Genomic DNA, 144,179 nt, shown 5'->3' with positions numbered 1-144,179 from the left:
TACATCTGTGACATGATGAACAGCACAATTCTGGAACTGCTCCACACAACGGATTTGTCTGAATAGTACAAAAAGTAACTTGCAGAGATTGCCAATATTTTTCTGTGTTTCTTAGAGAGTATGCTATTTCTTATTATTTATTAATTTTCATATGGTCATTGACTTGTACCCGAAAATGTTTGCATATTGCCAAGATGCTACTCATTTGTGTAATTCTAGCATAAACGAAAGCTTGTCAGCACACTCTTAATTAAGTGCGTCATTTTCTAAACTATTTATTTGCCCTCTGTTCATTTCATTAGGGAGCAGAAACGATACAATGTTAGATGATAAATTTGTCACAATAAATAGAAAACAGAGAATGAGGACAGTCTGCGAAACAAGTATATTATTATCAATTCATTCATTGTACATTCTTACATGTAAACACATTGTGCATTAAACTAAAATTTGCAGAAAATGTTTGAAGAAAAGCAGGATTTGCTAATGAACAGAGAGTTAAATATGAAATATCAGACCCTATGCATACCTTAGTTTCACTGACCTGTTGGATGACTGAAAAAACAAACAATTAAATAAAGTGATGAAATACTCTGTCACTACAACCAAATGTGTCCCTAGCCTTGTAGGCACAGCATCTGTGCTATTATGACCCTATTACAGCATTAACCTTGTCTAATTGATTTGTAAGTAGGAGGTAAAAACGAAGTTGAGCTTGTTGCTCAAATTATCAGTGCATTGCTCAAATTGCCAGTGAGGTAGGTCTGGGAAATTTAAGGAGAATGACTAAGGGGGGACCTTATCAGTGCTTATAAAATACTTAAGGGGTGTCAGGAGGATGGGGCCAGGCTCTTTTCAGTGGTGCCCAGCGACAGGACAAGAGGTAACGGGCACAAACTTGAGTATAGGAAGTTCCACCTAAACATGAGGAGGAACTTCTTTACTTTGAGGGTGGCAGAGCCCTGGCACAGGCTGCCCAGAGCAGTGGTGGAGTCTCCATCTCTGGAGACATTCCAGACCCGCCTGGACACGTTCCTGTGCCACCTGCTCTGGGTGACCCTGCTCTGGCAGGGGGTTGGACTGGGTGATCTCCAGAGGGCCCTTCCACCCCCTGCCGTTCTGTGATTCTGTGATTCTGTGAAACAGAAAAGCTGCATCATCAATTCAGAAATGCTTTTAAAGCTTCTGGTGGTAGAAGGAGAGCCACAGCCAAAGCTTTAATAACATTTGACTTTGTGCCATTTTCATTTCATGTATGACAAATACTCAAACGCCCCTTAAGCAGTGTGATACTGTAGAAGGATGAGGCAATGTCACAAGTCATGTAGAAAAACATGAACTATAATTTTTAGGAGACTTCTATATGTAAAGAAAAGGAACTCCAATAAATATGTGCAAATAATATTATGGTTTTCTCACTTGAAAGATTTAAGGGAGAAATTCAGCAGGGTTACCTTACAATTACGTCACAAGGTACAATATACGTCTTTATCAGATTTCATTTTAATTTTTTATCTGAACCAGTTTTGCAAAATTCCTGAAGTTAATAATTTGCAATGAAATTAACTTTTTAAAATTTTCTAAAACAACTGAAATATGGAAGTTGCATTTTTTACTGTTATGTAAATAACAGTACATATTCTACAGTGAGACTCATCTTTTTAGTTGCTAATATGTTTCCCAGCTTCTGCAAAGCTTAAATAATAAAAACCCTCTCAAAGCTACTAAAACCATTCTCATGTTTTGAATTGGAAAAATAAATTTTCAAAATATCCCAGTAAAAAACACAAACACATTTTGATTCAGAGGTAATGAAATATTTCATTCTGCATAATTTCATTATGCTATTTTCAAATCATTTAGATATACTACATTATATATCATTAAGATTAACTTGTCAAAATGTTAGTTGAAACAAATTGAAGATAATTATAACTAATCAAAATACCAATTATTATGATTATTGTTTAATTAAAAGTATAAATTTAAACTGTATTTATAATATTTAATTTTAAATTTGCTAGGTTATGGACCTGTTGGAGTGGGACCAGAGGAGGCCATGGAGATGCTGGGAGGGCTGGAGCCCCTCTGCTGTGAGGACAGGCTGAGAGAGCTGGGGGGGTTCAGCCTGGAGAAGAGAAGGCTCCAGGGAGACCTTAGAGCCCCTTCCAGGTCCTAAAGGGGTTCCAGGAAAGCTGGGGAGGGACTCTGGATCAGGGAGTGGAGCCATAGGAGGAGGGGTAATGGTTTTGAGCTGAAAGAGGGAAGATTTAGATTAGACATCAAGAAGGAATTCTTTGCTCTGAGGGTGGTGAGGCATTGGAACAGGTTGCCCAGAGAATCTGTGGTAGATGCCCCATCCCTGGAGGGGTTCAAGGCCAGGTTGGGTGGGGCTTTGAGAAACCTGGTCCAGGGGAAGATGACCCTGCCCAGGGCAGGGGGGTTGGAATTAGATGATCTTTAAGGTCCCTTCCAACCCAAATCATTCTATGATTCTATGACTAAAAGCCAATCACAGGGAACACAGGCTGCTCAGCAAGGATCACAGGAACAACACAAGCAGAGGAGTCCCTGGTGACCTGATAAGTGAAATGACATCGCAGAACCAGCTTCTCCAAAGACCATCAGAGGAGACTAGTCCTTTGACAGCAGTGGGAAATCCACCAGGGTGAGTGGTGGATTTCCCCTCTCTCCATAATACCATCCAGGCTACCAGAGGTGATTGCCTGAGTGGGTATAGGACTTACTATGGATGCAGGAGGAAGAGAATTTTGGGACTGTGCAGAGCTTCTGATATGGCTTAAAGGGATGGTGGGGATAAGTTATGGGAAGCTGTTGACGTTAACTTCCTCCGTAGCAGCCTATAAGGTTCTGTGTTTTGGATTTGTGACTGAAACAGCATTGGTTTAGTGTTTTGGCTACTGATGAACAGTGCTTGCATGGGGATAAGGTTTTCTCTTCTCACCCACCAGCAACCTTCAGTCCTGAGCAGCCAGAGGAACCAGATCAAGTTGTCCTTGCAGCTCATGTTTGTGTGAGTGTTGTGTCTGCTGGTGTGGGTGCCCTCAAAGGCAATGTTTTCTTTCTGCACTGGTCTGTGTGGCCAGCTGCGTAAGCAGTGTGCATGTACTATTGGCAATACATGCTCAGCCTTGACACTGGCTGGGACCAGGGGACACGATGCCACAGCAGCCTCACATCTATGGGGCTGGGACCAGAGAAGGCCACTTGCGTCCTGAAGTCCACCAGATGTGACAACATAAGGACCCTGCTCTTAATTGAGATGGCCATAGCATGGGACAGTACTGAATTTCTGAAAACCTAGCTGTACAGCTACTTACCTTGGTGTCCTCAGTAAATGGAGCACCGTCCTTTTACAGTATTCTGTCCTGAACCTTTCCTTCTTTGGGTAACTCTTACAGATAACACAGTCTCCTCTCTGACCTGTACAGCAAGTTCCTCTCATCTTCTGCTGATGTGGCAACTAAAGATTTCCTCTCAGCCCAGAAAAAAAATCCTTGTTCCTTCCTTGAATTAACCTCTGTTTTCAAGGTCTTCACTAGCCCTTTGTGCATTCCTTCTTTGTCTTAAACATTTTCCCTTCCTCTTCTCCTAAGCCTCTGAAGAGACATACTTTGTTTCAGGTTGGAAGTGCAAGGTTTACTCATTTGTTCATGGACATTCATCGTCCTATGTGACAGCTGTTAGCAATAGCAGTCACACCACTGTTAACATCCTTACCATCACTGCTAGAAGTCCACTGCAGGAATCAAAGACATTACCATGGTGGGAATCTGAACACAAATCTCAATCTCTTAATCTCAACATGAAAATAAATGGGGAATTTGTCAACCTATGGAATAGGATCCTCAGTTTTATCCTAGCCTGAATTTACTCATATCACATTGATAACTGGAAAGATTTGCAAGCAAAATACACATTCCAAGAAATACATGTACAATATGAGAAATATGTGACTTTTTAGGAAGATGAATGACGTTGTTATGCCAGGAGTTATGACATTAGCCATTTAAACATGATTGTAACCTCACTCTAAAAGTTTGTATATGCTCAGTTAAGTTAGTGATTTGCTATCCCATTTTTCCTTTAAGAAAGGAAAACAGAAAAGAATATACTTAGGAGGTAGTAATAAACACTGGTAGAAGTTGGAAGTGTAATTTATAGTAAATCATAGGAAAAGTTTCCCTTTTAAAAGGAAAACTACTGAATCTATTTAAACATTTTTCATTTCTCTAAATGTTGTCTAGATTATACATCAAATATTCTGTGTTTAGAGGTTTGCTTTTTGTCCTTGAAGATGTTATAAAAATACATTTTTCTGCCCGAGTGAAAAAATTTACTTTTTCTTTATTTTGTTTCAATATATTCTATTTTATTGTAAGGCCAGAGGTTCAATATGTGCTTTTAGGCAGAGTGTAGTATTTAGCTACCAGTAAAATAAGTTCAGAACAATGATACAAGACATTATTAAACAGTAACTGACCCCTCTGGGATTCTTGTTAAAAGAGCTATTGCAGTCTCTGGGTGCGTTACTTTTCTAAAGTATTGAATATTGAATATGCGGTATGGTAAGTGAAGCTCATGAGGTCGTGCTGTTCCTATGCTGAGTCTGATTTTCATCTGAAGCTATTTTTTGGTGGATTTTTTTTAAGTCAGGAACAAACAAAGGCAGCTCTTTGTGGTTCCTGTCCAGTAGTGGACCTGGAAGATACACGTATTTCTGTTCATACTTTGTGACAGCTGATTGGCAAAGGTTAATTTTCTACACTGCACCAAAGCCCTATTGAAAAAGTGTCAGGAAAGTTATATGCTCTGTTCAAAAGGATTATTGAACTACTTTTGCCATATCTTTTATTCCATATATCAAGAAAAAATTTTGAGTTATTATAAAAGACACTGTTTGGGCTATTTATAAAGGACAACAAATAAGATTTAGTCTGTATGATCATGTGTCATAAATTTTACTTATTTTTTTCTCCTGTTCAGAAAAAATTAGAAAACAACAGACTCTTAAAGAAAATAAACCCGAACTATCCATTGACTTCAACTGGTTGAGTCAGAATGAATATAGAGGAGAAAAAAGGAATTTAAAGAGAGGGAGACATTCACTCATGTCTTGAAATGTTTTGGACAACAGAAAAGACATGATATAAGAAATTATTAAATATGATAAAAGAGAAATGTTCCAAAACATTTTAAAAGAGAAACTGGTACGAACATTCATATCTTCGCTCCTCTACAACCAAATATGCTTGAAGTCATTCAAGTATCTACCAGGAGGCACCTCCCTTTGCTACTCCAGAGCTCCATTGCTGACACCATGCCACAACAAAGATCCCCACTATATGGAGCGGCATCACTAATTGCTGATCCTTCACCTTAAACTATTTTTTTTAATTACGTTGACACTTGCACCTTCAAGATTATAGTTAAAACACATTATTTTTAAACCCATTATAAGCCTAAAAAAGTTACTAGTGAATTTAACAAATACTGAAATTTCCATCCTGTGAGAAAGCATTTTACTAGCACTTGCTGTTGGGCTAAATGGAACTTAAAATAAAATGTAGAAACTTTCACACGACTGAAAAGTACTGGGAAATTCAGAAATCATGAAAATAAATGAATATATGCCAAAAAAAAAATATCTTCCACTTTGAGTCATTTCAAGATTAAACTACACTTTCCTATGATGGCTTGAGAATCATCATTTAGGGAACTCGTATTTTGTTCTTTAATGTCTTCAGTCCTCGGCTGAATTATGCTTTTCAAAACTCACTATGCTGCTTTATCAGAAAAAAAAGATACAATGTAATTTAGAAGAAAAAGTCATCCCAGAAAGCTCATGAGAAAAAATGATTTCAACCAGAATTTTCAAGATACTTTTTGCCATAAGAAGGTGCTGTTTCTTATCAAATGGTTTGAAAGCAAAAACTTATAATCAGTTCAACAAATGGAAATATTTCAATTCACATCCAAGTGTTTCCAGACACATGGAATTGGTTTTATTTTCCAATAAATTAAAGAAAATGTCTCAGCAATTCTTTCTTAAAAAACCCAATAAAATACTTCCAGCCTGCTGTAGTGCATATCAGTTATATGTTATGTACTTTGGCTTGTCTTAATATTTTTCTGCCCTTACCATTAAATTGTGTGTATGCACTAGCTGTCCTGCTCTGTCATGTTTTTAGAAGGGCTTCTGAGACACTCTGGCCTCTAAGATAGCCTTCATAAACCTTTTTCAAATTGTTTTTTCTTTCTGAAGAGCTCCTATTCATAGCCCAATATTTTTTACAAAAAATACATATTAATCTGTAATTTCGTGCAATCATATTAGTCTGCTCATTTTTCAGAAGCCTTCAGTAACTCAAGGTTACTCTTCTAGATTTTTTGGTGTTTGACAAAGTGGAAACAGAGGAGGCCAGAAGTAATAGCAACAAGCTAGGAGGTAATACCAAGGAGGAAACAAAATCAAATTAAATATGTTGGGTCCATGTCTTGGGCACAATCTGAGGATCCTAAGTCAAGTAAAACTCTATTCACAACTAAATCTAGTTCCCTGATGCATCCACAGATTAAGAATGGCTTGTCTCATCTTCTAGAAATTACACTAATTGTTTCCTCAGGGAGGAAAATGATGTATATGAGAGCTGTTATGTCTCTGGGCAGACGTTTTCTTTCATGGGAGAGATTTCAAGGAGAGCATTCTCTTTCCTTGGCTGTAGCTATTGAAGATCATCAAAATGGAGTTATGGTAATCTATCCTGCCAACTTCTGTTACAAATAATGCATGTTTCAGCCTGATTTATGCATATTTCCAGGGTACAGCACAGGTAGGAAAGCCATGCACACAGTGAGTTCTCCACTAAGCGTTTAAGACAGCTTCACAGGGCTTTTGCCCTAGGAAAGAATGCAAAGTGTGGCCAGGAGGAGATGCGCTGTCTTCAGATCTCAGCCGAAATATCTCCAGTCTGCAATCTCTGAAACAATTTGGTTTCCCTGAAACACTGAGAAATGCGGAGAGCTCCTGGCAGCCAGGCAGTGCACCCTGGTGAGCTTGTCTTCCTGAGGAAAGGATACCCTAGCATTAACAGAGCTTTTTTTTTCTGTGACTTATGTTGTCAGAGGATTCCACATCTGGTGGACTTCTGGACACAGATGTCCCCCTCTGGTCCCAGCCCCATAGATGTGAGGCTGCTGTGGCCCCATGTCCCCAGGTCCAGGCAGTGGCAAGGCTGAGCGTATATTGCCAACAGCGCACACACGCTCTGATAACATGGTGGGCTGCACAGACCAACAAAGAGAGAAAAACTGAATATTTGCTCAGTGGCATATGTTCAGTCTGACTGCCTTGTCCCTTCCCAAATTTTAGGACAGGTAGTGAAAATAAAAGGCCTGTTAGATCATCAAGGATGGCCTCAGATTTAGGCAGATGTCTGAACTCTGAACTATGATTCTTAATTCTCTGTTTAATTCCCAACTAATCCTTGAGGTCTATAAACTCAAATAATGCCTCAGTTTCCACTGGCATCTAATGTTACATTTGTATAAATGACCATAACATTTGAGGCCGACTCCATGGCGCAGCTCATTACCTATATGGAGCCTCAGCCTAATTCACATCTACAAACTGAATGAGGCAATGCTTATCTTCCAAAGGAGAGTAGAACTAGTAGCTCTAGGATGGAATATAGTTTGCATGGAATATAAGGATTTATTTTAAACTACTGGCATCTCAGTGACTACAGTTCTCACCCAGGACCACAAGACCTGGGTTCAGTTTTCCTCTTTCCCTGGGGAGATCAAATTCAAATCTCCTGCTTCCCTGATTTGGAAGTAGACTCCTCCTGTTGCAGCTACGTAATTGTGAAGAAAAGGCAGCTGGGCCAGAAGGAGAACTGTTCCAGGTCTCCTGATTGTGATATTTTAAGTCTGTAAACCAAAGAAGGGAGCTCAAACCACACCTGCTCTAGCATGAATTATAAGTTTTCTGTGGCCCATTTCTTCCTCTCAACCATACCCTGAAAGGAAAGAATAGCATGTTTCATTTTTCAAAGAAAAATCATAGACCTTTGTCTTACAGAGAATTTTCTGCAGACAGTCCTGCAAAGAAGCATTCACCTTGCTGAAAAAATGCACCCTAGCTCTACAGAGAAAAGGCATACCAGCTTATTTCAGCTTTTCTATCTCTAGGTGCTCAATATCTAGCTTGTCTGGTAATTAACTTCCTTCAGGCATCACACTGATCCTGACTGAGGCATCTTGATCCTTAACACATCAGTCTAGATTCTACTCCAAGAAGCAGGAACTGCAAAATTATATATTTAAAGTCTCCGCGTTGTGGTACACAACCTTTTTTTTCAGACTAGAGTCCTTTGCTCTTATACTATGCACAGAATGTTCTCATCTGAGACATTAGTGGATTCATTTTTTATAAAGATGAGCGTGCAAAGAAAAGCATAAATTACGTGTCACAGTGATCAGTTTGGAATTTCTCAAATCCCAGCTGCAGGTTTTGGGAGTCATAATTGCAGAATGAGCTAAACCAGCTAGCACTATAGCTAGAAACTGGGAACAACAAAACTCCCAACATTTTTCTCGAGGGTTATTAAAGCCTATAGTAAGGTTTTTATTTAACTATAACAAGACACTTTAGTGTATAAGTTACACTTTAGTGTAAGTTCCTATAAATAACAAATAATACTGCTGTCATACAGAAAGACTGCTCAACTCAAAAACTTATTCTAAATATCTATATCTTGTAGACTAGGAAAACTAATGGGAATATGGCAGCATCTTGTAGCAATTTATACTCACTAGCATTAAAGTGTATCTTGTGCTGAAGAGGTAGCGAGAGGGTCAGTGTCTTGTTTTAGTTTGTTTTGGGGGTTTGGGTTTTTTTTTGTAAAGGAACTCTTCTTTCATATATAGCCGGGGTAAGGGGGATGTGTGCTGGTATGAAAGGGAAGACTTTTACAATGAATATTGTTTATCTTCCATATTTTGATATTTCCAATGGAAACACAATTACAAGTTGGAAATCTTTAGGATTTAAATTTTTCCTAAATTTAAGATTAGATAAAATACTTACATATAAACCCCTCTTTTGCCTGAGGATAGAAAAGTGACTCCCCCACATCCTTCCCACATGTATCTAAATGTTTATACTGATCACTGACATTAGGGTAGGTGCCAATAGCACTTATCCAGATGGCTGTCATTTTAAGATATAACAAAAATATAGATCCTAGAAGCTACTAACACCCTCCATGATTATTCTTTTGAAAGTCCTCTGTGAGGACATTGTAATCACTTAAACTAGAATAGCAAAGGGGATTCAGAGTGGTTTTGGGGGGCTCTCAGTAGACTTCTGTGTTGTGACGGCTTGTGCAAATATTTCTTACCAGCTCTCTTTTACTGTCATCCATTCGAGAATCTATGCCCTTCTTTTATATCGTAGAGTATTGGTGACATATTTATTCTGGAAAAATAATGTCTAATGAAGGTCTTACAATACTTTGTGGTTTTGTATTATTTTTCACTTTGTTTCTAGGATTTTTAAATATGTGAAAATGTTTTCATGTTAAAAAATGTTTCTAGCCTCATAAATGAGAGAAAAAGGGGAAAATGAATCCATTTTGGGGGGAAAAAAAAGGTGGAAAACATCATCTGAAGTATTCTAAGTGCTGCAAAACCAAAAAGTGAAAGAAAACTCACAGTTTATTTTTTCATCCATGATTCATAACATTGCATCAAATTTCCTTAATTTTGGAAAATTGTTTCCTGATTTATGAACACTTTAAGGTAGAAATACCAAATAGCTATGAGATACAGTGTATCAACTATAAAAATTCTGACTTGTTGGTTATTTTCAAATGAAAAGTACAAAAGAGTAAGTAAGATTCCTGAAAATCAAAGGGAAAGTTTGACTAATTTTTTCATTTCAGCTTATGCTTATTCAACCTTAAGGATTTTCCATTATGTTTTCAAACTATGAGTAATTAGAAACAGCTGTGAAAGAAAGACGATGTTAGTCGCACAATTTTAACCCCCTTCACTGATATCAAGACTTGACAGAAGACCATCATCATCAAATATGACTGAACACCTCAATACATAGTCATGTTTGTGGTAAGAGAGTGTCAAGTTCTGTTGTTGGTAATTATTTGGCTATAATGTTGTTGTGGTTTTGGCCAAATTGGCCAATGGCTGGTGACAGAGGCTCCCCCCCAGCCTCTCGTACATGGAGAGGAGGAGGAGAGATAAAGAGATTTACAAGTTTAGAAGAAACTAAACTATCTTAATGAAATATTAATAATAAGATAAAAAAGGAAAAAAATGAAATAGATACAGTATATACAAAACCGTATTAAGCTCCCAGGATGATGTCACCAGCAGGCACTGGGGAAGTCCCAGGCTGGACTCAATGATGGCTGGGAACCGGGTTCCAGAGTTGGAGTCAGGAACACACCAATCCGGATCAAAGGCAGATGAACAGACAGGGTCCTCCTCGTACATCAGCCATTGAAGGAAGAGAGTTGACCCTTTGATCCCTCAGATTTTATACTGAGCATGGGGCAGATGGAATGGAATACCCTTTTTGGTCAATTTTGGGTCTCCTGTCCTGTCCGCTCCTCCCTGCAGGTGGGACCCCTCTAGGCTTTTCTGCTTTGGACGCTCCAACAGGGCAAATAACAAAATTAGCTGACCTTGGTTGGTATAGCAATAAGTATAAGCAAGAGCCTCTCTGCACACCATTCCTTGACACAAACTGTCTTATCACTCTGAATGAACCGCTTTAGACACAACATGCTGTTAATTTCAGAGAGTTAGAAGAGGCCTAGCTAAGAAGTAAAATTACTGAACAGAAAGTTGGTTCTGTTTTACCTCAAACCAGGACAAATGTCAAGGATCCTAGACTAAAATGTCAAGAAGACAACACTAAAAAATCTACGACTCATTTACAGATGCAATCTGCAAATTATTGCACCATGGGAAACCCCCATGTTTTATAGAGGGCTGTTTGTGACTGATGTTTTTAAGGTTTGAAGTCTCACCAAATGCTGAGAAACATCTTTCAAATATGTTTTTTCATCTAATATAAGAAGTAGGAACTTGACAGAGGTCCCTCTGGAGAAGGGCAACAGAAGAAGAGAAAGATATAGATGATATGCTTTGTTTTTCTTTTCTTTTCTGTGAAATGTTCATGTATTAACACTAAAATAACCACGAGATTATACAAACAGATCTAAATAGAACAGAACCCAAACTCCTTGCTTTTTTATCAGCAAAACCCAAATTTTCTAAAGAAAGAACAGGGCAGGATGGGGATTAGAAAGAAACTTTACTTGTAGACTTTTTTTTTTCCTTTGTTATATCTATTTTTTAAAATCTTTTTTGGAAGCATCAAGTACTAGTCACTTTTTAGAAACAGGATACTGTGGTGGGTATTAACAGATGATGGAGGTGATAACCGTAGCACTTAGGAGCCTGGAAATTCATGTTCTGTCTGTTTGGGCAACTATTGTGCTCTTCGAAAAGATGCACTTCACACTTCTCCAACATTTCTTTCCTGTTCGGGATCTGAAATTGCTGTATGAGAGTGTATAAATAAGATTATCCAGATTTTTATAGTCAGAGAAACTGGGGCACTAAGTGGGTAAATGGCTTGCTTAGCCTGTGGCAGAGTTGAGAATTAAACTAGCAGTTTCCAATTGCTGGTTTCAGTAGAAAATATAATCTTCTGTACTTGTTACCTTTTTTGGAATTTGGGGGGTTGGGGTTTTTTGGGGTCTTATAATGTTAATTCAGTCTTTGTTATAATAATTATGTAGCTACGGTAACCTAGGGTCCAGTTTGCAGCCAGCTGTAAATTACTAGTGGAATAGCCATTTCTCCCCATTTTTAATGTAAAACCCATGGCTTTCTCAGTTACAGAAGAAATAAGCAGACCTGAGAGAAAGTTTCTGATTTGCAGCTACATACTGTTATTGGAGTGTGTGCACATCCTTGGATACAAGATGGATTTGGAAAAAGCCTTCAAATCTCATCTTTCTTGGCTAAAGGAGTTACTTGGTTTAAATCATGGCATACATAATTCTGTCCACAAGAAATATAAAACTATATAAGTCTGCAAATACTTTGGGAAATTCAGCTCTTAAGATGCTCATGATAAAGTTTAGGTTTTTTCTACTTTATATTCTTAAAGTCTACTTGCCAAAGAAAGAGAGTAATACTTAATTCTTTCAAATATTTTTGAAAACCCAAACCTAAACTACATAACATATTATTAACAAATAAGTTTATGTTCTATAATGATTCACAGTGCTAGAAGGCTGTAAATCTTTTCTCAGAATCACAGAATGGTTGGGGTTGGAAGGGACCTTCGGAGATCATCTAGTCCTATCCCCTTCTTTAACCAAGATGTTAGAATACATACTATCGAAGTTAAACAGCTGTGAAACCTTAGAACAGCAGAACCATTCATCCAAGTAATTCAGGAGAAATTACAGAAACAGAGGGGAAACAGAAAAAGAAGGAATATGGAGACTCTGTGTCAGTGCACCTGGGCAATTAAGTAGGTGAAACAAAAAAATACTGACATAACAGTCAGCTTCAAGTATAGGCAGATAACAACATAAACTTATATGTTATTACTGTGAAATACAGTGTTGGGGAAGTTTAATCTCGTTTTTTCCACCCTCAGTGTAGCAGACACATTTATATGACTCTATCACTTTCCTGGACCTGGGGGATCACCCTTCCACTTAAGTGTTTTCACATTTATTTTCTCTGACTCCAAAACTACCTCTTCCCTCAGCTGGAAGCTGGGATGCTTTGTCATTCCCTTGGAGTTTTCCTTCTTTCTCTGGGAAGGACAGTGTCTTAGGAGAAGTGAAAAGTAGTAGCAAAAATTTTCTGTATACAGAAAACCTTTGTTGATATTGCTTGAACGTTGTCACAGCTGGAGTAAACCTTTGCTTGTTCATGACTATGTAAGGTTCCGTTTCTATGAGTTTGAAAGTCCAGGTCATATTTATCTGCTTTCATCAGAGACGAGTTATTGCTCTGTGCACCTGGCCAGTTTTATTGGGTTTGGTTATTGCAGTTGCCCTTTTACATTTAATTGTTAATGCTGTTAGTGTCGTCAAAATTAACTTGTGTCTTCTGGAACGTAGTTTGGTTGAATTCTTGCATTATGGATTAAATTTTGTTTATTATGTGGGTCTCCTATTAATAAGGTATGAATATGTAATATGTATTTCCTGATTTGGTTACAGTTTCTTACAAAATAGATTTATGACATGATTTTCATAGATTATATTTTATAAAATCTAACTTTAACAGTAATGTGGCTGCAAAAAGCCATGTCTTTGTGCAGGTGCCTTTTCGCTTGGTCTGCAAATCACATTTCAGGCTTACGATGTACAAATTACAATGATTTTTTTTTTTTCTTAATAATACTTATTGTTACATGTTTGGAAGGTATGGAAAACCTTTATTAATATTCTCTACAATAATACATGAAGTATGGCAAAACTTACATGGTCTTTTCCAAAATTAACCTAGGATTATTAATAAAAAATTCAGTACTCTGTCTTTTTTTTTTCTTTTGCAATTATAGTGGAAGACTTACATGGAAGACACAAATTTGCAAACCGGAAAACAAATGTTTGCCATGATAAAAAGAAAGATTCAAAAAAGATTTAAAAACAGAGAGGCAAGGGTTGTTGTCTACCTTTTTAAGTGAGACCATATTCTCATTTTATTGATGTCACAGTAGTAACTTAAGGCACATTAAAGGGATTTGATTTTCTGGGAAGTAAATTACTACATTTTCAAAGCTGGACATAAATAAGCCATCTAAAACCCAGAATCACTGTTGTGAATGAAGGCCAACCTGCTGACAATTAGAACAAAGAGGTTAGGAATCTTTATGAAAAGATCTCTTCAAGAGATTCTCTGGCCATGCAATAGAGCACATGGCGTATCCTGGTCTTCAAGATTTGGCCGCAACAAGCTGTGGTTCTCTTAGGGAACTCCGCACAGAGTGCTTTTCTTGCCAGGGAAAGGAATTGTTAATTGTTAATTGACAGGGGCTTTTATGCATCTGATCTCATTCTGATATGGGGTTAAAATATGCCTGGATCACTTACATGGGCCTAGGAACTAAGGTGTGCTCCTGGATTGTGTACTCTAAATATAGCTCATACATCCTAAAAGAAGCCACTTCACCACTTTGCACTTCCATCTGTTTGACGGTGCCTCATTCCACACCTAAATTCAGAAGAGATTTTCTGGGTAGCTCCTCTCCTCCATCTGAGTCTGATAAAAGGTTGGCAGGCATTCCTTTCTTTATCTACACCAGGTGAGTATTTAAGAGTGCAACAGGTTGATAACAGAGATCTGTGGTGATTGAGAGAAAAGATCTATTGGCCTCTGCAAGAACGCAGTTTCCTTGTCCATACTACTTTCCAGCACTTTATTCAAAGAAAAGAACATTAAATTTCCTCTGATACATTGCTAGAGTGTCAGTTAAACAATCTCAAGTGTCCTTCCTTACCTGCTAATTGACAGAGCTGCTTGGAAGTTTGTTTTAATCGCATCACTTCTCTTCTGAGCTCATTTCTCTGAGCATGGGATAAAGTTTTCATAGCTGATCTGCACTTTTTTTCATTGGTAACGTGTGTGTCTTAAAAATACAATTCTGTACCTATATTCCACATACTCATATATTCATACGGGCTCTTTATTTAGCAACATCCCTGACATTAGAGGAGGAAATTATTCTTTTACAAAAGAGAGAGAATGAGAGAAAGAGAGAATTCTCTAAATTAGCAATATGTGCCTGGAATAATTATGTGGCATTTTAAGTGGAGAGGAATACTGTAGTAATTAGAAAACCCTTGGGAATATTCAGCCAATTAAATACAGTGATTGACTGCATGTTGCTAACCTACTGGATTTAAATAGATGTTGACTCACTGCAACAGTGGTCATAGCAACAGATCATTCCATTTGGAGGGGAGAGGGATGTAGAGGAATACCGTGCTTGAAATATGTTTATGCTTAAACAGGCACAGACGCACACAAAGATATAGATATAAATACCTAAAAACATGCTTTCCAAGAGCCATACAATCTTTTTACAACCTGTTAGGAGCTTTGTCCTTGGCAGTACTTGGAGCCCACACACTCAAAGATATAAAAATGAGAATAGAACCATTCAGGTTTCCTGCAGCATCTCATATACTGACTTTGTTCTCCTCAGCAAACAATCTTTAAATCAATTGTAGACTAATCATGAAACAAAGTACATAAACAAAACTGTATGAGAGTAGGGTAATACAGTTTCTATTGATTTTAAATATATGATTTTTTAAAAAGTGAAATCTGAACTTTTTTTAAACAGAGAATTACTGCTGTTTTACTCTATGTTTTGTTTAATCAGAAGGGCTTGGGTTGTAGAAAGTAACATGCCAACATACCACCCACACAGTGATATTTTAAACACTCACTACCACAGCAACACGATGTCCTCATCACTGATGAATACCTGAGGCAAATTGGTTCCGGAGGCTTCATTTATGAGACAATTTTTTTTTTTTTAATGTCACAGCAAGAGTTTGGGACTAAAGGCTCCCATTTTGGTAGGTACATCAATAACTGAGAGCAGTTATAGGTGTGTATAACAATATTTGAAAGCAAAATAGATCAACTAAAAAGCCAAAACGCTTGAGACAATGACACAGTAGTGGAACCACACTCATGTTAACGGAGTAATCCTACAGGAAGCTTTTATGCTACATCTAGTTAAGATACTTACTTAGTCCCCTTTAGCACCTGAATAGCTTAGTGTCCTTATTATTCTTTTGATAATAATACTACTAATAATTGTTAATAATTGCTAATAGCACCATTGTACACTAGTGATCTAAGAGTATGGAATAAATTAATTGGCCAAAGACACAGCAAACATATTTCCCATCACAGTTACGCATTGAAAAGTTGGACTATTTTTCATCTGAACTGCTGCTGGAAAACATGGATGCAAAATTTTAATGAGAATGTAGGACCTTACCCTGCTCACTTAACAGGTTTTCCTTCAGCTGGACTGCTCAGAGCAATGTTTAAACGTGTTGCCCGGACTCTTCAATTCTCTTTACAGAAGAACTGCCTCATTTTATTAAAAGTAAGAAAAAACGGTATCAAATAGATGCTCAGAATGTTTGTCTTTTCAGACAGAAAATGCATAGTATTGTGGGCCAAACTTTGATCCTATAAAAGCAAATCACTCACTGATTTAACCTGATTTCAAAACAAACATACAAGCCCACCGATCTTTGGCAGAATATTGAAAAGCTGTATTTAGGTTTCTATTAAAAAAAAAAAAAAAACAATCCTCAAAATGGAGCAGTTGCAATCATTCATTAAAACTTCTGCCAACCATTTCTTGGGACTTAGAAATTTTTAAGCCTTTGCTGCAGCAATTTGTTAATTTATTACGTACGGTGGTTCACAAGCTTGGCAGACCAGAAGGCAGAAACACACAGGCACGTGTGTTTTCTGTTTTCTACCCTGTGAATTATATAGGCCTGGTATGAGAACATCATAGGAGGAAAAAAAAAAGAAAAACATTAGTTGTGAATCTCTCTATCGAACTTCCTCTGTAGTTATTCAGTATGGATAAGCACAGCTGACTGCTGGGGTCATGGTATTCCCTTATGGTAACTATCACTGTGGTATTTTTTGTCTTGTTCATAGCCTGCGAGAGGCACTTCCCCTCAAACACAGTGAATCTTCTATCACAGAGTTCGCTCACCCAGAGACAGAGTGCAGAAATTCCCCTCAAGGGAGAATGCCTGCTGAACAAAAAGGTGTCACTTCTCACAACAGTTGCATTAATGATTCTAATAAACTTACAGACTGTGTAGCTTAGTCATTTATAGTTTAAATATATATATCTAATTACAATACAGAGAGAGCATAGAATATGTTTATTATTGACTAGTGTTAGTCATCCATAAAAGATTAATTTTTCCTTATGTTTTTTAGTATACATTCCTATGTATTTTTATATCTGAGGTCACCTTATAATTTGTAAAATCTTCAGCAATTATTCCTCATTAGTTAAGATTAAAAAGCTTTTGGAAAAACGTGCTGACAAGCATGAGAACGATTTTAAGTCATTAGCTCATAATACAAAGATAATTGGCAAATTTCTATAACCTCATGCTACGGATAGAAACAAACACAGCAGAAAGCAATTGCACTAAGCTGCTGATAGCAGCTGTCGTATCATTACACCACGTAAACTTAAATGAGAGGAGCTGGTAAACTCCATCAGCATTACCAGCAGAACCCTCTAAAGTCCCCTTGGCATTCAGACCAAAATCTTCCAGAGCTGTCCCAAAGGAAACTTGGAAACAGTGCTCATATGTAGAGATACTTACCTCTTTTTGTCTCTATATAGAGACAGAAAATATATATTCTCTATATGTTCTTTTAAAGGCAAATTTCAAACCCAGGTTGCACTTTTAATACAGTTTAACTTTCGTTCCAACACTGCCAGCCTTGGAAACCACAACGCTGCCAGGCATGCTGAGAACAACCTACACAGCGCTACAGATTGTTATCAACCAAGCCCACTGCTCAGTCCTTTTCTGAACGACTTATTTTTTAAAATATATCCTAAAAAGTAATTGTTCTATATTTGTTAAGAACTTAATGTTATTCCCACAGAATTATTTAGTAAATTTACGTTCTTCATGTAGGGTAGCTCTACCCATTTTCACAGCTTCTAGTCAGTGAAAACACTAGGGCATATAAAAAAAACCTTAAAAAATGTAAGACATCTTTCTCCCAAAAACTACAGGGCAAAGAAAGTTTACTTTGTTATCTTGAAGTAGATGTATTCATTGGTTATCACTGGTTTTGTGACATTGTTGATGAAATCAACCATGAAACCAAGTGTTTTTCAAAAGCTTCTCTTATGAATACCTCTTTGGAAGACAATACCAAGGCCAAAGCTTCTCTCTTCTTTCTTCTAAGGACCAAAGCATTAGTTTCAAAGGGTGTTGGGTTCCTATTCTTATGTTCCTATGGAATCTATTGATAAACATGCATGTCATAAAATAACAAATCTCTAGCGTATCTTCTTTTAGCTCTTATGAAAATGTTTCTTTTACTGACTAATATTTTGGGTATTGAAATGGAAAAACAGCCATAGAAAACCTTAGCTATGCTTAGGACAGCAACTTTGAACTAGTTGCTCAGAATGCTTTAAATATTAGCATGGGGATTGATGAGGAAAAGACCACTCAGGGGACTATCAGCAGGAAAAAAAAAAGAGCATTGTGGTAACATTTTGGCAACTTTTTTTTTTTTTATTAAAAAAACAGGTTGAGGCATTTTGTGCCAGCAAGCTGCATGGGTAGATAAAATACAATTGGAGTAATCAGTTGGAGGTCATAAAGGTATGTCTGAGTCATTAGCATTTGCTGGGTTAAGATAGCATTTCCTGACCAGTCGCCTAAGGAAGCACATAGGTTAGTATAAATTTATCCTAGCTGCAAGGAAATGCAGTAAATTTAAAGATATTTCAATGCCAAAACCTGAAGATACAAAACTAATCACATACGTTTCAGATCTGCAAAAAAAATATGTGATTTTTTAAAAGACCTATCACTTCTGGAAATAGGTCTTTAAATACTGATTATCTGAGACATAGAATAAGTGGTGGAAAAAGCTTAACCCAGAAAAAACACATAACTAGAGAAGTTATAGCAGAATCTTTGTAAACAAATACATACATATGAAGAGAGTAACGTAACACTGGTAAATAAAATAAATCTGAAATGATAAAATGATAAAATGAAATGTGAAAATAAACTCCAGAGTTCAGAGCACAGCAATAGGTAAAAAATACGGTTGGTAGAAAATGAGTTGTATTCTTCCACATGGATAGTAAATTAGAAGAAATTGTGTTGAAATAAATCGAGTTATAATAGAATAAATAAAAAAAAAAAGTTAGTTAAATCACAATTTGGTCAAATCCATGAAATGCAAATAGAAGAAAAATGCCAGATCTTTCTTTTAAAGAAGTTAAAGCAAAATACAAAACTAAGATAGTGAATATATTATATGAGACAGCAGGACCAAAAGCAATGGTGGTTTTATGGGTATGGGAAAAAATTATATAGTGCTATAAAAAAGAGGTATTCTTTTTCAAGCAATCGCTCAAGTACAATATGACATAAGGGAAACTAAGGAAGGCCAAGAAAAGTCAGTTGCTTAAATATTCCAAACTACTATTTGACAGTAGGGGATTTTGTGGATTTGTGTCACAAGATACAAGGAATAGGATAGATCAGGTTGTCTTTGAGCAGGACAGTAGCGCATCGATTGCTTTGCAAGGACATTTGTAAAAATTAAGAGATATATATTACTGAATAACTATTCTTCAGTTAAGGCAGAACAATGGATAGATACTGGTGGTGAGACTGTCTGGCTCAATATTAAATTACAAGGTATAAATGTAATTCGAAAAGGATGCTAAGGATACCGCACGGTGATGAGGACAAGGACATATATGAATGAACATCCCACCAAAGTTGACTAGAAGTTCCAAACAGGGAGAAACAAAACTGATGCCGTTATCACACAGACACAAGGGTAATATTTGATGTATCTTTGGGGGGGAAATAAAGACAAAATTATGTAATTGCTTAATGTAATTTTCATCTTCATTAGAGGAAAATATAGATATACTTGATTCCAAAAGAAACCCAAGTCTAAAATAAAAAGACCCACAGACTTCAAAAGAAGTGGCATCATTCTGTTAATCTGTTGTGTCTGTACCTGAATTTGAAAAAGTTACTGCGTAACTTTTGTTAAACTTGGCTCTTACCACATAGCTTGACTGTCGCCTATCACAGAATATTTGCAAGCTGTTTTGGATACATCGATTTTGAACCTAGTCAAACTTGTCTTTTGATTTATTTTTTTTCTAATTTAGATTAATTGATTTCCTTTCCTACCTGTACATCCCCACGCTTTAAACCTGCTCAACACTGGTCTGTTGCTCTGTACTATTGCGCTTTGCTAATTTCCTGATTTTGTGTCACAGACTGCCCTGGTTCTCTGTTGTAAATTACACCAAATAACAACCTTCAAGGCCATGGACTCTCTTTTTATTCAAATAAGCACTTCAGACAAGACTAAAATGGCAAGAGGAATAAAGATGCAAATATAATTACCAAACCTAATAGGAAAGTCAGAATAATTATTTAAAAAGCAGTTGATTTTTTGTGACCTCATTCAGCAAGAATTATACTGAACAAACTGCAATGATTGGAAAAAGGAAATTGGGCTATTGGTATTCTTATTTTTACTTCACTGGGACAGAGGTTATGTGTGTCTGAACAACGTATACTGCAACAGAGAAGACCAAAGAGCATTGTAATCTCTATTTCTCACTGATGACATCCTATGGCAGAGCTTTGGATTGCTTTTCAGAGCCTCTTTCTCTTCCACTGATTGTCAGATAAAAAGTTCGCATCAATCTTTCCAGTCAACTGCTTGAAATAAAAAAGCTGAGAGCAAAAGGTCTCATTCTTCACTCATTTTAGCCAAGTGAATTGCTGCAAAAGTTGTGATAATGCAAGAAGACTGCATTTCCTAAAAAAAATTGCTCTCTCATGGTAGCTATCCCCCAAATTTTTAGGGAAGCAATATATGACGCAGTACTAGGATATAGTCTCAGTAACAAGATAAAGGACGTATTCCAGTTGAATTTCCCAGGCTACACAATGACAACATACTAGTATCAGCAAACATACGTCATTATGTTACAAGCAAAGCAAGACATGCACGTACACAGTGATCTAAACCAATGTAATCTGTGGAGGTGCGATGATTTATATGGTTTGAGAGCAAAGTCATATCAGACTTGACGTAAAAAGGTCTCAATCCAGACTTGATCTAAGGACTTGCTTGTTGTAGATTCAGAAATAATCTAGACACAGCAAATATACAGAATTGTCTTCCTGATTTGGATGCTATAGAAACTGCAGTGCATTTCCAAGTACGACCAACTATAATTTATTTAAAAAAAAACTAAACCCCCTCTATTTTTATCTGTAGATTTGAAATAGTATTTTTGCATTTTTAGAATAATTATAGAGAATTCAGAGTTCAGAGATAACTATTTGATAAAGCATTAGCAAACGTCAAATAGAGATTAAACAGACATGAATGTAAATACTGATGCCCTTTTATGCATTCCTTCAAGAGACCAATTTAGAGATAACAGTTAATGTACTTTAAAATAACTAATCAGCGCCAATCAAAATATATGGAAATGTTTACATCAGAAGCTGTCAGAAGACTGGTAATCTTTTAGTACAGAGAGGGAATTCTCCTTTCACATCTTTTGAATGAGAGAGGTGCCTTAATCTAGGTATTCCCAGGGCTCGGGCAGCAGCCGCTGACCACTGCTCAACGTTAAACCAAGCCCCAACCAGCTCAGGCCAAGGCAAGTGAAGGCAAGCGCTGAGACCCTGCACGGCCAGGCCAGTGTAAAGCCTGGCGCCTTCTCCTGGTAATGGTGTTTACTGGACCATATGGGGAGGTGTTAAGTGTGTTAGTAGTTAAGGTGTTTTTACGATCACTTTTCAGGGAAACCCTATGACACGAATAGAAGTAAAAAAATCATGGCTTTGCTCACAGCTGCTTTCACAAAAGGGAATACACCGCTTTCTGATTTACCTCTGGTTCTGTCTTTTACAACTTTTCTTCAAAACCATTTGCTTAGAGATGCTTAAAGAAGAGCCCCAAACCTCAGATACGAGGGTAGAATTGTTCTGCAAATTCAATCAGAACGACAAAGTAGTAATTTATAGATTTTCCTGATTCTCCATGTAATTGCATTATGCATGGGGCGGTGTGACATACGCAGGCTTGGCAGACCACACATTGCCTAGTCACTTCTGATCAATGAAAGGACAAACACAAAAAGTGTCACTTATGAGTCAAGTGGTTCATAATGCACCAGTGCTTCAAGCTGATGAAATAATCACACGTTATCAAAGTCAGCTATCAAGAAATCATGGTGTTGCCTCTTTCTTTAGTGGATTGAGGTGAAGGAAACTAATTGATGTATTTACCAATGCAAGTCACTGGTTTTATTCATTTTTCCAGAACACCTGCAATCTGAAATTACCTTAAAAAAAGCAAATATAGCAAAGGTTCCGTGAACTTCTAATTTTTTTGAGATTGCTGGGGTTTTTTGTACAGTATATGCTGTACAACTTAAATTAAATTTTAGTCTCTGGCCTCTCTCCTGGTTCTCAGGTGTATCATAACATTTAGAAATAACAATTAAGACATCTCATGATTTTCCAGTACAATACTTTAATTAATCATTTTTCCAAGTGGTAAAACAAATACAAATAATTCATTCTGCCAAAGCAGGGTCATATAAACTGCTCTTCTGTCCCCAGTTAATCCAACATAGAAAGCCCCTACTCTTTCAAAGTTTAAGAAAACAAAACCAAAAATTCTTTGTATTGAATGCAGGAGGGCAATAAAACACCCAGGCTCTTTTTGATTCATAGAACCTTTGCAAGTTCTTAATTCCGTAAAGTATCTTACTAGTAATCCCTTACCATCTGATTTTAATGATCACAACTAGAAATACTATCATAGATGTTTTAGAACTTTGTACCATAAAACCAATACCGTAAAGTCTAGACAGACACTCCCTAAATCGGTTAAGCCGGTGCTATCTCTGCCAGTTACCTGCCTTAAATCACTAATATTATTTCACTGTCGGCTGACTTAAGCCACACGCAGGTTTAGTATATAGGACAAATGGGATTATAACACAGTGGATTGGTGAATTTTAATAAACAGTATGATCAGTGGTAACATAAAATTATTAATATAGCATTCAGTAGATCTTTGGGGTATTTACCAACATTAAACTTGAGTTTATAACAACCTGCAATTGTACAGGTCAGAGATCACTTGCATTCCCAAAAGAGAAAATTACTTTTTGTTTACATGGTTTTGTCGATCTTAATATACTAAATAATGACTTCAGTCGTCCACGTTCAGCATTGAAGGTAAGTACGAGAAACTGAAAATCCCAAAGTTTTTACCTCTAAGTACTGTGAAGTCAATTGAGGATATTTGAAGTATTCTAAATCTAGGTTCATCAAAATCACAAGGTTTAGACAGACCTGTTAGGAGACTGTGACCACAAAACATTCTAATTGTGTTCTCCAGTTTGTGATTATTTTATACATAAGGAAAATTAATGACCACGTTTAAGATACAATAAACAAATGTCTCAAACGTCCCTACACTCTGGTAATGTCCCTTCAATCATTTAATTTATAAGTTGAAAAGACAATGTGAAAAGAGTCTTCAAGGCAAGCCTAACCAAAAATAAACAGTCCCTGTGTAATAAACAAAGTGTGACCTCAGAGATTTGTTAGCTACTTAATTAGAATTGAAAAGAAATCCAAAACATACATCGCATTAGGATAGATAATGGGAATAAAGAGGTGACAAAATGAAGAAAACGTAAACAGCTGTGTTTATGATGGATCAGAAAAGGCTAAGAGAGGACCGGTATACTGTCCCGGTGAGCAGAAAAGAATTGTTAGGCTGAACTTAAACGACAGCTTTTGCAACCCTGTAGAGTACCTGCCATGACCTTACAAAACACGAGATGTTTCAGAATTGGCTTCTAAAAAAATTAAATCACGGCTAGAAAAATTTCAAAATGTGAACAAGCACTATGCTTTGAAAAGTTAATATAGCAAGGTCTTCTATAGTCAAAAGCAGAACCCCTTTCTGTGCCTCAGATTCCATTTCTGTAACACAAACAATGTAAGAATCATAATGGGTTTCCCTGTATAGCACTTTGAAATCTATAAAAAATGCTGATATATTTCTAGAAACAGCTTAGTAGACAGCTTTCCAAAACTGAAATTTGAATGTTTAAAAGTATTGGCAGAGAAAGACTTACATTTATGAACTCCAGAAAAAATACAGAAAATATTATTTTTTCCTTCCGTGGACTATAAACCAGTGATGAATTAAGGAAATTCCCCTTCTCACAGACCTTCTTTGTTTGAAGTGAGACTCATGTTTGATGGGTTCATTTTTTTAAAAAATAGAGCAAGGAATGGATTGCATATCCAAAGAAAATACTAGAAGCTGAGGCTGGCAACAAGTTGTTCCCTGTAAGTGAAAATATCACTCGATGGATCAAGATGGGATTGTTAACATTGTTAGTAATAAAAGAGAACTCCTTGGATTATTGTTAGTAATAATTCCTTTGTCTAAATTTTCAGATTAAAACTTCTTTATTATTTGATCAAAGATGAAGTAGATAGGTACAAAGTAAATTCCCAGGAACTATCTGCATGATTTTAGAAAAATGATCAATAAAGCTGGAGTATGTGGGGAGCACAGGACAGGAGGGAAGAAAGGGCAGAGGACGTGGTGTTCAGGGTGAGAGGACTGCAGCCAGGAAGCAGGCAGCACCAGAAGTTGCCTCCTGACTTGAATTGCTCTCATATTTTTTTTTGCATCTTACATAACTGATGCACCATATCCAGCAAATTTCCAGGCACAAGTTTTGATGCAGGCTGGACACAACAACGTTGAAGGTGCTTTGCTGCATCCGCTATTCACAATCCAGGATGAACTTGTCCAATTTGTCATAGTTGATGAAAGCCTTTGCTGAAGTGACCATGAGACGGTCGAGATTTAATATCCTCGGGGAAGGGCGGCAGGAGACTTCGGCACAGCAGACTTTGGCATCGTCAGGGGACTGATAGGCAGGAAGCCATGGGATGCTGCTGGGCAGGAGAAAGAGGCCCAGGACAGCCAGTTGATCTTCTAGGAGGACTACCTTCACAAAGCACTCTCTAATGGTCCATTCCAATGTGCAAAAAGCTGAATAGGCACGGCAGGTGGCCAAAATGGTTGAATAAGAAATTGCTGACTGATCTAAAAAATAAAAATATGCTGTATCGAAGGTAGAAAAGGGGATAGGCTGCCAATGCGAAACGCAGAAGCATCACCTAAATTTGCAGCACTGGACTTGAAAATGGCAAGGATGTGAAAGGCAGCTGCAAATATTCCCATATACATGTCACCTTCAGATATGCCCCCCAAATCTTTTCTCTAAATGTCATGAAGCATTGTTAAAATTGGCACTGAGACTAATCTTCATCATATGAAGAACACTTGGGGGACAGGGTGTGCAAGGAGAACCAAAGTTGGATCACTGTAGTCAAAGACACATGCCTCTAAATCCAAGTTAATTTTGTTGGTTTCATTTCCTGGAAACTAAAACGGGGGGAAAAAAGGGAATATATATACGTGATCAGATTAATTCAAGTTACTGAATCATATAATAGGATTTTGAAAAATCAAGTGAATTCTTGCACAACAAAGCATACACCTTTTTGATATGGGCAAAAATTATATGTCAATTTAGATAAATTCGAGTCTGGGAAAGCGGCGGCTGAATCCACAAGTGAGAAAGGAAATTTTATAACTTGATGACCTCTGATATAGTTATCTCCTGTAAAGTGTTTTAAGACATTACTGCCCTAACTGAACCATCTTTCTGCCAAAGGTTTTTGCCCTGTACAGACAGCAGAGAACGGGCTGCCAATTCTTACAGTTGCTTTGGTTCACAGTCTGGCTCTGAGCCTCCAAATCCTAATCAAGGGAACTTTTTATTGATATCTCAAAGTGCAGCAGCTGACAAGCGCCCTGTTCTGCTGTAGCTACTGAGATGGTGGTGATCTTTGGCAAAAGTGCAAGGAAACTGTTTCAGCCAAATCCACAATAGTGCAAATGACTGAACTTTAAATTAAGATTTCCCACCTCAGACTGGACAAAAATTGAATTCTTCTCTCTTCTAACTGTGCTTTAGACTCTTTTTTTCACATTTATCTGCAGCAAAATTTGAAGGAAAAGTGAGACATAATTGAGGGAATAATTTTTAACTACTACCAGAATTAAATGTATTTTCAATCTGTTTGTTTGTGTCTATCTTCTCACACTTACATAATGTTAAACTCCCTGTCCTTTCCATGTTTCATCTCTGAAGTTGTTGCTACAGGCTTTGAAATAGCAGTTAACTGCATTTTGGAATTTAGACGAGCTGTGACCTATTTCCCACCCACCCCCCTAGTGCCAAAAGCACTGCCTTTCAAAACAAGCTGTATCAAATCAAAGATTTGCTGCAATTTATTAGGGAAAAGTATTCACTTCTAATCCATCAATGCAAGCACAGTACTGCAGTGCACAATAATGAATACCCAGTGGTTCATGTGAGCTTCACTGGTGAATTTGGTGGGTATGTTGCCCACGTACATAATCAACTTTATGGTACACAAGATTATCACTCTCCTGTTCCTGTTAGAAGACTTCTTATCACTGGGGGGAAGTGCCATCCTTGCCCAGCAAATGTAGATTTTGTGGGTACTATTCAGAGCTAAAAATGATATTTTTGTTCATTCATTTGAAACAACAAAATTCCATAGGTGACACTTTCATTTGTAAGAAGCCATTCCTAACCGGGCTCTGCCTTTCGGGCAGAATAATCTGGTAATAGTGATGAATTCACATACTCATGCAGATCAGCAGACATCACTGCAGATTTTGAAACAGCTCTGTGGCTGCATTGGCTCAGAGAGTGAATTAATATACCAGTTGAGAGGAAGGTAGTTAAGCGCGGTGGTATCCAGGAGATCAAGCTTTCCTCCAGGCTTCCTACTGGCAATTTCTTGTAGCGATTCTCTTTGCATCAGTTTGGTAACTATAAATGGGAGATAATAAGCGTTCTTTTATTCTCCCATCCTGTCTTCTCTGTTCAAGTTCTTCAGGACAGCAATGTGTTCATATCAATCTATATGCCATGAAATAGATATATAGATATATAGAGATATACGTACACACACACACAGTGTCTGAGAACTGTCCTTATTTCAGCGAGTCCTTTACTTACACTTCAAGAAAAAGGGGAAGAAGTAAATTAATTTAAATTCTGGAAAAGTATAAGGATTTGATGTATTTAATGAAACTGTAATACATTAATCAATTTGAAATACAGTCATAAGTATTTCCCACATGGATTCTGTATTTTCAACTAGAATGTCCAGTAAAAGAACATACTTTTGGTGAATATTTTTTTACCCCAAAATAGTTATCAACAATAACAGAAAACAGAAAAACAAGCAAAAAAATAGAAGATAACAAAATTGTACCTCAGTTAACTAAGTAAAAACTCTCCAGAAAAATAGATTTTTCTAGAGACAAGGCATTCCTTCCTTCAAATGCATTTTAAATCTTCAGTATGGTTCCATGTAAGCTTTGAATTGAGTTTTGTGTAAAAGGGCCTTAGAAAAAAGAAAATAAGGTTTTCTTCATATTTTTATCAAACAAAAATGGACCCTGTAATAGACTTTTGAAAGCAGATTATAATACTTATAAACCTTTAAAATGAGATCAATATAATTTTCAGGTCCTGAAGGGTTTTGTATTTTACTAAACAATTTCTTCTGCCCTTCTACACTTTTTGAAGTGTTTATATTTAAGATATATTACAACCCTCATAAAGTTGATTTGATTTTCATTTCAGGCTGCTCACAGTGTCTACTTCCTAACTTATGGCAGTACATTTTAAGAACTTCCAAGCATACACAAAAAAAAAAAAAATCTTTCCACATCTCTCTTAATGCAAGAAAACGCTTAAGCAGATAAGCAATCACAATAACAATTATCTTGTTATTATTAACCTTTCTGATTTCTGAGCATTCATTCGGTTTCGTATTACAGCAGGGCTGAAAGCACAGATCTGAATGAGCAGTCACGCACACAATAGCTATACAGCCACAAAGAACTTGTTGCAAACTTTATTGTAGTCATCCCCCAACAACAGCAGGTGAAATCTCTGCAGAAGTTCAGCCAATTTAAAATTTATGACTTTGGGGGTCATATTAAATATATTCTGCTGCAGTCTGTGGAAACTTTAATATCTTGTACTAAAGAAAGTTTAGACAAGCCACAAAAAGGCACAAAGTAAATATGACAGAAATGTGTATCATTATTTGTTCCTAAAAGGAAAGCAAACTGACAAAAGCAGTACATGGAAGAGCGCAGACATTTAGGTAGCAGAGGAATGGCTCTTCACAGGAGCTAGTGAAACTGTAATATGCACAGATCATGGTCAGAATAAGAAAAGTGCTTAAAGTAGACACTCACGACACTTTTTGCAATGACCAAGGGAAACATTAGTTCTGTCATTTCAAAACATATGAGCTCCCCCCTGGAACTACAGCATTTTTGCAAAGTACTTTTGTTTTGTTCTTATTCTGTCTACATTGAACAGAAAAATGCATGATTAAAGTGCTGTATTTGTAATTAAGGACTTCTTATTTGTAAAAATTTTGGACAGTTACTTGCACTCTTCTGCATTTCATCAATCTGTCTTCAATAAACCAAGGACAAATCTCCCTGTGCCATTTTTAGAGAAAGCACTAGGATCTTTTGTCAAAGTTTTAAATATAACACTAGATAAAAGATCTATTGTATAAATTCAACATACATTTTCTTAATACACATTTCGTATGGCCGGAAACTGTAATGAACTGCTGGGAAAGTTAAGCTTTAGTCTGTGGAACATAGCTTCTTAATATCTGCAATAACTACTTCTGTAAAGAACTTAAATAATATGTATCCCTCTGATGAATCTTGTGCCAAAGTTACACCAAAACATAATTACGTTGCAGGAGCATTTGGCTAGCAGCCTGCTTTTCAAGCTCTTCAAGAAAACTTAGGAAAGCAGATCAACTCGGGGGAAAAAATGAAAAATATCACTTCTTCAGATGTTTTTGTAGTTATAACTGCTGAACTTGCTAACTAAAATAAGCTTTGCCTGCTTTTTACTCCTACAGAACTTCAGTCAACATAGTTACGAAGGCAGCAATCGAACAGAGAATTTAACAACAGTCCAGGTGCCCCGGCTTTTGAATCCTGGAGAAAGATACTGCCCTGTTGGACCTGCAGTGGTGGCAATGGTGAAGGAACAGGAAAGCTCACCGTTAACTGCAAAATTCCAAGCTGAGATTGCAAAACTGACACAGAAAAATAAAAAAAAAAGAGGAAAAAAGCTAAAGCTTCAGCCAAACACATTTTCTTACTTTTAGAAAGTACAAAGCAGAGAAATAAATCTGTGTGACTTTAGAAATTTAAGATCTCCTGATTTATTCTGAGAGTCACTCTAATAACAGACTTAATCTTTAAGGACTTATTTCTACTCCTACTGAAAGCATTAGTCTGGAGTAAGACCTAAGGCAACAGTGTAAGAACCTGGAGCTTGAAGGAGGGGGATAGATAGGTTTCTTTCATATCAGAACTACTATTACCAAGTCAGAAAGCCTGTATATATTATTTATCCCTTTATTCCCTTTATTAACATTGTAATAATGCTATAATCATTTAAGCTTCAAAAGTCACATTAATATGTCTCTCATTTGCCACTGCATTTTTAGGAGGTAATCTGATCCACAAAAAGCAATATTGCACACTAATACAATTAAAAATACAAAGTCTTCTGCTAATAGAAAAAAAAGAACACCAGACTTCTCCTGAGTACTCAGTGCAGACCTTCCATCTTGTTTTTTCATGTGAAAGAAGATATTGTTGGGCTCTGAACGGATACAATAACTGTTATTCTTTTCCAAGTTATAATAAGTGTCATTCTGTTCTGGTGTGTGTTATTCTGTCTTCAACTTAATTTAAAAAAAAATATTTTAAATAGATAAATACACCAGAGGTTGTGGACATTCATGCTATTTTTACTGGTCACCAGCATCACTACGTACCTTTCAATTCTGCTTTAAAAACTATTTAGCAGACTAGGATTTCTCGAGGCTTTGGTAAGGAAATTACATCTTTTAGGCAAACTCAAGAAGACCTTACATTTTAAGTTTCATAAATTCACAAATTGGTGAATTCTCTTGTGTACGCCATTATGAAGTAGAGTAGGAGGGAACTAGAAGAATTATTATCCTAAAGGACTTTCCACTTCCTAGTACTGTTCATTTTTAGATATCATCAGAAGAAAATGTCACTGCAGAGATGCACACAACAGGAGACAAAAAGTCTCCACAAGCCGATAAATCCACTTGTGTAACACCTGAGTTTTCTCTCAAAGGAATTACAGGAAAGATATGGATATGAGTCTTTTTCTCCACCCCTGCACTGCCTCTGTAATATCTGCATTTGGAGGTACTCCTTTTCATTGCCACAAAAGCTAAAAAAGAGCAGCAGCAAGGCCAAACATTTCTCACAATGACCCTCACTTCAGCTCTAGAGCTGTTTCAGCTCTGCGGTCAAGCATACCTCAATCACAGTAAAAGTGATTTGAGAAAGCCATGTGAGACACCTTCTACAAGACCTTTGCATCTCTGTAACTCCAGGCGTTACCACTTGGCTACTGTTATCTCTTTCATTCCAGAGATTTTACAAGTATAAGGGTTTTGTAGAACCACAGAATCATAGAATCGTTTTGGTTGGAAGAGATCTTTAAAATCATCAAGTCCAACCATTAACCTAACACTGCCAAGTTACCACTAGACCGTGTCCCTCAGCACCACACCTACAAACGTCTTTTAAATAACTCCAGGGATGGCAATTCTACAACTTCCCTGGGCAGCCTGTTCCAATGCTTGATAACCCTTTCTGTGAAGAAATTTTTCCTAATATCCAATCTAGACCTCCTGTGGAACAACTTGAGGCTGTTTCCTCTTGTCCTATCACCGAGACCGACCCCCACCTCTCTACCCCCTCCTTTCAGGGGGTTGCAGAGAGCAAGAAGGTCTCCCCTCAGCCTCCTTTTCTCCAGGCTGAACACCCCCAGCTCCCTCAGCCGCTCCTCACAAGGCTTGTGCTCCAGACCCCTCACCAGCTCCGTTGCCCTTCTCTGGACACCCTCCAGCACCTCAAGGTCTTTCTTGTAGTAAGGGGCCCAAAACTGAACACAGTGTTCATGGGGCTTCACCAGTGCTGAGTACAGGGGGATGATCACTGCCCTACTCCTGCTGGCCACACTATTCCTGATACAGGCCAGGATGCTGTTGGCCTTCTTGGCCACCTGGGCACACTGCTGGCTCATATTCAGGTGTCTATTGACCAACACTCCCAGGTCCTTTCCTGCTGGGCAGCTTTCCAGCCACTCCTCCCCAAGCCTGTAGTGCCGCATGGGGTTTCTTAGTTGTCAAAAGATCATCTCTCATTATCATAAGATCTCTGAAAGTCATCTAGCCTGCACATAAGTAGTGGCCTCCATCTCCAATATGAGCTTATTTTTTTGATATTTAGCATAGCCGCTCATTTATTTTGACCTTGAAGAACAATCACAACTCTGAATCTGGCCAGCAAGCAGACACTGCTGAAGTCCCTGTGGAAAGTCTGCATGTACTCATTTGCAATACTAGATTCATGCTGCCTTTCATCATTCCACCTGTGCTCGAAGGTTAGTGGATGCCAGCATAACCTTTCTGAAGACATTGTGCTATATTCCTGAAAACCTTACTGAGGTCAAAGCCACAGGGCTCGATCAGTTTTCAGCACAGGCAGGCAGAGTGTAGATGTCTCTAGAAAAGGCTGTGAGGGCAAGCTGGATCCTAGCACTCCGTAATGCACTTGAGTAATGGCTTTATCTGAATTTAAATACAAACCGTGGGGAAGAAAAAAACATATAAAATAGCAATAGTCAGACACACGGTAAGATATTGCAGTAGTCTTTTCTTTGAATTTCAGCTACATTGATCTTAGATAGGCTGCCAAATCTTCAGTAATGAGATATAAGAAACATTTGGAGAAAAGGTATCTCTAATAAATATGGATCCTCAATGCTAGAAAACTCTACCAATCATTTACAGTAAAAAGACAAAGCTTTCCTCTTTTATTGCTAGCAATCAATGTACTTTACTAAAATAAATAAGCTACCCCATTTGTTACACCTCCAGATTTTCATAATTTCCAATATATGTGAGATATTGAGATGAGCTTTAGAATTTTTATATTGATTAGGGGAAAAGAAGTAATCCTAGCCAAGTGCAATTATCCAGAACCAATGGTGATTCAGAATTCACTGGCCCTTAATTATATATTTAATCATCTTCCATTTGCAGTGTATCATAATGGTCCCATTATAACCCATTGGTAAACTCTTAACCAGACTTGCTTGCAGCCAAGTATTATGTTTTGTGTTATGCATGCAGATAATTTACATATTACTACCAAACAGTACACCCAAATTGCCACTTCTCATTAAAAAAACAATCCTATGAGAACAATTCCCTTTTACATATGCCATAAAAAAGCATTGTAACATAATGCACACATAATACAGAATAAACTTTACAGCTTCTGCAATCATTTAGCATAATATTTGACATCAGTATTTCATAGTAAAAATGGTAAAAATAAAGTTATGTTCATCCAAAAATGAACCACGTTCATCAAACAATTTTAAATTCAGAGAATCATAATAAACAATTTTATATGTGTCTCTAGCCCCTATGTATTCCATAAGCTCTGCAGCCATTTTTCAGTGCAGTAGCAGTAAACAGAGAAGAAAAATACCCATTCAAAATGGTTTTCATAAAGTCCTTGCATTTTAGCAGTTTCTGCTCAAGTTCCATAGAACTCAGAACAGGCCCTCAAAGATGAAAACTTTAAAAAGAGAATCGTAAATAACATTTTAGTTCTTTTAGTATTGTATCTCGTTGCCTCCTGTCCATACTCTGTCCTGCTTCTGAAACCTTTCCCAACTTTCCACAACAAATTTTTACCCCTACTTTCTGGGCATATAACCTCCAGATACATCTTGCAATATGAGACTTGAACATATTGTGCATGTGTTTGCTTCGCATATTAAGCCACGACTGTTCTACTTATCTACTTTTTTAGAAGTTTGAACAAACCTATATCATGTGAACGATCCTCTATTAAATCTTGTACATACCTGGCATGTTGTTCAGTATTCAGTATTTATATAATTTAGACTATTCTTAGAACTTATGTATCAAAACTGACTGCAAAGTTGAATAGATGATTCTCAGCCAGCTCAGAAGCAGTTTGTGAATTGAAAACTGAGTCAGGCAAATCTTTTGAACAGACATACAGGCAAGAAGAATGAAGTACTGCAGGTCACCATAATAAAAGGAACAAAGACTCCAATTTCTGTCCCATGGAAAGATACAGCAAAGAGAACCAAAGGGAAGCTAGATGGAAATTTTAGCATAAATTTTAACACAAGGTGGGAATAGATGGCAAAAATTGCAAGCCAAGGCAAGATCATAGAATCATAGAATCACAGAACCATAGAATGGTTTAGGTTGGAAGGGACCTTAAAGATCTTCCAGTTCCAACCCCCCTGCCATGGACAGGGACACCTCCCACCAGACCAGGTTGCTCAAAGCCCCGTCCAGCCTGGCCTTGAACCCCTCCAGGGATGGGGCAGTCACAGCTTCTCTGGGCAACCTGTTCCAGCGTCTCACCACCCTCATTGTAAAGAACTTCATCCTAATGTCTAATCTAGACCTACCCTGCTCTAGTTTAAAACCATTGCCCCTCGTCCTGTCACTACACTCCCAAATAAAGAGTCTCTCCCCAGCGTTCCTGTAGGCCCCCTTTAGATACTGGGTGGCTGCTATAATGTTTCCCCGGAGCCTCCTCTTCTTTAGGCTGAACAACCCCAACTCTCTCAGTCTGTCTTCATAGCAGAGGTGCTCCAGCCCTCTGATCATCTTTGTGGCCCTCTGGACCTGCTACAACAGGTCCATGTCCTTCTTATGTGGGGGGCCCCAGAGCTGGACACAGTACTCCACGTGGGGTCTCACGAGAATGGAGTAGAGAGGCAGAATCACCTCCCTCAACTGCTGGCCACACTTCTTTTGATGGAGCCCAGGATACAATTGGCCTTCTGGGCTGCAAGCACACATTGCTGGCTCATGTTGAGCTTCTCACCAACCAACACCCTCAAGCCCTTCTCTGCAGGGCTGCTCTCGATCCATTCTCCACCCAGCCTGTATTTGTGCTTGGGATTGCCCCAAACCAGGTGCAGGACCTTGCACTCGGCCTTGTTGAACTTCATGAGGTTTGCACGGGCCCACCTTTCAAGCCTGCCAAGGTATTTCCAGATGGCATCCCTTCCCTCCAGTGTGTCGACCACACTACTCAGCCTGGTGTCGTCTGCAAACTTGCTGAGGGTGCACTCAATCCCACTGTTCATGTCGCCAACAAAGATATTAAACAGCGCTGGTCCCAATACTGACATTTGAGGAACTTCACTCATCACTGGTTTCCACTGGACATCAAACCGTTGACCACAACTCAACCATCCAGCCAATTCCTTACCCACTGAGTGGTCCATCCGTCAAATCCATGTCTCTCCAATTTAGAGATAAGGGTGTCATGAAGGACAATGTCAAATGCTTTGCACAAGTCCAGGTAGACGATATCAGCTGCTCTTCCCTTATCCACCAATGCTGTAAAGCCATCGTAGAAAGACAACAAATTTGTTAGGCATGATTTGCCTTTAGTGAAGCCATGTTGGCTGTCACCAATCACCTCCTTATTTCCCATGTGCGTTAGCATAGTTTCCAGGAGGATCTGCTCCATGATCTTGCTGGGCTACAGAGGTGAGACTGACCCGCCTGTAATACCCTGGGTCTTCCTTTCTTCCCTTTTTAAAAATGGGAGTTATGTTTCCCCTTTTCCAGTCAGTGGGGACTTCACTGAACTGCCGTGTCTTCTCAAATACGATGGATAGCGGCTTAGGAACTTCATCCACGAGTTCCTTTGCAGATAACATAATTATGTTAATGCAAAAAGATAAAATATATAGCCAATAAAATTAGTCAAAACTTCACAAGTGAAAAAACAGTGGAACTACAGCAAATAGAAATGTGCTGTCTGCCAAAACCTATGCAGAAAAAGAATAACTTCTGAGGAATTGAACAAGACTGTGAATGAAGAACAACACAGTGGTACGTAACAAAATAAATGAGAAATCATTAAATTCAAATGTTTGAAGAAATGACATTACCCTCAAATGTTTTATTCTTATCTGAAGTGACTGCTTATTGTAGAAAATACATAAAGTCCTCCTTTGATTCCATTCCTGTCCCCAGTCTGCAGCGATTCTTGTAGCCACAGTCTATAGATTTATTTAAGGAAGGTTTTCTACTCAAGTGGTGCTAAGGTTTTGATTTGCAGCAACAAGGGTTCATGGCCAGTCTGATCTCTTTAGTGCCAAGTGCTACGTTTGCGGAATGGTTGCTGGAAGAATTATATCCTGAGCAGACATAGCACTTGGAAGTTGGCCGTCCTGTTACTGTGGCTGAAAGTAACTACTGCAGGACTTGCAGGTCACTCAGGTGGCAGATAGGCAGGAAAGTAATTTGAATCACTAAATCAGACAATTTTGAAGAGGAATGAACCTTGATTTTGAGCTGGTATATAGCTGAAAGCTAGTGCAGCAACCATAGATAAAATCTCAAAGAGCTTTTTGAATGAGTTGTATTTTCTAATCAAAGTAAAAATTTTGCTCTCTACAGGCAGAGGTTTAATTTCAACATACACTGCAATAATCAACCCAGAAGGCCACAGAGCTACAGGTTCCCTAAGTGATAACACACAGCCAGAGCAGGATCCAAATTCTGGGAAGATGCTAGAGACCTGGCAGGACTTTTGCCGTTTTTCAGGAATAAGAGCCATTAAAAGTGTTTTCCGATAAAGAAATGAAATATCTTACTTGTTTCAAAAATTTGATTTTATGACCATAACAAGTTTTGCATCTTTCAACTCCTCACATTTCCTATTCTGCTTTCTTCCTTCCCCTCTTCTTCTCCAGTCAAAAAAAAAAAAAAAAAGTAAGGGGATCTGTCAAGATCAGTCTCATTTCTTTCCCCACTAGATAATAAAGCCTTTTTCTTTAGTGCAAAAAATAAAGGCAGTTTTTAGAACTTGGGGGAAAGAATATATGTTCTAGGGACAATATCTATCCCCATGTTGATGTGGACAAACTGAAAAGTGTCCTAGGATATTTTCAACCTATAACAACATAATAAATGTGAATGTCCAAGACAGGGAAACACAATCATTATTGCCTACCTAACAGCAACTAGCTCTGGTTGTAAATGGGATTGAGGGTCCACTGGAACAATAAGATCATTATCAATTATACTATTTAAATCAGCCTTAGGAAAACAAACTAATATCTACTCCCAAAAAATCATTTATAAAAAAGACTTATCTTGAGCTGAATGAATAATTCATAATGAGAAATTTAATTAGTTAACTGGCTTGCTTCTTTCTGCCTAAGATTTGCCCAGGAACAGATTGTCATTTTCACACATTTTTTTCTTATTCAGAATAATTTTTCTTAATTAATCTTTGGGTGAGTTGTTATTGCCTTAGCTTAGTTTTTTGTGGAAAAAGCATTTGTTTTCCTTTTTCGGAAGAAATTTTAGAATTGTGGGGTTTGTACCAATATGAATGTTAGGTAAGGTTTTATATTTGGCACCAGTCTTAACGGTGTCTGTATTGGACATACTTCTATAAATAATACAGTAACTGCATAGAAATGAATGCCTAAATAAGTACACTTCAGTGATGAAAAATAAGCAAATTGTGTCAGAGAAAGTTGCTTTGATCACAGTTACATCCCAAAAAAAAGACTGACCACCTAATTTTCATCATTACAGTTTCTTCCCTTTTAAATACAGTTCGTTCACAATGGATAGATAAGAGTTCAGAGGCAGCCCCCACTGATGACCTCCATGCCTGTGTGTCAGTCCTGTTCTCTGGGGTAAACTAGAGAGGAGATGTGACAGACAGGGAACTGGCTGGGCCTGAAGCACGGAAGGTGACTTAGCTTGGCTAGCCCTACTTTCATCAGCCCCACTGGCACGGTCAGACGATCTGGCTGTCATTTTCTAACTCATTCCCAACCATACTGCCTTATTTATGTATTAATGTGAGCCAGCAAGACTTCTCAGGCAGATTACAGACTAATCTTTTGTGGGCATATAGATGAAGATTTATTCAATACTCCCTGAGAACTGCTTAGTATATACATCAGCATTTTGTGACTAGTCACTCAGACTGTTTCTCCCTGTTGGAAAGCTAGACTCTATGCTAAGCTGCGATGTACCACTGTCACACGATGCTCAAGAGAAGAGAATACATGTTAACTGTGTGACAATACACGACCGCAGCCTACACTGGGTAATTCAGTCTGAGGCCATGCAATTATGTATAAGTAATTTCATTAAGTTGCCATGAATATGACTGTAAGCAATGTTAGACCTATATAAATATGTATGCAGGATCAGAGACACATCCTGGAAAACTGGTTTAGTTCAATGAAAAGTCCTAGAAATCATATAAGTATGAAGTAGGCCACTTGCATTTTCATCAGCAGTAATCTTACACTGAGCTCACTAAAGATTCTACCTTTGTATATGAATTTGACATAGAGTTACTTCACTGTTTTTAAACAGGGGGATATATTTTCCTGAAACACTATCCCAAAAGAATTGATACAATTCCATGATGCAAATGATTGAGTGAATGTTTCTGTACATGTATGTAAGTCATGGCATTTTAAAGGTGCCCTGTGTCTTCTAGTTTGTCCTTCCCTTCGTTTTTATTTTTAAATTGTTACTTACAGAGGTGTTCAGTGTCCTGCCAGCTATGACAAGAAGACAGCTTGATAGAGCATTATGCTTTTGAAAGCTGTAGGAACTAAATATGCCCTCCTAAGTCTAGAAAATCAATTTATACATGATGCAGTACCAAATGAAAGCATGAGACTTGGTGGATTTAACTAGCAGAAATAAAGCATTTACTTTTGAAATATACTTGATTTAAGAGATATTGTCTGTGATAACTTTGTAACAACAATTATAATATGCTCTAAAATAAGACTGCAAACAATTTTCCAATAGATTTAGAAAGAAAAAAAAATCCTTTTTATTTTATTTCTACGCATAATCATGAAGGCAATAGATATTATGTTTTTCTACTTTGCTGTAATGATTTCTTACACAGAAGAGAGACCAAAAATAAATGTTATGTAGATTTAACCCCTGAATCATATCCAACAGAAACAGTGGCAGTAGAGAAAAATATCATATAATTATTCTGTAAAATAGTAATTCTTTAAGTTTCATGTAACATAAAGCCCTAAGGATGCTTCTGCAATACAAAAGTACCATATGCCACTAATTCTTCTCCAAAAAACAGGCGTTCATTTAGATTACAATGTAGAATTAAATTACCTTGGAAGAGCATCCAACTGGAAGACAAAACTGAAACTCAAGTTTCAGAAAGTGACATCTCACCTACAGACTCTGACAAAGCCCTCCCTGGTTCAGCGTCTAAGCTGTAATAATGGCTACATCAAATGATTCCTGGTACTGCAAGTTTCTGGCTGATCTCAATGTGGACTCTGACTGCCAGAGCACAGAATGTGGCAGAGAGAAAAAAAAGAAATAACTGTTAAAGCACAGCTATATAATGACAGCGCTGAGACGACAGCTCCAATTAAGACTGCTGCCAAAATACTCCTCAGGAGGTTGGGTAATTTGATAGAATCATTGCTGCCCTGTTAGCCAGATCAGTTCAATCTTCTTTTACAACCCAAAACAATGGCACATCAACATATGGTGAAAATCTGTATTATGTGTGCAATTTCCATCATTAAAAAAATTAAGTGGATTAGCTGCCACAACAACTGAGAAATAATGACCTTTATGGACAGGCTTCTCTTTACTGCTGGTTTGCCTAGTTTAGGCCTGACACACTCTTCAGGACTACAGTGATCAAAACCCACATTTAAAATAAGTCTTTTTCTTCTCTGGAAAAGAATCTTCTCACTCTCTTCAAATCCCAGCTGCTCGCACAGGCACTGCTGAGCAGACTAATATATGAAACAATTGAAGAAACAAACAAACAAAAACCCCACTTCAAATATCCAAAAGAACACATCACTCATATTATCCACCCAACAAGAGCTTGTCTAAATGCCACAGATGTAAGAAGCTCCTACCTAACCTGTGTAATTTAAGGTCCATAGTGACATTTTGTTAGTACTGTTTCCTTCTCTCCTTTTTTTTTAATAGCTACACCAATTAATTAATCCCCATCCGGATTGGCACTGACCTTCTTTAACTCTTCAGGGTAAAAGTAGTCTGTGATCTCCTTTCCCTCACAGTCTTTTGTCTAGTCAAATGTTCTACGTGCATGGCTAAAAGCTTCCTCCATTGTTAGGAAGAAACCTTTATGTAGTCCCTTTTTGTGGCAGAAAGAACAATTTCTTTATTTAAAATAGTCCCCATAAGCAACTTCCTATACCTTCAGAAATGTTTAGGTTTACACAATCCCAAGACTAGTAAGAAGACAAACTTGTGAGGGCTGTGATTATGTGTCTTTGTAAGTGCAAGCAACATATCAGATAGTGTGGTTGAAAATATTTCTACATTTTAGAAATTAAACACTTTACACCAGCAGTTTTTACTTCAGCTTTAATTTCAGAACCGTGAAAACCGTGTTATTTAACAAGGGGCTTAGTGACTGGTTAAAAAAACTTATCCAAGTGAGTTTGACACTAGTTGAATTACCTTTCCTTCAATAAAAAATACTTGTAAAGAGTCAGAAAAATTATTCCCCTGTTTAGTCTTTTTTATGTAAGGCTCAAGCAAATTTGGCTACAATTTACATCATTGTAAAGGTACACTTAAACCAAGTATTATATATGGAGAGGTACTCCACATCTACCAAGTCAACATATTGTGGATAAGACGGCTGAAAGTTTTCTTTCTTTTAAAAGATGTTTGCACTTGTTTGTCTAAACATCCTGCTCTGAGACTCATCACACTACCTTTTTGCTTGTTTGCTTGTTGTTTGCAACCTCCCGAAAGCCTCAGAAAGCAAACCCTATCCTTTTGATCACAGAGGCAGTGTGGAATTTTTTCCATCTCTCAAGTCTGCGCAGAATGTGAGCATGTCCCAGTTTCTTTCTGCTAGCGGGGGTACTCAGGGCAGACTGCAGCCCACCCTTTTCTCATGGCACCAAACCTGCGCTCCTGAAAGCCAGCTCTGTGTGCGAAAAGCATCAGGACTAGTTCTGTTTATATCTGCTTTTTCTACAGGGGACCCTATATTTGGACAACTTCTCTTAAGTTCACTCTAGTTGACGTTCCATCTTAATACTATTCATTGTCTGAGCTTCAAAGGTCAGATTGTAGACCATGATCTGGAGTGGAACGTGGACCTTTTCTGATTGAGACTGATGCTTGGCATAAGTGACCAGATAACCTCCGGAGGTCCCTTCCAACCTCAACCATTCTGTAATAAGGATTATGTTTTGCAGCACTAATTGAGAATATTCTGTATGACAATTTCAAAGCACCACCACACAGAAAAATATCAGTGTAAGAAGCACCTTCCTTTATATTTGAAACTAGCATATTGTGACATTACATCAGGGTATTCAGCAAACACAGCATATCGACACCCCCCTGGTGTCTGTCACAGCTGTGCTGATACAAAAGTGCTTTTGCCATTTTAGGTTATGTTACGCAGGAGAGGTAGTGTCGCTGTGACAGCTGAAAAGGTTCTCCTGTCAGCCTGTGCTGCATCTCCAGCAGGAGCTGTGCCACCGTGGCTGTGCTAGCATTGGCTACGTAACGTAGATATGTTCTGAAGTATCAACAGAGCATAATGGCTGGAAACAGAAAGCCTCTGGAAGCTGGTACCGTTGCTGGCAGAAAAGGGATGTTGTGTATTGTAAATTAATTCTTTCTCAGAAAATGCAGAGCCATGAAAATGTGGTTGCAGGATATGCTAGTGCAAGCCCTTTGAGAGACTCTGGGTAATGTGTAATTCCACCCCGATGCCATGCCTTGATGCAGGACAAGCTCATTTTGGAGGGTACGTAGGGAGGTATATATGCATTTAGGTGCCTAGTGCTTTGAATCCCAAAGCAGAGAGATTTGCGCCAGATGGCCTTCTTCCAAAGTCCTCAAGAAGACTATAATTTGGCAGCTGTTCACATTTCCAGCTGTTTCACATCTCCAGATCTCTTTAAAAACTAGAAAAGACTCCCATAATATATTTTCAGCTTGTGATGAGAAAATAAAAAAAAAAGTAAGGAAGGAACTGTAGTTCATTATATTTCACCGTAAGCAAGGGGAAACCATGTCTGAAATGCTGTTCCCTAGAAGGCTCAAAAGCAGATTAGTAAATCACATATTTTCAATTAATGTTGAAAATACTGACAAAAATCAAACAGAAAATTAGCTACCAGTAGATAGCAAACAACATAAAACCTTTACAGCTGCAATACAAAACACATGCATGCCGTGAAACTGCATTTGAAATGACAGGACTTGTGAGGTTTCTTCCTGGGTCCTGTGAGAGCCAGTCCTGGCAGCTGGGCAGACATGTAGGCAGCGTTGCAAAGGCTTTGGATTCTTTTATAAAAGCAGGAATCTGAAGTTGCACCTGAAGCTTAAATTATGACAAATAAACCTTAAAATTTCTGAGACAAGATGTGAGGAGAGGAAAAATCTATTTCTTTCAGCCAGGCTACTTTCCCATCCTCAACAAACAAAGAAAATCTACAAAGCAATAATCTGTTTTGTAGTTCATGCTACTGTGAGACCATTACCTTTTCAAAGGGTGTATGAAGAAAATGGAAAATGTGAGGTCTATTTCAGTCTGAAAGCATTTAAAGGTTGAAAGCCTGCAAAGTATTCTTGTGCTGAAATGGAGCAATGGGCTTATGGCCTAGTCTCGGTACAGACAAAAGTGATGAAGTAGCAATGTCCCATATACAGGAAAGAAAACAACTTCATCTGAATGTAAGCTAGGGAGTATATTCTTCATTGTCTGACATAATTTCCTGTCTACAAATACTGAAATCCCTTCGCGCTTGCAAATCCCATCCAAAGAGATTCATTTTGATCATATACAAAAAAGATTCAATACTGGAAAGAATCTCGAGTCATAGAAAAGCTGTTGCAACCTGTGTGTCTTACCTTGTAAATAATGAGAAGACTGGAAAAGCAAAGTAATTCTTCTTTAAGAGGTACATTTCCACAACGTGTACTTTAATTGGCACTATTCCCTTTTCCATTATGTTTCTGTATGCCTTCTTTTGCTACAATATATTGTACATTCCTAAAATACATGTGATGCAATTTGATGGGGCAGCGAGGGACAGGCAGCAGAATATCAGACTGAGGACAACTGAGAGTACTGAGATTTATGGAGTCCACAGACAAAGCAACTGAACCTGGAATGCCATCTAGTTCCCTGTCTGGTAAAATACCCATTTATTTCACCTAATCCCACAATGCACTTAAATGCAAGAAAGACAGAAAGTTCATTAAAAACAGAGTTGTCCTCCCAATTCTACTTACAGATATGAAATAAATTATTTCAGTCATTTCTCCATGACCACCCAATAAACCACACTTCTAGTGAGCAAACGTAAGTTGTATCCCACACATTGTTGCTAAAATCCTTTTACTGGCGCCTGCTGCTACAGCTGTAGAAGCCCAAAAGGATGACACACACCACAGCATAAGGCTGTGTGGAGATGATAAGCTTTTCTAAAACTGTTTATGATATTCTTCTATCAGGAAAATTTTTAGGTGAACGAATACATAATATTTAGCACTTTATAGACCACACATACACAGTTCAAGGTAGGAGACTTCTTTGCAAGACATTTCTATTCACTGTGCCAACTCAGAATATTTATCACTGGTTTTTGAGTGTGCCTATAGTGGAACTGACAGCACTTCACAACTTCTGATCTCAGAGGCAAGGGAGAAAATAAAAGGATGACTGATGCCCTGTTTGGCTCTGTCTATGCACAAGGACAACATTTTTTGCTCTTCATTCATATCATGCTATGGCTAATTATGAAGAAAAGTAATTGTATAACTGTCTTTAGACCACAGAAAATCTTTTCTTCTCTATGATTAAGTGTGACAGCAATTTATCTTTAGTAATCCCTGCCAAATCTCCTGAAATCCTATGTATTCTAGCTAATGGTCTTTGAGCCAGCCTGGTCCTCTGGGCACTACTACCAGTCTATGGTCTGCTATTATTAGGCAATGATTTCTTATCTTAGCCAGACTGTATAATAACATGAAGAAAGTTATCAGATCAGATAAACAACAAGGCTCAAAAATAGGTGAAAATTACATGAAATATATCACGTAAAGGCACTGGCAATTGCAATGTTCTCTGTGGGTTTATAGAGGATTTAATGCTAAATCTCCTTAAATGAAATATTGAAGTTCTTGCATACAGAGAGAACTCCAGGAACCCAGGGGAAGGAGAGAAAAACACTAACAATGACATTATTGTCTGACATGTGGGAAAAGTTGGAGAAACTAAAAAGAAATCTTTTTTTTTTTTTCTTTTAGGCCAAAGACCTGTGAGCACAGGAAGGAAATACTTTGTTTCCCTTAAAAAAGGTTTTTATGCAGAGAGGTACAGAAGTCATGTAATTTAAACCAGTAAAGCTGCATTTTATGTGTAGGGCATATAAATTAAGCTAAATCCTTGTTAGAAAAAGAAAAATCTCATAAAAAATTCTCTAGGTGACATCTTATAGCTCTGAAGATGATGATGAATAAATGCTGATGTTTCCACAGAGATCAGATTGTCATTCTAGTTTGGATCAGCTGGATCCATTAATGTGGTACATTGTGAAGAAAAAAAATACCATCTTACTGAGGACAGATGCTCTTTATGCAGTACTTTTTGCATAATTTTTGTTCTTCAGTTCTTGTGTTTAGCTTTTTTTTTTTCAAATGCTGAAACAATACTATTTAGTTGTGATTAAAGATTCGATGCTATATGTTCCACATCTACTTGGCTTTTCTGCTTTCCTATGCAGATGTGTAATTTTCCTCTTCCTCTAAATTTCTGAATGAACTGTATTTAGGAAGAGTTATTTAGTTGGAGGAATTCAACGTGAGGAATTAGTTTACCTGTTTTCCATATCTGGTTATGCATCTGAACATTTGTTATGTTGAACTGTTCTCGACAATATCTTTTGTGGTAGACAAGATATATAATTTTTTTGCTATTAGTGGCAGCTTTGGAGACTACCTGCTTGCTAAAAACTGGCAGTATGATTAGCCAATACCTGTTCATTTGAGCTGTATTTTACAATTTTAAAGCAAAAGAGAAAAGATGGCATTGATACGAATTATCACTGTAGGGTTTATTTATTGCACTGAAGCTGTTTCCATCTGTACTACATTGCAGGTATTTCCATCTCTCAGTATGAATAATGATGGTTATGGTTGGACTCGATGATCCCAAGGATCTTTTCCAACCTAAATGATTCTATGATTCTATGATGGGTAAAGATGAAAGTTGAAAAATAAAATTAAATCATGGCAGTTTGCAGGCTGCAGCTCTTACTGGTGGAAGCTGAGATCTTAGGGCTGGGACTGAATCTTGGGAAGATGAGGTGAAGAGATACTGGATGGCAGTAAGTCACCCAGTAAGTGGGTAAGCATCATGATTCCAGCACTACACCTTCTGTAAAGTTTCAGAACATCATCTTATACTATCTTTGGTATGGAGGCAATTTATTTAAGTCACGCAGCCAGTGTACCTGGTCATTCTGATGGTCATTCTCCATCAGAAACTGGATACACACACTCAGTCCCGCCGTCAGTGTCAGCAGAGCCAAGTTTATACAACAGGTGAACCATATCAAAAGTTCTGAGATCCTCAAACACAAAGATAAGCTTTTGAACTGCCCCTGATGCATGAAAGTCTTAACTTGGGACTTTCTACCTGCCACTTAATTCCTGGGTCACAGGAGAAGCCTGTAAGTTATGAGTGACTACTCCGGGGACCCTTTGATTTCTTCACAATGGCCAACAATATAAGAAGTGTTAAATGTAAACTTAAACTTCTCTGAAAGAAGAAAATTTTTTTCTTTTAAAAATGTCATGGCATACACCACTGATATGCACAAGGTTTACACTATCAACTGCTTTTTGCCAGATTACACTCAAGTACCTAAACACATCTAAAATATTCCAATTGTGGAATTCCTATGCAAGCCCATCTTCAGCTTTCCTGTTTATCCTCCATATCACAGACAGATAAGCAAGTTTGAGGAAGACATTTTCATTCTGAATGCACTGATATAAATAAATAAAAATTAATGGGTGTCCAACTTTACACACCCTTGAAAACAGGGTCTAAAATGAAAGGTGTTAACTCTAGAAAGAAAATCTAGAAAACAAGTTCTAAGGAAAAGTATTTGTTACAGTGATGATATCTGGAACGTATACTAGGCATTTCACGTAAATACCAGCAGGCAAATTCTAAACACAAATCACCTTACACAATAATAATTCCTGGTTTCGTTTTAACTGTAGTTTAAATATATATGTACAATTTTCTAAGTGTTTTCTAATTGTCAACATCTGAAAGGAAGCTAATAGAGGATACAAGAGGATACGCAGGCAGGCTTATTAAAGTGCTTTAATCACATGGAACTGGCCAAATAGTAATAAGCAATACCGGACCCTTAATTTCTGCTAGCCTTAAAAGATCCAGTCATAGGAGTTGGGATTTTTTTAATCACTCTTTTTCTTAGTAAATCATTTGTCTAAAAACCCAGCAATGGCTTAGCAGACTGAGCATTGTGACTCATATGGTTTCTATTGAAGTAGCTAATTCACGTAACATTTTAATTGTTCATCCCGATTAATGTTTTCAGAGCACAAAACAGATAAAAACTTAAGAAAAAGCAATCAAGGAACTGTTTACACACATGTACTATGTCTTTAATGACCAGATACACCAACACCAACATCTTGGGTAGATCCTAATTTTTAAGTATAAGCTATTTAAGTAGATAAGTACGCAAACCATCTGGCCACAGTTTCAAAATCTCTTGTGACCTGGGCTGCTGGGTGGCCAGAAACCATTGTTTGATGCCTGAAAATGTCAGGGGAGTGAAATATTACTGAAAGAATTAACTTGCCTCTGAAAATAGAAAGATTGTCAATCCCTATGAAGATTCACTGGCACATGGTGTCATATCCCAAGTTTTTGCTACTTGGAGTGCACTTTAATTTGGATTAAATGTGGGAGTACAAAGGAGATCTTCACAAACTGCCCCAAGGCTGGCCATCATGGGCTGCTCACATGGCATCCCTACCACAGCTCACTTCTACCAGGCTCTTAAGATTAGATGCTAAAAGCAAATGGCAGAGCACACAGGGTGCTGCCATATTTCTAATATTCTTATGGCACACTATATACCACTGCACACCCTTTGGGAATCGCTGGCCCATGGGCTACATTTACCTTTTGAGATTTTGCACTTGCTACTGCAAAGCCACAGCTTTGAGCAGGGGCACTGGAAGATACCAAATTTTAAATATAAAACAATAATAAATTACAGACTAAATCTGATTATACACATCTGCAATCTTCTCACAAATGGAAACTGACATGATTTAATGTCCACAGATCTATGACAAAAGGGGAAGCAACAGCATATCTGAATCAAATTGCAATATTGATTTTTCTCAACACAACCACAGATCTATTTTATTAGTATTACATCAGCTAAAGACGTGACACTTGCATTTAAAGTTAATATTTGATGCTGTCCCTATTGAACACATCTTACAGAAAACATTTCCGAAAAATACTGTGTGGCCCTCAAATGCTAATAATTTTTTCCACTGGATTTTTTTTTCCTGAACACAATGGGTTTGGATTAAAAAGAAGACTTGGCAGTCCTTTCTTCAAGGGATGGTGTTTACATATTTTTTTTTACTTTAGTCAAGCTAACAGTTTTGAAAGTATAGATAAGGTGATCAATAGGAACCTTAGAAAACTGATACTCTGTTCATGTGCATAAACTCAGACTGAGAAGGGCCAAGTAAACGATCAGGCACAAACGGGATCTAGTGACAGCCGAGGCTTCCACTTGCATCTGGACTTTGAGAGACTTAAGTAAACTCAAGTACATTATTTTTTGAGCCTTCCTGATTTCTTTTTATGAAAACAGTTATTTACCTCCCACTCCTCAATGAGGTGTTCGTCTTCCCAGGAACTACTAACTAGATTGAAAGTGAGAAGAAAACAGTTATTACTTGGATTTAGAGTTGAAGTTCCTAACACGTCAAAGTTTCTGGCTCAGGATCAAAACCCAAATACCTTGTTTTATTTGAGAAAAAAAAAAAAGAACTGCTAGACATTGTACGTGAATTGATTCTTGGTTTTGCTGATGACACCTAACGAAGAAAGCATTTATGGTTTGCCTGATTTTTTTTTTACAGGAGGCTGCCAAACTCACTTGCCTTTTTTGTAGGAGACAGTTTCACTAGTGTGATTCTGTGTAATCCGCTTTAGAAAAATACCAGTCCATCTAGCTTAACTGAAACTGGCAGTTTAGATAGGGTTTCAAGAACACTATTCTGGTATGGGAAATTGACATTTTGCAAATCACTTTTGCATATAGCTATTAATTCGCTTGAGTATAGAATCTTTCTATGTTTTATGTACATTTTAATACATTTTACATTTTTTATAAACCTAAAATGTACTGAGTATTTCAGAGAGAGAGAAAGAGAGAGAGAGAAAGGCAGAGCACAGTTTTGATACATGTCCTTCACTCAGGAAAGCCTGAAGAAGGCATTATTGGGGGAAAAAAAGTTCAGATTCTGAAGCCACACACCATAGTGGAGGGTATTCCATTCCATGAGTTTAATGTAGTGGAACACAAAGATGGTGGCTACTCTCCATCGTAATTTGTCCCATCTCTTATTCTCCATATCTTTGATAACTGTCATATTGGTCCACAGACACAAGTGATCCTGGAGTCTGATCACCCTGTAGTTAGACTTTGTTCAGTGAATATTTATGCGTTATTTTTAGGCACCGCTGGTATTCATCACAAACCACTCAGCAAACAAAGAACATTTGCTCAAAACAAGGCTACCTTCAGATCTACCTAATGAGGCAGCAATTTGTTTCTTTCTCCCAGAGAGTGTTGCAGTAGTCTTTTGACTTACAGAAACTGAATCTGGGCTGACTTTCTTGAGGTAAAACACAGAACCCACACAACCATAAGCGGCCGTTGTTTTTGTAACATTTGGGAAAGCTCAGCCTGGCTGTTTTGGCAATCAGGAAAGCAGAGGCCAAATGTCTTGGTTCCTATTACAAGGCAGCTATAAAGAAGGTTAGAATCTGAGGGTGATGAAGAGGAAAGGAGAGGCAAGTTGAAAATGACCTTTTAGAGTCTGAGAGGGATGCTCGACTTCTAACACTTTGAAGATGGGGAGAACAGGAAAATAAAATCCTGCTTTAGAGTTTGCAAGTAAAATGAATGATCGTTTAGCACTATGCAATTTGTATTTGGTTCCTGCTGCCTGATTTATAAAACACATTTGCAGTGCAATTCTTCTTCTTTTGGTGAAGAAATCAAAGCCTCTTTCATAACTCTGGGACAGAAACACGGTGTGTGAATAAGCCAGACTCCGCTGGAAGCTGTCCAAAGAACCTGTGATAATGCTCTGGAACAAAGACATGATTGTATCATTAAATACAATAAAAAGCAAGAGGAACCTTAGCATTCCTGGAAACAAATGATCTGTTTTCTATTAATTCTGTTTTTTTCATTAACTTTCAGTGCACTGACAGATAAACAACCTCTGCTGTTCCTTTAAGATAAAAAAAGCTGCTTTAAGTAGCGTCCTATTTCTAAACTATGGCAGGCAGAAAACATGCTACTGAGTATTGATTTTATTGGATGGCAGGACTAAAACCTACTTTCAGATGGAAGAAAGGAATGTGAGCGTGAGCTTGGAGTCACATGCAGGGGCCATTTGACAGAATGACGCAATGGATACGTCCCTTCAGTTGCTATGGTGATGGCTCATCTGCTTATATGTCCAAGAAATAGGGCTTTTCATTATTTCCTCTAAGAAGAAAAACTGCTAACTCATAATAACAAAGTGATTTGGTTTTGCACTAAAGCACAGCTAATGCAAATACCATTGCTCAGTTTTAATTTGGGCATGAAATTAATATCCTAAAGCAAATCATACGAACAAATAACTTTACTATCCTCTACCTAGTTACTCCCATAGCATTTTTCACCACAGCAACTGTTTACCTCTTCTGTGAACCTCCAATATATCTGCAATAAAATGGATTTCTGGATAATTGACACGAGGTCCCAGAATACTGTGGTAACTTTAATAAATTTTATTTCAAAGTAGGATTTAATTCTTTTTTTTTTTACCCAAGTCATCCAGATATTAGTGCTGGACAGATTTTACCAGCACTTTCTATTAATAGTTCCCTGAATATTTAAGTGAATTCTGTTTAGCTGTGGCCATATTCTATTTCTATTTATTTTCTTCAAGTACCCTCTGACAAGTCTCTATTAGTAGGAATGTTTACAAGAAGCTCATACAAAAAATGCATGGCTGAAGTTCCTGAAAAATAACATTTTTTTTAATGTACACAGGGAATATTTTTATTAGAATTGCCTGCATTCACAATCCAGGACCTGCAACACCAAGATGTGACTAATCACAACAATTTCATGTGTCAACCAGAAGCAACTTGTGGTAGCACTTGATATTTTAACTGTTTGATTTGAGATGCAATACTATGTTTCCTTAAGCAGTAGAAAAATCAGTAGAAGAATGCCAAAGAAAAAAGCCAGAGGAAATCATGTTCTCTCTGCAAGTGTTCCAAAAGAAAAATGAAATTCTCAGTTAAGATTCTTCGCAGATACATCAGCCATGCCATAATTAAATGTAGCTGTCGCTTCATTTTAATAATCCTCATGCTGTTTCAGAAAGACAAATAAAATAAATATCAAGAACAACATGATATGGAAAGTGTTACAGAAATTACAGACATATCTGCAAGGCATTGAAGCCATCTTCTCATTGAACTCATTCAAAATCAGAATGCATGACCATGTAATTACATCAAATGCAGTAAGGGACTCTTTGGCCTCCAAAAATATTTTTTGTAGATTAGGGTATCAGTAATTGTGCTATGACACTTATTTCCAGACATCCCCTTCATAAGTATGCCAGAAAAACTAAGATATCTAAAAATGCATGTTAGCTGGATGCAGCCCCACATCTGGAGGTACCTGTTATAGAATAAGCCTGTTTGCTTTGAATGAATTGTGATATTATTTTTGAATTATTTGTCCCCCAGCTATACTGCATTACACAGCTTGTTCTTTTAACCTTGTTACAGTAATGCACAGCTATACATTTTGAAGAGCAATAGTCTTCCCTGATACAACGGTAATTACTTTTTTTAAAGGAAAAGAGAATCCATGAATTTTTGCAAATGCCTATGAACATGAACCTCCTAGCCATGATCTTAAACGCAGAGGCACATCCTTATGTGATTTCTACAGATGGTCCATTTTATTATAATGATAATTCTGAGGTTGCAAAAAATACGACAGCTTTATGCAAATAGTAATGGTGATGACACACACAATGAAGCGAGGACTAGGATTTGTGGGAGCAACTAAGGATAATGTCCCAGAGCCATTCCCACTGCAAAGCATATGTGCAAATTCTTGGATGGCATCTCAATCTCTCTTCCCAGTTTATAAATTTCACTTAAAATACATAACCTGTTTATAAATTTGGGGGTTGTTTCCTCAAAATTTTTTCACACCAGATTTCTAAGTGTTGACAATAAGGCCAATAATACAAAACGGCTATGTGCATGCTTTTCTGCAGAAATAATCCAGATTAACCACAGGCAAACTAACCATTCTGCTTTATGTTTAAGCAACTACAGTTGCTCAGTCAAAACAGACCCACACTGCAGTTCCTACCAACCGTTTTCCCCTCATACTAACTTAATAGTTAAATTGAGGTGAACAAATTTAAAGGCTTACAGGTCCCTTGCCATCTAAACTGCCTGTCTCACGCAGGTCGAGGACTCTGCCAACACAGCTTTCTAGTCCATGTCCAGCCACCTTTTGCATGTCATCACTCTCCAGCTAAATTTTACCTGGCAGCCTGGAAGCAGAGCTTCCGATCTGGCGGGGAAGCTCTTCTAACCGCACAAAATACTGACACCCTCACCTTGGTGCTGACGTTAGCAGACGTATACCGGGGACTCAAGGGCCAGCTGCGATATCACTCACCGGTGCTGAGAGATCTGTGCCTGGTTCCCAGCGGTGACATTTCTGTTTCTGATCTAGAAATCAAATCTCCTGCTTTAGCTGAGGTGCCGTCGGTCGCAGCTGGCTCATCAGAGTGCCTCTGGGCTGCAGCAGGAGCAGGTGCTCGGCCTGGCCTGCCATGTTTTGCCTGAAAGAACATGCTGGACTTTAATTGAAAACTGCTTTCTCGTTTGTCTTCCTGTAACATGACTGACCTTACCCACTTTTCTGTGATCCACATTCTTGTCAAGCACCCCCACACACCCCAAACCCCACAGGAAACTGCTATAAATAAGCCATTGCCTGGCCTGTGGCTTGATCAAGCTGAAATCCACTTTTCCATGGGCTGCGCTCCTTACTTACTGCTTCTCCTCAGCAAACGCTCAGAGATGCACACCATGCTTCGGCTTTTAGGTAGTACATACCTGCTCCAGCACTCTGCAAAACAACCTTTGTCTTCATTTTTAACGTCGTGATATTCTTCTGCTTCATGCAAACAGCAGATGTACCAGGCACTGCACAGGAGCATTTTGTTTGCATCCATCTTGGTTAAGGCAAAAGGCAAAGGCCTGGTGGAGAACCATGGCATTGCTAGCTGAAGCCCAAGTGTTTGGCAGGATAGGGGAACCAGGCACCTGGATAAGAGGTGGTGAATGCTCAGTGAAGGACAGCTACCCAGCTGCTGGCTGTCAAGGAAGTCCTGGGCCCAAGCCCCCTGAGGGCAGCCATTTTGCTGGGCTCCTGGTTGCCATAGTGACAGGAGCTCCTGGCAGCAGGAGGCCTGACATGGCGGCAAAGGGTGAGTCCTTACTTCCAGCTCAGGTAATCTGGTGCTCCTGAATACCCTCAAGCTTTCAGGGACTCCCCAAATAATCTGAGAGAGTGTAAGCAGAGCTGAGTGCAGGAAGGCAATTATGCGTTAGTAGTCTGAGGCCTTCGTGGCCCTGTACCTGGGCAAGGCTATGTGTGTCTGCTCACATCTGCCTGCCGCTCTCGGAGGGCCTGAAGCTGCTCACAGGGCCAGTGCTCACTGTATGCTTTTGGCTCAGGTTGTGGTAGGAGTTGGAGCCATATAGCTAAGGCACCGATTACCATCCGGAGAGGGGGTGACAGACTTCCAGGGGTGGAGGTCTGCACCTTGTGTGCTTGCTTGGGGCACACAGGATTAACACATCCTCTGGGCCTTTGCAGAACCTCTGGCACAGCCTTTAAAATCCTAAACATGCTTGTCAATTCCCGTGCTCTGCAGTTGCAGTGGTACTTATATCAGCAGGATGTATGTATACTGGTGTATGTAATTATGTTGTGGTTCACTGCGCGAAAGAGACAAGAGCCTCAGCCAGTTGTGGGAAAACTTAGTTAAAGGCCAAGATTTCATTCTCTGCTGGGGTAGAAAGAGCTGTTATCCCCTAGACAGTGAGGGAATCTGGCCCTTGGGTCTGATTCATCGTTCTCCTACCCCAGTGTTGCTTTGATGTAAAAGCAGGGGATGGTTCAGGATGTGACAGTCAGAGAGCATTCCCTCTTACTGTTTTTTATTACTGTGCTTCCTGAGGTTTCTTCGTGTGCTTCACCTTATGACTGAAAGTACAGCAATAAATAAGTTTCCATGAGATCTTACCAAAGCTTGGTTTCCTTCAGAGGGGCAAGCTTATCAAATCTTACTATCGTCATGTGCATCTCAGATCCTGAAGCAAATGTACGCAGTTACAGGCAGACTGACAATGGCAACATTTTCCATGGCCTCTGAAAACAGCTCTTTAACAATTTAGATGGCTGGGAACTCTCCAGTGCTCTTTTGAAATTTGCTGGCCGGAATGAAAAAATAATACACAATATAATTGCTATCCATTAGATAAAAGTGCTTTCTGGAATCAAAATAGCTAGAAATAGAGTTGTATTATTAGTTCTGAGTAGCGCTTTTCATTTTTATGGTACCTATGGATTTGTAGGAAATGAAAGCAACTATTTACAATTTTTGAAGAATTTTATTTTTTTTGCTGAATAAATCTTCAAAAACAAAGTAATTCATATGTTCATTATTTGAATTTAGCTAGTTCTCTTAGGCACTCTAAGCCAGTGAATTTTTATCCTTGTACTTTAAATTAAACAAGTAATTTGTCACAAAGCTTTTTACTATAACTTAAATAATCTTAAATGACAGCATATCTTTTGTTACATTAAAAAATATAATTAAATCCCAGTGCAAACTGCATATACATTTTATTGTACTCTGCACTCTAGTTTATATGTCACTGTGATGGAAATATGGACAAGTTTTATAATTGCATGCTGACCAAATACATTGAAATAAAAAAGAATTACTTGAATTAAAACAGGAAATAGAAAGCAAATTAAATTATGATTTTATTGAAATGGAATCTCAAATGTACATGTACAACATCTTTTCTGAGCTCCAGTAAGTAAAATATCTCTCACAGAGGTATTTCCATCCTTTTCTATTTTAGGAATATTCAACCTATGCAGGCTCTATAAATTCCAGAAAGTTTCTAAAAATCTGTGTGCTTTCATGTAACCACAGTGGTGTTTCACTGAGCCAAAAATTTTCGGTAACACTACTCAAACACAAACACCTGGCAAACCTATGCCTCAGTTTTCACATAAATCAGCTTAGAATCCTGCATATTATTGCTGTTGCTATTGCTATTGACATTGATATTGCATATCTTGTGTCCTAAGAACTCAGAACTTGCAGCGTGCAATTGCACCTATTGCAGCGTGACATGAAGAGGGATTGTTAATAATATGTAAGGATAAACTAAGATTGCAACAATTACAATATTAGGTTGATATTGAGGAAGTTTTAAATTCTCATTAGTTTTGTAAAGTTTTGAGTTAATGTTGGGTAGCTTATGTGGTAACATCTTGTGGATAGTTACAGTTAAATGGACATTTTCAGACTGATGTTTTATTAAAAAGGAGTATTGTTTAAGTATGCTGGGAAATGCATGAGTATATTAGCAAAAAGAGAAAATAAAAGAATAGGGGGTCTTTAGTCTGATACGAATAGGTCTAAGAACCACTTCTAATTGTTGGGATAGTTTAGAAGAGTTCAAACTTCAAAATGAACAGCAGATTAATTGTTCTACTTCTTACCTTGGATGTGTCCAGCCTTAAGTTGATTTACAGTGCAAGGATCTTATTGAGGTCAGTGCTTACTGCATAGTGTGAGTAGATATGCATTTGCCAGGTGGAAGAACGACTGCACATAAGTCATATAAGAATTTCATGTGCAGTTCCATACTGGAGGGGCTGCAGTTACGGGCCACATGCCAAAGCAACTTACTTAGCACATGGCTCACTCCCTTGTTATTTCTGGAAAGGTCCTATGCAAGAACTTGGAGGCTTTTCACCTACAATATGCACAGGACATAATTATCCATGGGAATCTGAGTGTATAAAAATAGTGGCTAGCGTTTCTCATAGAGGAAAGCAAGGCTAGAAATTATCTGAAGGTTTGCTTAAGGCTAGAAATAAAAAATCATACTGGATTCATGGATACAGGTAGTTGTGTTTCAGTTCTCAACTATCAACCAAAAATTGCACATCTTAAGTATGTTAGATGTGCAATTCTGCCCCCTTAGCAGAATTAAGCTTTGTCAAAAACAGACTGAGTAAAATTGTGGGGTTTATTCAAGAAGGCATTCTGTCTTTGTTTTTTTTTGTTTTGTTTTGAATTCTTGTTTCAGTTCTAAGATGCTCCTATATTTTTCAAGCTTTATTTCTTTTATATGTGTATGAAAAAGTGTACTTCTTAAGATTGCAAAGGTTTAGCCAATAATTCTTGTGCATTTTTGAAATTACTGTATATTATTGGGTTGTTTTGGGTTTAATTTCCAAAGCACGAATTTGTAGACAATGTAAAGGCAGTGATAAATTAATGCAAATCAAAATGGATAGCTCTAAACCACTGAACATTTTAGATATAATTTGTAATTCTGGGACTGTTATCTAAGGAGAGCACAGATAAAATTTGTCAAGAGTTGTGTGCTGCTGTAAAATCCTGAAAGATCTTGTTAAACCAAATATAAGAGACTCTCTTATAACACTGGCACATGTCTGCTCTGCTGGTTGCACTAAGGGCTATCCCTGCGTGGAGTCTTGAAGTACCCTCATGCTTCCACAGTCAGACCTCTGGGTCTGGATTGCAACGAATACTTCCTGAAAGGGAATTCCACCACTGGTCACTAGCTGCTGCTCTTGATTTGTACAAAAGGTTGTACAGATCTGTGCAAAAGGAGAGTTTCATCAGTATTTTGCTCATCACATGTGCTGGAAGGGATGTATGAGCTAGCTGAACTTAAGCCTTTCCTCCAGGTCTTCCAATTGGCTTGCGCTCATGATGCCCTGGAGGCCTATATACATAAGATCCATAATCAAAACGCATGAATTTTGTTGCACAACCATCTCTATTTTAATATTACAAATACTCAAGGTGGAAAAAAACATGTTAGAAATAATCTAAGGGAAAAAAAGCCCTAAATAGTTGGAAGAATATCATCTGGGGTTTTTTTTTATGTGAAGATAGTTTTTTAATATACCTAATTCTTAGGTGACTATTTCAGTAATATTGTTTATTTAATTTTATTATTATTTTATTTTTATTGCATTTTAATATAGAAATTTTCCTTAGTACTGAATAGCAATAAAATTCTCAGTAAAGACAATATGCATGCAGTTAATTCACTGTGGTTTCCTCACGGTGCCTCATCCTCCCTAGGATTATTTGCAAAAAGTAGATGAGAAGAATGACAGAGCGTAGGTGTTAAAAAATAGATGATTTAACCACCCAACTATTCAAAAGCTATTTTGCATTCAAGTGGTAAAGGAATACTGAAGTTTATTGAAGTTTTTTTCTGTTGAGCATGGGAGAAGTACATGGAAAGTGCTTTTCCTGGTTTTTAAATATGTATCTTAGTATAGATCTTCTAATTTCAGCATGATTATGGTATTTGTTTTTCATCTACAAACAGTTACAGGAGAATATCACTCTGTGGTGGGTTGACCATGGCTGGACACCAGGTGCCCACCAAAGCCACTCTACACTCCCCTCCTCAGCTGGGCAGGGGAGAGAAAATACAGTGAAAGTCTTGTGGGTCAAGATAAGGACAGGGAGGTCACTCAGTAATTACCATCATGGGCAAAACAAACTCAACTTTGGGAAAATTCATTTAATTTATTGCCAGTTACAAGACAGAATAGGGTAATGAGAAATAAAATCCAAATCTTAAAACACATTCTCCTCACTCCTCCCTTCTTCCCAGACACAGCTTCACTCCCGATTTCTCTACCTCCCCCGCCGGAGTGGCGTAGGGGGATGGGGAATGGGGGTTGTGGTCAGTTCATCACAGGTTGTCTCTGCTGCTGTGCAATGCTCCCCACACCCCACCCCCCCCAAAAAAAACCCACAACCTTGCCATGCAAACTCAATACACACTCTTCGCTGGAAAAGAAAAAGTAAATGTGTAGTCATCCAGATTTTAAGGAAGGATTGAAAATACGAATATGATTGCATCTTAAAGACCTGAAAATGGAAGGCAAATGAAAGTACTCTATTTTTATTATTATTTGAAATCGTATTTTTGTTTAATGGCATTCTCAGGTTTTTGAGTGCTTAATTAATGGTTTGTGAAGAATTAGGGCTGGCAATCCCAGCTTTCAAAGTGACCCAGGGGACCAATTGCAGTCTCTTCCTTTTAATTCTGATTGTCTCACTCTTTTTTTTCCAGAAAGAAATCATGTTCATGGTGTGGATTTGAGTAGGGAGAATTTATCCTACACTATTTGCAAGTATAAGCATATATGTATTTGACGGCTGGTTAAAGGAACAATTTGTGCTTTTTCTGTCATTTATTGCTGAAGTATAGCCATCCTGGGAGCATAATTCCTGTTGCAATGGAGTAGTAATGCATATCAATGTTAAACAAATTTTTACTGTACGAAAGGAAGAATATATAGGTTAGCCCTAAAACAGAGAGACCTTTAGGCAGAGAGAATATAATAACTCAGGCTTGAATTTGGACATTACTTACCTATTTTTCATGGTGTGTCCTTTAAAAAAAGACAAATAGTGGTGCCTTGATGATACATTTTGTCTGAGTGAGACCACAGTGTCCTCCATTCTTCCATAATAAAATTGGACTGGTATTGACTATCATGACTGGATAAAATTCACTGATAAAACTTGAAAAAATTTCATTCAGATGTCCTGTTCAAATACTTACCAATTCAGATGTGCTTTACCTGCAAGATATGCTGACATAAATGTGAGATAGCAAATTTCAACAAAAGGAATGGTATTATTTTAGTACAAATTACTTACCTTCTGTTTCAGTTCATCTCCAAGTTAAAATACTTACTTTTCAGAAGCAGCAAACTCAGAAAGTTCTAAATTTCCATGTCTGAAAGTAATGAAATTCTCCCAATTAGATTCACTTTCTGTTGCTGCAAGCCTTGAAAATAAGAAAAAACTTCACAGAATGTGCTGTCACAACTCAGTTGAAATCCATTAATACCTTGGTCTCTGGTATTAGCAATTGTGCTCTCTGTTGCCTAGGAAAGGGAAGAATTAGGACTAGCAGACAGTAAGATGAAACAGGGATGGCTTTTACTGGAGGGTTAGTGTGGTCCATGCACATCAGGACTTCATAAACACCAGCAAGACCTTTCAGAACTGTTTCCCTCTTGCACTAAGCATTTACTGTGCTTCTGCTAGCACCGAGCCCAGCACTGCAGCACATCAGATCCAGAGGCATAACGCTGGAGTGGGAAGTCTGCTGTGCCTGCAGAGTAGCCACAGTAGTGGTCACTTCGCCTCTCCTCAAGCTGGCAGAGAAGCATGTAGAAAATCAGGCTGAGAGAGAAGGGAGACCCACCACAGGGTGATTGATGAGGTAGCAGCCATTCCTTTGTGTTTTCCTAGGTATAGCAGGTAGCAATTCTTGTGTTATTGGCAACAATGAGCAACCTTACAGTTTTAGTTTATAAGATATCATTCTATCCCACCTCCATAGAGCAGGCATGCACACACACACACATGAAAATCTACTCCAAAATTTTATGGTGATATCTCCACCAGCTACAAAGCATTAGGGTTGAAAGAAAAGAAAAGAAAAGAAAAGAAAAGAAAAGAAAAGAAAAGAAAAGAAAAGAAAAGAAAAGAAAAGAAAAGAAAAGAAAAGAAAAGAAAAGAAAAGAAAAGAAAAGAAAAGAAAAGAAAAGAAAAGAAAAGAAAAGAAAAGAAAAGAAAAGAAAAGAAAAGAAAAGAAAAGAAAAGAAAAGAAAAGAGAAAAGACAAGAAAAGACAAGAAAAGACAAGAAAAGACAAGAAAAGACAAGAAAAGAAAAGAAAAGAAAAGAAAAGAAAAGAAAAGAAAAGAAAAGAAAAGAAAAGAAAAGAAAAGAAAAGAAAAGAAAAGAAAAGAAAAGAAAGGAAAAGTAGGACAACAGAAGAAATGCACTCCAACAGTTCACTGTAGCTCAGTTTGTTATTTGGTGTTGACAAAACTAATATATATGATTTTCAAATTACTTAGTCATTCCTTATGGCTGTTACTTACTCTTTACTGAATGCAAACTTAATTTTCATAGCTGCCTACAATTATGTACACCCAGCTGTATCCAAACATACTTGGAATGCATTATCAGGGTTCTCCTTGAACATTTTCTTCTTCCAAAAAAGAAGGAAGAACTGAAACCAAGAATGTCACAGACAGATGCTAAACTGCCGTTCTCAGTATCATGGAACACTGCCCAAAGGTTATGATGTTGAATAAGAAAACTAAACCATAAGTAACTGATGAGGCTAAACCTTCTGTTTAAGAATGCTTTCATATGGCTACAGACACTGCTCTGAATTTCCTTATTTGTGTATTTCTACTATGAATGGGATTTTTTTCATTCCATCTGCCCACACTGTCATCATTCTGCCCTTCACTATGATTACATGGTTAGTTTGTAACAACTAACTAATAACATTTGTCTTTAGATGCGACCCAATGACACTCTGCAGAGTTATTTATGAGAATGTTCAACAGTCTTTTGGCTTGCCTTCCTGAACATACATACTCATCTGTAAAAAACAGTGACAGTTGTTTTTTTGATGAGTGTGTTGGTGTTTATATGCAAGCCATGTCCTAAATAAGAAGAGTATGAAAAATAATTCTCATTATTTGAAAGTTGTTCTGGAGATTTGATCATATTTTATTTCAAGTTTCAATACAAATGTTACTCAACTGTTTCATTGACAACAAGTTGGATTTTTTATTTTGAATTCTTCTACTTGCTGAGAAATAATTCATTGGGTAGTATTATCTGTATTATGAAAACACTTAGATATCAAGGAAATATTCTGAGAAGATAAATTAACTGGAAAAAAAAGTAGAAAAAATTGTTGCTTTTCTGTATTATTAGGGAAGCTTACTGATTAACTAATTCTTTCAGTATACTGTCCTAATTGCTCTGAAAACACTTAATATCTAACAGCAGTGAAGTAATTACGTAAAATGGATTCTGTCTTTTGATTACTGTTTCCCAGACAACAGTTTTCTAACAACATGTGAATCAAATGCAAGATCTGTCTTGAAGGAGCAAATCAGAAACAGTAAAAGAAAAGAGATAGGAGAGTCCTATTTAGGACCAGACTGACTCAGATTCCCAATAGCAGACATCTGTGTAACAGATCTTACTTAATGTATAGTCATATATATGACTTGAATCATATCATCAATAAGGATTTTCTATAAGAGATGATTTGGACTTGGAGTGTTAGTTTAATTGTAACTGGACTAAGAATAACTGGCATTTTTTTGTTAGACCATTAAAACGTTAATTAGGCTAGCAATAAAATCTTGATTTCATATATAAGATGGACTCTCTTTTTCCCATAATGTTCTTTTGATGGTAACATCAGGGATGTTACCCGTCCTTGGAGATCTCTCCCATCCCTGGAGACATACAAGGCCAGGCTTGATGAGGCTGTGAGCAATCTGATCTAGTTAAAGATGTCCCTGCAGTAAGTGGGGGTGGACTAGATAACCTTTAAAAGTACCTTCCAACCCAACACATTCTATGATTCTATGATGATTCCTTCCTAACTATTCCTTACTGATGAGCTTTTCCTGAAACAAGGTCTAATTTCTTTCTTTAAAATCTTAGGTAACAGACACTTATTCTTTGTCAAATGCTTTGATACTTAGTGGTACCTACCCTGAATTTGATTTCCCTTCCTGTCACACTTCATAGGAGACTTCAGGTGCAACCCTTGTTCCTCCCTCAGTACAGAAGCTGGGTTCTTGACAAGGGGAGAAAAAGATGGGGGCAATAATTGAATTCATGAGCATTTAAAAGAAATAAAAATTATTTTGAAGATTATAAAGCAAGGTTTATATTTAAAGAATAGAACCCAGTAGGGTTTTATTCATGTTATAAATTGTTATGCTTGTATTAAATCATAGATTCTTGAGGGTGACTGGTGCTGAAACTAATGTATTTTATTTGTGCGTAAGATGGTCTTTAATTAATATCAAACTACTCTTAAAAAACACAAGTGGTCATCATAGATTACAATAGGACAGGGACATTTTGCAGTCAAGAACACTATGGCATATGTAGGGACGGATGGAATAGGAATAATCAAGCTGATTGCATGGTCAGAACTGAGGAATGAAAGCACGTTGTCTGGGCTTGGAAAGGAGAAAGGATTAATTTGGGAAGGAGATATATTTCTAGTTGTCCTGGAAAATTGCTTTAACATCAAAATTGGTTGGGAGAGATGATCTGCGTGAACATAGATATTAATGAAGCAGTTAATATTTCTGCTTTCAAGCTAGGCGAAATTTATGGTGAGAGAGATGTTGAATGTTATTAAACTATCAGGAAAGACTAGAATATAGTGAACAAATTATTGGCGTATTAGGCTTTCAGCCAGTCTGAAACAGAAGTGTGGGGATCTAAGGCCTTTATAGTTGGTTTAATGTGCCTGTAGTAGCTATATTTCCTTATGTTGGATGCAAACATTTACTTAAATGTATTTTTTGTCAGACGTGACTTTTTACATGACTTGAAGGTTGTAAAGCATGCATATATAATCCATAGATCTGCATAATATTTTAATGTAACTTTTAAAATAATCACAAAGGGCTTAATGAAGTTTTTCCTTGTGAATTTTTAAGCATCTGATATTGTATCATTAAAAAGTGAACAAAAGTTTCTTATTAATTCACTCTTAGCAGAGGTTAATTGTGATTTTGATGTTATTCTTGCCCACATGTGTTTTTCTGTTGTTATTAAGCCTACTTTGCAATTTGTAATTTGAGTGGCTGTTCTGCCCTGTCCTGTCCTAACCTAACCTACTTTCCTACGATTTGACTGTGCTGTATTTTTAAAACAGAGGTTTCACTGTATTAGGAGTTATAGGTTAGTAGGGGAAAGAAAGGACATTGCCAGTTTCATGAAACAAACCAATTATGATCAGGTCCTTTGTCTTTCAAAGTGCGCTGCATTGGATTAGTCCTGTTTCACATTTCTTCATCATGCGTAGTTAGTCAGATCAAAGGCCCGTCTACTCCGGGATCCTTTGGCCAGTGTCTACACTGAGGGAGAGGATAGGAACAGGGCAAAAATACAGTGATACTTCCTCTAAGTATCATTCCAATAATCCTTGCTTTAGGGATTTCCTGATGATGAAGTTGTATTTTTGTGCTTGCTACCCCTAGGGAATCTTCTTGCTGTGAACCAGTGCAATTGGGTTTTGTGGTCCTGTTTAGGGTGTATAGGCACTGCTCTGTGGCAAAAATTCTACAGCTTAAGCTGTGTGGAAAAATATTTTGGTCTGAACCATACACCTGATAACCTCATTGTATTGCCCTGACTTTTATATACATTATGAAAAACTGAATATTTGTATATACTGAAAAAGAGTGAAGAGTATGCATTTGAGTATAAGCACTTACCGACTGGAAACAAACCTGCAAAGTAAAATTCTTGTTGCAAGTAAATGAAACCCTTGTGCACACATGGAATATAAGCAGAAAGAAAAACGGGGAGTAGACTTCCTGTTTCTGGATTACCCAAATCTTTTGTGTTGGTACAATTTTCTGCTAAATAGATACATACATCATACAGTTAAGAATGAAGCCAAATAAAAGACTGCTGACTTTATATATTTACTTATAAAAATGACAAATCACAGAGAGAGTTCCACTGGATGAAGTTAATTTTGCAGATACTTACCAAATTCACATTCTCCCACAACCTGGACAGCTGATAATTGATGAGTTGCTTAGAAATTAAACATATATTGCTTGTGAAATAGTGTAAAATAGCTAAGTTTTAGATTTATGAAATCTAATATGCCAAAATCCTCAGCTGGCATGAATCAGTGAGGCTGCACTGGTTTATGTGGGCGGAAAATGAGACATTGTGTCTCAAATACTGTTTGGTTTTGTAACTTTTGGAATAATCGGTATATATATTTATGAATAACATGCTTCTCTAAATATGCATACTTTGGTCAGTGTTTGGTAATAGGGATGGTTTGAGTGATATTTTATTGAATTGGGAAAATATTTTCCGCAACCATTATTAATATATGTACTTCTTTGCTGAATTTACTTTTCTTTCTACTAAAAATTCTGAAGGCTATGGACTGTGAGTCTTTTACACCCTGTTCTGTGTTGCAATCTCTCAGACACATATTTGAGGTAGGAATAATATTTTTAATGAGTAAATTCATAAAACCACATAATGGAATTCTGACTTAACACAGGAAAAAATTGGACATACAGTACATGAGCTATAAGCCAGGCCACTGCTTGATTATTTTTGCTTCCAAGAAATTCAGCTTTAGCACGTGTGACTTCCCAAGTCTTAGTGACATGATGACAGACATTTGTAGTTCTTAATTATTTGTAAATCGTAGTAATGATACTTGGAAAGTGCCGTTATCAGAAAAGAATTAAAGAATAACAGTCCATCTGTATTACTATAGTTCGTGAACAAGTTGTTCAAATAGAAGATTTTCTGAGATTCTATTTTAAATTTGGTGACCACATGTACTTATGTACTTGTATATTATATTTTAAGGAGCTGTTTTTACAATTGTTTTTTCATTGCAGTTTAAGGGAAATAACAGTTCCCTTTATTATGTCATAATTAATCAGATTCAACATGATACCATTTGGACCAACATGATACCAAGTGGTCCAAAAGAAGAAGAATTTGTGATATTAACTCATTATAGAAGGATGTGCTATACACTGCAATACAGATTGATTACAATAGTGTGTTTATTATGGATGATTCAAAGACTTACCTTCTAAAACAAATAATAAGAAAAAATAGTAAAATCATTGCTATATATTATGCCTATAGTAATAACATATATTTGCTTTATATCTATGCACTTCCACTAGCCCAGTAGAAGAAGAAAATGTGCAAAGCATTCGTAAGTGAGCTATCTGAAATGAAATTACAGTGTTGCACACAGTTACATTTTAACTACAATAAATACCCTGTTAATTGATATTAATATATTTATTAATATTGTCTTTGCTGGAAAATATGAAATAATGCCAAATTTCCTTGTTAACATGAAGTTTGCAATGAAGGTGACCACCAGTAAAATCTGTAAGGGTTCAAGATGTACTGATATAAGATTATATTCAGATTGTCATCATAATCAAGACTGTGATATAAGAAAGAAATTCTTGTAGGATGAAGTCGGGGTCAATTAGGTTATAAGTCTTCAGTGTGTTGCATACAGGGGATTCAATGCTCCTTCACAGAGGTCCTTTGACTTCACTGGGGCTCAGAGCAGAAGTGGATAGGAAGTAGGAAAGGGACGGGTCCCTGCAGATGTGGTATATTGACAAGACTCATGGTTTAGAACTAAATCCATCCAGAGCTGATGACTGCTATCAGACAAGTACACTACCTAAAACTTCCAGGTAGAACTCTCAATAATGCATTTGTGCTATGCTAGCCTTTCACACAGGGGGAAATTTAATGACTTGGAATGTAAAAAACATGTCATGGCTAATCCACTTGCACAGAAGCAACTAATTTTGGATAAGCTTCTAACTCCATCTCCTTAGAATGGTCAGAAATCATGATTATTTTCATCAGTCATTTTTATGTTGACCATAAAGAGTCTGATTTTCTGAGGTGCTGACTTACATTGTCATGCTCATGGTCAACAAGCAGCTGACGAGGCTGCTCATTATCTTACATGAATCACTTTGACTTCTTTGAAGCAATAGAAAATGATTAAAAGAAATGATTACTGCAGACTTAAACATAATTACTCTTTCACTTTTGCAATGAGTTGTTTAGCAAACCTTACCTAAAATGTACTTCAAAATGGCAGTAAATGAAACATTAATTTGAAGAGGGCAGCAGATAGTTCTCAAATTTTTCATCCCTATTAATTTAAACTAAATTCTAAAGACTAACACTCTTCCCTCCCACCAAAGAAGAACAAGAGATTAATTTCTTAAAATTATTGCTATATTTAGCAGCTTATAACATCACCAACATGCACATTTCTGTGATTAAGATTTAATACAAATATTTCAAAATATCAGATGTGAAAAATGCTCTCCAGTTTTATTACAGGCCTATTCAATAAAATATATAACTTTGGTATAATATGTTGTATTGCATATAGCAAACCATTTTCATTATCATCAAAAATATATTTTAGCACTTGTGAATTACAGGGGACTTTAATTCCTCAGATAACCCACAATATTGGCTACAGTATGTTGAACTGGCTCATAAATAAGTAGACACGATACATTTTCTGTTGGAAATGGCAAGTGAAAGATCTTTGAGAATTCTAAATTTACTAATAATTAAGCTATCTTTATGCTACTTCATTAGATGCATTGTAAGACATTATTTTCATTGAAAATATGCTTTAAATAAGGCAAGTTTTGTAAGAATTTAAATAGTGTTTTTTCTTACATGAAAAGCTTCTTTTCTTATAAGGTGGTCATGCCTCCCTTGCTATTCTGAAATCACTACACACAAAGCAATAAAATTACAGAGCTAAGCATCCTCCAAGGATGAAATCACAGTGAAGAAAGCTGTGATATACTTTATGCTGTTCATCATGTTGTATCATATCACATCATACCACAATAGAAGAGAGCTGGTTATTTACGCAGTGGTTCTGACTGGCAAATGTAAACAAAGATGAGTCAAGCACCCTGGCAATGCGTTGACTTGCTAGTTCATCTCCAGGGTTTTACAATGTCGTTCATTAGTTCCATTGTCAACTTGACATGAGGCACCTGTTTCTAAGGTAAGAAATTTGTCAGTTGATGAAGTGTCAGTGGGATTTTCAAGTAAATATGAATCTCTTCCCTTTTAGTTCATTATTAAGTCAAGGACACACTAATCTATGATCCAAGAAATATGAAATGCTGTTAGATTTGTATGCAGTTTAAGGAATTATATGACATAGAGTGAACACTTCTAGGACATGTAAGTTCAAGAAAATCTCCAGTACAGCAAGTAATAATTTAAATGAACTGTTTAGGTAAAGTACACATTTTAATATAGACTAGCAGAAGTCTGATGGCTATTCATAAACTCTTAGTCCAGTTGAAATGATTGGAATTGGCTTGGAAAAGTTCAAGTGTACTTGAACTTCAGTGTAGGTATGAACACTTGAGCATTAAAAGGTCTGACAGCTGGAGCATCTTCCCAGAACTAAATGCTCCTTCTTTTTAAGGTCAATTTGAAGGTGAATCCTATTGTTGTGAATTGCTTTTCTCTATCACAGGACTTCATTATAAGCAGAGATTCATTGTTGCAGGAGACAGCCTGTCTGGCTCTTCTTCCTCACTTCACAGTATGTTTCCCCTCACTGAAGAGGTGCCTGCTGTCTGTGGAAAGTCCACATAGCAGGTCCTGTCCTGAGAATCACGTGTTCTTCCTTATACCAGGGTCATAAGTAGCATCTTCTCTTTTCTATTATTTAATGGTGTGTCTAATTGTTCTAGGTTCATCATTGTGGTAAACACCTGATTATTGTTTTGAAAAGCTTATCTGTGGCAGATTGCAAAATAACCTATAGCCTCAGGCTATTCTCAGAACAAATTGAGAAAGACGTCAAATGCTCATCCTGTAAATATTTCTCATTTGCCAGGGTTTCATGAGGTTAAGATTCCACTAACCAGACAAAACTGTCATCCTCACACACTATTCCTCTTAAATACGTTAATCATCTTCTTACAGAGGCTTAGAACTTCTGTTCCGTACACAAGTGAGAATGATCCTTCCTCACTTATATTTCAAGGAGCACATAGGAGCTCTGGGGTATTTCCCAATTTCATGAATTACTGTCTCTTCACAAAAAACGGTTGTTTATATTTCTCTTCCCACCCCTCCTACACCTTTTTTTATGCCCAGACAGCTTGAGCTGATGAATCACGGCTCTTTTCTTTCCTTACTGTTTATCCTCCTGCCCTTGTAGCTTTGAAGATAATCAGTCAGGTATATTTCTCCTCCTAAAATCTATTTTAAAATTGAAAATTCAATTGGGCATGCCATTCCTAGGAGGGCTGGTGCGATTTAATCTCCAAAAAATGAATAATCACGTCCATGTTAGGAGCAAAGCAATATAGGGTGAGGTACTTATCAAAATCCTAATGAATTTTCAATTACCTTGATTTCTCACTTCGCATTTCCTAATATATTTCATACTGGTCTGACTTCATCTTTTAAAAGAAGTTCTTAGAGGCTTTAGGATCAGGACCATAACCTGGCCAGAAGAAGCAGGCAGAAAGTGGTAGGAATAGTTTTGAGATTTGTTTTATTGAGCCAGGCAATGTGGACACTTCTATTTCATTCTCTTTCTAGTTGTTTATCTCCATTTAAGGAAAAAAAAAAAAGAAAAAAAGTATCCATGCATAATTTTGTAATTCCCTCAAGGATATCATTGTGTTGTTATATGAGAGATATACCACTGTATAATAGGATCTGTATGACAAGGCTTTTTAACTTGAGTTCCCAAATACCATGCAAGAATTTGATCAAAGTGCTTTCAGTGTAGAAGAGATATTTCACTAATACTTAATAGTAAATCTAAGAAAACAGATACTTTATTTGGATGCTGTTGAGTGACAATAAGAAGATTCCCATTTTCAGACAGAGTCCACCTTCACTTGATTGTTGTTTGTAATCAACGGAGAAGGTTTACTTTTCATCCTGTCTCCCGCATCATTAGAACTATCCTGGAAAAAAACTTTTGCTGTACAAAAAGCGACAATAATTCTCTTGTATTCCCTTCTGAAGTTCTGGTTCAGGAGTCCATATATGATAGCATTAAGGCAGCTGTTGAAATACGCCATGTAATAACTTGATACAAACAACCACTCCGGAATCCTAGGGATTATAGTGTCTGGGTTGACAGCCACAGCAAGGCCTATGAAGTTCAAAGGAGCCCAGCAGACTGCAAACAGTACAAATACCACAAACATGGTTACAAAGTTTCTGAAGTCATGTGGTTTCAGTCTAGGGTTGTTATCTGGTTTAACCCTTCGCCTTACCTGAATAACAAGGATCCATATTCGCAAGTAACAGAAAGTAACTATGGCTATGGGAAGCAGGAAATGGAAAAACACAACTGCGATTGTATATGCCGAGCTCACGGATTGTGCAAAGGTACACGAGTAGACCCTGGGGTCATACTGTAGCGATCCCACAAACAGGTTGGGCACGATAGCAACAAATGTTAGGACCCAGATAAGAGCAACATAGCATAATGAGTTCTTGTCGCTGTACAGTTTGTCGTATTTGAGGCTGTGGCAGATGTAGCAGTACCGATTGATAGCAATGCCTGTAATGTTGAAGATTGATCCGATGACGCTTAGGCCCATCAAGAAGCCACTAATCTGGCAGTGAAGGTATCCCAGATTCCATCCGTTGTGAAATACAGATGTGAGGACCAGTGGGTACGGGTAGATTGCTACGACCAAGTCTGCAACTGCCAGGCTTACAACAAACACATTTCCTGTAAAATAAAGATAAAAAGGCAGATAGTAGTTTTAATTTCACTCTTTTCTGTCACTTCTGCTCTCACTAGATTAATGATCAGCCTTAGTGGAACACTTTAAATGTAATTAGTTTCTACTTTCTAGATCAAAATTCATTGTCACATATCAGAAATAAGACACTCATTTTTAATCTAAAAATGAAGTAGCTTAACTTGAAGATGCACCTTTTAAAAGAAAACTGTCTTTAATTACCATGACCTAGTATTTTTATCATCTCATTTATTTGGATTCTTCCAATCACACAGACTCAGAATTTATATCAAATTAAAATATGCATAACTTTAAGCCTTGCTTTGGTTTAAAATAGTCTCTCTTGAAAAATTAACAGAAATAATAACTAATAAATTTCAAAACAGATACCTTTCATATTTAACTTAATTCCCTTTCCTTACATGACCTCCTAACTTTTCCAGCCACGAAATTAAAATCTTTTTTTTCCACTTGTAGTTCAAGCTCACTGATGTGACTTTTAAAGTGACTCTTTTTTAATCTGCTGGCTAGCACTTAACTAAACCATTGCAATTCATATTTTGAGAAGTAGCATCTTTGGAATTTTAGGTAAAAATTTCTAAGAGCCTAGCCAAACACAAACTTAGTTGTCTTTCCTAAATTGAGAGATATACTTTTCAGTAAAAGGAGTGGTGCTGGGCAGTGACCAAGACAATTCCCAGTGACTAGTGATGCCACATTTTTCTCTGCCTCCCTACTGGAAAATTAAGCAATGATCCATTCTTTTAATTAGTTTTCTAATTTAAACAAAGGGACATTATTTTAGATGGTTTTAATTCCTGATAGAACCCCCCTCTTTTCTTTAAAGACAATGGAAGCCATCATAACTACATGTTTTGAAATCATCTTTTGAGTGTAAATTATATATTCTTTTTTTAGGTGCTTAAATGATAACTCATCTGAATGCCTCCCAGCCATTCTAGTTTCTAAGGAGAAGGTCACAAGATACATTGACATAGCTTTTATGCATTTTTTTAAAATAACTACTACATGTATTGTTCTAGTTATTCATGTCCATATCTACAGAAAGCTATAAATATGTATCTATACATACATGTGTATAGGTATATAAATGCATGTGTATGCATGTATACATAGGAATGCATGTGTTTGAGATTATGCTTTGGAATTAGATTATTAGATTAGAAAATGAAATACAAGCTCCTATTGCAACCTGTAAGAAAATATATTGCTAGTTTTAGGTGATGTAGAATTTCATTATTAATTCAAAGTGGGCTTGATGAACTGTTTTGTGCATTTATTTTGAGCAGACAAAACAATAAAAAGAGGTTAAAAGAAAAGGTAAAACTATCTGTGGATCAACAGGGCATTCTAGCTGCTATATTTCTCAAAACAATATGTATTTTTTTAATATATTATCTCAAACATCTTAAAATGCATATTCTCTCACCAATCTTATGCTTTAAATGGCGGGTAGAAATATTAAATCTGCAAATGCCTACAGAGAAAAACATAGATATTATCTGGCTCAGAATGCTACTTGTTCTCTTTTGTTCGAATTTTGATACATGCACAAAGTACCACACTTGATATTTATACCAATGGCAGCTGGAACAAATGGCCTCAGTTAAAAGATTGCTACACTAGTTTTCACAGATATTGTATATGGGTTTATAAATAACTTTCTCTTGATGGTGGCTGTAGTTTCTTCTTTTGCCTGGGAATTCACTGCCTGAAATATGCTTATCCTGAAGGCTTTGGCAGAATTCCAGATCATTTCAGCACAAATCGAAGAGCTCCTTTAAGCAGAAGACAAGAAGGGAAAAACATTGCTTTCAGGATTTATCCTTGACATAGTGGCAAGTGATACAAGAATGGATAAAGAGAGTATATGAAACTCAGACTTCTGTGTTTATCTTATGAGTTGAGAAGTGGAAGTGAATGAAAAGTTGCTGTTGGCAGGTTTTTTTTCCCTGCACAGAATATTGCAGGTTTGGTGAAATGGCACCATGTAAACTCCAGATGGGACAAAGAACCGGGACACTTATTTAAATGTAATACTTAAAATAATCCTATTTACACTTGCTTATAAATTTTCTGCTTAGCTGGAGACTGCCCATCCCAAGCTTCTCTTTCTGCCATCCACGTGCTTTCCATCAATATTGCTAATCAGTATTTACACACTGGAGCCAAAAAGTTCAGCTATAAGAACAAAGCTAAAACTGTGGAGGGTTTTTCGCTTTGTTGAAAGAAGACAGGTGATATACTTTTCTCTCAATAGTTTTAGCAACCCTGTGCTTTGGTAACAACTGAGTCTAGGAAGAGTAGGTGCTCTGTCTCTGAATCAGCCAAATTTCAGGCTTCCACAAACTGGTGCACCATAGTTGTCCCAGCTTATCTTCTCAGTCAGTTGCCATAGAGCAACGAGTTGTGAAAGCCTTGGAAATACAAGCTGCTTTGTATGGAAATTGGAGGATAGCAGGGTATCCTGGGAGCCTGTCTTTTTAAAAAAAATCATGAGCTTGGAAACCACGTCCCAGGTTGCCAGCTTACAGTTAGCATGTAAGCTGGATGACCAAAGCATGGGGCTAGAAACTGCCTGGAAAACAGATACCTGCTTGCAGAGAGGATTTTTAACCTGCCTTTCAGGAAGGATTATCTTCAAACTTGAGTTCAGATACATTGTCCTTGTGAACACAGGAACTTTGTCTTTAAGGTAGAATAGAAAATTCAAATTAAAATGTATTTGGGATTAGTATGTTTGTTATATATTTTGAAGTTCATTGTTTCAGACTCTGAAGTCGGATCTGAAATGATGTTGCACATTTGCACGTTATGTAGTATACGCTTTAAAAATATGATCTTAGATTTAGGCACCTGTCATTAGTGGAAAATATTGATATTCTATGAAATTCCCATATATTTAGTGGTATATTGTGAAATTAAACTCTTACATTTGTGGAACACTTGGTGTTGCAGAGGTGAGTACCATAAAAACAAGATATACGAAAAAAATAGCTTTAATCTTCAGAGTTGGGTTTGAACAGAATGCTATAAACAAAGCCTAAAGTTCCATATTGAACCCTTTAAAAAGCCACAAGACCAAAATCTTGAATAACTCTTCCTTGAACAAAAAGTACTCATTCTCTTTAGAGAATGAGATCATGTTACTGTGAAAAAATGCGATTTATGTAACTAAAGAATGCATTACTGTGCATTAACATTAACAGTTGGCTGAACTGAGAAGGTAGAGGTTGAATTTCTTGACATTGACAAAAGTCAAGTAAACTTTAGTGAACTTAAGAAGATATTGTGCTATGAAAGTATGTGGGAAGAAAACTAATCTACTGGTAACCAGCTTTAGAAGGCTATGCTTTTAGATGCAGTCTAAAGCAACATTCCGTTAAATATTTTCACCACTCTTACTGAAAAAGATGCTTTTTTTGCTCAGCAAACACAAAGCAACATCAGACCTACATGCTGAATACAAAAACTGCTTTAAAGCAACAGAATACATATAAATGCCATCCCAGACAATTTGAATTTGCCACCAGCAAAATACAATGTAAACTGAGTGTAAAAACTTTTAACCGATTATAAAAAAAAAAGCTTATGGGATTAATTGTCATGATGTCAACATTAATATAAGAGCATCAAATAAGAACTACATGATGTAGTTGTTTGTTATGCAAATACACGTGGTAACTTGTATCTGCATGACATAGACAAATTACTATGTGGGTTGTTATTCCTCTAGATTTAGCGCTAAGTATGTCCTGAAGTTAATGGGAATTAGAAGGTTTCCAGAAATTTCTAGCAACTTAAACAGGTGCGGAATATTAATGGCAAAAAATTACAGTTGCTGTGTCTGAGTGGTGCTGAATGCCTCCCGTAAGCTTAGACTGACCACTTTGCCAGGATATCAAAAAGGACTAATTCTTTCTGCAATAATTAGGAGATCTGAGGGAGATGCATTCTGCAGAGCTCTTTCCTCAAGGGCTGAGACTATGAAGTATTTTAACTCTTCCAAAAATTTTTAGCTTGGGCAAAAAATTATATTGTAAATAAGGGAAATAGCTTATCTGTGGAACAAAATAACAATGTTTTAAAACATTAGGGAATCCAGCTAGAATTTTTTTGGTACTAAGGAAATCTGAATTAATTTTAGAGATCTCATTTGTTGGTAACACTGGTAAGGCTATTATTTCTCCTCCTTTTTTTCCCCGAGATATTTCTATACCTTCTAACAGTGATGCCAGGTCACTGTTTCTGTTCACCTATTTCAAATTATTTCCCATATAAATAAGGTATCCGCTTCTTCCAACGAATGCTTTCTGGACACCATTGTGTTTTCGTGGCGTTGCTATGTTTTGAAGCATAGAACATTATGTTTTCTGTTTACACGTTAGTGCTTCAGGTTGCACCAAATTTAGCTAAGAGGGATATAGAATCTTTATACTAACTGGAGATGCTTTTGCTTTTAGGTAAGACTAAACAGTACATGCAGCTGTCATTGAAGTCACATACAAAGCTTCTTTTCCGTGGTCATCAACTTAGACCTCTAATATTTACTTGTTAAGTATATCTTTAAGGAAAAAGGATAATGTAAACATTTGCAATGTTGGACCACTTACAAGATCAAACTTAATTTCTACCTACCAAGTCCATGCCATTCTTATCTAGTCTCTCTTTATTGTCTGTCAGAAATTTCCAGATATGCTAAAAGTCATTTCTGACTGTTTTCATAACTAGGCTTAATTAACAGGATGCTTTGCTGCAAATTTAGAACAGGTTTTTTCAAAGTTGTAATGTATTCAAAAATAATATTGCCAAGATGGTTATGTCCACAGTTTTTATATATTTAATGGCACCAAAGTTTTTATTTACATTTTAAAGCACTGATTTCTGGTCACTCAAATGCTTCTCCTGATTTTCTTCAAGGATAGCTTACAAATTTTTTTAGCATTTTGAAATGTTTCTCATTAATCCAGCCCTTGCTTAGAGTGTGAATCTGGGGATTTATGCTGCCAGCTGGAAACAAGACTAAGATTAGGTGCATACTAATGAATACCTGCAGCAGGAATAGAAAATGTAAATGTCGTACCTCACAGTTATTAATGAACACAGGATCATACTAACATGTTTACATCCAGCAAAAGTGACAGCAGTGATAGATAGCTGGCAAAACACCTGGTTTAGAGAACGACTAACTCCCCTTCACAACTGAATGGTAGGAGCAAATAAATCTCTGATTGTAGAATATGCCTCAGCACATGAAATAAGGCAATGGGTTAGTTGATGATGAAAGCAAAATTACAAGTCTAAGCATAATATTCAGTTCAATACGTTTAACTTCGCCTCTAAAAGCTGAACTTCTTCCTTAGAAAGGCATTTCGTTAGGCCCGCCTGTTGGTCATGCCTCTGCTTCTCTTGTGGCTGTTTCCATGCACAAAATGGTGTCTCGGAGACAGGTTAAGTCTAGATTTGTTTCATATTCCAGGAACATTCTTGATGTGAATGTTGTTCCATTAGCACCAGTATTTCACTTTTAAAACATCATAAACAACTATAAAATCAAGAAGTGAAAGCTGGTTTTGTGAGTGCGTAATGCAAATTTAATAAAATATTCTTGTTCGTGTACCTGGAGACAGTGCTTAGCTCTACAGCCTCAGTAACTCTTCTCCCTGGGACCTTAACCAGTAATAACATTTTAAAAAAAGGTAGATCTCTTCATAATCTTTGTAGGACCAATTTAATATTGGAAAGTTGCTGTACCTGGGAGCACAGTTTGGGATTCCACAAAGGGCACGTGCAATAAGAATCATTAAATAAAAGTACTTGTAAGCGGGGTCAACTGTTTCTGAGGCAAAATCCCAAAGCCAAGTAAGGTTACCTAGCCAAGCAAGCGTGTAGACAGTCCCAGCTTCACTGAAGAAAGATTTGAAAGGTTTAAGAAACTAACAGTCCTTGCAGCTCAGCATCAAAATGGCAAAAAACAGCTGAACAGAAATGTAGGAATAAATATTACATAAGCTTCAGTTTCTCCTGGGAGCTTCATTCACTTTACGGATAATAATATCAACTCCCTTAGATCTGAAAAGTCTATTTTTAAACTAAAGGCACTATTTATAAACCTGGCCTGAATCAAGAAGTCCACATGCACATTAAATTTGAATAGCGTGATGGGCCTGTGGGTTTTGCTTCTCATTAGCAAATTAACCCTGATGCTGCAGGTGGTGAGTCAGGAAAATTTGGATGGCTTAAAGCCCACAATGAAGCTTTAAGCACACGGAGGAAAAATCTTTCTCTTTCCTTTTAAGCTGAAAAAAGACCTTGCATTATTTAGCAATTTTCTTAAAACCTCATTCAAATGTACACCTCTGTCACATAATAAAAGGGATTTTCATACCCTCTACCATCTAGTAGTTTCACTAATGAAACCAGCTGTGTAATTACAGCCGTGGCAATTGCCTACAGCTGTACTGATGTCAGGTAGGTACCTTGTTAGCACTGAGGAGAAGGTATTAAATATTTACGGTTTGAACTCATGATCTTACTAAGTTAGAGATTCTGAGTATCATAGACAAGTTCAGATACTGCAAGGACCTAAGTAACCTCAGCTTTCAACTGCAGTTGATAGAAATTCAGGGTGCTGTGTCTTACAGGTCTGGACAGCTGGAGAGCTGCATATCGGTGTGTTTGAGAGATAAGGAAGAATAGATTTGTTAAAGACCGTGTTGTCAGAATAATCCATATTGTAATGCTTTATTCCAGTGTGCTGCAAGTTGAAGAAAATTTGACATAATCAGTACAGCATAAATGAAAGATCATACTGATGCACTCTGAAAAGAAAATGTTATACTGTAGATTATAATAATTATAATATAGAAAGTTCCAGTGAAGCTGCAGCAACAATTTAATTTGAAATGCCTATGCCATCTTCTGGCCAAAAAAATTAGATGCATGAAAGAGTAATTGGCAGAAAATGGCAGTGAGGATTTATATAATACTCAGAATAAAGGAATGGAGGACTTTGGTGTCAGGTCCAAGTTGACTGTAGCCAAAGACTATGTAGATGTGACTAAGTGGTTTTGCAGATATGCCAAATGGCACACAGTTTTCTGTGACTTTATCACCTACCATCTTTTTCTGCAGTCCCATGGCACACATGTGAGTGAGACAGCTACTGCTCTCCTTACAGTCTAAAAATATTTGACAGTGCTATTCTTAGTGGTTCAGTCATGAGAGGAAAGTGATGTGAGTTTTACTGTCAGGGAGAGAAAGGAATTGAATCCATATGCTGGATGAGCTCTACAGACTTGGGGATGTACCTTGCCTCTGGCGGTTTTGTATGACATGTCAGGGCTGCTTTGAAAATGTCTCTTGTATTGGACCTCTCACATGATAGGAATGCTTTGTACTAGGCAGTAGATTTAGTAGGTGCATGGGATATTGAATATCTCAGTAATGGTAAGACTGAGGTATTTCTGGGTATGCCAAGAAGGGTCGTGCTATCCAATGGATGAATTTCTGTGACATCAAATATAAAGCACCCGAGAAAAGCAGCAGTAAAGAAAAGGCCTAGATTACCGTTGCACATTTAGTGTAGGAATAGACAAGAGTTGACTGAAGATATTTTGTGGATATAAACTTAAAAATCTAGAGGTAGTCAGGGTTTGGGTCTTTTTAATGGATTTTTAAGAAATGCAGTTTTAAAAAGGACTTTAAATAATGGCAGTCAGAGCTACCGGTAAACTTCAGGATACACTTAATATTTATGTTACATTACACAGTGCCAGGAAATATTTTGCTGTGAGACTCTACATAGTAGGTTCATATCCAAGATATTTTGCTTTAGAAGAAGTAGCAAACTGAACAAGACTTCAGTTCTTTTATGGAAACCTCTAAAATATTATCAGAGTAATATCTAGCTAATACATATTTAGTTTGGTAACACGATGGTATTAAACTTGCACTGTCATACAGTTTTGTTGTTTTACAATGTAGAAATACTAGATGAAAGTGATTCTTGTAAAATAAGTAGTCCTGAAATTGAAGGGAATAATTCAGTTTTCTGAACGCTTCATTGGCAAATCTCCAGTAGACGTTGATAAAATAAACATTTCAATTGCTGTTTGACAAAAGTTTGAAGTGCTGTATGCATATTTCCTGATACTCAGAATGAATGTTGCTATAGTTATGTGCCCCTTTCAGTGTGTAAACACAGGCTTTTTCAGTTCTATGGGTGTTTTTAACCAAAATGCAATGTCATGACAACAAATCCAGTCAGATACAATTCTGTTTAAATAATTCGTAACTTGGGTTTTGTTTGTCTACCCAGCCAACGTTGAACTAAGGCATGACATAAAATATCAAGAAGGCTTGTAATGACATTGAAGAGAATCAGCAAACCCTGCTATCCTGCAGGTGGAAGTTAGAAAGGGGAGGCAGACGTAGTGGTGGATGTGTCGAGTTCTGCGACCCTGGTTTTGGCTCCGATATCTGCCTGGACTGTTCTTTCCACAGTTCACTGGGCTGGTGTGTTTTCAAGGTCAGGACATCTACTCCCTTTGAACATCAGCCCCTTTTACCACGATGACAATATTTCAGAGACCAAATAGATTTGCCTGAGTATCTTATCCACTTTTACAGAAGGGAATTATATTACCACTTCTGATTTGATCTTTTCTATCTCTAATTTCTATGATTCATGTGGGAGGAAAAAAATCCTCCAGAACAGCCTGTTTTTCAGCAAGGTATTGCCTAGATGTTACAGAACACTAAGGTTGTCATCACAGTTCAGCAAGCTGTATGAAACCGATTAGAATAACAATACTGCTGATGTCAGAGGATCACGCTACTGAACTGCATCGCAGCAGAATCAGTCTAAGAGTATATTTTCCCCTTCGACTGTATTTGCATTAGAGACTGGAAATAAATGGAAGGACAAAAATGGTACTATCACAGTAGTATCACAGCTCAGATAAATAAAACTAATAATACAGTTCAGAGACTAAAACAAATGAAAGGGGAAAAGCAGGAAAAGGCAGAGAGAGAGATGCTTGTGAAATATAATTATGCTCTGTGTTTGTACAAAATCTCGTAGAGCAGTCAGGGTCAGTGCTAGAAAATGGGAAGATACAGCCTATTCCCTTCCAAGTTCTAATACGTATTTTGAGAAAACAAGTAGGAGAAAACAGGACAATGAAGGTGCAACCTCATAACTGACAGCAGACTTCTATACTGTATATAATATTGCAAACATGAAATCCCTTTCCTGAATCTCTCTGAAAGTTACAGTTTTATGTAACAGGATTTTGTGGCTGAATTTGTCCATAGAACTATTAATGGGAAGAAAAAGAAGTCAAAAAACCTCCCAAGAGTACAAAATAATCCATTGTCTTCCTGTTATGACTAGTAGACAGCAAAGCTAATGAAATGAGTTCTTAAAACAGTCTTCTCGGTTCTTTGTCCTAAAATCAGCAATGGTATGACATCTGACAGGAAACTGGAAAATAGCACTATAGAAAATACCACTTATATATAGTTAAACACGTGTATTTACTCTCCCTTCCTCTATCCATTCTCTATTTCTCTATTCCTTTTCTTCCTTCTTTTAGAATCATAGAATCATAGAATCTTCATGGTTGGAAAGGACCTTTGAGATCATCGAGTCCAACCACACAACCTACAATCTCTGCCACATCTAGACGTTTCTTAAATACTTCTAGGGATGGTGACTCATCCACCTCCATGTGCAGGCTGTTCCGTGCCTGACCACTCTTTCAGTAGAGTAATTCTTCCTAAGTTCTTCTTTTAGTAATTCTTCTTTTATTTATTCCTTCACCACATCTTTTCTCTCCTTACTGCCTTACAACCCAAAATGTTTTACGTTTCTGACAGAAACCTTTTTCCTCCCTTTCCCCTCCTTTCCTCTCTTTGTCCCAAGTTCCTTAAAAAAGGTGAGAAGACACAGAAGATTATCATATTACACTCCCACCTTAGCCGTTTGATGATTTTTAGGGGGTATTCCATTGTGACATTATCAAAAACCCAGCTGCCTCCAGTTCTTCCTGCTTCCCTTTCATTTCTTCATTTCCTGTGTTGTGCTACAGCAAAAATCCAGAAGTCAAATGGTTCCAGACCACAGAGGGGCAAGCAAGATGGTATAAAGTGTCATGGGGAATTCACTAGAATAAGTGCTATTTTAATTGCAATGTTAGTGGGGTTTGTTGATGAGAGTAACAGATTAGATCAAGAACTCTTGCTCTTCTATAATATCAGAAAAGCATTTAGCACTGGAAACTGAAAGAATGACAAAGAAGTGGAACTTGTATATGCATGGCAGCAAGGCCAAGGATCTTAATATCTGTCTTTTCTAATGTTTGTCTGTTCCTCTTTATGAAGAGGAAATGGACAAACAACAACTCTGGATTAAGAGAAAGTGAACGCCCCATGACGTGTAGTTCCTCTCCTCTGTAAAAAGTTGTATAACAACTGAGAAATTTACTCCAGCTATTGGAGCAGAACAGGCTGTTCTAGTGTAACACTGGAACACCTCTACTATCCTCCTGTGTTTGTGTGTATCCACAGCCAGCCAGGAGAATCCCTTTCTTAGCATGCACCTTTGTAATTTGGTGAGCGCCCACACCAACTGCAGCGTTCTGCACCTGCCACACTGGGGTGAAAATATGAAGAAATACAAATTAAACCTAAACTGGTTACACTGAGTATCACGCAAATTCAAAATATGACAAAGCAACAATTTAGGTTTCAGACAACTTTCTTAGAGCGTGTCGGTGTGAGAAATGTATTCACAATTGCTGCAACAAGCAATTAAAATGATAGCCCTGGCAATTTAAGTGTGTCAAAACCTTAGAAGCTTTAGTATATTTTCCTCCTTTGTATTATTTAAAATAACATGGATTTAGATATATGTTACAGGATAGATTTATGAGAAATTTAGGAAGTATGTAGTTTATTCATTATTCCCCTGATTCATTCAGGTAATTAATTATGACATTTTAGCACCTGTATAGTTTAATTGACTCAGAAACAATGTTTGTTTGCTTATACTAGATGTGTATTTTAAAATAGCTTGCTGATAAAACCTCAGGCTACAGTTGAAATTTTATATTAAAGGAGAAGGAATGAAGATATTGTACTACCTTAAGTAAAATCTGTATTTTAATTTGTATCAAAAAGTTGGGGGAAATACATAATTTCTCTGCACCTAAATTTTTTTCTTTTTTTTTTTTCCTAGTGATCTAATTTCTAGTGTTCTAACAAAACTAAAATGTATTTGGAGAAAACAATGTTTCATTTTTCTAATGCTATCTCCATTGCTAGTGGCAACAGTCTATACAGAAGTTAAGATAAATTTTAACATTTCTGACATTTGAATGACCACAAAAATATTCTTTTATTTTAAGGCTTCATGGGATTTTTATCTTTGTACAATTTAGTTTCTTCATTACAAAAGCAACCAGTGGTACAGATAAAGTAACAGGGAAAAAATTACTATGAATAATTTATAGCGCTTTTAAAAATATTCTTAAGTTATTATTCCTTCAATTCTTCAGACAAATGAAGTCATGAGGGTTTTTTTTCAGTATTTCTTCTGGGCAGCCTAAAATATACACTGTGACTTCACTGCAGGCAAATAATGAAGCTCTCCTAGATTCATACCAATACCTTTACTGTATACGAGGATATGAAGAGTATTGATGCACATGTGCATCAGCTAGTTTTTCTGCAACAGGATTCATGATGTTGTTTGGAAACATTAAAATTGCTTAAATATACATTTAGGACAATAATTATAATCCTACCTAAGCTTTTCATAGCACAAAATGTTTGGAATGTCCTCCATTTAGGCATCGTGAACTATGGGTCAACTGGTAGTTACTGCTTATGACAGGATAAGGAAACAGGACTCTTGGCTTGGATATACTGTTGTAGTTAATGAATATAGCTTGATTTAAATCTTAACTGAATAATCTATTTTTTGCCATCAGAATGAATGATAAAACTTCCACAGATGTTGGCTCTAGTTTGACCAGGCTCTAGAAGTTACAATGAGGGGAACTCATTTACTGCTTGTTGCTTTCTTTTTTTCCCCCTGCATGATTGGATTTTTCACACAGAACAGAATAAAATTTCCAAGCAATAATTATTTGAGATAAATGAGTAAGAGAAATAGTCAGGAATGATTGCCCTTTGACATCACTGAAGACTTCAGGTATTTCCACAATGTACCCTGTTGAGGTCAACCTCTTAAAGGACTTTTCTTCTCTTTCGTAAATACTGACATACAACTCCAAAGTTTTTCAATATCCTTAGTTAGTTAATTAGCAAATGTATGACTTTTATATTTAATGTTTATTAGAAATGAAATGTGGTTTGGATTTGTGACTTTTATCTTAACAATATTAAATTAAGTTCTTTACTAAGAGCTCACTTGCATGCAGACATGTAATTTAGCATGCTGATGAATTTGCCAAACCACTGCGTCCTTAGTTGCTAAAATAATGATTTACCTAACTCCACTGACTTCAGACAAGTTGAAGTAGTGTAAGTCAGCAAATAAATGGCTCTGTGTGTTGAATGTATTTCATCATTTTATTGATGAATTATTATTCCTTTCCGTCTTGTTTTAGTTACTTGCCTGGCCTCTGGGTTTTTCTTTCATGAAGGTGGTGTGGAACTTTTCAGAAAACATTTGTTTTTCTATTATTTAAGTTTAAACTATCTGTTTATCAATGAATGTAGTTGAAGGACAATGAGGCTATGACACTAACTAATAGGAAAGAAATATATAAATGCTGTTGACTTTCAGTACCTACATATGTCTTCACAACTTATCACTCAGGGTTCCTACTTAACCTGTATCACCAGAAAAATCTATTCGCTACAATGAAATAAATTGCTGAAACCAGTACTTGCTGTCAAAAGCATTGGAATTTGCATTACGGTAATTTCAGTATGGTAGCATTTAGAAGTTGTGTTATGATATCTCATCTGAAGTATTTGTACCCCTTGATTTTTATTATGACTCAGAAATATCCTGACTGCTCACCTTGAGAATCCAAACACAATTTGTAAAATGAAGTTCAGTATCTCCAGTGTAAAAACTGTGAATGTTTTCCCTGTGTGAAAATAAAATAGATTTGGAAAACTATACCATCAATGTAATCTTAGTCTCATAATATTATGTGTACGATATCTTGGCTGTTAGAGCTCCTTTACTTTTTTAATGCCTATTTTTTCTCTTATACTCCTTTCTATCTTTGTTTAAATGTTACAGAGAATCTTACAAAAAAGCTTCTAAGCAAGCTGAAAAGCTAAATATAGACAGCTAAAGATAGTATCCTTTTAAATATTCAGTAAAGTTCTCCCTCTGAACCTTACTCCTCAGTTCTCCATTTTTTTTTAGGTACAGGTTTTAAGTGTGCCAACATACTTAATTGTTTAATAAAATTTCACAAACCAGAAGTCAACGCTTCTACTTAGGAAGCTAAAAATAAAGAAGGCACTCAAAGAAATGTGGGATAATTATCTCAATGAATATTAAAAAAAATAATAAAGCCCTGTGCTGAAAGAATGCCAGAAAGAAGAGGTTCTGTGCAATCAGTGTCAAAATACAGTGTATTTATCCTGTGTTGCGAAACCTGACATGAATTTTATTATGAAAAGGACAGAGTGATCAGCAAGTGGCAAGGCAGCCTTAGCTTCAGACAGCACTGAATGGTCCCTTTGCTTTTCTTTACTTTGGTCTATTAGGGAATAAGAGTTAAACATTGTCCTTGTAAAATGTTCTACAGGAGACTGAATGCTAAAGGGGGGAAAAAAGTGTCTTCCACATCTCAGCTAAAGCCTCCTAGATTTTCTCATTTTAGGTTCAGAAACATCTGTATTTAGCTTTGTAGGTGAAAAGATTCCTTCAACAGTTTTGAAAGTGAAAGACGGCTCGAATTCCTGAGAGAGACACTTCAGCTGTTTCCATGTATGAGCACAAAAATGTCTACTTTAGCAGATTAATGTGTTTTGTAAAGTAACAGCAGAAGGGCTTCCCCCAAAAATGTGAAAATACTTCACTTTTTCAAAAAATATGTAAACCCAGACCAACAGCCTTCATTTGTGTGAAGTAAAACTGGTCAGGTCATGATGCAGAAGGAACTAGTTTGGTAACATGTAAAAAAACTCGTTCAGACTCTGCGTGTGTCAATGGCAGCCACTGATGGGTGATAGTAGTATTTGCTGTTATTGTATTCGTTTCCTGATAGACTTGAATTCATATTTTAGGAAAGTCCAAGGGGATTTTTTTTTTAAATTCCAAGATCTAGAATAGGACAGCGTCAGTTCTTTACAATATTTTTAGGTATATTTTATTAACAAGGTCAAGCTTCCTGTTAATTTGGTGTGGCAGGATGTTGAGTTGGTCAGAGCTTTAAAATAGACCAATTAACCTTCTCCTTACAGTGAGCTCAGTGAAGAAAACCATTTAAGACAGAGAAGAATGAAAATAAACCCCTTTCTCCCTGCCTTTTTTGTACTTTCAAAGAAGATCCTTCCTTTCCTTCATTCAGTTCAAGGACTTTGATGGTATCCTGTGGTCCTCTTCTCCCCAGTTCTTAGGCCTGATCTATTTTCTGTTCTCCTCAGCCATCTGAGTCCCTGCTGTAGCTGCAAGTTCTCTTCTTCGTGATGCCTTCCTGTGCCTGGTCTTCCTCTTGGCCACTGCTTGATTTTATTGACCCTGCTCACCTGCTTCTGAGGCAGGGAGTCATCTCCCCTTTCTTCTGGGAGATCAACCTCACCAGATATGCCTTCACCAACAGAATGTAGCACACAGAGTGAGAAAAAGGGAAACCTTTAGTCAGACTTAAGGAAAAGAAAAACAGTAGTTAAACTTTTCATGTTCAAGACATTCCCGAAAATGTCTCTTTTAAGTCTGCATGGAATTAAAAACCTATGCCAAACTGCCAAGTCAAACAAATAAAAAACACATCCAACCTCTTTCTTCCACGAGAAGTTATGTGAGATTTTCAGTAGATGTATAAAAGTCAGTAGACGTACAAAGCAGGAGCAGGTTCAGCAGTGCTGACAAAGTATCTGCCTCAGCTTGATCACCAAGCCTTTCCTTTGATGATTAGTTGTCTGAACAACTTGGCCAACTTGGAGACAATATCACTGACAAGCAAGCATTGCTCAGAATAACAACTTCTGTTTACTAATCCTCTTGGCAATCCTACCTACTAATTACTATGAGCTTGTATCATGTTATGGTTCTCTGCCCTTTAAAAACTGGACACAGCCATTTCCTTCAAGCAGAATGTCACGAATCTCCCAATAGCAGTATTATCTTAACTTTAGGCATAGCAGGTTAGCTCTGGTTTACCTGCACATGTACAGAGAACATTTTTTAGGAGAAAAAAAAAGCCCCACAGCTGAAACCAAGAATCTAGCTGGTAGCCACAATTTCACAGAATCACAGAATGGCCAGGGTTGGAAGGGACCTTTGGAGATCATAGAATCATAGAATCATAGAATCTTCATGGCTGGAAAGGACCTTTGAGATCATCGAGTCCAACCATACACACACAAAAAAACCCCTACAGTCTCTGCCACTAGAGCATGCCCTGAAGTGCCACATCTACACATTTCTTAAACACCTCTAGGGATGGTGACTCAACCACCGCCCTGGGCAGGCTGTTCTAGTGCCTGACCACTCTTTCAGTAAAGTAATTCTTCCTAATATCTAATCTAAACCTCCCCTGCCGCAACTTCAGACCATTTCCTCTGGTCCTGTCATTATTCCCCTGGGAGAAGAGGCCAACACCCACCTCTCTCCAACCTCCTTTAAGGCAGTTGTAGAGGGCAATGAGGTCTCCCCTCAGCCTCCTCTTCTCCAAGCTAAACATGCCCAGCTCCCTCAGCCTCTCCTCATGTGACCTGGTCTCCAGACCCCTCACCAGCCTGGTAGCTCTCCTCTGGACACGCTCCAGCACCTCAATGTCCCTCTTGTACAGAGGGGCCCAGAACTGAACACAGCACTCGAGGTGAGGCCTCACCAGTGCCGAGTACAGATTATCTAGTCCAACCCCCCTGCCAAAGCAGGGTCACCTAGAGCAGGGTGGGCAGGAACGCATACAGGCGGGTTTGGAATATCTCCGGAAAAGGAGACCCCAGCACCTCTCTGGGCAGCCTGTTCTACTGCTCTGGCACCCTCAAAGCAAAGAAATTTTTCCTCTGAAATTAACGGCATAATTTTTAGAGTGTGCAGTTAGTTAGAAGAAACTTAACTGTAAAGTAAAATTACCAAAAAGGAAATTGGTTCTGTTTTACCTCAAACCAGGACACCCCCTTGAATTTTCTTCCTCTATTCACAGCAAAACTTGAGTGAAGATGATCTAGGCTTTCTACCAAGCAAAATTAGTGTCCAAAACTCATTCCCATTTTGGGTTCATCTTTCACGTGCTGTGTCTATGAGTGGAGACAAGTCAAAATGCCCAGAAAGTCGGCTGCTCTCATCAAAGGTTTCCACGTATGACTCAAACTTCCTTGAAGCATGGGCAATTGTCCCTTTCTGGCCCCATGTTTGTCTTACTGGCTTTCTTATCTCAAGAGATATGGTCTGCCTGAATTTGGTATAACACGAATTAACCTCTATGGCCTTCCAGTGAAATCCATGCAATAACTCTACATTGCCGTAAGATGGCCTAACACAGGACATGATCTCACTTGTTCCACGCTGCTGAGCAAGTCCCTGAAGTGGGAAGAATAGGGGGTGAAATAGATGGTAAATGTGACAATATGGTGAAACTCCTTCATATGACTGGATACTGAGATAAATGAAAAAACACTGGAAGAGAATGTGAGTCCTAGTGTAGGGAGAAAAGATTTTGCCACAGAAGAACAGGTCCTTCTGGAGTAAATACATTAAATTTAAATTACAGATGTTAAAGGGGAAAATAATATGGCATTCTTGGTTAGTTACTGTTCCCTTTTAGTAAATCCTATCCTATGGGACATGGTATTCTTTTGCTCCAAGAATCTATTTGGAAAGGAAATAAGAAAGCTGTTGGGGTGCTTATTATTCAGTATCTTTAGGCAAGCATAACTGAGGTTCAGCTCTTATTAATCAAGCAGCTAACGTGAAGATGGAAAACAGATGTTAGCTTCTTACTATTTCCCTCTACCAAAGAGGGAATTTGGTTGTGTTCCATGGGCAAAGGACACACTTTGTCCAATATTTTGTGCCAGTTTGCAGTGGTTGGCTTGGTTTCTTTAATCTGTTCTAGTGCATAAATTTTCATGGAGCTAATGCTGTAACTCCGTGTTCCATACCAAGCTCTTAATTTTCTTCATAGTAGATAAAAAGAAGATAGAAAAATGTGAGCACCTCCACATAAATCTGACAAATTGCTCTCAGAGAATCTACCCCTTGCCACATCTCTAGAAGGAAATGGAGCTGATCAGTTATTTGCAATCTCAAGTGGGACCAGCACTAAATGGCAAACACAGGACTGGATTTTGCCCCGCTTCATTGTGCAACTTTATAATTCCTTTTTGTCCTATGAAACTATACTCTTGCCTACCATTTGTGTTCCTCCTTTTCCTAACTTTTCCCCATATTCCTCTTTTCCAATATCTGTGTATTATGTATTTATAATCACTCTGCAGACAAAATCTGCACTCCCAGTGTTACAAATACTATTGTATCTAACAGTATATAGTTAAGAAAAACCCACTTCTTTGATTTATTACTATATTTCCATTGGTGTCGTCATATAGATAATTAACATTTAACATATGGAAATTAACATTTTTTGTGACAATGAAGCTCTCCTCCCTGTTCTACCTACATCTGAGTGAGCAAAAATAGGCTAAAATGCACAGGATTCTGATCATTCAAGAATGATTATCATTATCCTTAAATGACATAGAAATTATGTTTCTGCAGCTTATGGTAACAATCAGGATTGTAATTAATTACATGAACATTTGTTGAGCAGCCGGTTCACTGTTGAGAAATATTAGAATCCAAGCACTAGAGGCTGCCTTTTCATGGTGAACTTGGCTGCTCTTGCTCTTTTCCTGTGGAGAGACTTTCTGAAACGCAGTTCCCTGGGGGCAGGAGGGAAGTGGAGCAATTCTTTCTCCATATTCCTATCTTAAATGCATCCAGGAGCTAAAGCTCAGCATGGTAGTTTAATGTGTTTAACATGCTGACATTGTTTTCTGTGAATGTGTACACACAGTTTGTAATATTTTGATCTATATGTATTGCTTGTATCAGTCAGCTTTCTAATGAGTTTACAAACAATAATTGATACAGCTGGACAGATATATTCATATATAGATATGGAACGATGACTGTTAAACAAATATGGGCCATACAAGGCTGGAAATAATCTTAGATATAAAGAAAAGAAGCACGGACTACCATGCTTTTGTGATTCCAAAAATAAAGAAGGTTATTTGAAATCACTGTTACCTCTAGTTCATAACGAAAATTTAAATTTTAACGTAAATTTGATTATAGCTAGTACAAGATTTAAGATTTAAAAATCATGCTATCCATGAGTTCAAATTAGAAATCAACCTCGCATCAACTTCAGTTAGTTGTACAAATATAGAGTATTTGGACTATGGTTTATAGTATTAAATGAATGTATTAGTATTTTTTAATGTGATGTTCATATGTAAAATGGTTCAGTGAGAACACCAGTTACTATAGAGGGATCTTTTAGTGTTTCCTACAGCACCTTGCTCATTGAGATTCTTAATCTTCATAAAAATGAAGTAAGAATCCCAAAAAAGCCAATGACAGAAGCGTAGTGGAAATCTCAAACCACCATGAATACATCCTGTATTTTATATTTCTCACACTCATGATTACTGCACACAACCAAGCCCTTCAAGGAAGACATTTGCAAATTTTCATTAGTCCTAATTGCTGCATTTTATTATTTTAGTCATTTTGTCCCAATCAAAAATAACTAGAGTGCAGTGATTTCAAAGCAATGCTTTTCTAGAAGAAAATTCTGAGTAGCAATAGAATTAAAATATTAGCTATTGGCTATCTAAAATGTTGCTTTAATTTTTTTTTAATCAAATTCAGAAAAAAGAAGCATGATTACAAAAACTTTAATGGCACTTGAATAGCTTTATTTTTTTAATTTAAAATTTTGAAATTTTTAAAAAATTTTTTTTAAGTTTCAACATATTAATTCATTATCATGTAGTCTATAAAATTAACAAATCAGGCTTAACCTTTTTGCTTGTAACATTAACTATTCTGCAAATGGAATTCATTTATTTGCACTCAAGTGTGTTTAAGAGTGAATAAAAGCAGCCCAATAGATTCCCTCATATAAAGTTCTGAACACAGCTTTGAAACAAATTCAAGGGTAAAACCCCAGGTATCTCAACTCTTTGTTTTTTCTAGCAAAGGTTAAAGAACATAAAATAGTGCTTTTTACAGAAAGCAGACATATTTCTGTCTAAGCTGAACTTTGCATGCAGAAATAAATTGAAATTCTATGTGGGAAAAACTCACACAGAATATCAGCGAAATGGATGATGGAGACTTGTCCCTCATTCTGGAAGATATGTTTCAGAAAAATTGCTGATTAAGTGCTTATTTCAAGTGTTTTTTAGACACCGAAGGTTGTTTGCTGATGGATGGTGCTTTGCCTTGCTATACTCTAATGTCAGCGCTTGCTGTAGAACACTAGCTAGTTTTCAGAGTTCGTTTTCTGAGTAAAGGTATTTTTATTTTTTTTTTAATCTCATGATTACTAGGCTGGATTGAGGGGTTAATTTACAAAAGCTAACATTTAGTACAGCCAAGTTGTGTTTTGCAGATTTTGCTGAAAGGTCAGAAATGCAAAATTTCTATTTTCAAAAGAATGGTGGCACTCATAAGGACAGAGCTGTAACAAATTCTGGGCTCTTGGTAGTCTTAAGAGAGTCGTGTCCAGCCTGACCTGAGCCAGCAGAAGATATTGAAGATACATCATTTCTACAGACAGTAAATGAATGGATTGCTTCCAAAATGATGATGGCTTTTTTTCATTCTTCTGCCTTCTTCCCTGTTCTTTGATTTCTTCTCCCCTTCTTCTTCCCTCAGTTTGAGGAACAAGTAGTGTAAAACACTAGCTCTAGAAGATAAGCACAGATGCTCCAAAACCAAAAGGAATGAAGCATCTTAACCAGACTAGGACCAACTCATTTGCTTCCTTTCTTTCTCTTACTGATAAATTGCTGGTGGATGGTATATAGGGAAAGACAGGGTCTGAAGAAAAATGTTTCATATCCCTAGTCTAGTAGATATGTGAAAGGATATCACAGTGTCCATGTGTGATGGACAGCTTTGTGTCCTGGAGTTTTTATGTCACGCAGTCAAGAAAAAATAGGTGCCTTTGCCAATGGCAAGTGTCAACCTTAAGTGAATTTGATTGTATTTCTTATATAGCTGCTGGAAATCTTCAGAAACTATAATATAAATATCCCATACTGGTGATCTTGACATTGTAAACACATGGCAATGTCTTACGGAGGTTTTACTACAATTACTATAAAAATTATTATAATTGTTAAATATTTGAAAGAGTTAAAAAATCCTTATGTTCTCTAGCAGAAGTTTACCATTAAACCTACTTTCAATCTTTCATATAATTTTTTATTCTAACTGGCAAATGCTTTGTATGTCATTTAATGTTGGTGCAATCAATGAAGTTAACAAATCTGTCAACCCTGACATGTTCCCTTGTAAAGTTAACTGTTCTGTGAATAGAATTATTTGCTTTCAGTTGTGTTTAAGAATGATTACAATTAACACAGTACATTCACTAGCCTGAGTGAATCTTCCAGCCATAGCTCTGTATTATGGCACAGACCAGCCATAAAAAAAAAGTAAAAAGTGAAAGAGCCAGAGGTTGTGCTAATATGTATTCATGTTCCCATCTGGAAAGGGCTCCATGTTAAAGAGGAATTGCAACTGTGATGATTATTGCAGGAAAAGTACTGCTATTGGACAGGTGTTCACCTCTGGTACATGCAAGACAAATAGGGGTGATTCTGTTCCATGGAATTTCTGTGTCTTTTATTAAGATTGGATCGGAGGAAATCTTTCAGGTCCAATTGGATCTGCTTGAGTTAATCAACATAACCACAGTAACTTGGAGGAAACCACGCAGGCTTACAGGCACTGAGAAAAAAGCTATTTTGCAGCTTCTCAAATTTAAAGTCACATACATTTGATAGTGTCCTTACCGAGGCCTAAAATCAATTATTACTATTTTCCCATAAACTTACCAAAAAATAGACAGATGTGCTATAATTTCATTATATTGAAATCTATCCTCTTACTTCCGCATAATGCCTGTGTGAAAATAGAAACTCTTACTAAAAATGATGTTCACATCCTTGGCAAGTTTAACTTTTAACTTTTATTTAACAAACAAAATCAGTTTAATTATCAAACAAACAGTTCGCAGAAAAATTTTTAGATCCATGCGTGTTGCATTTTCAGAAATTCAAGAGAGTGTAAATAATCCACTGGTTCTATGGCCTGTGTCTCAGCTGTATTGTTCTTCATGTGTGCAGAGCCTGGGTGAGAATGGTCTTTAAATTGCCTCATCCATGATGATGAGAGATATCCACATTTCTTGGTCCTTGGCCATTTAGAAACAATATGCACAAACAAAAAAGAACTCAAAAATGAAGCATGTGTAATTCTCAACTCATAATGACATATGCTACCTACTGGAATAAGTATAACCTCAGAGGTCACAGCGTTTCACCATAGGAACAACTTTCTGTTCTATAACCTGAACAGATGTTCATTTTATGAAACATTGAGCTTTTAGAGGTCTATTTATTTCTAGTGCTCACAAATCCCATGCTATTGGGAGCTTTGACATATATGAAATTTCTGGCAGTTGTTTGAGCTACAGGTCTGTGAAATAATAATTTTCATTTATTTGCTAGGCATCTAAAAATACTGTAGTATTTCAGAGGATATTGTAATTATGTCAACAGTTGGAATCCTGTTCATTAGGAACATTTTATCTTGGTTCAGATCTTACTCTGTATATTTAAATTAAAATAATTTTTAAAAAGAGAGAGCCATCTTATAATTTAGGAAAAATCTTTGTTTTCTTAGCCATTGTTGCTAATCCATAATACTTTTCTTAATAGATGACTGCTAACTGGAACAAAGATATACACTGAAAATAATAAACAGTCAGCTGATCAGAATGACTCAGTATAAGAACATCTGCATGGAGGGAAGAGATACACGGTGGAGGTAAGTTGTTCAGGGTCCTCAAAACATGTCTATTAGCCACAATATGCCTAAATATTTGATATAGACAATGATCAAGGTTGGAGGAATTTTACTTGAGCTTCTAAACCCTGTCCTTCTCCATTATGCTAGAAAGTGTACAGATAAAGGCTTTGGTTCAGGTCCAGATTGCATCTATGTGCAAAATATGTCTCTGGAATTAATCACATCTAAGGGAGACTAACTCTTCAGGATCCTCAGTTAGTTTAAAGTTTTTTTGTGAGACAAAATGATCAAATCAGTCTGAATTTGCATATTTGACAGCAGAATTCTGCCCACTGATTTTTTGAGAGCTAGTAGCATACTACTTGTGAAAAACTCTGCAATGAGCCACCCAGAGCCATCATTAGAAATGTATTTTGCTTAATTCAAGGATGCCATTAATTCAGTGAATAATTTTGCCATAAAGAAAGTTTCTGTTGCTTCATGAAGTTTAAATTTACATTTTAATATGGTTTTTAAAAATCCTAGATAGCTTTCAAGTGTGGATTAAAATATATGGGAAGACCTTATTCTAGGCACTTCTTTGCTCATGCAATAAATTACACATAGTATTTACATACCTGCCAAGCTCCACTCATTTCAAGTGAGACTAATAACCAGCATGTTCTCAAAATTCAATGCTCAAAGCAAAGTCAAGTCTAAAGGAGTGATGACATCTCTAAAAAAATCTTTGTTGGAAAAACAGATGGCTGTCCAAGTTGAACTCATGAATCTTTTCTGAGACAATATTCTGTAACTGAGCCTTTTAAATGTGCATCCATGAATGGGTCCACAAAAATATTTTAATAAAGTAGTAACTTAATGACTTGAACGCAGTGCAGCTCTCTGAGCTTTCTCCTCATAATGCTTGCGTCTTTAGTTTAAATACTTTCCATCTTCAAATCACCGCAGTCAGGAGAGATGACTTGTGAATATGCAGAAGTAAATAACTGGATGTTTTTTATTTTTGACAAGACAACTCATATACTGGATACCAGTTGATCAAGTAGTCACTAGTCTTCCCTCTCAAAAAAAAAAAATTGAACTTATCTACAAAGTACTTTTTTTAAAAATAAATTACTGCAGAAAACTCTGTAATAGTATTGCAAAACTGACCAAATAGGTTTACAAGCAGCAACCCAGTGTATGGTAGCACCGAATTTTTACCATTACTTTTTAAACTAGGGTATTATGAAAGCTGTGTGTAATATTTAACTGTGCTCTGTGTGCTATTCTAAGGAGTAAGCAAACATGCTTCCTGCACTGTGAGCTGCAGTGGAAAGATGGCTATTCATCTTCTGTAAAAGAAGTACTCTCCAAAATATTTGCTGGTGAGCATGCAGACATCACTGTGATCCCTACTACTCTGTGGGGAACTGGCTAAAACAGCCTGCAGACAATTTAGCTGCATTTGAAATGGCCCTAACATATGATATAGACCTCAGAAAGGACCGTCCAGCTGTGCTAGCAATATGCATAACACAGGCTTTAATTTTGTACATACAGAACCAATTGTGTAGGCTGGCTTCACAACCGACATAGAACGTTTGTAGACTGGGTTTAGAAATGATTTGACAGTAGAGGCAACAGTGATAAGAAGTTGCAGAAGAATAAATCATAGCCCTTTTTTCTAACTCTAGATTCTGAAAGCTGCATTTAATGTTTTGACTCACGTTGTCCATGAATTTTAACTGGAATTGCCCATCTAGCAGATTGAAGTGGCTTTACAAATATTACCAACCAATCACTATTTGACTTTACCAGTAGCCTGTTTAAAACTGCCCTAGTTGTTATATTAGACACTATCCTGAAGTTGCTGGGTTAGAACCAAAATGACAGTAGAGGAAAAAATACTTTCCCATCTATGTGAAGAAAGCAACATAGAAAATTTCTGGAAATTTTTCATATTTTATACCTATTGATAGTCTTTTGCTATACAGACTATGATGAAAAACAGGATGAGGTGAAATTTATTGACAAATACATTTGCTAGCAGAAGGATCAAACTTGGGTTCTAAACTTTAAGAAATCCTTTTTTAGATAAGATCTTTAGATATCATAAAGCTGCCCAAAAAATGCTTTAAAGACACTCCTGTCTGGACGTCCCCCTTTTCCAATGTCTGAAACTTTTCTAGCAAATTTGAAAGAGGGTCTCTAAGACACTGCTGCAAAGTTTCTACAAGTTGTGTGAAAAATCGTAGCTGGCTAAAGGAACAGGGTAGGCAAGACAGTGGCCCAAGGTGACAGGAAGAATAGAGACGCAACAATCAACAAAACAACAGAGTTGAAATGGAATCCCTTGGAGCACAGGCATGTAAAGAAAGAAGTGCCTGCAGAACAGCCTTGTGGGGAAAGCTCTCATGCCTGTACTGGGGAATCAGCACACCTGGGTGCCTCTCTGAAATGCGACTGTGCTGATCCATGCAGCATGGAGAACAAATAGGAGGAACTGGAAGTCTGTGTGCAGCTATGACCTCATTGGGATAATGGAGACATGGTGGGATAGCTTACACAGCTGGAGTGCTGCAGGGGAGCTACACAGGACTTTTAGGAGGGGCAGGCTGAGAATGCAAGGAGGGGGAGTTGCTCTTTATGTGACAGAGAGCAGCTGGAATGTATGGAGCCCCACCTTGGCATGGGTCAGGAGTCAGCTGAGAGCTTATGGGCGAAGATTAGTGGGCAGACAACATGGCCTGCTGTTGTAATCAGTATCTGCTACAGACCTCCTGATCAGGAAGAAGTAGATGAGGTTTTATTCCAACTAGATGAGGCCTTTGAACAACTGGAAGAAGCCTCATATTCACAGGCCCTGGTCCTCATGGAAGCCTTCAACCACCCTGATATCTGCCAGAAAGATGCTATACTAGACCTGATACTTATGAACAAGGAAAAACTTGTTGAGAACTTGAAAGTCAGAGGCAGCCTTGGCTGCAGTGACCATGAGATGGTGGAGTTCAGGATCCTAAGAGAAGGAATTGGGCAAAAAGCAGGATCACAGCCCTAGATTTCAACCTTTTTAGAGGATATGGCCCTGGAGAGAAGAGTGGTCCAGGAGAAGTGACTGATATTCAAGGATTATCTCCTCCAAGCTTAAGAAAGGTCTGTCCCAACAATTAGGAAATCAAGCAAGTGTGGCAGAGACCTGCATAGATAAGCAAGGAGCGACTAACTGAACTCGGACATAAAAAAGAAGTGTGTAGAAGTGGAAGGAGGTCACCTAGGATGAGTATAAAGTTCCTGTCTGGTCATGCAGCTATAGGGATACGAGTAGAAAAGTTGAATCTGGCAAGGAATGTGAAGGGCAACAAGAAAGGATTCTATAAGTACATAAACAGCAAAAGGAAGACTGTTGCTGAATGGGGCAGGGGAACCGGTGGCAAATGAAATGCCAAAGGTCCAAGTGCTCAGTTCCTTCTTTACCTCAGTCTTTACCAGTAAAATTGGCCTTCAGGAAGCTCGGACCCCTCAGACTAGAGTGACTGTTCAGCCTGGAGAAGAGAAGGCTCAAGGGGGGACTTATCAATGTGTTTAAATACCTGATGGGACGGAATGAAGATAAGGGAGCCGGACTCTTCTCAGTGGTGCCCCATGATAGGACCAGAGGCAGTAGGTACAAATTTAAATACATGAAATTCCATCTGAACATAACAAAACACTTTCCTACTGTAAAAGTGGTCAATCACTGGCAGAGAGGTTGTGGAGAGATTCAAAACCTGCCTGGACACTGTCCTAGGCAACCTACTTTAGCTGACCCTGCCTGAGCAGGTTCTCAGACTGGATGATCTCAAAAGGTCCTTCCAACTTAAATGATTCTCTGATTTTGTGAATTTCTGTTACTTGACAAAAAAGCATTATCTATCTCCTTGATAATGAACACTCAGAAAACTGAGTCTTAAGGAACTGAGGTCGTCAGTTCCTTAAAAACAGGGATCTCGCCTCATTTGTGAGACCCTAGGGTGCCCTAACTAGCTTCTTGCCGATACCTCAGGAGATGGTTGCCCTGCAGGTTCTGTTTAATGTGTCTCAGCCCTGTGCAGACATCTGTCTCAAATCCCATATGGCACCTCAGATGGCACCTGGGTTTTAGTACCTCATTTGTAAGTATCTTAAGACAGTAAGATGAATGTCCAAAAAAGCTATGGAACAGATAGAGGGGAGAAAAATAATTTATAGAAAGGAGTGGAATTTTTCTTTTTTGTGTTCCTAATTGTTAGAAAATTAGTGTCATGCCTTTTCTGAGTTGGCTTAAAGAAGTATGTCCAAAAAATACTGAAAAAAAATAAGCACGAACTTCCAGGATTTGGCAACCAAGTGGGTTTGTGCCGTATCCACTCAAAGGTGAGACATTCTTGGAAAAATGAGAGGTCTAGACTCAAAGTAAACTTTCCTAAAATATCAAGAAACGGCCTTCTTTGTAGAAAATATTTAAAACAGACAAAGAGAAATCAATACTTCCATATAAAGTATGTATTATCACATTGCTGCATCAGTAAAGAAAGGAACATGGTAGTAGCAAAATGATGAAATTAAGACTATGACAGAGCTTTCATTTATATTTCTACACAGATTCTCAGCTACTGTACTAATTCTCTCTCTAATGTTTTGTGCCATTAAGGATTATCTGCAGTGCTATGAAACAGGAGGTCTAACCCCGAGTACGGCAGAGTTCAATTTTGTGGAATGCAGGTTAATCCAGCTTGAATTGCACTTAATCTTTGTTAGTAGATTAACAAAATATATTTTCCTGTTTCTTCTAGATTACATAGAAATGTTTGTAGAGATTAAGAATTGACATAGTTTAGAGCTCAGTAACAAAAGCTTTATTGGTTATGATTTCAACACTGGAAAAACACTGTATTTGCAACTGACAAACTCTCTAGGAAATAGAAGGACACAAAAAATCAGAAGTCACAGAACAAAATGAAGGTTCTCCTGGATATATACAGTCTTTTCCATAGAGACCTCTCTTTGTTCCCTTCTAAGTTAATGATTTTATGACTTCTATATGTAATTATGCAACTGCAGGAGAAAAATCTTAGTCTTTAATTAGACACATGTACATAATCATGCTTACACACACTTATAGAGTATTATATACAGGTACATAATGCCAGATTGTCTCTGGTGTAAACATAGCACAAGAAATAAAAACAGGTAGCTGTGATAGATACCTCTATGAATATCAGAGAATTTCAAGTCCATACCAAGTTTATGGCAGAAGCCTGACTCTATTAGAAACCAAGTTGAACTCTGTTAGGTTTTTTTAGGTGCATTTATTTGATCATAACTCATAGTATCGCCAAAGTGGTTGAATAATAATGTTAGAAAACAATGTGATAGAATAGTACAAAATTAAGCTATTTAACATATTCAGGAATCTCAGTGACAAGTCTCATTCATTAGGGATATGTTTTCCCCTTGTTGAGCATACATTGGTCTCATTAATATTAGCTGGAGCGATTTATGCATGTTTAAAACTGAAGATGACATTTAATAACTGCATCAGCAATTGCATGGATGTGTGCTTAGATAGTCTGACTACTAATTTCTGAAAATCATTGTCTGGAACATTTCAGCCTTGCTAAGTAGTCATATTTGCTATACTTCATGAATGAAACTGTCCAAAACATATGAAGTGCTCCCTTTTACATATCATTCCATTATAGATATATTACTTCTACATATGTGGTGCCTTGAGTATCTGATTAGTTACACATTTTGATTAATAATCAAGCCCTTACTTGGTGAGTGGCACTGGGGTTGTATTGCTAAGAGAATTTTCAGAAAAATCTCTATAAAGTCACGTTTGTAAACGGATAAATAAAAATAATCAATATTCACAATTATTTAAAGTAACTGTATAGAGTCCTGTCTAAACTGTGTATTTGGCTGTCTCTATATAAAATGATCTACTTCCAGATGACTAAACAAACCAGTCTGTTTGTAGCACTCTTTTTCTTCATGTTCAGACACACTGATACTTTATAATGTAAACTCATCAAGAATTTGGGGACTTCTGAAAATCTTGCCATTCTTTCCTGTTTATATTTTTTTTAAGAAAACCAAACCAAACCAAAACAGAAAACCCAGATCATTTTGGGGAAAGGTGTCAGTCTTTTGCTTGTTACAATCATCTTTTTCTCCCTTCCCTGCCCCTCAGTGTAGTTGCATCCTTCTCTTCTCACCTAACATATGTGTATCAAACAAAAGTTTGTATTATTCTTCACTTGTCAATTCATCTTTTGTCACCTAGTAGAACTCGCACAGGATCATCTCTCCCTGTACTGTAGCAGGCAGACAAGGAGTACAAATTACATTGAGTAATTCTCCTGGACGACACTTTTATTTATCTTTTCTCCCTTTTACTGCATTGCTTGCATCTATCAATAAGAAAAACAGATTATCATGCATCTCTGCCCTACACAGAGTATTCCTACACCTTCTCCTGAAACTAGTCCACTGAGACTCCGTAAATCTAAGCAAAGAAATCAAAGTAATAAGGTAACAGATGTCTTCATAGGAGAACCTGGGACTGAGGTTCTAAAATGGGCCTCAGGGACATGGATGCCCGGGTATCACTCAATTTTAGTGTGAGCCAAAAATCTAGTTTCTTTGGGTTTCTTTGAAAATCTCAATCGCATTTTTGAGCCGTACGAACAGCAGGTTTTATTAAGCAGTTGTAGTAGAAAGAACCGTTAAGGACGGTTTATAAAACTGCAGCAGTTGTAAGGAATAAGCAAAGTAATGACTAACAGCAATGATTAAAAAGTTATGGTTCTGAAAACTCTGGAGATAACTGAACTTTAAATTACAGTACATAGGGAAAGAACGCAGATAACATCCCACTGCTTTTAACACTGTCCCATAATGCCATAAGCCTTTTAGTATTGGAGACATTCCAACGTCTGGGTTAGGATGGTTTTTGGCTTAGTTTGAGGAGTACACTTGCACAAATCTGTTGTGCTCCCTGTTACCCATAACTGTGACAGACTTGTGTTTTGTGTGCCTTTCTGGGAGAAAACATCACTGAATTTTCTAAAATCTCGAGATTATTTAAAATAAAATGTATTTGGATATATATTTGGTTATATATATCCAAAATATTTGGATTCCACAAAGGTCTAAGTACGCCAAATTTCCTTTTTTTCCCTGTTTGTTTTGTTTTGTTTTTTGGTTGGTTTTTTTTTTTTGTGGAAAAGCAGAACATAGAGAGTATGGGGTTCAAGAAAAAAAGCTAAGGGACTCGCTTGGAGAAAGACAATCACAAACATAAAAGAATTGTTTGTGGTCATGAAAATTAAGGTATGTTTCCTAGCAAAGATGAACTGCAGTTTCTGTGAATGAACATACGCCTATGAGAACTCATTAGAATTTCATCTATAGACAAGAATGAAATGAACCAGCTGTCATTACCTGGACAAAATTGTTCCTGTATTTTAATGGATTTTCAGCTTCTGTAAGGATTAAAAAAATCAGACTGTATCACATCTTAATACCAGCTGACTGCTTAGTAAAGAATACTGTTATGAATCCCATGTTCTCTCAGATCTGAGTACTAATAAAATGACTCAATAACAACATTACTACAGTATAATTAATCAGTTCCTGCTACAACTAGAAAATCTTTAACAATTGTCATTATAAGTGGCTGCATTCTTATTCTGCATAAAATGGAATACATTACAGTTTGGGTTGCATCTTAGTGGTCTAAAAACACGGAACATTTTTCCCCTCTAGTGTCTGGTAGTGGAAATTACAACTAGTTGAATGCATTTTTGAATAATTACAATATTTTAGTTAATGAAGATTTTTTTTAAAAATTATGAGCATAATACCGTCTTAGTTAGACCTAATGGATTATTTTGAAATTGTCTCCTAATGAAGAACTAATATCAGACCCAATTCTCATACTGAAATCAAGGAAAGTTTTATTGTTGATGTCAATGGGCTTTAAACTCCTTATTAAAATGAGAAACTGGGGAAAAGACATACCTTCAGAAATTTCAGATGAGTTCAAGTAACATCATACTACTGAGTTAGAAGCAATTATGGCAAATATAGGTTGGAACTCATATTGAAAATGCGGATATTTAGCTTTTGGAATAGTTCTACACTTTAAGATGCATCAGTATCATCTGCACTACGGAACAATGGTTTCTGGGAATAGCCCCATCTGAGCTTGCCTCTATAGGCTCCATAAATTTAATTTAAATTTATACTGGCACTTACTAGAGCACCTAAATTCGAGAAATCAAGAAGAGCAATTCAAAGTGATTTCTACCTGTATCTGTAATCTAGGAATTTATAGCAGATGTTTTGCATACGGCATTTTCCTGTCTGTGTAGGGGGCTTTGGAGAACAGATGGTCAGAACCATTAGTTGCTGCTTGGAATGTCACTATAGTGACCAGACTTTCTCATAGGCCTGTGAGTGCATTTACCACTTACCCAGGAAGTGGTAAACGTTATTAAAAAGAAATCAGGCTAAACAATGGAATGTTTCTAACCTTCTGCACGGAGCATACATTCTGACAGAAATTACAATCTATTGTGTAATTACATTAAACTAAAAGCCTTTGTGAGTAAATGGGACTTAGCCTGGATTTCGCTGCTTCTTGTCAGATCTCATGAGAGGAGTCTACACTTGGAAGACTGTTTTCTCCAGCCATTATTTTAGTGAAATTTATTGTGCCTTTGCACAAATCTTCGCTCAGATGATAACTAGATTTCTGTAAGTTTTCCAAATTGATGTTAATGGCAACTTTTGAACATTGTTTCTCCTGTTGAGTTTTCTGGAGTTTGGTTGGGGTTTTTTTTGATGAAATGTCTTTTTTTTTTTTTTTTTTTGGCTAAAGATATGCTGACTATCAAAGAGAGCAAGCTCACTGTTGCATATCCCGCCTAGTCTCCAGCTGACCTTTCTCAGGAAAGGCAAAAAGAAAAACACTCATGTTCATTTGTCCATGGAACGTGAGTACACATACACCATTTCTTCCTTCTTCCTATTCTCAGGCTGATGAAGGACATAAGGTAATAGAAGGATCTTTTTTGGCTATGCAATAGTGAGTTAAATCACGTGCAGGACTTTGCACTTCTCCTTGATGAACTTCACGAGGCTCCTTATAGCCAGCTTCTCTAGCTAGATTATCAAGAAACATGGTTTTCTCTTATTAATCCTCTCCTTTTCCTTTTCTGCTTTTAAGCAGAGGAAAAGATCAGTAGAAAATATAATTTATCATCAGTAAAGAGCAAAAAAAAATAATGTGCTCATATTATTTAAGAAGTAGTAATATTTATTTCATATTATTTGAGAGGAATGTTGTCAAAAGCAACGATTTATTTAAAAATACATATTCTGCAATCAGAAATGTTCCTTTATAAAGGAAAAAGCCCTGAAGTCTTTATCCTGGACTCTAACGTTTGCACACAAGATTACAGAGATGAAAAATAAGAGTGATAGCTTCAATTATTTTATTTTCTAATCGTTTAAAAATAAAAAAATTAAAGAGAAGCAAGAAGTCATAGCTTTCTCTCCTTTGTCCCTCTTTACCTCTGCTTCAACTTGTATGTCTTAACATTCATTGTTTTGGCTTCTGATATCTTCGTAAGGGTGTCCCATGTTGCTGTATATTTAGTGGGAAAAATGAAACTTCATACCTTTGCAATGAAACCTCTCACTTTGCTCCTTCTCTATTATAATTAATAAGTCTTGCTCTTCCTCTCAGTGATTCAGGCATGCCATATGTTTATAAGAATGAATAGCTATCCCAGTAATAAAACTAAGAACCAGAAATAGTTACTAGTGGAATGGAACAAATAGCAGCCAGATGTTTTTTTAATGAGAAAAAGATGGGTCTCAGAAAAGTCGTAATAGTGCTCATTATTATCAACCATCTGTATGGCTCGCTTATGAACCTCTGAGACGTTGTGTAAAACATGATGGAAAATTCTGTCTCAGCTGACCAGCTTTCTTGGGGTATTTCCATCAACTTTATAGAGGCCTCTGATATTGTACTCCTAACTGAGGTGCTTTGGTTGGTACTCTACAGCAGAAGACTTGAATGACACTCCAAAAAAGAGAGCATTTAAGATACGAATCGTAGATACAAGCAAATAAGAATGCCAAATACTACCCATTCTTGTTTAAGAAGCAGAGATTTAAGAGTTTGAAATTAATAAAAATGAATAAACAAAAAAAAAAAAACAGTGAACAGTCTAAGATAAGATTTCTACACTGCTCTTTAATCTCCCAAACTATTTCTCAAATTTCAGAAGTTTATAGCTGCCACAGATCTGTAGACTTTGTGGTGCCTAGTCCTTTGATGCAACACTGTATTTTCCCCATTCAGGCAATTGCCTAAGTATTTTCTGGCCTAAAAAAAAATTTGTGGAGGAGAATACATTCAGGAGAAAGAACACCTACATATGACAGTTTTACTATGACTTTCCTATGAAGGCAACAAGAAAAGGTGTACAATTTTTAGTGAAATTTTACAAATAAACTTAAATACAATACTGAAGTCCATTATGGTTTAAAATGTTTAGTATTCCAGTATAAGAATGAAATCAAATAGCTAGTTTACAGTTATAGAGGATGTTGGTCATCCTAACAGAGACGTTCTTACAAAAGTGTACCAGGCTTAACAAAAATGAAGAAATTGTATTCCAAGAGAAGAAAGTTTCAATGCCCAATCTCAGAAAAATATGCTTTATATACATCAAGTAATTAATGTCTCTTACAGAACTTGCAAATGGAAAGATGCTGCAACTTATTATTGTTAGTGTCCTTTAATGAAGATAATTGCCCTACAGGGAAAAAAGTTCTAAACAGTTTGATGCAACAACACACAAGATTTTTATTTTGGCATTTACCCACTGCCAAAATCACTGCTAACGGATTACTTTCAAAATCTCAAGAAGCAAAAAATCTTACCAAGCTTGGCTGAACTGTAAAAATCTGACGTTTGTTGAACCTGTGGCTAAATAGTGCCAAAGGAAGTATAAATCAAATACTTTGCCTAAAATGGCTCTTTAACAAAATCCCTCAGAATTTGCTGTAGACGAATTAACAAGCAATTGGTTGCAGAGGGAGTTCTCTGTAGATGGCAAGCTAATGAATTCTGACAGGTTGAATGGTGCAAAGATAATGGGCTGAGCTGCCCACTGACTGTAAAGCAGAAGCTGATTAAGGTTAAGACTTAAGGAAAACACCCCAACAAAACTGTATCAAAAGGAATGATTTATTTGATTTAGGGGTTGAGCTGCAGAGGTTCGGGTTTTTTACTATAGATTGATGTGTTTGCCCAATTCAAGCATTTGAAGTTTTACACTAGTATCGTGACTTGATACATAATTCCTGATTGTTCTAATATTGGCATTCATTCCTCCTTTCTAGATATGAAGGGTCACACATAATTGACTTCATCATCACAATACTGTCTTTGAAATAATTTCAGATTCAATTAGATATAGAGAGTTATTATTGCATAATTTGTTGGCAAACTTTTTCAAAACAGAGTACCTGAAATCAGATTTCAGGAAGTGAAGCAAGACTACACAATACTAAGAGTTATCCACCAAAGAACTGTCATACAGTTTTTCTTCCAGAAGAAGTGTCATTTTGTGTTTTTAAAATCATGGCTGATGAAACTAAGACTTTAGGGAAGAAAGGTGGCAAGACATACGTGAAAAGGCTGGATGACTTTTGTCAGGCCTAGAATCAGGGAAAAAATATGTAGGGCTTGTTAGGTGGAAAAGAAGGGTTTGCTTCTAGGGGTATTCATTTGTTTAGCTTGTGCACAAAACAGATAAATTAAATGTCTCAGAAACCAGCAATAGAAGAAACAACATTTACCCTTTCTATCATCAGTAGAATGAAAAGCAATTAAAAAGATACTTATTTTCTTTTCTCTTTTTTTGTTATTTTTTAGATGCAAAAAGCAGACTGAACTGTTCTAGACTGACTTGTGTAATCCGCCAAGGCTGGATCCTTTTATCACTGCTTAAGTATCAACAGACCAAGGTGCTTTTCTTGGCCATCATTAAAAATACTAAAAAAAAATCTACAAACCTAAACAGAATCTGAATATGAAGGTGAATTTGGCAAGATATCAAACTTACCGAGCTTTCATAATAAGATTCTGAAAATTCTGACAGAGTTATGGATCATTAACATCAGTAGGGTGCTGGAAACAACTTTCAGGGCACAAAAAATCCCAAAACTTCAACAAGAAAACAAAAACCATTTTCAGTGGACAAGTACGGAACCTTCACTGTTAACACTCGAGGCTAAGCCGTATCTTACCTCTCTCAAACTATAGATAAAAAAACCCCTTATTCTTCTCAAAAAAAGATGTGGTAATATTAAACAGTCATTTTTATTTTTTTTTGTATTGTAAAGATACAATATAGCTTGAAATTAAAGATTTTGCCTTCCAAAACTATAAAGACTCCAACGTACGCAGACATTTTTTTGTCATAAACCTCAATAAGATGATTCACATGATCCAAAGTAGGTTTCTAATTGGTCAAAATCTTTTGAGAATTGTCTTTGTATTCTTAGGTCAAGGATAAAGAGCAAGGGAATATTTCTCATATTATTTTATAGGAAATATGATTATGTGTCATTGGAAAATTATTATTTCTGTATAACCTTTGTATGTGACACAGACACATGACAAAGATAGGCCCCTCAGAGAGTGATGATAATACTTTTAAGCTCTCTTCACCAATTGCACATGCCATGAGAAGCAAGAAGAGAAACAACTCTTCCAGAAGAGAAGGATAAAGTAGTTACTGTATGCACATATACTCCATAACATTCCTGCACAGAAATACGCAAGCAGATTCTGAAGTACAATGACGAGTTGACCTAGGAGCTACTTTTTTCAGGGTCTCTTTGGTAGAACTGATCCTGTGTTAGGTAGGGTAAGAGGCAGACTGGATGACCCCTTGAAATTCCTACAACCGCGATTTTATCTCATGCCTCTAGAATTTGACGTATCTAGAATGTTGAGAGCTATTAATATTTCATTCCGAGGGCACAAAAGACTAGAAGGTTAAAGGGAGATAGAGCGGAACAGATCAAAATTCCAACTAGAAAAAAATTACACTATATATTGTAAGTTCCTAGGCACCTTAAATTATTTGTTTTAAGGCCACGCTTACATGTCCCATTGAGAATTCAAGTGCCATTATAATGTCATAGATCATTTTTCAGCCACTGCCATCTGCCAGGGAGAAATCAGACAGCAAATACTGTGGTTATATAGTTCCCAAACTGTTGAAAATACCGATGTGAGACATTTTTCCATTCTGGATAACTGCGATATAAATGGAGTCTAAAAAGACTTTCTGCTTCATGCAGGTGTTAATGACACCATTGGCAAAGCACACATCAGGCAGATTTGGCTTGACAGTCCAATAGATAGTAACCTCATCTCTTCTCCGAACAGAGACGATGTTCCCTTAGGACAGCCAGGCTCCTGGAAATTTTGGGAGCAAAAAATCTGCAAAAACTGCCACTTAGCTTAAAAGACATGATAGTAAAAGGAACCACTGGCACAAAACACAGAAGTCATTTGCTTGCTGGAAATGGTCAAATTTGTCTTTTGCAAACCATCCATTTGCCTTTAGAAACCAGAAAAACCCTGGCTGCTTAATAACATCAATAAGATCTTATTAATCAATAAGTAACAATCAAAAACATTCAAAGATGGGGTAAGATGGGTACTAAAATTATGCAATAAAATCACCTGGAAATTGACTTGAAAACAACAAAGACAAATAAACCCCAGAAAATTTAGCAGTGAAAGCTCCTTCTGAACCTTGGATTGCAATTGATGTGCACAGCTTTGGCCTGTCAGCCCTCAAAGTGCAGCATCGCGAACTTTATTTTGATGAAAAGCAGCTGCCTCCATTAATGTGACTTTTGTGACAATTCAAGCAGCGGAGGATAAGCCAGAGGGGAATGCAGTGTGTTGGAATTGATTTGGGTTTTAGATAAACCCATGGATTTGAGTGACCGGAACATGGACATACTAGGCATGTAGATACAGTGACATAAGAAATCTTCCAGTTACCATTGCTAAAAATGTGTCTTAGGAACTTCATTTTGAATACTTTGTTTACCAGAAGAAGAGTCAAGTCATTTGAGCAGAAAGTGCCTTGAGCATCTGGATAGAAAATAAAATACATTTGTCTCTTCTTCTCAAGTGTAACTGGCACTGACGCTAGTTTTTTTTGTTCCCCTAGATGTTTACTACATCAATCATGCGCTGCTTTTGTGGAGGTGTTGCAATAAGATGAAGACAGAACTAGCTGAAGAAACTGAAGTATTCTTGGGACTTGTTGCAAATTCAGTGGCAGTATTTTGTGTGTCCTGAATATTTTCTGCTCTCAAAAATATTTGAATCCTAAGTTCAGTTGAGACAAGAAAAAAAAGACAAAACCAGTCTTTATTATGGCTTTTAGTTCCAAGTATTCCAATGGTGACATACACAGCTGAGCCCCAGACCTGCATAGCATTTAAACATAAGTCAGTGTCTGGAATGAGCATTGTTTGACTGGGGCACTCACATCCTTAAAATGTTTGTGTTGAAATGGAACTGCACAGAAAAAGAACACTGTCTGAAGAAACAGCAATAAAAAAAAACCAAAACATCAGTGACCAACTTCTTCACTTGTATAAAAAGGTCATGTGAAAAAAGAAAAAGAAACTTCATCTGAGCCCGATGTAGGGTGACTATATTTAAAAGACAGCAGGAACCAAGTTTCTAAAAAGGCCCTTAGCAAACTGTAAAGCCTTGCTCACGGACCCAGGTTTTTCTGAAGTGGACAGAATGGACTGTTCCCCAGTCAGTAGTTCCCACAACACAAAACATCCCTCCATCACAGGGAGAGAAAAAGAAGACACTCATTAATAATTACAGATCTTCAGAACATTATGCATGCCCATAAGAGTACAGGAGGTACGTGCACCATGCACCCTTCAGCTGGAAAGTTTATCTGTGAATACTCCTGTAGAGCTCAACTGCCCTGCTCTTCTCTCTACTCCGCAGTGGGGGTAGAAGAGCTACCTCTCAGTTCTTCTGAACTGCAGAGCCCTAGCGTGTCTGGGACTTTGGTAAGGGGATGGGAGAGTAAAAGTGGATGCATGTGGATAACACACATCACAAAGCTCCCGTTCCTGCTACACAACTTTGTCTTTTACCTCTAGCACTTTCTTGTGTGCATATCCTGCTATGGGTGATTCCCATCCACCCTACACAGCTTGCAGCTGTGAACAAAGATGTCTAGAGGACTGTTTGGCTCATCCCAGTGTCCTCTCTGAACCCTCTGCAATGATGTAAAGCACACTGAAAGCGTGAGTTTTAAACAGCATTACCTGGAAATACTGGAAATCACTACTTTTGAAAGGATGCCACTTAATCTACCTGATGGTATTTAATCAAGTTCTGTTTTAATGTCATATTGAATAAGAAAATACCATAGCTTCTATGGCTTCAAATTCAATATAAATAGGTAAAGACCATTACAGAGGGGTGTGTAACACCAGCTGCAGCTGACTGTTACAGCTGTAGGAGCTGAGAACACTTACATCAGTTAAAGATCTGTTTGTTTGATTTAAAGCACATTAAGGAGGAAACTACCAAACTCTGCAGTGGACCAGACACGCCACTTTCACACAACAAAACATGGGCAAGGTCACTGCTCTTAAAGTCTACTGTGAAACTCTCAATTCAGGGCAAAAAAATCGGCATAGCTGAATTCAATGGGGCAGATGGCTCTGGATTTTCATCTGATAAATGAAATATGACACTTGTTTGAGATACTCAGTCCATATGAAATTAGGTTTAAAGACAAATAAATCAGTAGATGTATTCTCACATACTGAAAGGGCAGAAAACCTAAACATCTGCAGCCAAAGATATGCAGGTGATTAAAAATGAAATTATTATTTTAAGGGGTGCTGCTCCGGGCAATATAAAAGATGTCATGTAACAGGGATATATATTTCCCATCGTATATGATACTTATAGTATATATACATAGAAATATGTGCTAAACAGTAGACTGCCACATCTCTTGCCCAACTCTAATACAAGTTATAGCTATGACACACATCTGGAATGAATGGTCAGCAGAGAATTCCAGAATACTGCTGTGATCAGACCTCAAATAATAAATAATTGCACAAACCCAATTCCTAATTACTTGATAGCAATCCTTTTAATAGGGACGTCTTTTTTGGTGCTTTTGCAATGTTTACCACATAGAAGCTCAATCCGTGACAAGGGGCAGTATAAATAAGCATGAAATTGGTAAATATTACTCCTATTGCTATGTAATTTCATTTCTGTTGTCGTAAACATAAGTCTCTTTCATCTTTTTCCTATGGTTTAGAAAATACTTTTTCAAATTAGTAGATAAGGCTCATGGAAATGAAAACAAAGAGACTGTTTCCAAATTCATGCTTTCCCTTTATACTGGTCATGATAGTTTCAATATTTAAACCACTGCATATCGACAGAGGGACCACGCCAATGCTCGTTAGAAAATCTGTTTACAGTTGTATTAATAAATCTCTGAGTCACACTAGCAGCTTGATTTGTAGTTTACTCTATGTGACCTCAGCTTTGCTATTTAGTTTCTTCAGGGACAAGATTTTTTCAGGACCTGTCTCATTTGCTGTTGCTGCTATGAGAGAGAATATTTGGCTGCCAGTCCCAGACTAATATTTTAGTGTAAAAAGCATGTTAATTCTATGATGATCACTTCTAAGTCAAAGTCACTCGTTGTCTCTTAAAATTCACGTCAATGTGATAAATATGTCACTAGAACAGAAACTTTCTAGGAAGTTTTGGTGTCTGCAGTTTATGTGGCAAAGACCCTAACAGTAGTAGCAAGCATTACTAGCTTTTCTCCTAGTGATTTTAAAGCTAGGACACAGCTATATTCTAGGACTACTCTATAGCTGTTAGAGTTTTCACAGACATAGTCACTGTCAACTCATATTTCAACCTGCTTACAAGGACATAAACAATTTTATTAGTAGTTTAAAAATTCACAAGCTAAAGGAGACCTAAATTTCTTACCATAAATCTGTTCACAGATAACCTGCAGTCTTCTGAACACGGTCATCCGACATGCTGGTCTTAGGAGAAAACAGACAAAGCTGACTGGAAACAGGCAGCACTGTAGGCTTTCCCAGCATCTACAGCAAAGTGGTTTTTTGGACAAACTGAGGGGCTGATCACTGATTTCACATAAGTACACTTCAAAGCACCGTTAACTTCATTGATGTTCCCACGGCAGGGGGGTTGGAACCAGATGATCTTTAAGGTCCCTTCTAACCCGAACCATTCTATGATTCTGTGTGTGCAATCTTAGCAAGGAGAAAAATGCAACTCAAGCCCATCTCCTGCTTTCAGCAGAGTCCAGTATCTTCTGTGAAGTTTCTGATTTCAACACTACGGAAAGCTATGGAAATGTGGTGGAAGGGATGACAACACTTATTTCACCTGGTAAAATGGAGACTTTAGGGCCAGCTCTGTGAGAAGCGTCATGAACTTTAGACACTGGTGCAAGAAATGAGAGAAGATGCATTCTGGGGCATATTAGACGTTATTTGAACTGTCATTTGAGACACAAAGAGTGGAAATACCCAAAAGCTGTATTTTTACTGAAGCTAGGCAATATGAGGCAGAAAAATCAACTAACCAGCATGGGTAAAGGGGCTGACAGAAAGCTAAAGGAATTCACATGAGGTTTTGAACTGTGTCACTAGTGACTAACTCGTATTTTAACTCAATGATCTTCATGATGTACCTTGATCAAAAGAGAGGTCAATGGAGAGAAGAGTTTTAAATGGCATTACATGGAAATGCTGGAAATAAAGACTTTTAGAAGGGAGACCACTTAATCTACCTGATAGTAGCCAATACCTGTAATCCATTAACAAACGTTTAGTTACAGTTATACTGAAAAGACTATGCTGTAGTGGAACCCAGCAGATCAGGTGAATCACAGTCTCGTGAACTCCACTAGCTTTGCCATCTAACTGATGCCTCTCAAAATGGTATGTTTTGGAACAATTCCAGAAAAAATAAACCCAGCATCTTCTAATCTTTATCTCAATTGTATCATCTCATCCAAAGACAGCTGTGCAAACTTCAGTAGGAAATTGCCTCAGTATATGATTATGAAAGAACATCTAATTACACAGATCATTTCAAGGTAATTTTTTGAAGGTGTATTGGACGTATATTCTCTGAATAAATACTTTTGTGAACGAATGGCATTTATAAGGAAGGATATTTGGAGAAAATCTCGAGTGTTTTCTTTTAAAGTTATCATTCTTGAAACACGCAAGGTACATTTTCAGAATTTCACAAGCTGCACAAAAATTGTTTTAAAAATGTACAGGAAGATCAAGACTGAATTGCATACTGACAGACTCATAGACCACTCCCAAAAGAGCAGGACTAGTACCAAACTTGAAAGTCAGAAATGAATATATGTAATTACATATATGGAATATACACAACGGTCCACACAACTGAGCCTCTATACAGACACAAGTTTTGAAGTAACGGGTCACAAATGTGGAAAAACAAAATGACCATCTGCCATATTACCCAAAAGATAAATTCACAAATTTCTGCCTCAGCTTTAAAGTACTACAGAATAAAGTGCATATAAAGCTTGGAACTCAGAGAAACTTAGTATCCTCCACTGTATTTAGAGAATGTATCTCTCAAGTTCTATAAAGGGACATATTGCATTATTATGGGTACTTACAGATACTTACAGAGATAATAGGTCTCCCTCAGATAAGGTGCTCTGACATTGTGCTTGTAAGATGTGAAGGGATCCAAAAAGCCTCAGCTGAGATGACCTTATTGGAAGCAACAGTCCAGAATAAGGACAGTTCTTAATACTTTTTCTTGAAAAGTTCTACAGTGCCACTGAAGCTGAAAAGCTTCCTTTTTGCAAAGCCTAAATATGCTAAACTAGGCATGCTCTGGACAAATGCATCCATCACTGAAACAAATCTAATCGTGCAGTGTCTGATATCCTTTGAGGGGCTAGGGGCATTCCTGAGCATTGTACATTTGTAATGATTCATGTACTCCTTTAAAAGTCTCAGAAAAATGGATTTTGGTCAATAGACTCAGAAATACACACAGAAAGGGAAGAACCGTACGTATTGTGAATTTGTCATGACAAATGTTAACAACACAGCCCTAAGGCACCCTCCCAACTACAATTTGTATTAATCTTGAAGATCCTAAGATAGATACTAAGAAATAAGAGAAGTCTGTGCACTTAACCACGAACATTTAAGATCAAATAATCAAATAGCCGGTGAAAACAAATGAACTATTCTGGATAAGGAAAGTGGATCTTGATCAAAAAAGATGAAGAATCAGCAAAACTGGGCACACTAGATACACAGTATTACACATCTTTTCATGTTCTTTTGGGGATAAAGTCAACTATGGAATGGTGGAATACTTTTACAAAAGAACTAAGAAACTACTCCAGGGACGTTACAGGCATCCATGCAATACCTACGGACATGATGCAAACTCAGAGAGAATATGAGGAGGCACTGAAGAAAGCAGTGACAGAAAATAGCAACTTGGATCAAATAACATCGAGGACATAGTGAAAGAAATCAAATACATTAACTCTATGTTCTTTCCATGGACACAGAGATGCTGTGGAAGATTATATTCCCTGCGCAGTTATTTCAAATAAAGAAGCACTGCCTGCCCTGCTGAGACAACAGACCGTTCCAGAATGAAGCTGGGAAAGGTTCTGGGAACATGAAAAACTATTGGAACAAGTAAATTCAAGAGCAGAGCTGGGATGCTACACACAAGCAAGTATCATTCTAACACTGAAGTCCAAAAATGGCTTAGGAACTGGGCTTTTACAATACTACAACAGTAGCTGGAACAGGAGGCAGACAGTTGTAACGTAAGAAAGAAACAGATTCTCCGCTGAGAAGAAATTACTTATCATTGCATATGCCTCAAGGAAATATCAACAAATATATAAAAAAAATGGGTGAAAATAAAACAGGCTGCAGTCAGTTCCAGTTCTTATTTAATTTTCTTGGAAAATACTTCCAAGGTTATGCTGAGCATTACTTCAGTTGAAAAAAAAAAAAAAAAATATCTTGAAGTCATATTCCTATTTCAGTTTGTATAAAAGGGAATCAAAGAGGTCACCCCAGTCCTTTTTTGTCTTCAAATACATGATTAACTCTGCCTATAACATTCTACTGCCTATTCCATCTGTATCTTAAATCACCATGTGATCTATTATCTTTCTTGTCCTGCACTAATTTTTTACACTGTCCAAGTCTCATTTACGAAGTATTATAGACTCTTAAAAAACTTCACCAGCTCTGAAAACTGAGTATCTGTAAGATCCTTTGGCATCTGTGGCATCTTCAATTCCAAAGCCAAAGACCTCGTGTCCACTTAGGCTTGGACAGAATCGTCTCCAGGGAATACACAGGCCCTTAAAAGAGTGTTACTGCTTTTAACTACAGCTGAGTCCAAATTTTTCTAATACTAGAATTTTGAAAAATTTCATATGGTTGGAATTTTTTGTTCCATATTTAGAATGGTCTTACTCTTCATGTTTCATTACATATTCTGTTGCCTATTCTTTGGTGTCAATAATTTGCATAATTTATACACTATCACTGCTCAAAGGGCTTTACAGTGTATCAATGAAAACAGTTTAGACTCAAAATATTAATAGTTAGCTGTATAAGTAAAAGAAATTGGTGACAGAAGAAACTTGCAGTGATTTTTTTTTTTTCTGGATTCACAAAACCAGCAAATGGGAATTTCAGGTGCCTACGAGTTTCAGATTCAAAATTATTCTACCGTTTGCTCCACTTAACTGAGACTAATTTCAAGACTCATATTAATCCCTTTTTCCACAGCCCCTCCTCTCAGAACAGTGCCAGTACACCATGAAATTTTGAAGGCAATGCTGAGTCATTAAAATAAGCAATCTATATGGACAACTAACAAACCATTAGGTACTGGTTTAAACAGTTTAAGCAGACATTTTTTCCCAGTGGCCACAATCCAAACAAGAATTTGAAACAGCAAGAAGCGAAGAACACTTGTCAGTAAATCTAAGACACTTGCAGAGTAATACTGTATGTCAGAAGGTTCAAATTTATTTTTTCCCTACTTACTGTAAAATTCTTATCTTTTGTAAATTTTCTGACTGAAGTTATGTTATTATTACTATTAATAGTAGTTATTAACTGGAATGCTATCAAGCCTGCCTACCTATGCAGAGACTTACCTTCATAGCTGAACATTTCTGGTATTTCACAACTGAAGGGATTTGATGTAGAGGCAGAATAAATATGAAGTGCTAAAGTATAATCTTTACAGTAACTGTTTACTAAGTGCAGTCACAGTTTAAAATGACATAGGGTTTGATGTGGAAAATACATGCAGAAAAAAAATGCCTAGGGACTGAAAAAACCAATAGAAGCCAATGGATTTAGCTATTTTCTACACTGACAGGTTGAAAATCCTGACATAAAGAAAGATCGATGAGGGGATCTAATGAAATTTAACAAATTATAAGATTTGTCTAGGAACAAATATGGAAGGGAAGACATGACAGATGGAAGGACAAAAAAAGAGAACAGTACTTAAAGCAAAAGTCCCAGGGTGAACAAGAAATAGAGATCACACGTACACAAGTGCTCAGAAATTTAGTATTCAATATATCGACACAGACTGAAAGAGAAAGGTCACTTCTGAACTTTGAGTATGGATATAGAGTCAGTGAAGTCTACAGAGGACTGGGAAGATGGTTCTGGAAGACGATAAGGAAAAGGGCAACCGATGCCCTTTTGTTAGGACTTCAACAGAAGATTTTTTAAGTCTACTCCTCTGAAGGAGCACAAATAACAACATTGGAGAGCTTGCTGCCATTTGTTGTTGAAAACCTGGAAAAACAACCTAAAGCTGCTTGAAAACTCCAGAGAAATAAAGGGCAAGAGAAAATGACAAAATGAACTATGCCCACTTGCATTTATTATTCAGTACTTCAGAGCTTGCTGGATAACATGCAGTTTTGTTTTAGTTATAAACAGCAAAATGTTTCATTATCCTTGTCAGATAATGAACAGGTAGGAGAACTGAATCAAATACTGCTATCTAAATGGTCAGAAGCCTCATGGATTCAAAATGTCCTGAACAAAAGAGCAGCTCCTTCTGGAAAGCCTCCTTGTGACAAGGATTACGGTGGCGTCTAGTACCATGTCCATCCATCTCTCACGGATGGTGCAGAGGCATCCGTGAAGTAGCTGTACTGTCCTGTCTGGTGGCTGAGGAGAATTCCAAGCTAAAACTAAGTTGAACGATTATTATAACCAGTAAATTAATTTCGGGGATAATAAATCAGGCTGCTTATCAAAATTGGGATACTTATCAAAAGACACTAACTGGAAAAAACTCAGACCAAAATGTTCTGGGCTCTGAAGGGTCCAATTTCTTTTCCAGGAGCAAAAGAAATAAAAGCAAGCAGGAAAGCATGAGAGAGCACAGCACCATTTGGAGGCTGCTGGCTGAATAACACCCTGCGGACTAAAATCACCTTGAATGCCTGAAAGTTTGCAGTGAGGCCCTTTCTGTCCACCGTAAGTAGTGTAATTACTGCAGCTGTAATCACTGCGGGGCTTCTAATCCTGAGAACCGTCTCCAGTAGCACAGACAGACTCCAGCCCTAAGTAACCATGTAGGTACACATGCGATAAGAGTAGTAGCTTACTTCTAATAACGAACTCCACACTTACATCTGTGAGAGGAAGGCTGGTTTTAGGATTACTGCCTAATTAGTGCCCTACTATAGCTGACATTAATCTAACTTTTCCATTTATACTGCATTCCTAACTTGTCTGCTCATCCGACTCGTTTCTTACCACAGCATAGGCTCAGAGTTTCTGAATATAGAAAGCATAATATTACTTTAATTTATAGATGATCATTAGACAATCCTTTATTTCCAGTAACATTCCAATATACTAAGAACATCCATTTTTTAGTGTTTCTAGAAAAAGAAATTGGTCACATACTACATTTGTACTTATCACATGAATACATAGAAATGCCCCTACAAAAGAAATTCTTAATATAATGTTAATAAATATGTCTTCGGAATGGGTTTTAGCTTACATTAAACATATACTGGAGCTGCCACCCAGTGTTACTACTGGAAATTCCATTGACTTCATTGGAACACCTGTATAAGAGAGCAGACCAAAAAAACGACACAAGCAAATTCGTGGCTTGGAGATTTATTTGCAAGACAAGCAAGTTTCGTGTTTTTGAGTAAAGTAAGCAAACATTCTGTCCAGTCATCACAAGGAATGGTCAGCAATTCAAAAGTCAGAAATGGGTGAAATCTCTGTGAAATCTGAATCTGATCAAGAAACTTTTCTGAGTAAACATAGGGACAGGAGATAATATGAATATCTGAACATAAGCAAAAGATCTTAGAAAGTAATTCACTGCTTTGGTGGTAGTCTATGAAGTTATCTCTGCAGAAGATGTGCTCAGGGAGCTAGACTCCAGTGAGCATTCTGGCAGCAAAGCCCTGACACTGCAATAGCTTGAGAAAAGTAAAAGAGAAGACCACCAGAAAAGCTTACAATGAAGGGATGCATCACTGCTGTGACAAATGGGATCCCACAGTACAAAACAAGCACTGACAACAAGCAGATTGCAAATTCTACATCCACTCGGTTGCTCCAACTTAGCTTATTTGCATCATTTTTTTTCCATTCATACTTCTGCATTTACATGCTCATCAGATTCAGCCATATCTTCAGGGCACGTTTTAGATAATGATTGCTGCAAGGAGTATTAACAAGGTGCAAGTGCAAGCTTTGTCTGACATCCCCTAGATTGTCACTAAGTATGCATTAGAAATTCTTACTAGGAATAATTGCAAAAGCAGCAGTCAACCTCCTTTTAAAATGCTAGTGTTCATAATGCCCCTAAGAACAGTGCAGCATCTCAGTATTCTACTATTACAGAGCGTATAAAAAACGGCTTTCACAGAATATGTAATGGATCCCATAAGGGAGAGACCCGAGTCAATGACAACTCTAAAACAAGAGCCTTTCAGACAAAACCTGACAGATCTACCCTCAATGGAAAAATGCAGGGAAAAGAAGAAAAAAGAAAAAAACCCCAAACTTCAGCAGCCAACAATTTAACAAGGATAGTGCAAAGTTATTCTTCTAAACAGGAGTTATCACAGAATGGTTTGGGTTGGAAGGGACCTTACAAGATCATCTAGTTCCAACCCCCCTGCCCTGGGCAGGGACACCTCCCACCAGACCAGGTTGCTCAAAGCCCCGTCCAGCCTGGTCATCTTCATGCCATCTTCAGCATAATACCCAGTGGGTCTGGATCATCCAAAGAACACGTGCTAATGCATGATGAACAGAAGCAGGACAAATTCCTAGGAATGTCCAAAACCAATTGAACAAAAGTGGGTATGTTATATAGATACATAATATGGCTGGAGGAGAGCGTCTATGAAGAAGACAAGTATTATGCCATAAAAACTATGAAAATCAAGGCAGGTTTTCAGCAACCAAAAAATGTTCACAGTTGACAATCTTATCAGGCACTGCAGAGATTCCCAGTGTGGGATACACTGAATGGGCAAGAGAAAAAGGAATCAGAAGAGCTTAAAAAATCAGGAGTAAGAGGTACACAAATTTGTTAGAGAAGCTGCAAAAAAAATGCTCAGTTATTTGCTGAAAGCAATGTTCAAAAACCTTTGCTGAAAGAAAGTGCGAGAAAATCTGAGTGCGTTTTGAGCTCTACACTAGCTATTTAATATATGCTAAGACACAAACTTGGTTCTGCTGTCTTCTCCATACTTACCAGTCTATAGAGGAGATTAAAAGCTGTTTTATCCAGCCTGATGGGGATTACTGTGTTAAGTCTGTAGTCCTGGAGTTCGGCAGCCAACAATTTAACAAGGATAGTGCAAAGTTATTCTTCTAAACAGGAGTTTAACATGCATTAAACTGCATTAAACATGCAGAATAGTTAGAATGAGCTTGGCCAGTGAAAGCTATGTTTACTTGACGCTCACCGATACAGAAGTCCCTGTAGGAGCTGTTTCAATAAGCATGAATTACAGAAACACTGAAGTTGTTCTAATTTATACCATGAACTAAACCCACCACCTCTGTCTAGGGGGAGGAAAGATAAGGAGACGTTTCTGTCCTTTCTTCCTCTCAGATATGCTGAATATTGTTCTCCTATGTACGAGAGATCCTCGTTTCTCGAGAGTGTGTATATTCACAAACAATACACAAAAATAGGTTACAATGTGCCAGTGGATGCTGCATTGGGGGGGGGGGGGGGGGAAGAAAATTAAAATGTACTTTCCGCAAAAATACCCAAACAATTGGAGGAAATGTTTCTATGTGCATCTATACCTGTGAATTCATAAATCCAACGTGTACCACAAAATGGAACAAACTTTGGTACAAGTATCTTCTGCAGCATAGCAAAAACCAGTTGGATTTACATATGCTTTGATACAGGTGTGTTTCTGTATATACCCAACACAAGGCATAGGCAATATTAAGAAAATCCTTAGCAACAGGTGTTAGAAATGCGTTACCTCAGCAGGAAGGGAGAATAATGTTTATAAGGCAGTTTATAAGGGGTTTATAAGGCAGAGATTCTCAACAGTACAGTTCTTTCGACAAGAAAAAAAAACCCAAGAGGAGAGCTGAAAAGATAGCGGTCAGAGATAGGCAGATTGGTAAGAGAACTTTCCAAAGGAACACGACGCATATATATGATAATGTCATATTTGGCAACAGAACCACCAGACAATCTGTACAATGAGGCTATAGCAGCAAACCCCAATTCTGCAATTTATTCTGCTGACTGAACATATTAAAGAACTGCAAGTTTCTAGAAAGCAGAAGAGGACAAGGATAGTATCAAGGACAAACTGACGTGATCTGACCAGACAACTAGTAGAAGCAAACTGTCCTTGACCTAAGTAACACAATAGCCATTTGTTAAACAACAAAAAACCCCAAAGCCTACAAAGAACAGCATTGCAGGAGTAGGTGGTCTTTTGTGTTTTCTTTATTCCCAGGGGTGTTCTTGAAGCATCAGTTCTCAGACTTAATACCTTATATACCTACTATACATGAAATTGTAAGTGGCTTGCCATGATGTACCCACTCCAGGATACGCAGATCAGGCACACAGCATACAATGACCCTGATCTGTACTCAGCTTTATTGCAAGGGTATCAGTGATCCAACAAAAATCCTGTTCTGCCTCCAAAGTTATGGTAAAGACTTCTCTGCCTACCACACATTGGGGTTAAGGCTGTTAGCAGCATAGCAGCCTTCTTACTCATGGGTGTCGCAGCCAAAAAAGTGAAAGACGACAGGCACTGACCTCGGCAAGAGGTTTGCTATTGATTTCAGCAAAACCAGTATTTCGCTTTTAGAGAAGGTATTTCCAGAGATGAGGCACGCTCCTGGGGGCAGTGCTCTCCAGCGCAGAAGGGAAAAGGTTAGTTTGTAAATAGACTAATAGAATTTGATATCCACCTTTTTTGGACTAGCAAAATGACAGCCAAGAGATGAGGTTTTTATTCTCATCTCTCATTACAAGAACAGAGAGATGTTAAGTAACATCGGTACAATAGCAAAAGCATTAAAACTGTCAGAAAATGCATTTAGGCAGTGAGGATACCCTTCTTCAGTTGGAATAAGGAGAAAAAGCTATAACTTAAGGTGAAGGGTGATTCTGAAAGGATCTGTATGAACACCTACTGCACCTGGAAATTAGAGTTGATGATCAAGAAGGTTCCTTTCAATCCTCTATTCTAAGTGAGAACTGATTCGGTAACATGGAACCAGGGAAGATGGTGAGATGTAATATGGCTTAATGGAAATGTGGGGAAGAACCTAGGTTTTGTAAAGTAGGTCGCAGTTATGTGAACCTGCGTGTTAGGTGCAGGCTTTACAGTACTCACCTTACAGAAGCCAGGCCCCAGAATTACAGAGCCAGAGATAATTTGGAGACATACCTTTAATGTAACTTACTACTATAAGACAGAACATATTAATGCAAAATACACATAAACTGTTAATAAAAACGTGTTTTTTTTATTTACAGGCTATTATTTCTTCATCCAAAATGAAGTAAAAATGCAACAGAAGTAACTGATTCATTCACATCTATGCAGATTTCGATACTTCATAATATGTAAGTCCCACATTTTCAGCAATATCCAGTCTCAAAATAAGTCTCTGAATGCTTTTACTCAAGAAAAAAAAAAAAATATCCTGAATGCTGAAGGAGGATAAAAAGGCATTGCAATTCTTTGTTTAACGAGTGATTTTGTGATGTTTGACTGAAGGGACAAATAGTGGCTGTTAATGAGGAAAATTCACATATAGAGGTACCTTCCCTTCAACAACTCTAACACAAAAATGTCCATACCCTAACTTTATTGGGCTAAGAATACTCTTTCACCACTGAAAATTAAATCCCTTTTGTCCCCAACAGAGAGAGAGAAGAAAGTGTTCTTAAAAATCACGTAAGACTAAGGAGTAGAAAACTGCTCATCCCTCAATCAGGAAAACAGGAACAAATCAAATGAAATCTATAGCTACTACCAGGAGATGAAAAACATCCACGATCCTTACCCAAAACACACACAAAGATAGGTATTTGCTGAAGCTTCTCTAGGGTGTGACTGGATACCAATTTTCAAGGCTGAATGCTGTACCCATACCCATTCATCACTTTGGCCGATGGCTACGGAGTTGGCCATCTTGTCTGGCTAAATAATGTAGTACTGACTGTTGCACTACAATCACACTAGGCTAACACTTGCGTGCAGGTGAAATGGCAGACTAACAAAAGTTACCGACTGGCCTCACACAATACCTCTGTCGGCACAGCAACAGTTTCTCTGCTTGGTAACCTCTCCTTGAAGACCAATTAGTTTTGCTAACCTTGCATCTGCACCCCAAAACCAAAGTCAAGGTGATATGATATAAACGGACCTTATATTTCAGCATCGCATGTAAAAAATCACAAGTGCAGATCACGTAGAATGGGGTTTCTCTAGGCCTAAATGGAAAAAATTACACATACTGCCCAACTTACACACAAAGGTAGCTAAATACTCTGTAAGAGTATGGACAGAAAAAAATATATAATTAACCTGAAACCATCCACAGACCTTTCCAGCTGCTTAGTATGTATTTGAACAGAGAATCCCAGTGCTTGGTCACACACAGCAGGGTTTGAAACCAGCTGCTTGTATTCCCCCTTTTGTTTTAAAGAGCAGGAGACCTTAGGAGTTAGGAGAGATCAGAGAGTCCGAGTGAAGCATTGAAGGACTTTCTTAGAACTCCAGCAATGGAAAAGATGAGGAGCCCCTCCCAAATAAGAAAACCCTGCCCTCCACCCCCACCCTGGACAACTTAATTCACCTCCCTAACTCAAGTATAGGACTCAGATAATCAAGAGCTGCATTTTTATGATCATCAATAAGGTACTAACTATTCTGCAAAAATCAGATCTAACTGTATGGCCTGGTACTACATTAGATCATTTATAAAAAGGAAAAGAATGAGATGAAAATCTTTTACTTCGCTGGAAAGTGTTTCTACAAGGAAGGGGTATAAGTTTGCCTTCTCTTTATGGATAACAAATTTCATTTAAAAAAAAAAAAAAAAAGGCACGAAACTTGGTACCCTTACTGGTCAGTCATTGCCAGAAAACTATTGAGGAGCTACAGAAGTCACTGTTTAAAAGCTGTAAAAGACTTACTGATTACACCTTTGATTCTGCTCTACTTGAAAAGATGAAGACGTTCGCAGCATGCTTATCATCTGAATTTAAGGGTATTGGTAAAGGTTTTTTGGTATATTTTATCCTGACTTAAAACTAAGTAAGAAGATAATCAAACTTTTATTGTGTCACATAAGATAGGAACCTTGATTATCGCACTGAACAGTAATACTTTGTGGCTCCAAGAGGGCTAGATTTTGAAAGAACAATTCTTTAGTAGCAACATTTGTATTATTGTCCCAAGCATCGCTTAATTACACATGTGAAGTACCTGTTCATTTGGTCATTAAATAAGCAAACATTAGAACATTAACAAGTTGTGTTTTATTATCCCAAAGAATTCTAAGTAGCACTTGTCCTCCTGGAACAGAGGTTGGTAATTGTTTCTCAGGAGTGGAAAATATGGAATTTGAGGCAGCTCACAGATGTGAGTAGAAGAAAAACTGCCAACAGCAAGGGTGGCAAGGTTCTTACTGAGGTTGCAAAATTAAACTGTGATGCACAGCATTGAATTGACACCGCAACATTTTTATTGCCCTAGGAAAGCAAGCCTCACTGTACAAACAGAACAGACATTGTCAGATCAGCACTGGATATCTATTGTTGGCAGCATTTTCTGTCACTGAACTAGACTTGCTGATGATGTCTTATGCTAGAAAGACATAAAGTATCTATGTTATAACAAGACAGAAAAGCGGATAGCGTAAGAAGAAATAGAAAAAGAGATAAGAGTAGAAGCAGATCAGAAATTGCTAACGAAAAGATTAAAGATGAAAAAAAAAAAAATCTTAATGAGAAAAGTGAGAAGCCTTCACAAACTAATCTAAAAAGAGGCAGGCAAATAGTATAGCATCTCAGTACCATTGTCCGCTGGCAGCAGCAAACTGAAAAAAAGCAATGCTTCTAAAAACTTCAGAATGCAGAATCTTGCAGAGAGAATAATTAGGTGAGTTTGACAGACATATTAGTAAGAATAGAGTATTAATTATTTGAAATATTCATCTCTGCCTTTGGTCACTGGCAGCACAGTGCCATTTAAACAGGTTTCTGAAGTAAGTCTTTGATTCAGTAAATTATTCAATCAAAACCAGTCTGAGGAACAGCTTTATTTAAACTGTATTTTTATGCTCAGTTCTGTTCAACAATTGGCAAAGTTCAGCATCTCCACTAGACATTTTCCCTTCTCCCAAACTTCTTACCATTTTTAATACTGGAAGTTATTCATGTCTGAAATAATGTTCATTGCCACCAACATCTCAGTTTTCATCAGAACCCTGAATTTGTGCTACAACTTGATCTTCTACAAGTTATCTCCCTTGAGTCAAATATTTTTCAGGCTAGCCATTTTCTCTCGGGGCACAAAAAGAAGTCCAAGGATCACCTGTGACAAAAACAATGATTCCATTAGTCTGAATTCACAACAGGAGTTTCATTTATTAGATAAAACAATCTTTAATAGAGCATTTAACATTATCATTTTAAAACTAAAAAAACAAAACATCATCAAGAACAATCATAGTCTGAAAAGGCTGATGAGATCGCCAATCTCATTATCAAAAGATAGTTCCATTCTTATATTTAAAATTTATATTTTAGAAAATGCACTGAGAGGAACGCTTTTCAACTAGGTTCTTACACTGCTCAAACCAAAGCCCAGGGGCAGTTCAAAAAGCCTACAAAATAAAATTCTTATTGATAGATCCCATCCCCCAGTTCCGCAATGGCTGTACTATTTAACAAATATTGTAGTTTTTTAAAATAAAAAAAAAATCATGAGTAGCTGTGTTGCTTAGTTGTTTCATAAGTGACTTCACTGGTCTTACAGATTTTGGTCAAGGATTACCCTTGAATTCATTATTCTTTTGAGCGCTCACAGGGCTGTCTGGACCTAATGCGGCTGGAGGCAGATTTAGGACATGAACATTGGGTTTTCCCCTTTTTCATTGCCATCTCATTCAGAAGAGTAGTTAACACACATACTTAAGTTTAAACGTGTGCGCAGTCCTAGTGAAGTTAACTGTATCTTGCTGCTCTGTAGGGCCCTGGGGCCTCAGTTGCAGACTTTCTCTGCCATCTTCACTAGTAACAACAAAACATTTGGGACGAGGACATGACAAACTGGGGAAAATGTACAAAAAGCCAAGTGCATCTAGCACAGAACAGAGATGGGCGAGAAGGGTGTGAATTCAGCTTTCTGCCCTGACGTGGTAGGAGCTAGTTACCAGCTTGTCACCAGTCCCTGTCTTATCCCAACTCGTCAGGTGCTAGCAGACAGGACGGGCACAGAAGAGTGAGGGTGAGACTGCTGGGACTCTCTTCTTGTCTGATGGAGGCTCCCTTCCAACACAGGCCTCTGTTGGAGGGGCAGTCAGGGCAGCTTTGGTCCTCAGCACATAAAGCACCCAAGAAAAAGTAACCCACCAGGGCAAGAGAACAGTTTCAAAAGAAAGAGAAAGAAGAGCAAGAGGTGTAACAGCACTCAAGAGAGCTTTCTTCATTGACCTTAAGAATGGTCCGGTCTTGCAATCACTGAGCACCCAAATCACCCTGTCACCAAAGCGACAGGTGCATATTAACTGGCATTTTAATGTAACAAGTGGTAAACTAGTCTCCAAAGTCAAAGACTTACAACTGCTCCCTCACCTTGTTCTTGATGCATTGTTTTTCTTGGTGTGGGTAACAGCAAAGGCATAAGGATACTTGCAGTCACTGTTGTGCATGATATTAGATAAATCACTTTAAATTATCTCTTCAGTTTTCTGAGATGCTCTAATCCAATGTTGAGAGTTTCAAGTAAAAACTCCGCTTGTTGCAAAGAGTACTAGTAGTTCTTTAACCCACCTTCCCTAAGACTAGTTATTTCATCTTTCCAGGGTGGAACTGTTGAATGACTTATTTCTGATATATGAATATTAACAGTGGAAAATGAGACACGTTTGGATGATTTACACCAAACTTCTTTCTAAAATGAGCTATTCTCATTCTTTTTAAAATTAATTATTAAAGCAAGCACACCAAGTTCAAGCTGCACAAATGTGCTATCAAGATATGGACATTAAAATCCTTATGCCTTGAATGTTTCCCTTGAGCTTTATTTCAAAGTCAAAAGATCACAGACATCATAAACCAAATTCAGTCTTTGTGTAGGCCAGCATTAAATTGCAGCTGTTCCCATCAGGACTGAATTGGTGGCAGGCACCTGTTAGATTACAAAGTCACCATAAAAAAAAAAAAAAAAAGAAAAAACAGACCAGAACTAAGAAACTTATTACAAGTCAAGTATATTAAATAAAAGAGGATCCTACCAGTTGCATCATCAGCTTCTGTGTCTAGAAGAGCATCTACTGAAGCCATGCTCGTGACTATGAAGGAGTCTGTAGTATCAGACACTCCTCGCTTGCTGAGACAAACTTCTTTGAGATACTGACTTCTCTGCTTTGATCAGTGTCTTTTACTAACCTTCTGGCTGCCAGGAAGGTCACACCACTTGTTGAGAAGGTTTTTCTAGGCTTTCCTACTATTCCCCAATGCACTTTTTTTAATCAAAAGTCCACAGGTTCAATTTGTAGTTATCTTCCAAAAATATTTATATAATAGAGAGTGGGACAGAGATGCAAGATGTTTTCCCCCACCAAATCCACCTTTTTGGTAAAGTGCTCACTCAATACGCCTTATTCCTGTTAGTCCTCTCTTGCAAAGGAGGAAAAAAGTCTTCAGTGAGATACTTTTTCTTCAGGAGGTATCTTCTGTTCCTCCCTGACCTTTTTCCGGTGGAATTTTCATCCTGTGTCCTTTTTCCTCAATAAATGTGCCAGCAAGAGACTTATTAAGATAGGTTGTTGTAAAATAAGTTTCTTTCTTATTACACCTCCGTAAAAAGTTGTAACTGTCATTATAATTAGCAAGTTACAAATTCATTGTATGTATAAATCAGGTGTATAATCTGAATTACAGTAAACAAGGCTTAGGAAACTCTTACTTCTTCATACTCACAAATATTAGGCCAGGGTTTTCTAAATACTTATGCCTTGTCATAAATTTACTCGCCTGAGTAACCCCTTCTTCATTCAATGACACGTTTAATAGTGGTGCTCACATAAGTAAAGTTATGCCCAGGCATAAGTTTTTGCAGGATTATTCAAAAACACTTTGCACACCTTTTTGACACTTATTGTGTTCTTTCCAAAATTTTCCTTTAACCATGTACTAAAAAAAAGAAATATATTTACTCTGAAGAAAAAATACATTAAAAGTTTAAAAAACTTGTTACTATATGTTTTTCCTAAATCAGACTACAAACTATTTCCTATCTTGTACCATGTATCTACTTGTTTTAATTAATCCTTAATTTCAGAGGGTAAGCCAGTATGTAGTTCGTGTTCCAGTCTAAAATAATTTCTGTTCAGAAGAATGCTCTATTCTCCTAGCTGTAGGAGTAACTGTTGCTGGTTTACTGCAGTTTTTAACAGACGCTATGACAGAAAAGGCAAGAACGAGAAATGCGGTAAGAGTGAGCAAGTGAGCACGTGTGGGAATTCAAGAGGGATTACGTAGAGAATATGCACATGCATAAAGCCCAACGATTCAGCTCTGTTTCCAGAAAACAAGCACCACATTTATTTCAAACTTATTACCAGACATGTCTGTATTGCAAACTCCCCAAAGAAGTGCTGAAGTATATATTTTGCAATGAAGGGGGAGGAGAAAATCACCCTTTTCCCTGGAGTAACCCCAGCAATAGGCCTATCTCAACCTTCTCTCCCTCCATCTGAGCATCTCCCAGGAAACAAGGGTAGTCAAGTGCCGACTTGGACATCTGGAGTCCAATCCTCCTCTCAAATATATCGTATTGCAGTGTGTAACGCTGACAGCTTCAGTGAATGAAATGTCTGTCAGTGAAAGCAAGGAGAGTATATAGCTTTTAGAATTTAAATCAGTGGCAACCAAATATAGCTTTTAGAATTTACATCAGTGGCAACTGTAGGGAGAAAAAAAAATAATCTTTCAGTCTTCATTTTGGTCCTGTGTGTTGGCATTCCACTATGGCTGAATAAACCTGGAACGTACAACCCATTTGAATTACATGACTTAACCTTCAAAAGTTAAGCATGCCACTGTTTGCCAGAGTCCAACATTAGCCACCTTGATTAGACTAGCTTATAGCAAAGCCCGGGCTCAAGTTCCCCCTCAGATGAATTTTAAACAACTAGCTAATGAACTTGGTGTGAGTTATAATAAAGAACCTGAGAGCCAGTTGTGGAAAAAAAAAAAAAAAATAGAAGCAGCATCTCAGTTGTCATGGAGTGAAATTCTGCTTTCATTAACAATGCAGCTCTCTTCACAAGCTCCCTTTTTTTTTTTTTTTTCAATGAAAGATGCATAGGGTTTTGAGTGCACAGATTTGGTACACGTGCGCAGCAGCTGGTTTGACATGATAAAGCAGAATGAATCTGAAGAAGTTCCTGCCTGTCTGACCAATAATCCATGAACTAAGAGGGATTTACTCAATAGACCATCACAGAATCTATCCTGTCAAAATTAGAGACTTATTTTTTTAAGAATGTGCCTAAATCTGTTTTCTGTCAGATGTTTCCCATTCCCCAAAGACCTAGGTAGCAAGTAAGAAATGAACAAAGACAATGAAATGACTGCCTTGGATTGGTTGTGGGATTTCTTTGCTGAACCCTGCAAAGTCTGTAACTTAATGCTTGCTTGATTTGAAGCTCCAACCATAGTATTTATAACTGGAGACATTTCTGTAACTCAAAGAAAATCAATCAGAAGAACAGCATCCAGCCTGCACAGACACACACTGGCTGCCACAGCAGCATTCCCTACTTCCAGGTCTAAATTTCATTCTTAAATAAGGCTTACTTGCCTTTCTTTTTTTTTTTTTTGGCCAGGTGGGAACTGTCGAGAGCTAAAAATAGCACCACGATCCGGTGGCGGGCGCTAAAAATACCCTTAACCCGCTCCATCACCGACTCGGTACCAAAGATGAAGCCCTTGGCATCCCTCGCAGCCTGGAACCGCCGGCGGGGGAGGGATGAAGGCAAAGCGCGCCCATCCCCGGAGTTCCGCACCCGGGCAAAGTTTTACCGAGAGACAAGAGGTCACGGCGGGCCAACCCCTCGGGTCCCGTCTCCCCCCTTCCCCGCCGTCCCTTACCCGCGTTCCGCAGCTTCTTATTCCGGTAAACGGAGAGGATGACCAGGAGGTTGCCCAGCAGGTCCACCACGATGGTGAAGATGAGGATGGCGGCCAAAGTGGAGGTCACCCAGGGCGGGCGGCGCGGGGTGCCCTCGGCCGGCGGGTCCCGCGGGAGGACGGTGCTGTTCAGATCGCTCCCGTTCACTCTCATCCTGCCGGTGGGCAGAGCCGGGGCGGGAGCGGGGGGGGTGCGTGTCCCGGCCACCCTCCGCCGCGGGGCTGCCCGCCTTAGGGCGGAGCGTGGCCGGCGGGAGCGGGCGCTCCTCCCATAGCCACCGCCGCGGCTGGGAAGTTTCCCCGAAGTGTGCATGTGTGGCGGCGGGACACTTTTATAGCTTCCCCCGCCCCGCTCCGCCCGCCGCCACCGCCGCCGCCAGGTGACACCGGGCCGCCCCCGCGCCGGCACGTGCGCGGCCGGGGCTTCCAGCTGCCGCCCCGGCGGCGGCACAGCCCCACAGCGCCCCCCCGCGGCGGCTCCGCTCACACCCGCGCCCGCCTTCCCCCCATTCATACCGCCCGGCTCCCCCCATTCATACCGCCCGGCTACACCCCATTCATGCCGCCCTGGCTTCCCCCCATTCATCCCGCCCGGCCCCTCCATTCAAGCGGCGGAGGCGGGAGGGGGATCGATGGGGTTTGCTGTTTGCGGGCTATCTTTAGCTCGCCGCCTCTTAATGAGGCGGGCGCTGGGCTCCCTTCCCCTCCTCCCCCGGTCTTTATTTAACATCGCACTCGCACGGTAACGTGAGCGCGGCGAGAAACCCCCGCATTGTGGGGGGGGTCGGTGCTGCTATAAAAAGCTCCTGGCCGCGGGCGGGGGCGGCTGAGGACCCGTGTCCTGGGAGCACCACGTGCCGCTGCTGCATGCGGGTGGCGGCGGGGGGACACACAGTCCCCCAGTCCCCTCCGCCCCTTCTTCCCTCCTCCCGCAGCTACGAGCCCGGTGGGGTCTGGCTCCGCCGCTCCCTGACAGCAGCGCGGGGGGAACAGGGAGCCATTGCCCAGCCGTGAGGAGGGGCGGGTTGAGGGCATGGGGTACCCCCTCACGCCCCTGAACGGCTGCAATAACGACACCGAATCTTCTAGCCGGCGCGGTGTAAAGCTCTTCAAAACAGTGGGCAAAACGGACATAGGAATTGCTCTCCCGCTCAGGGTAACAGGCTGCCGGCGTGGATGGTAATTCCCGCCGTGCCCCACTAAACGCAGGGCTGTGACCCGCGCACCGCCATCCCGCCCGAAAACACCTCTCGGGGTACTGCGGCTTGGGGGTCCCCGACACTTCGCGGGGGGAGAAGGCGGGGGGGAGCCTGCAGTGGGAGCGCGGGGCTCCCCTCCCGGGGCGGCGCAGCCTCTGCGCGGGGCTGGAGAGGCTCCTGCTGCCGCCGCCGCCGCCAAGACAGGGTTTACGCCACCGCAACCGGGTTATACTGTTCTCCTTGTAACGGCAGCCCGCGGTGATGAGTAATTAAAGCCGTCGTTATGAGCGGTTCAACACCGTTATGACCAACGGTGGCTGTAAAGGCCGTGGGTGTCGGGGAAACCCCGAGCTCCCGGTGCATCCAGGGTTTCCTCGCACCACCGCGGCCCCGGAGCGCGGAGCACAGCGGCTCAGCCACCCGCTGGTGCTTGAGAGCATTTTTGTGGCCGTGGGCAGAGGGAGGGGGGTGGTGAGCACACCCTGTCCCGCCCCCCCCCCGTCGGTCCCCCGCCCCTTGCAAGTGATCTTGCAGAGAGAGAAAAACGAGCGTGTTGTGTCCGTGTAGGTGCATAGCAAATCGGTTACCGAGCTGTGGGAGAAGATTAAAATTAGGGGGGAGGCAGTAGCAGGGGGCCACCAGATCAAGGGCAGGCTCACACGGAGACAGGCAGAACTGCCTGGCCCTCAATAGACCTCTTCGGGTGTTTCACTGGGCAGGGTGGGGATGCCCAGAGAGAGCTGTGAAGTTTCGCAAGGTCAGGTATTTTTAACCAGAAGGGAGAGTGGCGATGAGGATTAGCCCAGAATTTTGTTTCAAAGAAAGGGAATCTGGTCCATGAGGGGACTGCTGTCGTTTGTCTCGTTGCTGGGATGTTCAGCTGCATGTTTGCAATTTAGACCCACAGGGGGGTAGAGACATCACTCACTCCCGCTTTAGTCTTGTGGCAAGAGTGTACGCTGGGCACAAAGGCTGCTTGTGGTGGTGAGAGCAATGCTTAGGGAAGGGAATGCTTTTCTGGGAGAGGTCCTGTCAGAAAACCCTATTAGACCTAAGGGTGACCCAAGCACCATCAAGGGCCAAGATGCATTGAGAAGCCATATGCTATTGCTCCATGTGCTGACTTTGCTTGCTAGAGAGTGGGAGCTGAGCATCGGTACATGGGTCAGGCTCCAGCCAGGACTACCTTCCCGTTCCCCCCGGGCTGTCCTTCTCTCACCTTAATGGAGACATTTCATCCTCTTTAATGTTTTACAGGTGTTTACTCACATTTTGGAGAGTTAGAGACTTTAAGATGCCACCCAAATAGGCAGGCTGTGAAAACTGCAGAGGAGCAGCTCTGACAAGATCAGGGTAATTCACGCTGATCAGCATTCAGAGTCAGTCAGAAAGTCTTAGAGGCAGTTTGTCTGGTACTGTCTGTTACATCCTCTGGGACTGGTCTCTCTTTCCTCACATTTTTTACACTTTTTCTCTACATACGTATTTTTAAAGTGTAAGTAAGTGAAGTTAAATTATGCTTTACATGAAAGCAGCATAGAAGTGATCAAGGCATGAGAACGAGCAATTCATTAGTGCCAGGTGACTAGGCCCTATTATAATCGTTTAAATCAGGATTGACTTCACTGTAATCAGCAAAGTTAGCAGAGATCCAAATCAGCTTTTGGTGAATTTACTTTATTACATGAAGAAGCACAGAACTTGGTTGGGCTTCCTTAGAAGAGCACTTTTTTATCTTTGCTTGAGTTACCTTGTGGGTGTGCCTGTTGCCAGTCCTGTCTCTGGCCCTGTTTCCTGGCTGACCTTGGACTGATGATGTAGTCTTGATTTTGGTCCTACCTCCTGTTGACCTTTCCTGGGCTCTCTGGATGGGTGCTGATCCTGATTCATCTCTTTTCCCTGTCTGGGGCTGCGGCTTGAATCTGTTGTCAGCATCTGGCCCTGCCTGCTATTGTTACATCCTGTGAGACTGCTCTGGTTGGTGAGGGCACTGCCTGTGCCGTGATTTCCCTTTGCTCCTGGATCACCTACCCTGTGGAGAAGGCCTTACCGTGACACAGCAAGGGACACCAGATGAGTGGGAGGAGGTAATGCATCCACACCGTCCATCTGAAAAGACAGGTGGGAATGTGGAAAGCATGAGGAGAAATCAGCAATTCAGCTGGTTCCCTGCGTAAGAGAATGGAGGCTGCCTGGCAGGCGGGACTGGAATATGTGATGGAATATGTAAGAGGACCAAGTACTGAGAGGGTGCTGGTATGGGTGCCTGGCAGAGAATGGAGTGGGAGTGCAAAAAGCTTCATCTGAAGAAGTCTTCACCAGGGTGTTGCATGTTTTTCTTCCATCAGAGGGAATAGCTGGGGAGGCTGATGACAGCATAACTGGGAAGGGGCTGACTTGGACACAAATCCAGGAGGAAGCCCTTGGAGAGCTGTACTAGGACAAGAAAGAAGGTAAGTGGTGGTGCCTGTGGCAGTGAAGCAGCAGCAGCTTCTGATATATTTCATGTTCTGATGCCTTTGTCTTCTGCAGAGAAGCCCAGGAGCTGCATGAGATAAATCACTGCAGATTCTGTTCCACTCAATCCCAACAGGCATTTCAGTAGTGAAATGTAGAAACTATCTTAGAGTTGAGAGCGAAAGGGATGAGGTAAGCAAAGTGCCGGTGTGTTTCTATGGCAGGCAGCAGTGTGGAGAGTAGGAGCAGCTGCTCATTTGAATGATCAGCATTAAATTACATGGGTGCAGATTCTGTCTGGTGATGTTCTTTATAGTAAAGCTTATTATTTTGAGACCTTCAGAGTTCCCCCGCTATCCTGAAGAACAGTTATGATCTTGGCGGTTCTTGGGCACTCTAGGAGAAAAAGAAACTCATAGCTCCTTTTCACTGTGATGCTCTGAGCCATTTTCACCGTTACATTTGCCAGCCTCTTGGGCTGCTCTCCCAGAGTGATGACACAGTCCTTTAGTTCTTCCCACAAACTTGCCTTGAGAGCTGCTGTTCAGTACACAGCTCTTGCTGATATACCTATGGGTAAACAATTCCACTTCCTCAACAGTAAAACTGGTGTGGCAATAAGTATGTTGCATCTCATTCCGTGGTGGAAGGTATCATAGAATCATAGGATACCAGGTTGGAAGGGACCTCAAGGATCACCTGGTCCAACCTTTCTTGGCAAAGGCACGGTCTAGACAAGATGGCCCAGCACCCTGTCCAGCTGCATGTTGAAAGTGTCCAGTGTTAGGGAATCCACCACTTCTCTGTGGAGATTATTCCAATGGCTGATTGTTCTCATTGGGAAAAATTTTCCTTTTGTGTCCAATCAGAATCTCACCAGAAGTACCTTGTACCCATTACCCCTCGTCTTTTCCATGTGACTCCTTGTAAAAAGGGAGTCTCCATCTTCTTTGTAGCCACCCTTGAAATATTGGAACATGGTGATAAGGTCTCCCCTGAGCCTTCTTTTCTCAAGGCTGAACAAACCCAGTTCTCTCAGGCCTTTCCTCACACAGCAGGCTGCTCAGCCCTTAGGTCATCTTGGAGATGCTCCTCTGGACCCTCTCCAGCCTCTCCACGTCTTTCCTGTATAGCGGGGACCAAAATTGAACACAGGATTCCAGGTGTGGCCTGACCAGCGCTGAGTAGAGTGGGATAATGACTTCTTTGTCTCTGCTGGTGAAGCCCTTGTCGATGCCACCCAGCATCCTGTTGGCTTTCTTTGCCACAGCAGCACACTGTTCACTCGTATTGAGCTTGTTGTCCACCAGGACACCCGCGTCCCTTTCCACAGAGCTGCTCCCCAGCCGGGTAGATCCCAGCCTGTGCTGCACTCCTGGATTATGTTTTCCCAGGTGCAAGATCTTACACTTGTCCTTGTGGAACTTCATGAAGTTCTTGTTAGCCCACTCTTACAGCCTCTCCAGGTCTTCCTGCAGGGTGGCTCTCCAAGTGTCCACTTCCCCACTCAGTTTGGTGTCATCAGCAAACTTCATCAGGGTACCCTTGATCCCATCATCCATATCACTTATGAAGATATTAAACAGCGTTGGCCCAGTATCTATCCCTGGGGGACCCCACGTGTGACAGGTTGTCAGTTTGGAAAGGAGCTATTGACCACCACCCTCTGGGTGCAGCCTGTCAGCCAGTTCCCCACCCACCGCACAGACCACTTGTCGAGACCATAATGCATCAGTTTCTATAGGAGGAGGCTATGGGGAACTGTGTCGAAAGCCTTAGAGAAATCCAGGTAGACAATGTCCACCACTCGCCCCTCATCAATTGAGGAAGTTACTTTGTCATAGAAGGCAATCAGGTTTGTCAAGCACAATTTGGCCTTGGTGAATCCCTGCTGGCTTTTCGCAATCATGTGCTTCGTTTGACTTTTGGTAGCTCCAAGGAGGATTCGTTCCACAACTTTCCCAGGGACTGAAGTAAGACTGATGGGCCTATAATTTCCTGGATCCCCCTTCTTGTAGATGGGGGTGACATTAGCCTTCGTCCAGTCTTCTGGGATGTCCCCTGATCTCCACTTCTCAAAGATTATGGAGAGCGACCTCGCAATGATGTCAGCCAGCTCTCTTACCACCCTTGGGTGGATTGCATCAGGGCCCATCGATTTCTAGGGGTCAAGCTCCTGTAATAGTTGGCATACCAGCTCTTCCTTCACTGACGGTGGATCTGTGTTTGCATCAACCTGGATTGTTGTGCCCAAGGCCCGGGGCCCAACAGTGCTGGTGAAGACAGAGGTGAAGAAAGTGTTGAGAACCTCTGTCTTTCAGTGTTGTTGGTGACTAATTCACCTCTCTTGTTTAACAGTGGACCAGTATTTTCATTCTGGTTTTGCTTGTTGTTTATGTACCTGAAGAACCCTTTCTTGTAGTTTTTGACACCTCTGGCCAGTTTCAATTCGAGCTGAGTTTCTGCTTTTCTAACTGCATCTCTCCACACCCTGGCAATGCCCTTGTAGTTCTCAACAGGTATTCATCTGCTTTTCCATCTCTGGCGCACTTCTCTTTTGGTGAGCAGACTCAGAAGCTGGCAGTTAAGCCAGGGGATCTCTTGCTCCTTTTTCTTCCCTTACCTTTAAAGGGGATGAACTGGTTTTGTGCTTCCAGGAGAACATTCTTGAAAAACTCCCAGCACTCACTAGCTCCTTTATCCTCCATGGAAGCTTCCCACAGAATCCCTCCCAACGGAGCTCTGTGTGAGCTGAAGTTTGCTCTTCTAAAATCTAAAACCTTTGTCTTAGTACTAAACTTCAGCGTGCTCAGCAGGATCCCAAACTCCACAGTATTGTGATCACTGCAGCCAAAGCTACAACTAACCAAGATATTACGAAGCAGGTTTTCTTGATTTGTGAGCAGTGCCTCATTCCTGGTTGGCACATCTAACATTTCCATGAGAAAGCAGATACCTTCTCTTCATTACATCAGACCATTGGTTGTGATGCTGCGCTACAGATGAACTTGGCTGTTGTTCCTTCCGTCTTTTAGAGGGGTGATTTTGAGTGCTGAAATTTCACCACGTTTTATTTTGTGATCTGCAGCTCTCTTTCCCTGCTGCATCAGCGTGACAAGTCTTTTATTTCAGTGCTTTTTTCTCACTTACAATTTGTGGCATCTTCTACCTACACGTTGTAAGTCCTAAAATAACTGTGTAAATTGCATCCTGTCTACGAGGACTGGTTTTGGGTAGATGATATAAGAGGTTGATGGGAAATGTGACAGCTCTTTAGTATTTTGTTCAGCGCTGCCTTAGTGCACACTTTTTGCTTTCAGATCGAGCTGTTACAACAGTTCTTGTGCAGCAGGGACTGTGTCTGCTTCTGGCTTTGGGGTTTCTAAGGTGAGATGCCATTCACCGCATGGCTAGGGCAGGGATAAATGCTCTGCAGAAATGGAACTATGTACCAGGACTCTTCTCTACGTAAATATTCTCTTCTCCTGCAAGATGAAATGGCCTCCAAAGGAAGCAATGGTAGCTTCTCACTTTAGAATAGTATATTATCTAATTTTTAAAGCATTCTCCAGGTTGATTTGAAAATTATCTTTGAAACGTTACAAGCAGAAAGAGAATGAATCTTGGCTCATCTGTGTTTTAGGGTAGGATTCTGCAATGCTGCATATTGTAGTTGACTCTTTTAAGCATGCTACCTATTAATTTTGATTGTAAAGATTAATTTAGAGCTAACTTTGAACTTGGGGGGATGAGGTGGATAAGGTTCAGGGCTATAAATCCTGATTAGAAACTGATACTTTTTGAAGTCTGTAGTCTGACACCAAAGTTGCTGAGATAAGTGAGTTAATACTCAGCTTTGTCATCAGTGTCTCCAGCACTGTATTAAATCGGTATTTCCAGTTGATTCTTCAGGATATTTGTCCCTAACAACTGCTTTTGAGAGCCGATTGATGTAGATCATTCCAAAACGTTAGCAGCCCAGCGAGTGGCAAAGCTGCGAGATGGGGCACTCTGTATCACTGCATACTTTTGCGCTGAGGGAACAAGACTGTTTTATTATTTGTGACCGCCTTCTACTTACTTCAAGTCTGCATTTAAAAATGTTAAGAACGGGGATTTCCATGGTGCTAGCATTTATTTACGGTGTCATGACGACGCGTCACTCTGCTGCCCTGCCTTCTGGGCACAGTTCCAGACACTGCCTGGTACATACCACTTACTTGCATTAACTGTAGAAATGGAAATACTCCTGCGAAAAAATTCAAGTTCTGCCAAAAGCCGGAACATACCTGCTCATCCGGATTGTCAGCTGGTATTCTTTTCTTGCAAGGCGGTTGCCCGTTTATATATTCTGTTATAGCGCTTTGTTATTTAGCAAGCTCTGAAGTTCGTGCTGTTTCCAATTCACCCATTTCTCCGGTGTTCTCACTGTGCTGACCAAATGCAGGCTGTCTGCTTAACACTTACATTTGTTTTTTTCCATACAGGAGTCATATTTTGTATGACAATGAGGGAAATAGCATATTCTTTTCACAGAGCATGCAAAATAGCTTCAAATAGAAATAAAATTCTCTTTCTGGTTGTATATTTTTTATAGTTCCCTTGAATATTCTGCTGTCTTGTGTTTATTTTTTTCCTTGTTGGCAGCAATTTTAACACCTTTCAATATTCCCTTGTATTTTCTTCTATGACAGTTTTCTCAGTCTGAATTAATGTTTTCTTTGGCGTTCCTTTTGTTCAGATATGGGGAAGAGAGAAGGCATGTTTTGAATTGAAATCACTGAACTAGAAAGGGACTACAAAAAGAATTGACTGCAGTAAAGCTTCATGTATTAAAATCCAGCCAATACGGCTCTTACCAAGTGTAGAAAAGCAGAAAAATACCTACAAGCTCGAAGAATGCGTAAAGAAAGTTAACATGGAAACAGTTGGAATTAGTGGGAAGAATTGAGATTGGTAGTCTTTGGCATGAAGCTAAAAGAGAATGAGCCAGGGATGGGGTAGGGTAGGGTGCTGAGGGAATCATAGAACGGTTGGAGTTAGAAGGGACCTTAAAGATCGCCTAGTTCCAACCCCCTGCCCTGGGCAGGGACACCTCCCACCAGACCAGGCTGCTCCAAGCCCCATCCAGCCTGGCCTTGAACACCTCCAGGGATGGGGCAGCCACAGCTTCTCTGGGCAACCTGGGCCAGGGGCTCACCACCCTCACAGGAAAGAATTTCTTCCTAATATCTCATCTAAATCTCCCCGCTTTCAGTTTAAAACCATTACCCCTTGTCCTAGCTCTCCCCTCCCTGATCCAGAGTCCCTCCCCAGCTTTCCTGCAGGCCCCTTAAGGTACTGGAAGGCCACAATAAGATCTCCCCGGAGCCTTCTCTTCTCCAGGCTGAACAGCCCCAACTCTCTCAGCCTGTTTTCATAGGAGAGGGGCTCCAGCCCTTTGATCATCTTTGTGGCCCTCCGCTGGACCTGATCCAACAGTTCCGTGTCCTTCTTATGTTGGGGGCCCCAGAGCTGGAGGCAGTACTCCAGGTGGGGTCTCCCCAGAGCGGAGCAGAGGGGCAGAATCACCTGCCTTGACCTGCTGGCCATGCTGCTTTTGGATGTGGTTGTCCTTCTGGTCTGCAAGCACCCATTTACGACTCAGATCCAGCTTTTCATCTGGCAACACTCCCAAGTCCTCCTCAGGGCTGCTCTCAGTCCATTCTCTGCCCAGCCTGTATTTGTGCTTGGGATTACCCTGACCTACATGCAGGACCTTGCACTTGGCCTTGTTGAACTTCATGAGGTTTGCATGGGCCCACCTTTCAAGTTTGTCCAGGTCCCTCTGGATGGCAAATGGTTACAGTGGAACGGAAAAGCTTGAAACGCTTACAATGGAAAAAACATATGATTGTTGCGTGTAGTCAATATTTTAGTTTTAGGTTGTTAATACTCTACTGAAATCAGTGGAATCTAACTTGTCTTAACTGATGAAACAATTCCATGATGTAATGCCATGGAGCTCCTGGCAATGGGCCCTTTAAGAAATGTGGAAACACATGCAATTAGTATTGATGGAAAAACGCTAAGACTTAATCTGATTTGACGTCACCAGAGGCCGTACTAAGTATTGAGTGTTTTGATAATATAGAACCTCACAAAAAAAGGAATCAGTAACACAGCTGCTTTTAAAGTTTATTCAGCGAATATGGGCTGAGCCAATTTCTTCATTTAGAGTATTATCAGTAAAGGAAGGAAGAAATCTTTAAACAGTCGTCTTTGTCAGCAGTGTTTCCAAAGGCCTTTTCAGTCTTGAGTCTACAGACAACAACTTCTTGGTTTGGGTTTTTTTTGTTTGTTTGTGTTTGCCCCCTGCTCCCCCAATAAACCCAGAATGGGCTCAGATATAGTTTGTAGGTGAGAATAAGGCTCATGACATTGATTTACCTTTCTGCCTTCACCTGTGTAAATAACAAAACGTCCACTAAATCATCCAGGCGGTAGGCCACTGTGAGCAGTTTCTAAGGACAGAATGTGTATGACGAAATGGCAGCCGGAAAGGCCAAATAAGTAATTTTGTTTGAGCTGGCAATTGTGGGCTGCTGAATGTTTGCTCGGCTCGTCTTTATATTAACTTTTCTCGCGTTTTTCTTTGAACAGCTTATTTCACACTTTATCTAATTTATTTCCTACGCCTTCTGTTTCACTAATGAACAAAAAATGGATTTAGTGATAATTTTTGCTGTAACCTGTTATTTCCCTCCTCAGTATGATGCCCCAGACTTCATCCTTATTAGTGTTAGTAACTCCTCAGGTGGTTAAGAGCCATGTGCCAACAGAAAGCCTAGCCACAAAATAAACCACAACGTCAGCAAAGGTGACTCAATCTTCTCAGGGATCTCAAAGTCAAGAAACACGACGTTTTCCTCAAATGACTAAACAAGTAACACATCAGTGGTCCTTTAGAAAGGACTGAACGTGTTTAATATTGCTCAATAATCAAAACCCACTTTTCTCTTTCAAGCGAATACGGTGTTCTTCAAAAAGACAGGTAACAGCTCTGAGAAATGTTTCCTACATGTGGGAAAGATGCAATACACCAGGGGACAGACGCCCATGCTGTCTCTGGTACTGTTGTACCTGGGTGTATATTTCAGAGGCAATGATGTGCGAGAGGGCAGTTCGGCCTTCGCAGCAAGAGCTTGACATCTTTTCTCAAACTGCCAATCAGAATAGCCAGCTTGATGATGGCTGCATTGAGGTACTTAATATTATTCTGGCTGTGTAAGAAGAGACTGTCTCAATTCCTGTGGACGTTCCGGAAAAAAGCTGGAGTGGTGATGGGAAGCCATAAGAACTTGCTGAAGTCGGTGGTCAGCACTACATCGCTGGGTCGCACTCGGCCCAGCTTGCTCCAGGTAACATGAGCTGTCTCTTGTGATTCCTCACGCGTCTTATTTAGGGCTAATTGCATTCATTTGATCTGCTGGTTTATGCATCCTCATGGCAAGGTATGGGTGTGGGTGTGTGCTTATCTAACAGGTAACATCTTGCAGCTTTATTTACTATTTATGTTATCTCCCTCCACACATCCCCGTCCTCATGCTGAGAAATCCTGTTTGTTTGCCCAGCTTTGCCCCAATCCTCATGCTTAGCCACACAAGCTCCCTTCAGTTTTGAACCGGTCTCACCCTGCAATGCAATTTCTGCACTTGGCAGTTTTTCATTTCACTTAAATCCCCAGGCTGGGACGATAAGACAGAGGTATTTATTAACTTGTGATCTCTACCTCTTCAGAGGATGTTGTTTCATGGTAATTACTCCCCTCTTCCAACAAACAGCCTCCAACTTCTGTACAGAAAAGATGAAGAAAAATGAGAAGATCGTAAACCAGAAAAGAATAAATCTGTTGATTAATCAATCAATAAACACCACTCGCAGTACACGTAGTCACAAGGAGATACCATTTGAATGTATTGGCTTGGAAATTTGACATCATTAATCCATGATTAATCCTTGAAAAAATATTTCTGGTTTCACTGAAACTGTTTTGCATTCTAAAACAAAAAGACCAAAAAAGTGACAATATGCAAATCAAAACGGCCTGCAAAGACAGTATACATGGTAATGAAACACTGCCAAAAGCATTCTGAAAATCTTTCCCCCTGGAGAATTTTGGTAGTTACCATAAAGTTTATCTGTTCTCACTAGTTTATAAAAAAAATACCCAGTTAGTCTCTAATCATGAAAATGCTAAAGACTATTCACATGAGTATAATTACTAATATGCACAAGGCTTCCAGGCTAAGCTCTTGTAAGCTGTTATATTTAACATAAGAATTTACAATAATTGTAACTCTTCCTGTGATACAATACTTAATAATCGATGTGGTGGAACGGTTCTTTTTACAGCTGTAAAATTATTTCAGAGCTCCTGAAAATATTTATGAACAGTAGTTCCTTCACCCTCTGTGGAAAACCTCAAGCCAAAGTTATAAATAAAAACTAAGGAATTACTTAAAATCAGGGGATACACATAAACAAACTGTTAATGGGTATTTTCTTAATCATTTTTGGCTTTCAAAGCACATATTAAACCTTTTCTTTGTTTCAGCGAGATATGAGTTTTCCTCGTATATAGCAGTTGCACCCCACTCACACAGCTTCTTTGTTGCATTCCATTATGACACAGAAGAGGAAACATTTAGATTAAAATTTCACATAATCCCTGGGCATTTTACTTTCGAACCTACTTCTTCTTTTGTCTCTCTGTCAAGTGCTCAGGATATGTGAATTTGGGCTTTGAAACTCAGGTTCTGGAGTTTGCAATACTGTACTCTTGTTACCGGCCTCATTACGCTTGCCTTGCTCTAACATACTTTTAAGTACAAACTGTTGGGATTTGATTAACTTTAAGGCAATCTTCATTTTCTTTGCAATGCTGTTCCATTTTTGTAGGTTTTCACTTCATATTCTCTCACATTTGGAAAGATACCTTTTTCTTTCTAGATCTGTAGCAAGAGAGAGATAATTATCTTGGAATTTATTATAACCAGAAAAAAAGGAGGTGACAAACCCAGAAAGAAATTCTTTCTATCTCTGATACACTCTGTTACACTGGAGGCACCGCAAGAGAATGCTTACTGAACTGAGTGACGCAGAAATAATTCTGTTTTCTTGAAGTATTTAGTGCCCAAAGGATCAAGTTTTGCACTGATTTGCTTTTTATATTGCTAGTGATTTTTGTTTTAATTTTATTTTTTAGATTAAATGGTGTGCAAAACAGCAAATCTGGGTTTTCTTCTAAATTCCAAAGTTCCAGACCCAGGTTGATTGTGTTCCTGTAGAAGCCGCTGAGTTCAGAGAAGCAGGTCGTCAGAAAAATTGTTAATCGACGACATGCTACACAGTGTGCCACAAATAGTGGCGAGCAAACGATCTTATCTGCATATGTAACATGAAAGTTACAGAGCTTTATCACTTGCATTAGCTGAGGAGACGGGAACAGCGGAAAGTTGAAGTCATTAGGAATGACAATAGGGAAATTCTAGGAACAATTAAACCCAAGTCGAGCAATTAATGCCCATTCGATTAATTGTAGTTTGATTGATTTGGCTAACTTGTAGTAAGCCTATTTTCTGTGGCAGCACTTCTGCTTTTTTTTATTTAATTAAGCTTTGCTAATTTTTGCTTATTTAGGATCCTATTATATGTAATTGTTTTCGGTTTTTACCAATAACAATTACTACAAATGAGCATTAAAATTACTTTTCAATTAATGCTTTCAATTAAAATAGCCTTAGCTTCTTGGCGGGGGGGGGGGGGGGGGGGGGGAAGGAATCTTGGTTTGTTGCCATTGTAAGAAAGAATGGCAACGGGCAAAATGCAAAATGGATAACGCGCCAACGGGCATGTTAATTATGCAGCATCACAGTAGATTCTGGCTGCGCGCTATGTCATTGAGGAAAATAAACAGGCTTCTTAGGGGAAGGACTGAGAAATAAAATTAGTTCAACGTACAGATATACACTTAGTAGTGTCTAAGTATAAGAAGAAAAGCCATGCTACAGTTAGAATTTAAAAAAAAAAAAAAAAAAAGGTAATAACAGAAGCAAAAGGACAGGATAAATAGAGAACACTTTGCCCAGAAAGAGGATCCAGATGGGAGAGCGGCATTTATTTGGAAATCATTTCAGAAGTAGAGGCTCACTTGACAGGTATATCAACGTCCCTTGTCTTTGCCTGCGAAGTCACAGATGCACCCTTGAGTAAAAACAATACAGTAACAATTCAGAGAAAACAACACCACCAGAGTTGTGAATTTTTTTTTCAGCAATTAACCTATGCATAAAACACCTAATTTTGGACCGAAAAATTCTTTTTTTTATCATGGAGAACAGGCTTAGGAGAAATGCTAAGAAATTGTCTGATGTATTCCCTTATCCTCTGACTGAGTCAACAAAATTGATTCCTGACTTATTTTCTAACTTATTCTTCCATGCTGAGGTGGAGGCCTCATCGTGTCCACAGGACATTGATTACAATATTTAATTATCCCTATAGCTGTGAAGACTTTCCTAAGATTTTCTTTGGGTTTGTTTGAATTTAACTGCAGACACTCTTCAGAGGTAGTATTGAAAAATCAAACTATTACATGAGTGGTGAAACTACCTGAGCTTGTTTTCCCACAGATTTGTCTTACTTTCCTAGAAGCTGTCCCCATCTTCCTTCTGTGCCCCATGAGAGTGGAGTTGGGGCTAACTGGAAGCTACTCATACAACTGGAGGAAAACCAGGTATGTTACAGAGTTGTGTGCCTTTACCTCTGCCGATGTCTTTCTGTGTTGCTTAAAACTCATCAAAAGTGCATTTTAGTTTAAATTGGTAAGCTAGGTAAGGGAGGTAATATCTGAGAGAGATATAATGCATAATTGTGTATACCATGTTTCGTAAGGAAATAAAGCTAAAAATTGCCTGGAAGATCAGCTTTTTAATTACAGCATCATATTGGGATACAAAAAAACCCCTTAGCTCACGTCTCGTTTTAACCTAAGACACTCTCCTTGCCCAGGACAAGACATTTAGTCTCTGTGTACGTTAGTTTTCCATCCTTAAAATGGAGATAATTATACATTTCTAAATCTTACCTATTTTAACTGTCAGCTTCTTTGGATAGGCGCAATCTCTCATTAAACGTTTGCATTGTACTTAAAGTGGAATTCCACTGACCGTATCCTCTAGGAAATGCTTAAATGTAACCAACTTCTAATTTGTCGTCGACTATGACACAAACAAGGTCAAATCAGGACATTTAGATGAGTTTTTGGCCATTTTAAATGGCCAATCTTTTGGCCAAAAGATCCAATCTTTTTAAAAAAAAAAAAAACCAAACAATCCAACAACAAACACAACGCACATACCCCTCAAAAAAACCCCAACCAAACCCAAAATTAAAAAAAACCACAGTAAACCTTCAATTCTGTAAAATTTTAGCCTCGGTAATGACTAGTATAAATTTCAGAATTTTGCCTGCACTTGGTGAAAAGTAAGACAATTTCACTATTGCTTTTATATCCTGTGAGGCACTTTTTCCCTTCACTGAGTCCTGACATGACCTTACTCCTTATGCAGAAAGGCCATGCTTTCTCTGAGGACGTGAAGCACAAATCAAAAAAAAAAAAAAAAAAAATCAACCAAATAACCCCCTAAACAAACCAAAATAAAGACAAACTACTTGTTTAGATGATGAGGCAAGTGGTTTTAGCTTGCAACAAGAACAGTCATAAGTGATCACAGCTGGCAGTAATGGAAACTCAATTGCCTCGTGTGCTCCTCTCCCCGTCTCTTGTCTCAAGAGTCTTTGCATAATTTCTTAACTTTGTTTTTTTTTTTTTAATACTAAACTGAAATACTCTGCACCTGTCTAGCAGTGAAAGGTTATGAACCATTTTAATTCTGGATTACTGACGAAGACTGAGCAAAGGCAAAATAAGAGAGAAAAAAGATGCATCTGGTAAATATTAAAGACAGGCTTTGAAACGTCGTGCTGAGAATAGCTCATCAGCAAAGGAAGGTGTCTGCAGGCTCTGTGCAATTAGCATTGCTTATAGCGGCGTAAAGATGTACTAACACAGGGTAAAGCCTGTGCTGGCAGCCAAAACACAAGCACGGGAAGGACCTAAGTGGCTTAGCAGATGCTACAGGCCTTGTTTAGGGCAATTTCACAAAAGGATGGGCAACAGCTTTCCACATTCACCTTTTTCTTTTGGTCCTACATATCCTACATTGGTGTATTGTTATAAAGAGCTGTTTCTCAAACGGGCTGAATGGTCGGTGTTGGAAGGGACCTCTGGAGATCATCTTATCCAACCCTCCTGCCAAAGCAGGGTCACCCAGCGCAGGTGGCACAGGAACACGTCCAGGAGGGTTTTGAATATCTCCAGAGAAGGAGACTCCACAGCCTCTCTGGGCAGCCTGTGCCAGGGCTCTGGCACCCTCAAAGGAAAGAAGTTTTTCCTCATAGAATCATAGAATCTTCATGGTTGGAAAGGATCTTTGAGATCATCGAGTCCAACCATACACACACACAAAAAAACCCCTACAGTCTCTGCCACTAGAGCATGCCCTGAAGCGCCAAATCTGGATGTTTCTTAAACACCTCTAGGGATGGTGAATCAACCACCGCCCTGGGCAGGCTGTTCCAGTGCCTGACCACTCTTTCAGTAAAGTAATTCCTCCTAATATCTAATCTAAACCTCCCCTGCCGCAACTTCAGACCATTTCCTCTGGTCCTGTCATTATTCCCCTGGGAGAAGAGGCCAACACCCACCTCTCTCCAACCTCCTTTCAGGCAGTTGTAGAGGGCAATGAGGTCTCCCCTCAGCATCCTCTTCTCCAAGCTAAACATGCCCAGCTCCCTCAGCCTCTCCTCATGTGACTTGGAGCGTCATGTTGAGGTTGAATTTCCTGTGTTCCAGTTTGTGCCCGTTGCCCCTTGTCCTGTCAGCGGGCACCACTGAAAAGAGTCTGGCACCTCTTGACACCCACCTTTTAGATATTGGTAAGCATTGATGAGATCCCCTCGGTCTTCTCGAGGCTAAACAGACCCAGGTCTCCCAGCCTTTCCTCATAAAGGCTGAGAGTCTTTCATCTGCCAGGAGCTGTGAAGCCGTGGCACTGACGGGCTGAGCTGTCACATAATGGATGTAGTCAAAGACTGAGGCCCCTCTGCCTGGGCAACTCATTTGGTGCCTCGAATAACTTCTTGGCTGTGCAGGGAGTGCCCTGTGCCTAGGGTGAGTGTCCAGTACGTTGAGGGAGAGCCATCATTGTGCCCAGAAGCTTTTGACAGGTCCACTTGCACACGAAAGACATAGTTAACCTGCATTGCGTATGCATCAGTTGTGAAATTATGAAATTAGAAATCACAGCACATGTATTCTAGTCAAATGTTTACCTGAGGTGGATAACAAACTGCAAGAAGCTTTGTTTTTCCTTCTACTTGCAATCTCATAACAGATGAAGGTGCAGACTACCTTATCTCTTCTGAGATTAAAAAAAATAATTGAAAAACCCCAAACATCCAAGGGATGTTTGTTCTACTGAGTACTGAATTGTTTAGTAATAAGCTTGAAAAGCTGACAGCTGTTGCAACCTAGTTTAAACCTAGAATTCTTTGGCTGTTTGAGGCTAACCGTAAGTGAGCTTTGCATGCTTAATTTTTTTTTCACTGGAATGAGCGGTTTTAAGAAAATGGCGCTGGGCATGGTTATTCTTTTAAATAATGTGTCCAGAGAAGGGCTACAAAGCTGGTGAGGGGCCTGGAGGACAAACCTTATGAAGAACGACTGAGGGAGCTGGGGTTGTTTAGCCTGGAAAAGAGGAGGCTGAGGGGAGACCTTATCACCCTCTACAACTACCTGAAAGGAGGTTGTAGAGAGATGGGGGCTGACCTCTTCTCCCTGGTGACAAGTGATAGGACGAGGGGAAACGGGTTCAAGTTACGTCAGGGGAGGTTTAGATTAGATATTAGGAGACAGTTTTTCACTGAAAGGGTTATTAAATATTGGAATAGGCTGCCCAGGGAGGTGGTGGATTCACCATCTCTGGAGGTGTTTAAAAAAAGGGTAGATGGGGCACTGAGGGACATGGTTTAGAAGTGGCTCTTGTCAGGGTAGGCTAAAGGTTGGACTCGATGATCTTAAAGGTCCCTTCCAACCTCAACAATTCTATGATTCTATGATTCTATGAATTAATTTGCATGTTTATTAGCTAATTAGCAGGCCAATCATAAGCAGCTTTGAAGGTTAAGGAGAGTATGATCAGAGTATTGGTGATATCTACTGACATCAGAAGAACCAGATTACGGTATACTTTATGCCTACTTTCTGATATTGTATTGGTTTTGCATATTATCAACCTATGGCAGCATCAGGAAAGTCAGCTAAGCTGCACAGTCTGAGAAGATTATTGTAATCTCTGGGTTCTCGTATTTCTGAAAGGAATTTGTACTGCTGCCGCTTTGCCCCGTGTCAGAAGTTAAGCTGATGGGTAAGGCCATATGCACACCCTTCTTCGTCACTGACATGTTTTGATGCTCTTCAGTGTTCTTAGAGGGGCAAGCAAAACCAATACATTCAAACTATTTAAGATGATGATGACGGCAGGAATGA

At 38.4% G+C, this 144,179-nt stretch overlaps 1 protein-coding gene across 4 annotated transcripts; it reads right to left on the bottom strand.

Moving 5' to 3' along the window:
* Positions 1-64,762: 64,762 nt before the first annotated feature.
* MTNR1A (melatonin receptor 1A) lies at positions 64,763-126,207 on the bottom strand. Of its 4 annotated transcripts, none has more exons than XM_063336623.1 (4): positions 125,832-126,207; positions 122,969-123,461; positions 120,863-121,044; positions 64,763-68,396 (listed from the first exon to the last, which is right to left on the bottom strand). In XM_063336623.1, the coding sequence occupies exon 4, from the start codon at positions 68,260-68,262 to the stop codon at positions 67,528-67,530; it is 735 nt and encodes a 244-aa protein (XP_063192693.1). In that variant the 5' UTR covers positions 68,263-68,396; positions 120,863-121,044; positions 122,969-123,461; positions 125,832-126,207; the 3' UTR covers positions 64,763-67,527. The 4 variants fall into 4 exon arrangements, with proteins under 4 accessions (XP_063192693.1, XP_063192692.1, XP_063192694.1 ...); XM_063336622.1 differs by having other exon boundaries at positions 122,969-123,454; XM_063336624.1 differs by lacking the exon at positions 122,969-123,461.
* Between the last annotated feature and the right edge of the window lie 17,972 nt (positions 126,208-144,179).

Source organism: Chroicocephalus ridibundus, chromosome 5 (assembly GCF_963924245.1).
Source record: "Chroicocephalus ridibundus chromosome 5, bChrRid1.1, whole genome shotgun sequence".
Taxonomy (NCBI): Eukaryota; Metazoa; Chordata; class Aves; order Charadriiformes; family Laridae; genus Chroicocephalus; species Chroicocephalus ridibundus.
This window is presented reverse-complemented; position numbering and strand designations above follow the sequence as displayed.

Excerpts from the sequence above, each read along its gene's own strand:
- MTNR1A (XM_063336623.1), bottom strand. The coding sequence starts at position 68,262 with ATGGGCCTAAGCGTCATCGGATCAATCTTCAACATTACAGGCATTGCT.